Source organism: Urocampus carinirostris, chromosome 11 (assembly GCF_059441175.1).
Source record: "Urocampus carinirostris isolate Australia breed hairy pipefish chromosome 11, RoL_Ucar_1.0, whole genome shotgun sequence".
In the NCBI taxonomy this organism is placed as follows: domain Eukaryota; kingdom Metazoa; phylum Chordata; class Actinopteri; order Syngnathiformes; family Syngnathidae; genus Urocampus; species Urocampus carinirostris.
This window is the reverse complement of record NC_142359.1, coordinates 33,778,189-33,922,367: the sequence shown is the minus strand read 5'-3', so window position 1 is coordinate 33,922,367 and position 144,179 is coordinate 33,778,189. Positions and strand designations below refer to the sequence as shown.

Below are 144,179 nucleotides of genomic sequence, written 5' to 3'. Positions count from 1 at the left end.
GGGGGTCCTATTGCTCAGTTATGGCCTATTGTCATGAGTACATATGGCTCGGAGATAAAATGATAATTATACAAATTTGTTCTTCAGCATTCCAATCCTGATGATCACAGAGGCGAGTTTATTGTGTTCAAAGCCAGCATAAGGCAGGGAATTTGAGTGATTAAGTCAAGGGTACCATCTCCAGTATAGTTTACACACCAACAGACCCAGTTTTGACAGTACGTTGCCAAGAAATCCTTTATATGGAAGCTTATCAAACAATGTATGCCAAGACACCTTATGATGAAAACCCACATAACTAACTTTAAACACCAGCCAAGCAAACAGAGCATTTTAAAGGTAAATGAGTCAGTATCTTCGTTTGCAGTAGTTTGGAACATTTTTACCAAAAAACTGCCTTCAACCTTTGAAACAATTATTTACGAAAAAAATTTTTTATAAAGGTCAGAATGAGCCTCAACGATCTTAAGTAACTGCAGGAGGCAGACAAGATTTATTTGGTATATTTGTTCGTATGGGACACAGGCTCTGGCATTATCCTTAAATTTGATCAAATAATCTAAGGTCACACGGTGAAATAAATCGCGGTGAAAATTTTAGATTTTGTCTAGAAAGCGAGTTTAGCATTTTTGCTGAATTTTGTCTTAAAATATATAATATGGCTCTCTTTAAATGAAATATATCAAACTATTTTGCTATTAGTGCTCTTTGGGGTCGAAATGTTCCTCACCCCCGGCCTAGATACAGATAGTTATTGTTATAAGATAGATAGATACTTTATTCATCCCCGATGGGAAATTCACATTTCCAGCAGCATCCCTTCGCTGAGAACAATACAATAATAAAGCAAAAAGAATACAATATACAAATACCCAGTGTGACGTGCAAATGCCCACTGTAGCGTGTTATATAGAATAACTAAATAGTGCTACACAGAATATATATTGCAATAAGATTCGGTAATATGCAATGTAGGTGGTGTGGTTTACTGTGGGCTTTTACTCTGCCGGGTAGAGTTAAAGAGCCTCATGGCATGAGGAAGAAAAGATCTCTTCAGTCTGTCCGTAGTACAAGACAGTGACAGCAGTCTGTCGCTGAAACTGCTCTTCTGTCTGGAGATAATGCTGTGTAGTGGATGCGATGGATTGTCCATGATTGACCGCAGCTTTTTCAGTGCCCGTCTCTCAGCTACTGTATAAGCACCATCACACAAACGTATGGTATTGCAAAAAGTGCTTATGCGAGTGATTATATGTGAGTTACTTATGTAAAAATATGTTACTTTTAAACATTATACAAAAGCTCCAATGATGAATGGCCTTGGCTAAGAAAAACTAATCACTCATTCTTAAAAATTGGCATCATCTTAGCAGTGCAAATTGGTAGCTAGAATTACAAATGCTGATAAAGAGAGGGGAAAGATTTCTCTCATAGTGGCGCACACAATGCAAAAATATAGGAGCAATGACTTGTTAACGCACATTACAAAAAGATAAGAAGTACATCTTAACCAAATTGACCTATGACTAAGCCCCGCTCTCAATCGCTATGAGCCAATCACAGTGCGCATAGCCAACCTAAAAGAGTAGGACATTCTGTGCTTCGGCGACCATTTAAATGCATTGCAATTTGTCAGTTTTCGTTGTTTTTTTTCCTTACATTTTAAACTGATACGAGGTATCCTAAGAGGCTGGGCGATGGGGTGCATTTTGTTTTCTACCCTTTCCCAAGCCACATCTAAATTGTGTCTGCCCTGGATGACGTGACTGGTATGTGGTCGTCCAAAGGACCAACTCAATGGAGATAAAGTTAAAAAAAAAAAAAAAAAAGACGTCTACATTTGTTCTAAGGTAGGTCCACATAGTATTTGAAACAACATATTGACACTTTGCTAGAGATACATTTTAAGTTATTTATCACGTCCTCTAACGTTATCTCTAACGTTCGGCTAACGTAAGCTCTTGGCTGAGTTCTACATTACGTCACCTTGTTTACTGGGAGTTCAGTGGCCTGTTATATTTTCAAGTTTTTGTACTTTGGTAATCATACATGAGTGGAAAAAACTAGCTAGGCTAACACGGAATTAAGCTAGGTAGTTTAATAAAAAAGTAGCAATAACAAAGCTTATTACACAAGTTGAAGGTGAATCACATCTCTTCCCCTGCAGTGCATGAACAATGTTGATCCTCTAGCTTGGTGTTTAAAATGTTGATAACAATGAGATGGGGTTTATCACGTTTATATTCTGATCTGTACAATTTTGCCTTAAGCAGAAACCTTTCATCGACCTTCTCAACAATTAAATCAATAATATAACCCTCCAATGCATAGTTCAGGCCTTTTTGGTGACTATGATATGTGATCTTTGTAGGCCCAAAAATAATCAATTGCCCCATGTGAAATGTCTCGTACTCTGACAATTGGCATAGTGCTCTACAAAGAATGTTGACTGTTTGTCCCAGTGAGTAAATAGGCGGGGCTTATCCATACGTCAATTGTGCTACTACTTCCATAGAAAATCAAAATATAACGAATTGTAACGAATTGGAAACTTTCTAACTGGTGTTGCCGGATTTAATATTATAATGTGGCTCCAAGGGACTAAACATTTTTATTTTTTTTCTAACTGTTAAGTAATATTTGGAAGAGGAGAGATTATAGTCTTTCCAGGTGGTGTTTTCAAGTTTCATCCCTTTGACAGCTGGCCTCAGTTATGCCTCACCTATAAGATCAGCCGCATCTTCGGGCTGCGGGTCTGACACGAGGTACTTCTCGCCGAATATCTTGACAAGCTGGTCAAAATACTTGCACTCCTGCTTGTCTCCCCTGCAAACACGAGGCACCATTAAAAATGGCTTGGTCCAAGCAAAAAGTCCCCGAAGTCACTTACTTTCTGCCGTCCAGGAATTGCCGGAAGCTGTACTTAAGCCTTTTGATTCGAGTCTGGCACTGCTCGGGCGTGCGCTGATAGCCTTGGCTGGCCAGGGCGTCGGAGATCTGCATAAAGATGTGCTTGTTCTTGGTGCAACTTTTCAGGTTCTCTTGCACGTCTTCGCTTCCCCACACACTCAGCAGCAGCTCCGTCTCGCCGTCGCTCCATGGGTGCTTGGAATTGTCCGACAGCCACTGGTTGCCAGGGGAAACCATAATATCTGGGCGGGACAAATTGGATTTTTACATACGTACTCAGTTTCAGTTATTTCTTTTTTCTGGCATCACCTCCGATAGGCTCATATGTGCCATTGTCAGGCTCATCCGGGGCTGGAATGGGCATGATAGAGGTGTCTGACTTTAAATCCCGACAAAAAATGTCCTCCATTTCTCTGAAGAACTTAAAGTCCTGTCTGTGGGGATAAGAACAGTGAAGCTAATTTGAAAAACGTAATTAAAAGAGTCGGATATCATACATACGGAATATACCTTGAGAAAAAAAAACATTCAGACAGCAGAGCTTCTTCTTGAATATTTGAAAGTTCAAGCTGTTTCTTGTTTTGGTACAAGCTGCGATTATGGCAAACAATGTGTCTGCTTGCTTTTGTGGCAGAGGGGTGGTTTTGTCAACCAGTATTTTCCATGTAAGTATCGTCTCTAACTAAAAAAAAAGGTGCGATGACGCCCTTTTTCGCAAGATAAAGACGCCTCCCGACTTACATACATTTGACTTACGAATTCCAGTGGATACGATCATTTTTTTCCGGATGTCAAAAAATATCCGGACATTGCTTGAAGTTAGATTTTGTATTAAGAGCACCTTTTTCCAAGTACAGGACAGCACTATAGTGCTTCATTCCGCCACCACCAGCGTGTGGCGCTGTGAAAGGTCACCCAGCATCCAACCAGAAGTGAAAAAATCCACTTCCTCTTCCTAGTTCGTGTGTAAATTCTATACTTTATGTCCAGCATGCTGAAAATTTGACATTTTTATTATTTAATATCTCGTGCATCCATTGGTTGGTGTAAAGTGTAAAGAAGAGGCGAGCCGTTTCTTTTGAAATGACAGTGGAATAAGAAAGCTTGATGCAGTTGAGAAAATGGTTGGTTCGTTTTTTTTTCCGGCCACTTTCGACCACGGAGGAGGACCTCTTGAAGCACATCTCCCAAAAGTAAGTTATTTATCTTAATAGAGCATATTATTTTATGAAATGCTTATTTTTTATTACAAAACAATACAGGTTACTTATACAAGCCTTAAACATGCTTATATAAACAATAAACTTACAAAATATAGCACTGAAGCAACTTACGAACAAATTCAACTGAACGAACAATCGTCCGGAACCTAACTCGTTGGTAGGTTGGGCAGCGTCTATATATGATTTGCGCATATCAAACGATTGTTTTGACCATTCACGCAATGCCATAGCCAATTCCATTCGCTATCCCTGTACAGTAGTTCTGCCGGGAGCAATCATGTATTTACAGTACTCATACTACCCTAAACCTAATTAAAAGCATACATTATAATGCATTATAGTTAAAAGCGCCTTTCAAGCCACCCAAGGACACTGTACAGACAATGAGAAAATACAATGTAAAAAAATGGTAAGCGAAATATTAAATAAAAACAAGACATAAAATCATTAAAAAAAATAGGAAATGGAGAAGCTATGTGTTGTAGGCAGTCCTGAACAGGTGTGTTTTTAGACGGGACTTAAAAGTGGAGAGAGGTGTGCAGTTTTGGAGGTCCGGAGGTAGATTGTTCCAAAGCTTTAAAGCAGCGCGACTGAAGGCTCTGGCTCCCATGGTGCTCAGGTGGGCTGGGGGCACTTACAGTCGGAGGGAGGACGAGGATCTGAGGGAGCGAGTGGGGACGTGCACCTGGAGAAGGTCGGACAGGTAAGGAGGGGCCAGGTTGTGAATGGCCTTATATGTATATAGGATCAGTTTGTAGCTGATGCGATGATGAACAGGAAGCCAGTGAAGCTGTTGGAGAACGGGGGTGATGTGCTGCTGGGAAGATGTTTTTGTGATGATGCGAGCAGAGGCGTTTTGAACCAGCTGAATTTTATGGAGGGACTTTTGAGGAAGGCCGAAGAGGAGAGCATTGCAGTAGTCAAGGCGGGATGTGACAAGACTGTAGACGAGAATAGCAGTGGTGTGGGGGGTGACGGAAGGGCGGAGTCTGGTAATATTGCGCAGGTGGAAATAAGCAGTGCGGGTGATGGTGTTGATTTGTGAGTGGAAGGTAAGCATGCTATCCAGGATGAGACCCAGACTCTTGACCTGGGGGGAGGGGGACACTAAGGAGCTGTCGATGTTGAGAGAGAAATTGTTTACTTTGGATAAAGTGGATTTGGTACCAAGAAGGAGGATTTCTGTTTTATTTGCATTTAATTTAAGAAAGTTTGTTGTGAACCATGTTTTGAGCTCGGAAAGGCAAGAGGTGAGGGAAGAAGGTGGGAGTATGGAGTTTGGTTTGCAGGAGAGGTAGAGTTGGGTGTCATCAGCAAAACAGTGAAAGTGGATATTAAATTTGCGGAGGATATGACCAAGAGGCAAGAGGTAGACGATGAAGAGAAGAGGACCTAAGACAGATCCCTGGGGTACACCTGTGGTGACTAGGGAGGGCTTTGATGTGAAGGATTTCAGCTGGACAAACTGAGTGCAGCCAGTGAGGTAGGAGTGGAACTAACTGAGGAGAGTGAACATTAAAAAATTGTGCTAACAACAAAGGGGTACAAACAAAGAAAAAAAGAGTCAATGTTGTCCTGTTAGTGTTTGCTATTGATTTTTCCTGTTTGATACATTTACTTTTGTGTTTGTGGTTTTCATTTGCGGTTGTTTTCAGTTATTTGTGCTTTGACCTTCGCAGTCAACATACTGAAAAAAATTCATTTCTTTACTAAAGTTGAAAGGTAATATTCAGGGATCAGAATGGAGATTTTCATTTTCAGCTGAAATAGCCAGGGTCCAGGAATAAATTCGGTATCCGGGCGGCAGTGGCTGAGGAGGTAGAGAGCTCGTCTTGGTCAAGAGATCGCAGGTTCAAATCCCGGCTCCCCCGTGTTACATGTCGAAGTGTCCTTGGGTAAGACACTGATTCCCTAATACCCCCAATAAGCAGGTTAGCGCCTTACATGGTTGCACGGCCGCTATTGGGAAATGTGAAGCACACTGTAAAGCGCTTTGGGAAGTCTTGACTTGAAAAGTGCTATATAAATGCAGATATATATAGCATTTATATTTCATTTTCATTTCATTCATGATAGTTGTACTGTCTGGTAAATAGGAAATCCACAAAAAAGTAATTGTTGTGAGGAGAAAAAGCAAAAAAGCCGCAAAACTTACTTTTCGTGGAGAAAACCGTATTTAAGGCGCTTGATGCGGGTGTAGCACTGCTCCGTGGTCCTGATGTATCCTTTGTTACCCATCCTCTCCGAGATGAACTCGAACACATGGCGGTTCTTCAGGCACCCCCTCAGCGTCATCTGCACGTTGTCCTCGCCCCATATCTCCAGCAACGTCCGCGTCTCCCGGTCCGACCAGGGCGTCTTCTTGCCTGGGTCGGGCATCAGGTGGCTGGTGGAGGGCTGCTCGTCTTGAACGCAAGGACATTAAAGTAACAGTTTACATTAATTCACTGAGAGGAGTTGCTGTATCAAAGATTGGAGCTAAAGCGCATGTAGCAAAATAGGTTGGAATACGGAAACAAAAAGTATACTACAGTAAGACCTCGGTTATCGCGGTTAATGGGGACCAAAACCACCCGCGATAAGTGAAAATCCGCGAATTAGCGGCGCACCTACAAAAAGAAAAAAAAAATCTCATCTCATTATCTGCACCGCTTCACGACAGGGTTTTTATTTGCGCCACACCGTGGGTGCCGTTCGGTCGCTCCTGCGAGTGAGCCCCTAACCCGCAGCGCGGGTACTTTCGGGCGCGATACGCACGACACCGCGACAAGCCGAGCGGGTCGGGCGCTTGGCACGGAGGCCGCTGTTGGCGGCCGACGCGCGCGCTACATGGCCCTCGATGGCTCCGGCCGACAGACGGGCGGCCGCGGGGGAAAGGGGTAGCTCGGGGGACCTGTGGGGTTAGGGGGGGGCGGTGAAGCGGAAGCCGCACCGAAACCGCGCGCCGGGAAACGAGAACGGCTCGCCGTGCTCATGTGTTCGGCCGAGGGGGATTCCCCAATCACGGGGCTCCCGCGCACGTCCGCCGCCTTTCACCGGCCGCGTGCGGACGGCCGCCTGTCGTCGCGCCGCGCTACTGGGGTCGTCGGACGATCACGCCCGCCACCTTTTCTCGCGTCGTGTGACGCCGCGTCCGCCGAGCTCGCTCCGTCGCGCGGCCCGGGAGTGACCCCCGCTGCATTTTGTAGAATACGATCGCGCTTTATTGTTTAAATAAACGCGTTATATAGACTACGATCGCTTAATTGTTTTAATTTGCTCGCTTTATTGTTTCAATATGCGTTTTATATAGAATACGATCGCTTTTGTTGGAAGCGCAGCGCGAGGGGGGGGGAGAATTTTGCACAGGAGTCGGATTTGGGCACAACACCGGCCGCCTTATCCCGCGTCCGCTGATGTTCCGCCGAAAAGTTAAAAAGCAAAAAGTAGCGATGCCCCTGCAAAAAAAATAAAAATAAAAAACATTACAGACCGCAAAGCTCTGAAGCCGCGAACGTCGGACCGCGAAGTCCCACTGTACTTTGGAAAAGTGGAAAGCCTGATTATATTTTATTTTGCGTATGTAAAGATTGATTTCAGCAAGAGATAGAAGGTAAAAGATGGTGTGAAAAAAAGATTGGCTAGTTGGAGTTGGTCAGGGACGGAGTACACCAAGCGGTTGTATTGAGAGACCAGCGGGAGAAACTACTAAAAGGCCAATAGAAGTTTAACCGTCAAGACTCTGAATCACCGTTCGCTTACATGAACTACTGTGGAAGGCAAGTGACACTGAAGGCTAAGCTTGTTTTATTTACCTGTGGTAGTTTACAACAACAATATTGGATAGTATTTAACCATGGGCTGCAGCCAAGCGGTAAGTGAGTAGCTAGCAAAGAAAATTAGTAAAAAAAAAAAAGGTAGCAATTGCTCTTCTACAATGTAGATGACAGGTGGCGGGACTCATCAACGGACGGATTCGGGGCCCAGCAAACAAAGAGGCACTCAAAAACAGTGATTCTCAAATTTCTCATTCTGGCATCTGTAGTAGGAAGATTATGGCAAAGCATATGGTTGTAGTCAAAAGTTTACATACACTTGTGATGAACATAATTTCAAGGCTCTCTTGAGTTTCCAGTTATTTCTACAACTCTGATTTTTCTCTGAGAGTGATTGGAATAAATAGTTCTTTGTCGAAAAAACATTTATGAGGTTTGGTTCTTTTATGACTTTATTATGGGTTAACGGAAAAAGTGATCAAATCTGCTGGGTCAAAAATTTACATACAGCAGCGCTAATATTTGGTAACATGTCCCTTTGCCATTTTCACTTCAATTTGGAGCTTTTGGTAGCCACACACAAGCTTCTGGTTGAATCTTTGACCACTCCTCTTGACAGATTAGTGAAATTCAGTTAAATTTGATGGCTTTCTGATATCGACTTGTTTCTTCAGCATTGTCTACAAGTTCTCAATAGGGTTTAAGCCAGAAGTCTGGGAAGGCCATTCTAAAACCTTAATTCCAGCCTAATTTAGCCATTCCATTACTACTTTTGATGTGTGTTTTGGTCATCGTGCTGTTGGAACACCCAACTGCGCCCAAGACAAAATTTTTGGGCTGATGACTTTAGGTTATCTTGAAGAATTTTAAGGCAATCCTTCTTCATTTTCCCATTTACTCTCTGTAAAGCACCAGTTACATTGGCAGCAAAACAGACCCACAGCATAATACTACCACCCCCGTGGTTGAAAGTATGGATCGGGGAACTTTGGGTTAAAGGCCTCACGTTTTCTCCTCCTAACATCTTGCTGGGCATTGTGGCCAAATAGCTCGATTTTTGTTTCGTCTGACCACAGAACTTTCCTCCAGAAGGTCTTATCTTTGTCAATGTGATCAGCAGCAAACTTCAGTTGAGCCTGAAGGTGCCGCTTTTGGGGCAAGGGCTTCCTTCTTGCAGGGCAGCTTCTCAGTCCATAGAGATGCAAAACAGCTTGACTGTGGACATTGACACCTGTGTTCCAGCCGCTTCTAATTCCTGGCAGATGTGCTTTTTGGTGATTCTCGGTTGAATCTTCTCCCTCCTGACCAATTTTCTCTCAGCAGCAGGCGATTGCCACAATCAGGAACAAAACGCAAGCTGTGACAAAACAGTGCCATGCACTTTTTACTTACAAACAATTGTTTGCACTGTTGCTCTTGGGACCTGAAGCTGCTTTGAAATGGCCCTAAGTGACTTTCCTGACCATGCTATGAAGCTCATTTCACTTACACAACTTTCTAAGGCAACAACATTTCTAATTCGTGTTGCTATATGTATATTTTTGACCCAGCAGATTTTATGTCAACCCATAATAAAGTCATAAAAGAACCAAACCTCATGAATGTTTTTGTGACAAAGAACTATCTATGCCAATCACTCTATTGGAATAGTTGCCATGTGTATTGTGGGTAAAGCTAAGAAATGTGTCTGCTCTGTTTGACTTAAACCACATCACCACTTTGATAGTTCCATTATAGTGGTCACACAATGTTGCCACAAAACTAAATCTATGAATTATTAAAAAAAGACCAATGATTAATGTTCCTAAATCTTTTTAGTTAAAACAATAATAAATCTTATTAATGTCTTCATATTTTTAAGGGTTTTGAAAATTGGATTTAAGACATTTTAATGCCAATTAAATTACTTTTAGAATACAGTAATCCCTCGGTTATCGCGGTTAATGGGGACCAAAACCACCCGCGAAAAGTCAAAATCCGCAAAGTAGCGACGCCCCTTCAAAAATGCTTAAAACAAATAATAATAATTTTGTTTTTTAAATTATTTTATTTTATTATTATTATTTTTTAGACCTGCGAAGCTCTGAACCCGCGAATGTGGAACCACAAAGTAGCGACGCCACCTTCAAAAAATGCTAAGAAATAAAAATAAATTTTTTTTTTTTTTAAATTAGTTTATTTTTTATTGTATTTTTTTTAGACCCGCGAAGCTCTGAACCCGCAAACGTGGAACCGCGAAGTAGCGAGGTCCCAACTGTAATTAATTCAATGCCTTTTAAGACTTTAAGGATTCGTGGGAGCCCTGCAATTGTACCTTTATGAAATATTGACGACTTTTCACACCACCAGGGGTTGCGATTTGAACGCACTGGGGGTTTAAAGCATTATAGGCGCTCTGGCTGTAAATTGTTTGAAAGAAAGAGGACTTACAGACGTCAGCGAAGCTTTCCTCTAGTGGTGGCAAAGACAACGATGCGGAAGAAGTGTCTAAATCGTTGAAAAGTGAGTTGTCACCAAGCACTGGAGCGAGGAGGTTGAAGTAGCGGAAGCCTCCAGATCGTCCATTTCTAAACAGGCAAATTTCGTTTGTGGAGATTTGGGTGAAAAAACAAAGAAAGCCATACCTTCGGCCGTGGCAGTAGCGTCGATAGGTCTTCTTCAGCCGCTTGATCCGAAGCTGGCACTGCTCCGGGCTGCGACTATAGCCGACAGAAGCCAGCCTCTGGGCGATGTCCACGAATATGTGGCCATTGCGGATGCATGTCTTCAGGCTGCTTTGCACGTCGTCGGCAGCCCATACCTCCACTAAGGCCTCTGTTTCCTGCTCACTCCATGGCACGTTTAACGGGTCCAGGGTGCCGGCATACTGCTCATCTTTTTCGTCGCAGTCATCCAGAGGGATCGCCTGCTTGCCCAGGAATTGCTCCAGCTGGTTGTAAAATTTGTCATCTACTTCCCTCCCACATCTGTCACAAAGACAAAACAAAAAAGATGAATCCATACTACCCTCAAACGGATCGTTAAATGTTATACTTGTTCCTATGAATAAATACCTTAATAAAATTTAAGCAGTGTTTAGGCTCGTTTTCTTGGTAAATTACGTAGCCCCAGTGCAATTTCAATGTCACCGATTTTTGAACTGGTTGATTTGCCGACTCATAAAGATGGAAACACGCTAGACTTGGTTCTGACTCGAGGAGTTTCAACCTAAAACGTGACGGTGTTACTGTGTATCACCGTTATTTCTGATCATTATTTAGTTACATTTGAGGTGCTGGCTAAATGTAGTAATAAAAAACTGAAGGATTTAGCGGATGCAATATAAGCACTGGCATAGTTTCTAAGCTCTCTGATCTTCTTACAGGAGTAGTTGCGTCGTTTCCTTTGTATAAAGGCTCCATTAACTCACTAATGAATGAGTTTAATGCTACCCTGGCTAGTGTCCTGGATTCAGTAGCGTCCGCAGGGTTCAGTACTTGGCCCCCTTCTTTTCAGCAGTTACATGCTTCCATTAGGTGATATTATTCACAAGTATAATATCAGTTTCCATTGCTACACAGATGACACTCAACTATATCTTCCGATGGAGGAATCTGACACACTAAATTGTGGAAATTTGGAGGCCTGCCTCACTGAGATAAAAGAATATTGGTCACTCAACTTCTCGCGCCTTAACTCTGAAAAGACCAAAATGTTAGTTATTGGTCCATCTAAATGCCGCGACTTGTTTTCAAAAACTGCTTTGAACATTGACAAATGTAAGATCACCCAGAGTTGTTCAGTAAAAAGTTTAGCTGTCATATTTGACCCCGACCTGTCCTTTCAAACACACGTGAAGAATATTACTAAAACAGCTTTATTCCATCTTCGCAACATTGCTAAAATTCGTTCTATGCTGTCTCAGTCAGATGCGGAGATTATAATTCACGTGTTTGTTACTTCCTATCTCGATTACTGTAATGCACTACTCTCCGGGTCTCCCGAAGTCCAAAATCAAGAGCCTTCGGCTGGTAAAAAATGCTGCAGCGAGGCTTTTAACTACGACAAGAAAGTTTGATCACATTACACCGATTTTAGCTAACCTGCATTGGCTCCCTGTTAGCTTAAGATGTGATTTTAAGGTTCTGTTGGTATTGGATAGATAGATAGATACTTTATTCATCCCCGCAGGGAAATTCACATATTATACAAAATCATACATGGACTTGCTCCTTCATATCTTTCAGATTTATTTTTTCCTATGTTCCGGTCCGGAGCCTTTGCTCTGAAAACGCTGGTCTACGAGTGATCCCAAGAGCCAAGAAGAGATCCGCAGGTTCAACAGCGTTCTCCATCCAGGCCCCGGTGCTGTGGAATACTCTTCCCCCCCGAGATTCGATCTGCAACTTCAGTGGAAATTTTTTAATCTAAGCTTAAAACACACTTCTACTCTATAGCATATAAATAACCTATACTTTATGTTGATAATATGTGTATCATTTGCCCTCATGTAGGTTAATAGTCTGTAATAATAGTTTGCAATAGTCTTAGATCTGTGCAGCCCTTTGAGACTCTTTGTGATTAAGGGCTATACAAATAAACATGACTTGACTTCAAAAGTATCTGCAGATACTGGTGCAACCTTCAAATTAAATGAGATTGGCAATACCTGCACTGGTCAAACGGTGACAAAACCCCCACTAAAATTTACTGTGGGTGGGAAGTGTTCGTCTTGGAGTGCTGTGTTCTTTAGCCATGTTATGTCTAAATAACGAAATATTAGTTTAATCAGTCCACAGCGCCTTACTCCAAAATGAAACTGGCTTTTCCAAATGTGCTACCTCAAACAACTCCTTGACACGTGCGTAGAAAAAGCTTCTGCCACACTACTCCATACATACAATACATCATCATTTTGTGCAAAGTACACTAAATTGTTGAATGGTACAGTGACACTAACTGCAGCAAGATCGAGTTGTAGGCCTTTAGAGCTAGTCTGTGGGTTGACATTGACTCTACTCACCCCCTTTCACTTCTGCGTATCTGAGATTTTTGTCTGGGTCTGCCACTCTGTGCCCGTCATCGTACTCTCTCTCACCGTTTCTCACAGTGGAAATCGACAGCTGAAATTTCTGAGCTAGCTAGATGTATCCTTTCCCTAAACCGGGTCGTTTGACAGTTGTTTTAAGGCTGCCATGTGTCCACTCTTAGGAGAAGATGCAACGGGGACAACAACTTGCAATTGGCCACATTAAATAACGTTTCTCATGAACTGTGTATGTATGTCTAGGGCCAAAGAGCTTACCCAAAATATTTTGGTGTTCCAACAACTCGTGCTAAAGCTGTTTAAGTCAATAAAACAAAGGTGCTCAAATTGAAACAACTTTATTTTATTCACATCTCAAATATTACTGTGTCTGCTACCGTATTTTCCGGACTATAAGTCGCAATTTTTTTCATAGTTTTGAGGTGCGATTTATACTCCAGATGTGAATAATCTGTGAAATAATTAACACATTTTTACCGGGTATATAACTTTAAATGACTTTTCTTCACATGTTATTTTCACACTAAACCGCAAGAGGGCTCTCTAGGCCCATGATGATAATTTCAACTTTGCCGTGTTGTTCCCATTTTCTTACCAAACGGGACACAAACGTGAAGATTTTCTTTTTTTTGCCCCCAATTTCTACTAGTCATTAGGTGACCAAACCCCTCAATCCATCCCCAAAATGCCAAGCAGGGAGGCAATGGGAACCAATGTCGTAAGTCATTGGTATGACTTGTCCAGAACATTCGGCGTCATTTCGCCAAAGTAAATATTTTCAACTTGCTCAAAATGGATTTCTAAACAACAAATGCTCTGTACTTTACGGTTCTCTTACATTTCCCCTATAAGTCATTTTAGTGACATATGCTGGGACGGTGGTTCATGCGGGGGTACACAGTGGTAATTTATAAAAACAACTGAGAAGACTGAACAAAATGGCACCCAAAAAAAAACCCCTTCAGATTACAAGCTGTAAATAGTTAAATGTGCAGCCGAACAGGTTAAAGTTTGTAGACTGAGGTGCGTCATAGGGACTTAAGAGGGGTGCCCAGCCTTGTTTCTTCTTCTTTTTTTTTTTTAAATTGCCTTTCCATTGGTTTTGCGTTTATCAAATAATTTTTCCCCCAAACTGCGACTTATACTCCTGTGCGACTTGTATATAGTTTTTCGTTCTTAATTATGTATTTTTGGGTTTGTGCTACTTATACTTTGGAAAATATGGTATGATACAATTTACTCTACTGATCAGAAAAACCACTGATGCATAAAGTAAAAACTTGAAAATGATCAGGGGTGCCTACACGTTTTCATACGACTGTATATTTCGTCCACCCACATGCAACAATCGCACTCACTTCTGCTCCTCATAAGCCTTGAGGAAGTTACTCTTCAGCGTCTTGACTTTCTCATGGCACTGCTCAGGGGTTTTGGCGTAGCCAAGGTCGTTCAGACGCCCGGAGATTTCTGCGTAAACGTGCCCGTTAGGGATAAAACCCATGAGCGAGCGCTGCACTTCCTCTTCTCGCCAAATGTCAATCAGCGCTGAAGTTTCCTCGTCCAACCATGGGCTGACTGAGATGCCTCCATCGCACTCTGACAGAGGCGGCGAAATCTTTGGGACTGTACATTTTGATGCTCTCAAATTCTGAAACTGATCATTACCTGCTTCAGTCACTGAGTTGCTGTCGGAGTCTTCTGATATTTCAATGGGGCCAGTAACTACGGCGGTGGAAGTTGATGGACGTTTGTCTAGGATTTGTTCCATTAAATCGTAGAATTTGAAATTGACAGTTTCTGTTCCAGATGTGCTGCAGGCAGAAATTGATATATTTGAAAAGGCTGGTTACAACTGTAGCGCTCCCAACCATTTTGTATTCGTCTCACCTTAAGCTGTCCCGACAATGCCAGTAGCTGGTCTTTAGCCGCTTGATTCGGGTGTGGCACTGTTCAGGGGTGCGGGTAAAGCCATGGACGGATAGTTTTTCCGATATTTCGCTGAAAATGTGAACGTTGGGCGGGAAACCTTTTGTGCTCTGTTGGATCTTAAGACCAATGAAGAGTCAGACATAAAAAGGGAGCACATCCTTCTTAAAGTAAAATTGAAATAAGAAAATTCTCCCTAATTTACACCTATTTAGTTCAATCAAATATCTGACCGAAATAACTAACAAAAGACTGTCTTTGTTATTGTTTAACATTTTGCAAATTATATTTAAAAAAGGAAATTAAATTCGCTCACTGAAATCTTGAATTACTGTTCCCTGATAAAAGATGTTTCAGGGTGAGGTTGCACGGTACTTTCATTTCCTACTAGACTGCGTTTGTCTATGTCAGTGTCTCCACAAGCCCCAATTAAATACCTATATCTATTTAATGAGGGTCAATTAAACATTTATTGTGACAGGTCTACCTAATAGATCAACCAACATTTAGTAAGTTACATTTAAATTAATGTTTGGTTTGTTGAGGCAAAAACTTACTCGTGATTCTCCCCAAAGCTCAAGAAGAATGATGGTTTCTTTGTCAGCCCAGGGAACTTTCTTCCTGTCATCCTGGAGGCTGACAAAAGACACTGTAGACAAAAAGGAGGAAAACGTCAATTAAAAAATGATTGTTTGTGGACTTCAAATTTACTGATAATGTTTTGAGTGCATAATATCAGTCACATAAAGTTTCTAAATGTGCACATTAGATCTAAAAGCCCAATGAAATTAGCTTAACATTGGCACTTATGTACTTTTGGATCATGTCTACTAGTCTCAAAGAGACGCCGAAAAAATAGTTTGTTTTCAGGCATAAAATTGTGGAATGTCCAAATATTGGTTGGAGTCTGACACGTTAGCCTGATACATCATAGAAGGGAGTACATAGTACCATTGCTTTATCTATGCAGCGTTCTACGGTCGGAATGGTTTAGAAAGTAAAAGACAAGCCCAACAGCTTGTTGAATGCAAATAATGGTTTAGTCTAAATACCAAAGAGAAAAAGGTATGATAGCTGTGGATTTTCAGCATCAAATTGACTTGAGCAAAAATGAACAGGCCTTGCAATATGAGCGTAGTATGCAGCGCTGTCAGAATGTTTAAAATCATTTTCATCATGTACTGAACAAGGCAGCATTGTCACTATGAGTTTAACTAACTATAGTCCCTAACAATATGCTAGTAAATAGACACGGTGAAGTGGTAGCCCAGTCAGCCGAAACACTTTTCTTGCACAAGTTTTGTGATTGGGCGGCATTGGCTCAGGAGGTAGAGCGCTCGTTTGGGATCAAGAGATCGCAGGTTCGATTCCCGGCTCCTCCGTGCTATATATCGAAGTGTCATTGGGCAAGAACTTCCATGGCGGACTCCTTATTGGTGTGTGAGTGTGTGCGTGAATGGGTAAGTGTGAAGCACATTGTAAAGCGCTTTGGGAGGTCTTAATTGACTTGAAAAAGCGCTATAAAAAATGCAGACCATTTACCATTTGATTGTGTATATGATAGGATAATGGGTAGGGAGAAAGGGGTTGTTTAATATTGTACAGTGAATGTTTTGAAACAGCATTTGGAGTTGCTTATGTTTGTATGAAAAAAGTGATATGAATAAATTTGATTTAGGAGTGGGCGATAGGGCAAACCAATCACATTTATTTCCAAATAAAATAATCTCATTATTATCATTCCATTTTAAATATGTTTTAAGATTATTCACCTTACATTTTAAACAAAAAGAAAAAAAGGACATTTTCAACAAAATATTCCCTTTGAACAAGTTTTAATTTGTTCTGTTAAATCATAGAAATTGACCGGTGCAAACATCTAAAATAATTTTTAATGTGCCAAGAGTTTAGCAATGACTCCCAAATTGAATGAAAACACACCATTTCTACCCGCTGCTAGTAATGATACTTTAGAACACTGCCTTCAATCTACCAGGAAAGCACCTTTCACATGCATAGCACCAACCCACAAGTATCACATGTCACAATTGATAAAGAATGATAATGCGAGCTGTCTTTATCAATTCAGTAAATTTGTTTTAGAATTTTAGTTGTTTAATAGAATTTTTAAAGTTTTGGCAAAGTTTTTCTTCATACCGACATCCTGAAGCGAACATGAGGGTGAGTCATTGTCATCAGTCTCCGCTGACGTATCGTTAGGTTGTGGCGTCATTCGATGCTCCTTCAATAAAAACCTCGCCAGCTCGTTGTAAAACTTGCACTGAACCTGCTCCAGCCCTTTTATGCTGATGAAGAGAAAAAATGCTGGTTTAAGATCAGGTAATTGTGCAATTGTGTAATTGTAATCTTGTGCAGTCCTTTGAGACATTTTTGTGATTAAGGGCTATGTAAATAAATGTGACTTGACTTGAAAAAAAGCTGGAAAAAAACAGAAGGGGAAAAAAAACGGATTTTCTCAGCTGACATACTTGTTTTCATAGCACTGCCTGAAACTGGACTTGAGTCTTTTCAGCCTCGTTTGGCACTGTTCAGGTGTCCTGGAGAATCCCTGCGATGCCATCTTGGTGGAGATGATGGGGAACATGTGCATGGTTCTGTTGGTTCCTCTCAGCTCCTGCTGAATCTTTTCTTGGCCCCAAGTGTTGATGAGGGCCAGCGTCTCTGGCTCTGTCCATGGCACATTTCGAGTTCCTTAAAGACCACAGTGTCCGTTTTAACTCATATGATAGTGCTTTTTAAGTGAATGACAAAATTGTGAATTCTTACCCATTTCTTGACTGGTCTGGCTAAAAATCTGCAACTCTTCATCTCCGTCCTGAGAATCTTCATCGTCAATAACCTCATCAACGTCGTACGTTAAGTCGGGTACGGTGGATGAGTTTGGCTTTCCTAGCACCCGTTTCATGTGCTCATAGAAGGTGTGTTCCACTCTGGAGGTGCCTCTGAGGTAGACAGCATGTCAGTTATGGAGAAGACAAACAAAAAATGAATATGTGAGTTGGAGGGATTAATAGATACTTATTCTGGCGGAAGCCTTTCTTCAGGCGCTTGATGCGAGTCTGACACTGCTCCACCGTGCGCTTGAAGCCCCTCTCGGCCATCTTGTGGGCAATCTGGACGTAAATGTGGCGGTTCTTCAGGCAGCCCTTCAAAGCACGCTGCATTGAGTCCTCCCCCCAAATGTCAAGGAGGTTGAGCGTTTCCTCCTCTGTCCATGGTAGCTTTGCGTCAATGGCTGCTGGACTTTCGTAAGCTTCTATAATGAGACAAGAGATGAAAGTTGCCTTTCTATTGAGCCCTTTTCAAACTAAATGTAAATGAAATGTACAGACCTGTATAATCACCCCAAATTGAGATTAAGGGAGATTCACTGGAATTGTCATTACCCACTGAGGACTCCCTACAAAGGAAATCAAAAAATGTATAATCTTGTTTCATTTATTGGATATAACAAGTAGCACTCTTACACTAAAGATGACAATTCCAACTGCTTCTTTGCAGGCATTTCCACGCCACCACTCAGCCTCCTCTTTCTGAGCACCCTCCCCCCTCTGACGCTTTGGCTGAGCTCTGTGACTGCTGGGACCTCAAGCTCGGGGTCATTCAACGAAGTAAGGTCTATGGTTTCATCGCAAGAATTTTGCCTTCTGGACTCCAAAGAGAGTTCCCGAAGTCTCATGCTTGCAGTCTCAGCGGTGCCTGTGTTGTTGGGTGTGTCGGGGTGGCCATGGTGCTCCGAGGGTCTGGGGTCTCTGTGAGCGGGCAGGTAAGAGGTAGTGTCTGTGGCCGCTTTACTCCCGGGAGGGAGAGACATTGATGTGAGGATGCAGTCATCCATAGGTAATAACCTTGGATCTATACAGGTACACATTAGCAGAAATCAAACTTTTATTTAGCCAACGAAAGACATGACCACAAAACAGATTTAAACAGGCTAAAGAGAAATTATTGTGACATTATGGCGTACAGTTGCAAAAGTTGTTATTTTTTACTACCATCTGAGTTTGCTTCTTCCATTTGGACATTTGGAGTCCTCCCGATAACACAGTTCACTTTTCGCGATAATAATTTTCATAGAGTAATGTGTTCTGTATTCTGGCTAATCAGTCGCTCTGCTTATTTTCTCCCTATGGGTCAATAACATTGTTTAATATGTACACGTACGTAAAACAGCTTGCTAAATTCATGTCATGTATGCGCATTCTCTTGCAATTTAAAGTTTTTCTCAAATTCAAATTAAATACTTTTAAAGACATTTTTAAGACCATATCCAATGAAATTTAGGACCAATCTCGCACCTATTCTGGCAGAGAGACAAGGGAGGCAGCCGTCGAGTCGTGACGGACCTTGGCGCGGATGCCACGATGGGTTCCGATTGTCATCTGGGCGACCCAGTGATTTTCGGACCCACACTTTGCTTTTATCCGTCAGAGATCGATAAAAAGTCGGAGAAAATAAAAAGTAAGTTTACGACCCAACCTTCCATATTTTTGTTAGTAAACTTATTATACAGTAATTAGCTCTGTAACGCAGATAAGACAAATCAAGACGTTTGAGATTAAATTTAAGACTTGTAGACAACATATAAGACTTTTTCAATGCCTTAATCTGCAGTTATCAAAATAAAGACTTTCAAGTTTTTAAAACCTTAGGGGAACCCTGATATCATGGCCTTTGTTTTGAGGTGTATATTATATTGCCAGGTTCACAAAGATACCCACCCTATATAGTGATGGTTTACTATTGTTTTATAGCCTTACTTCATAATAACAAAAACACAATGAGTGTGATCACCTTTTTCCTCAAAATGCCCAAGGTTTCTGTGGTGTTCAAGTAGAGCTTTCATGTCAGCTGGTGGGAAAAAGGATTGTAAACAGTCGCTGAGGAAGGACGGAGCATCTCCGAGCAAAGCTGCCAGCTGGAGAGAGGATACAGAAACACTCAACACACAGGACGACAACTAGGATGTGACAGGAAACAAGCCTTTGACTGAAAATTTAATTTGGAGCACAAATGTACGTAAGTAATTTTCTTTATCTGGTGGCAGCATGTCGCCTGACTGGTTAGAATGTTCAATTCAAATTATCGACGTCTCTGTGTGGAGTTTGCCTGTAGTCCCCATGCCCGAGTGTGTTTTCTCTGAGCACTCCAGTCTCATCCAAAATTGCAAAAACATACATGCGGGTTGTCGAGTCCAAAATGTCCCTATCTGCCAGAGTGTGAGAATGGATTTTCTGTCTCTGTGTGCCCCTAAACTGGTCTGCGACTGGTGTCCTCTGCCAACTGCCTGATGTCAGCTAGGATAGGCTCCAGCAACCACACGAACTTCTTAAAGACACGTGGTTAAAAAAATGGACGAATGAGTACTGTGGTGCACGTTGATGCTGATCGCACCTGTGTGAAGTCAGGGACCGGAAGAAGCTCCTCCAGTCGGGATATGAACTCCCACACTAGCATCTCAAGCGCAGCGTGATATTTTGGCCCAAAGTACACAGGAAAGATCTCCTGTGATAAGACAGAGGAACATGTCTACCTTGATCAAACATTCCAGAAGATGGACAACCACAGGGCATGATCTCACCTCAAAAAAGTACTTTCTTTCCACAGGATCCTCTAGTAAGGAGTGCACCAGCTCCACAAAGTTCACCTCGGACTCCTCCACCAGGTCAATGGTACTCTTGTCAAAAAAATGATGCACAATGAGGCGGGCATAAAATGAAAGCACGCTTTTTAAGAAGCCTTACTCACATGGTGTTCTTTGGCTGTACTGACTGGAGCTTTAATCCTATCCAAATGGGGTTGCACAGTCAGCATATCCACCGGTTTCTCACCCCGACATAACTCAAGAACCAGCTGAACACAATCACAAACAAACCCTCGTTTTCAATGAACCCATTTTGGGAATTTAAGTGCTTAGAGGTGTTTTATTACTGACTCTGGCCCTTAGCCCCAGGGTGAGCTGAGCTCTCTGGCTGTAGCTCATGAGCTCGGGGACCAGCTCCGTCACCATGGTAACAAACTCCTCCAGCATACCGTAGTGGTCCACAAGTCCCTGCTGCACAACGCGCCACATTGCAGCTGACAGCAGCTGCAAGGGCGGGGCCAAGAGGCGGAGGTAGTGCACGGGGAGGTCATTAGCTGGAAAAGACAAACAAAAATCAGTTAAGTAACCTTGCCCAACACTAGAATAAAAAAACATGTTTAACATTAACCGCTTGTTTAAAATGAAACTGATTTATCTCAGGGGCCATAAAAATCAAATTACAATGTGAATATAGGGGTTATGGATGCATATAATGTTTGTTAGGATGTTGTATTAACAATAATGAGTGATACTCCTTACTTTTTGGTGGTCAGGACTGAGTTATACCCCAGGTCAAAAGTGGCCCGCTACCTACGGGTAGTGGTGCCAATTCCTAGCACAGCACGAGCAAATGATCAACTAACATGGATCAAACCCCTTAGTTATCATAAAAGTAATCACTACCAGAGCCTGTTCTAAAAAAGTTGTGCATCATCCATTAACATTGCATTTAATGACACCATAAATAGGGTGAGAGCCTGTTTGCCAAATCTAAATAAAACAACTTCATTTGGAGTGCCAACCTCTGGTAAATTGCTCGTTTTGGGATCAAGAGGTCGCAAGTTTTATTCCCAGCTCATCCTTGTTATATGTCGAAGTGTCCTTGGACAAGACACTGAATCCCTAATGCCCCCAATAAACAATTTATTGCCTTGCATGGCTGAAGTTGCTATCGGTGTGTGTGTGTGTGTGTGTGTGTGTAAATTGGCAAGTGTGAAGCACATTGTAAAGCGCTTTGGGAGGTCGTCATTGACTTGAAAAGTGCTATATAAATGCTTACCATTTACATTTAGTATTTTGTGCTCAGCCTCTATGTCATGACAGACTTTAACCCACTAACGCTATGCCGACTTGTCTTCATAATGTCAACAGTCACTCAAATATGTCATGCCACACATCATTGGAATGCTTAAACTCTTATGATTCAACACGTCATGACCATTTCAAATTGCACTCATCACAGAAACATCATGATTAGTCTGAAACATCGTATCGTTACATTCATGACAGTCCAGTGAATCTAACCATGCAAATTATTTACACCAAAACACACAATAGTGCCGACAGATAAAAGTCTGCATCGTTTGCAAATCCTTGTTGTAATCCATTCATTTCGCCCCATAATTCTGTTTTAAAGGTAAACAAGCTCCTAGGATAATTTTCAAAATGGCCGTTAGCCTCTGACCATTCGATTAACAGCACTCGACCAATTGCAAGCTTTTTTTGACAGTCTTTAGCCTGCGATAGCCTATGAGGGCCTGTATTGGGGACAAAAAAAAAAAAAAACGGACATAGCTTACTTTGGCTTCAAAAAAGTTTACCCAGTAGTGACTGATTCTAATGGTGATTGAAAATGTGTTAAGCTATGAATTTCCCAACATAAATGTATACATATTTACAATGTGTATTTAAATCAGAGCCAAAAATAAATGTGCAGAATGCAACTCAGGATACATTTTTACGTGTGATTATCAAGCGCTAGGGCACACAATTAGTGATTGACTTCTGGAAAGAGAAGTCAAACATTTGCAACTCATTCACAATGTCTAAACATTGCCCAAAGCAAAATACACGGTTACAGAGGTTTTAGAGCTGTAAACTGCTGTCTCCACATTACCACTTTTGGAAAGGCATTGATGTACCTTTAGAAAAATGTGTAGAATACGATTGTTAGTTTTTCAGATAGTGATCAAAATTGACCTGGGACCAAGTAAGCCCTTCGTGCTATTGTCTCGGCGGCTTTCCAGCTAATATGCCCATGCTTCACTCTTCTGCAAGCATGTGATTAAACAAATAATCAGGCGAGAATAAAAACATTCTTGTGTGTTCCAATTTAGATGATTCAATGTTAGTAGCATTTGCAGGTGTTATATCAGTTGGGAACATAACACCTTTACTGTATTTTATTTGGACTCATCGGTCTCAGCATACTGTCTGAAAACTTAATTCATCCACATCCGCCTCAACCGCAGGGCTTACACGCATTGGCTCACATGGTAACAACATCGACCCCACAATGTGTCGCCAACAGCTCAAGGGTCAGCTGATTCGATGTCGGGCAGTAGCTACAAGGGCTGCGGGACGACGCTAAATAGAATCCCTCCACATGCTAATTTGTGCTGTATGTTAGCAAAAACGCGCACTCTCCTGAACGTGAACGCAACTAATGAAGCGAGCGATCAAAACCGTCGTTTCGATGAATGTCTGGTTTGGTGTAACAGGAAAGAAGACGCACCTCGACTGCAGCCATTTTCATCTCCTCGTTTTATTTCCATTTAGCAGCGAACTGACAAAACCCGAGCGGACCCCACCACTCGGGCTGGGAGTACGTCGAGTGGGGGCACAAAAAACCTGACTATGACCGCCGAACTCTGCCAGTTCGCGTCGTTTAGCCCCGGTTGGTAGCCGGTAGCCGCTTCGGGGTCTCGGTTTTTAGCCTGGCAAAATGGGGGAGGAGGAGGCAGAACCAAACAATGGTCGCTGGTCTCATCCGCCTCAGTCCAGATCACAGAAAACCCCTTTCCTGGTTGGCTGACGAAGACCGGAACAAACCCGTTGTGACGGTTTCAAGACGCTAGGCGGCGACATCGATTTTACATGTACTTCCGGTTTGTGGGCAGGTACACAAATATAATGGATACGTCAGAGCACTGTACCAGCCGGTGACTGGCGTGCCTGCGAGGCGGCCATATTGGTCAAGTCAATGTCCCCGTTAAGGCTATTTAAAAATAATTTGTAACGTGCTCATTTCACAACCGATTTTCGTGCAGGCAACTTTTTTTTTGGCAACATAAAAAAAGTTTTGTTATTCCATAAAATTAATTATAAAAATCTTGAAAAAAACATTTAGCCTTTTTTCCTAAATCCAAAACAAACAATTTATTAATACAGTACAAGTCAAGTCATGTTTATTTGTATAGCCCTTAATCACAACAATTTATGAACACTTATATAAGTTACAAACAACTGCATTGAAATTGTGACACTTTGTCAAGGATATGTCAGGGTGCAGTTTCCTCATGCGTCTGAAGATAAGCAGGACATTGTGGTTCAGCCATTAAGCACCGCCCCCATGTGTCACGAAAAGGCTGCCCGCCTCGTCCGTGCCTTGAAAACCGTCACTGCTGGGCCGTGATCGTTTATTGGTAGTTTTTTATTATTATTTAAAAAGAGGAATTGCAATCATTAATAAGTGGAGATATTTAATGGGGAATTTTTTATGTTTATTTTTTCATTTTTTAAAACTTTTGTATTGCAAGAGCACAGTGGCTGAATTCCTAAACGATCGAAATTAGGGGAAATTATATCTTTGATCTGGTATTGCTCATTTCATTTATAGTTTAAATAGTTTAGTACACTTATTATTGTATTCGTGCACTGTAACACAATAAATCATTGAAACACAACCATCAGCACTACGTGACACGCGAAAAATTATACCAAATATAAAAGAAACACGAAAATATTACACGTTGTATTTACATTCATGTTCCGTCAGCAGGGTTGGGTAGGGTTACTTTAACTTGATTACTTTCAATTACTTTTGGATCACTCCAATACCAAATATGCCAATAAAAGAAAAAATAAACTAAATATGAATAAAATTATGACTCGCAACACGTGGTAAGCTTTTCTCTCCTGGCTTTGATCTCCGGCAAAACTAACATAAAATGCGACAGAAACAAAGTGAAAATAAATCTTAATAGCGTGCCAACATCATTTTTGCAGTTCCATGTATTCCGTTACTCCCCAAGCCTGCACAAAATTTAGTCATTTTATTCATATTTAGTTTCTTTTGTCTTTTATTAGCATATTTGGTATTGGAGTAATCCAAAAGTAATTGAAAGTAATCAAGTTAAAGTAACCCTGCCCAACCCTGTCCGTCAGATATGACGTCTCGTCAGACATCAGTCGGATTTTATTGAAAACGGTTTATCTTTACCAAACCATACCATATTGAACCTATTGTTTCCAAGCATTTACCTTTAAAGTCATTTTTCAAGTACAGTAAATTGTTCTGAATTCTTATTTGTGTTTTCAACATTTGTCTTCTATTACTTTGTTTTGTGGTTTGTGTAGCTTCACCACCCCCCACTTTATTTACATCTTTTCATTTTCCAATTTTTTTTACAATGATCAGGAAGCCTTGCACTGATTGTGATGCATATTCAGAATAAATGACAAAAACATGAAAAATCATGTACTCGTTTGACCACTAGATGTAGACAAATAACAATTTTAAAAACATAGAGCCAAGACTCAGTGAAGCTGTGACCCTTGCCAATTTAGCCTTACTTGCATCAGGGCCGACACAAACCTTCATTGGGAGTGGGACATAAGCAAAATTGGATTTGAAGGCCACCTATTACTTGATCATTTGCATGACTGCTATAACTTATTGCTTGTTCTACTCCCGAGTTAGGAAACTATTTGGAATCGGGGGCAGCATTAGGTTAAAAAAATTGTCTTGGGAGTTTTGGAGAACGATCAAATTTTTTTCGTTTATGAATAAATATACCGTACATGCAGACATGTTATATGTTATATTTACCATTTTGAAATAGATTAGTCTCATCAGATTTGTTTTGAAACGATCACATTTAAAGCAAAACAATGTACTACGTACCCGTTTAAGCACTTCATTTGGTGTTACTGTTGATATATTTCCGTAGTTGTTTTTTTTTAGTTTCTTTTTTGTATTTCTGTAGTCGGATTTGGTTGAATTTATTGTAGTTTTTTGTAGTATTATTGTAGTTTTGTTTTTGTTGTATTTTTGTTGTATTTCTGCAGTATTTTCTTTGAATCTAAATGCAGGCACAAGTCAAGTCAAGTCATTTTTATTTGTATAACCCTTACAAGTGTGTAAAATAGTCAAATATTTTTCCAAAAAAGAACATTCTACTACTAGGGCAGTGGTGCTCGTTAATCTGATATCAATCTACTGGTGGATCGTAGGGGTAATACTTGTAAACCACGGGAAATTGTATTCAGTGCATTATATTTGCTGGGATACGCTGCCATTTAGTGGTCAAATGCAGAATTGGAACACGAAGATCAATGTTGCTCATAGTGTAGTAACAAAATTGAGAACTACAAATGTTGTAGATGGAAGGTGTATTTTTTAATAATTATGAATGTTTTTAAATAGGGTGTTGATTTTTCCATTTATGGTTTAACAAATATTTATGATCAAGAGTTCATATTAAATGTAGTATTTATACTTAGTAGTGTAAAATGTATGACAATGAAGTTTATGAAAATGTCTTAATAACGTTAGTTAATTTACCATATGAATATATGTTGGAATTTCAATTATTGACCACAAATGTAAGTACTGTATTTGCCTATATTGAGTGTAAGCTATTTAGACTTTTCCAATTAATTGATCTTCACTAAAGTGGCTCTTGAATTTTGATTTCCTGGAAGGGGTATTACCTTATGTGCGGTTCCTTCTTAAGGTTTCTTCATTTTCCTCATCCTGAGGTTTTGAGTGTTTTCTTGTCCTTGTGTAGGTTTTAGATCAGGGGATGGTGTAATAATAGTCTGTAGTTTGCAATAATATGTGGTTTGGGCAGCCCTTTGCAACTTCTTGTGATTAAGGGCTATACAAATAAACATGCCTTGACTTGACTTGAAGTAATATTATAGTTGTATTTTTGAGAGAGCCGCACTATATATTTTAAGACAAAATTCATCAAAACGGCCAAACCTGCTCTCCAGACAAGTTAATTCCTAAGCACATTTTATTTCACTGTGAGACATTTGATGATTTGATAAAATCTATTAAATAATAATAATGCCCGAGCCAGTGTCCCATATCGCTATAAATTTATCACTTAAAATGTGTCTCCCTCCCACAGTTACCGTGCATAAGAGTGTAAAGACTCATTTTGACTGTCATTTATGTCCTCAATAATGGTTTCAAAACAAAGTGCAGGCAAAGTCCTTTTATAAGAATGTTACAAAATAACTGCAAACAAGGACTCCGACATATTTACCTTCAGCGCAGACGCCAATGGCCGAGGAAGAGAAGGAGTGGGCGTGTATATAGGCGTGTATATTCCTACTGCTCACCCAATCAAATTGCTTTAGGTGCCTTACTTGAGCGTTTGGGTGTTTAAAATTTTGTACTGTGGCTTTTAATCATAACATGTCTCAACAATGAACATAAATTATTTAATGAGCTTCCATATCAAATATTATTTAGCGATTTACAGCCAAAATGAGGTCTTTTGGTGTTACACCTTGACTGTAAACTGTTGTTAAAATTGTGTTCTACATATACTGCACTAAACCCTTCAGGAGTCAATATTATCCCGGCTTAGCACATGCCAAAATTGATTACGCAGTAAAATGGTTGCGCAAGTTCTATTCTTTCTTTGAGTCATGAATATAAAAATAAATGTATATATAGGTAATTATACAAAACGTAATCATTTAGGGTTGTCGCCGGGGCTTTAAGCAGACACCTCATGCGCGTCTGCCTTGAGCTCTGATCTGCATTAAACCTTCCATGAAAAGCACAAATCTGAGCCGGCACTGGTGTATTTTTTATGGCGTTTTAAGAAAAGGTGTCGATTTCTGTCGACAGAATGGCTGAGCCCATGTAGCAGATAGCAGGTAATTGCCTCATTAAGACACACGCTTGCACAAACGCAATTCCGGCGTTTGCGAGATAGCTATTTGGCATTTGTTGTGTAATTATAGCAAAGGAGGAAAGATGGGAGTGAGCATTAGAGAGGATTAAAGCAGATCAGATGGTCTGTTCAACCTCAGATAACTGCCCAGTGTGTTCTACATAACCTTGTTTAAAAGTTACGTTTACGATACACTTCTCACTTTTACCCAGTCACACACACACTCACACACCAATAGCCAAGTCGGCCGTGTAAGGCAACTGACTACCTGCATATCAGGGTCATTAGGGTTTCAGTGTCTTGCCCAGCGACATTTTGACATTTAACTCGGAAGAGAGAAGAATTGAACCTGCGACCTCTTTGGTCCCAAGTTGACCGCTCTACCTACTGAGCTCTTGGATGATCTTGAATTATGAAAAATAAAATAATTGGATAACATTACAAGTATGTGTGAAACTTTTTTTCAGTTAAACATTTTATTTTACTTTTGTAATTATTTTGAATGGACTTATCATTTTCATTAAAAAAAAAAACAAGAAAATTGTGGCATTATCTTACTTAATAACTTTTTTTTAGATTAAAGCCCAATTGACTTACCTCACCTTTCGCTTACCCACTTTGTTGTTTATGTTCTTCTTCACTCGTCCACTTTGTTGATAGCAACAATTTCTCTTGAGAAGAGATTGATGTTCTACTGCACAAGATTCCATTCAGTAATACCATGCTGAAGGTCTTGAGACCCTGTACTGGACAGTGATAGTGACTTTAAACAAAATGCGGGAAAACTGGAGGAACAGTACAAAGTACCACACAACGTACAATACAACCAAGAACAGGACAGCGACTTTAAGAATGTGTGCCAGCAGCTGCAGACGACTCCAGCATCAACAATTATGTTGGAAGACAGGGATTTCCAACTTTAAGAGGACCATAGCAGGACTGGAGAGAACAAACTATAGACTAGAACTACAGCACCGATGACATTTCTCAAGACTTCGAAGAGGCCTGCTCTCAAGTGAATTTCAGCAACAACCAAGAAACTACTCCACCAGGTGACCATTTATACTTTCAACACAATCATGATCAGTCAAAATCATCAATATTCTCTTCAAGTGGCTTGAAACCAACTCACAATTATGGCTTGTGTTAAGCAAGCAAAGCGGAGGTCAAGTCCTGCACTACTACGTGCTCACGTCGAGCTCAAAACAATATAAACGCATGGGAAGAACCACTCATCACCTCGACAAATAAAGACATGCGCAAACTGTTAAACGACTGGACTCCAACAGAAGTGCCTCACGTGCCAGGCTGGCTTTAATAACTCTGACAAGGAAGTGGCGCTTCATTTAATGCCACACTTGAGTAATAAGTAAACACAGCGGGGACATGAGTGGCATGGCGGTACACTAAAGTCGACATTGTAATAATACTAATCACTTAGTGGAGTTCATTTACGACCCTAAAACAAAAGTCAGCTACACTAACAGGCCCTAGAAGGACAGCTGAGAGTGGAGTAGCCAACCCAGCCCGGAGGATGGCAGCTGGATGCTGCAGAGGGACATCCATAGCTAGTTGGTATGTGTGGGAGCAAAATGCAGGCTCGTACTTGGCACAAAACAGTGGACAGGTGGGACGCTAGGCCAGCCAATGTCCCTTAACTTGCACAAGTGTGTGGTAATTACTTTCTCATTTTTTTTCTAACTGTATTTGCGATGAAAGGCGGTTGACGAGTGCAGGAGCTTGTCAAAAGTTATCTGCAATCCTCATCTCATCATAGCAGCCCTGGCGGGTTCCCTGGATGTCTCCACAGCCAGGTGCTGCCGCGTCGCTGTCAATCGAGTCGTTCACAGCAGCAAAAATCAATGCCAATCTCCTCTGCTTTCTATTTTTAGTTCAGCCCACAGGGTCTTTGATAAGGAAGCTTGGCCACCTTAGCACACTTTTTTCCCTTCGCCTGAAATGAACAGGAGCCCTTGCAACCCCTGTCTCCTGCCCCGTTGATGATTTCTGATAGGAGACGAGATGAAGCTTAAAGCCTGCTGCTAAAACGAGGTTTTTACGGAGATTGATGAGCGGAAAGCCATTACATATGCTACAAGGCTGATTCATTGTTGCTTAGTTTATCTGAGACATGATTGCATTTCAACATTTCATTTTTATCCCAGCTAATGTACATTACTCAAACGTAATGTCACTTCCCTCATGTAAAAACAGGCCTTATACTACTTGTATGAGTCATTTCTCACAATAGTTTATTAATAAAGTAAAACATATGGTCAAAAAATGGAGCAGGGAACTATCAGATTGGAAACCTATCCAGTTCATCAGCTTATTTAACTATTAATTTTTACATAAGATTTATTTGATACCAAATACAATTTCTCAGGCATTTCTAAATGACCCTTTATGTATGCTCGGTCGGTTAAAGGAAACAGATTCTTTTCCAAATGGTGTGGGAATGTAAATGATAAAAGCATATAGTACTGCGTTAAAAATCCATTTTTCCAATAGGTTATCAATTAATTGAACACAATTTAGAATGTGATTGTAGTTATTCAACTTAAAATCAGCAAAATAGTTGCTACAGGATGGAAACCACCAGACCATCTAAGTATTTCTTAGTCATTTTTCTTGACATTTGAAATTATCAACCGCAAAAATTAATGCAAAACAGAAAAAAAACGATTTTTTGAAAGAGGCAGAAAAATAGTGTTAAAATTATATCAATTTGATGAGTCTATCATAATTAAACAACATGTATTTCTTGCTTTTCTTCCCTCGGGTTTTTCATTCTTAGTTATGTTATTTATACGTCATGTTTCTGGTACAGGAATAAATTGGACCACCTAGATATTATGTCTTGAGGGGAATCTTTATTTTGACTGTTAGACTTCGTTCTGAAATGGTAACACAAAGAAAATGAATTGAAGGATTATTTAATTGAAAAAAAAACAAAAAACAAACATGGGATAACAGAAACTGCTGGATACCAACCAGAATATAAAATTGATACCAAAATAAGGAGTAAGAATAAAACCTACCCCCTGAAACTAGCTGGAAGGTGGCAGTTGAGAACAAGTACTAAAGGATGGAGGAAAATTTAACCAAAGACAACCGGGAAGAAAAAAAAAGTATGGAAAAAAAATCAACAAATTGAGGGAGAAATAAAGACAGTCTTGTAGGAGTCAAATTAGTAGTACTTGTTTACGGTCATACAGCCCGGAGAAAGCCGAGTCTCAGGTAGCTAAGCAGGGTGGGGCCTCGTATAGGAGACGGCCTATGAATACCAGGTGCTGTAAATAGCTGTAAATAGCGTATGCTCTGCTGCGACAGCACTGACTGTAAACTCCCCTCCCCAGTACAGTCAGTGAAAATGAAATTCCCTCAGGGGACAAAATCAATTATTCATTATTATTATCCTAGTCCGTAACATCAGCAAGCAAGTAGGGATTTCTCCAACAAAGGAAGACAGAAATGTCTTGCCTTAATAAGGATCTTACTGAGTAAAGCACAACAGCTTCCTACACAACAAAAGACTACATCCCCTACAGACATTAAAACAAAAAACAAAACAAAAAATAATGGTGCCAGCATAGCACTTTTAAAATATTTAAAAACTTTTATTTTTTTTCCAGCCAGTTATCCTTACTAGGGTCGCTGAGGTGCCGGGTCTCATCCTAGTTGACTTTGGGCAGTTGTTAGGGGACACTGTGTAGTGGTACACAGCCAATCACAGGGCACATAAAGACACATGTATTCACCCACACTCCTTCCTAGGGACAATTTTTAAGTCAGCAATTGACCTGCCATGCATGTTTTTGGTAGGCGAGAGGAAACCTGTGTGCCCGGAGTAATCACACTCAGGCAGGGGAAAGACATGTAAACTCCAAACAGGGATACTGGTAGCTGAGATTGAACCCAGGACCTCTAAATTGTGAGGCAGATATGCTAACTAGTCACCACAATGCCGCCCAAGTTTCAAATCTAATTTCTAAAATAAATTGACTGACAAGCAAAACTGATGCCAAACTAGTGACCACATTTTGGTATTGACACTTATGATCGAAGAAGGTGGGAAAATCAATACAGAGTTGGGGAAGAGTAACCACTGTGTTGCATCACTATTGAACGGCATAATGTAAAACTGCTGGAACCGAAAGTTAACCATTGAAGCATGCAGGTAGAATGATTTGCCCCTGACTTATAGCTTCAACTGGAAATCATTCATAGATCTTGTAGTTTGCTCTTCATAATGCGCCACCCATTTTCAATGGGAAGGAATACCATTGGTTGGTTTAGGTGATATGGTAACGTATTGCTGAAATAAGCAGGGGCGTCCATGAAAAGTGTATTTCGTTGAAGGCTTCTTCATTTGCCACTAACAAAGCTATGCATTGTCACAGATAGTGACTTTTGAACTTTGCACCCTTACCAGTCCTAATGGTTACTTTCTTTTTTTTCTGTAGGAAACCAACAATTAAAGTATTGATATTTTTTAATCATACCATTGTTGTTGATCACCGTTTTAGCCAATGCATTGAAGTCTGATTGTGATTCTGCTGTGGAAATTCTGCTGTGGCAATTCTCAGGAAAGATCTGATGTTAATCACTCATCTGTGATCTGTGGGGTGCTTGGTGTTAATCACACTTAAAGTCTGTTAAAACACATATGGAAAGTCAAACAACACTAGAATCCTCATTGTCATCTTCTGGCTGCACTGAATTAAAGCATAAAACTCATCCTCTTTGAGGGAGTTGATCTTTTCCTTCAACAACGTGTCACATTGGAGATCAATCACTTTCAACTACACCCTCTGTGGCACAGTTTCCGGGTCGTGTGAGAAGAGTTTTAATGCCCTGCCAATTTTTCTGAATTAGTTTGCCAGCTCCCATGTTAGGCCTTGTGAGATGACATTCCTATTTTTCTCTTCAGTTTGGCCTGTGTCATTGTCTGTTTAAATATTTTGTGTTCTCACTTTGCAATTGTTTTTGGGACTACTTACTTGTTTGTTACTTTGTACCTTGGTTTTGTTAATTAAACACCTCTGCCTGCCTGCTGATCCTACCCCGGATCCTGAAACAGGAACAAATCTTACAACCTCCGTATTGCAAAATGACATGCATAACTGATCTAAAATACCCATAAGTTCATAAGTTTCCTTCTGACAGCTGCTGGCTACAGTAAATTGTTCTCTCCTCAGAGAAGTTTGATAATCAAAGTAATTGATTTGGTTTTGTGAGAGGGGCTTCTTTGGAGATTAATCTGTCCTTCAAGTGTTTGCCCAAAAACAATCCGCATCACACCAGGAGTGTTATGTTGCAGGGGATCACTGAGGTATGTGTTGCAGGTTTATTGCAGTTGATGCATCACTGAGGTGAAAGAAAAGCGATTTTCTTTTGAAGTGGTTTTGAAAGGCTGCAAAGTCGGCTGGCATTCTTCTCTGCTAATTAACAGTGACATACAAGAATGGTTGTGGGAGGAAAGAAGGAGGGGGAGGACTAATTGCCGCACTTCCGTCTAACTTTTAAGATGTGTCCGAGCTGCTGGGTTAACAGACTGTTGCAATAGGCTATGTCACGTGTCTGACTGTTGTGACCCGTCCTGGCCTGCAACAGCTGTGTATTTTTCACCCTATCCTTTAGCAGGTAACTGTTGTAATCAGAGTAAATGATTCATGCTTGTCCCTGCATTCTTTTTTTAATTTTCTTTTGTTAGTGGTGAGTGGGTGGGTGGGATGTTAGATTCCTTAACCATTTGGGCCGTAGGCACCATTTCATGTGGTGTGTCTTGGGCAAGTACAGTATAGTGGCGCACATCCCTTTGCAGGCCAACAAATGTTTCCACCTGCTTAGTATAGCATGAAAATGGTGAAAGTAAGAAAAGGACTGCCTCAAGTTGGGGCTAAAAGTTAACCCAGACCGTTAGAAAGATTAATAAAATAAGAGTTTATTCGAGCGCGTCTAAGAAATGCCCGTATTTGCATGGGCATTGTGAATGAGATGACTGCGGCTGCAATGATGACAGAAGCCAGGAATAGCGACAGAGTAGAAGCTAAAAGTTATAAATTCCTTACAGATCCCTTAAGGTGTTTTTGCCCATGATGGTACCCATATAACAATATTGGCTGCATTTTCGGGCCATTTAACATTCAAAGGAAAGGTAGGAAAGGTAAATCGCTCCAAAACAAGATATTAAGGAAATCAATTATATTTAAATTTAAAGGTATTTCTTATATATATATATATGTATATATATGTATGTATGTATGTATGTATGTATGTATGTATGTATGTATGTATGTATATATATATGTATATATATGTATGTATGTATATGTATATGTTATATATATATATATATATATATATATATATATATATATATATATATAGGTAGATCAGTGTCAGTATCAGTGTACGATATCGGTATTGATGACTACTAAAGAATGTGTCTTGACTTCATTTTTTTCAGTAACATAAATGTTAATTTCAATTGAAAGTATATTATTACTTTTTGTTCACTAAACTAACCTGAGTGCAGAACTAATTAGCTTAGCGCTGAGCATTCCTTGTAAGACAAAAAGTGAGGAATGACGATCACTTTTTAAAGTGGAAACACTTTTTTTGCCAGCTGCATGGTCAGACATTCTTGAAGGCATTTTTATATTGAGGCAGATGCCATTACAATACCAACAAGTTTGATTGTGATCAAATGGTCCAAATTTTGATCTAGGATTTTTTAAAATTCTCTTTTGCCATTCCCTTGTCTTCCATCCATCCATTATCTGCGCCGCTTATCCTCAGTAGGGCCACAGGGGTGCTGGAGCCCATAATTCCCTTGTCTTGTCTCCTCAATAATACACTTTCCTCAGCCCTTTTGACTTTCCTTACCCGGTTTCCTAGTACCTTTATTGTATAACAACGACACCAACAAAAACTAATCCCTTCTCATCCTTCAATATCGTGTCATGTTTAATTTACTGACCATCATTCTCAGAAGCATGTTGTTCACCAAGAGCCAAGTCAAACATTTTCTCTCTAATTGGATGTTTTTGTGGATGTCGGATTAATCAGCCGCGAGGTTTTTAATGTTGTTTGGGCAGCTGAGAGGTAATACAGCCAAGCCATTAACATATCATTAAAGAGTCCTAAGCACTGAAATTGCAGGCAGATTGCTGACGCCTCAGTCTCATTAGGTGGACACGGCGTGGTGTGGCGATGGCAGCTTTTCTTAAGTGAGCTACGGAACAAATGTGCACAACTCAGCACACGGCTGACACACGGGGACGTCTGTGAGTCACACTTTTGGTGGAGTGATCTGACAGAAATGTTGCACTAAAGGCTAGAGAAGTTATGAAGAGAAAGCAAGGCTTGGCTTATGATGACACACTGTAAAAGATAAACACAGATCTTTTCAATCTGATCCCTTATTGCAATTGAACAGTGAGGGGAAAATACATTGACAACAAAAAAACATAAGTCGGATTTTGAAAATATACTCATGGTGCCACAAAATATCTAAAAGTATTGCTGTGATTGCTGTGCATGGACTTGCTCCCTCATATCTTTCAGATTTATTTTCGCCCTACGTTCCGGTCCGGGGCTTCGCTCTGAAAATGCTGGTTTACTTAGATCCCAAGAGCCAAGAAGAGATCCGTAAGTTCGAGAGTGTTCTCCATTCAGGCCCCGGTGCTGTGGAATGCTCTTCCCCCTGAGATTTGATCTGCAACCTCAGTGGAACTGTTAAAATCTAGGCTTAAAACACACTTTTATTCTATAGCATATTAATGACCTATATTTTATGTTGGCAATATCTGTGTAGAATGTGTAGAATTTGTCCAGACCTACAAATACCTGGGTTTGCAGCTGGACAATAAACTAGACTGGACTGCCAACACAGAAGCTCTATGCAGGAAAGGTCAAAGCCGACTTTACTTCCTCAGAAGGGCTGTCCTTCAACATCTGCAAAAAGCTCCTACAAATGTTCTATGAGACTGTTGTGGCAAGCGCCCTCTTCTATGCGGCAGCGCCAAGAAGAATGATGCTTCTCGTCTTAATAAACTGGTGAGGAAAGCGAGCTCTGTTGTGGGCACAGAGCTGGACAGCCTGACAACCGTAGCTGAGAGACGGGCACTGAAAAAGCTGTGGTCAATCATGGACAATTCATCACATCCACTACACATCATCTTCTCCAAACGGAAGAGCAGCTTCAGCGACAGACTGCTGTCACAGTCTTGTTCCACGGACAGATTGAGGAGATAATTTCTTCCTCATGCCATGAAGCTCTTTAACTCCACCCGGGAGAGTAAAAGCCCACATTAAACCACACCCCCACATTGCATACCATATTACCATATTCTTATTACAGTGTGTATTTTATGTAGCACTATCTAAATACTCTATATCAACACTTTAGATTGGGTATTTATGTATTATATTCCTTTTACTTTATTATTGTTTTATTTTCAACACAAGGATACTGCTGGAAGTGTGAATTTCCCTACTGGGATGAATAAAGTATCTCTCTCTCTCTCTCTCTCTCTCTCTCTCTCTCTCTCTCTCTCTCTCTCTCTCTCTCTATCTATCTATCTATCTATCTATCTATCTATCTATCTATCTATCTATTGATCTAATATTTGTTATTGCAACATCCTTTGCAGCCTGGTCATACTGGAAGGGGGATTACCTCATGTGCGGTCCCTTCTCAAGGTTTCTTCATTTTCCTTATATTGAGGTTTTTGATTTTTTCCTTGCCCTCATGTAGGTTTTAGATCAGGAGATGGTGGTGATACAAAGGAGAAGGACGATTTGAGAGGAGTTAGCCGACCAGCGTCTGACCTAAAGCATGTCAACGCCTGCATTGACCAGCTGGCAGAGATTGGAAGGTGCGTCGTGGCCGTCATAGACTTTCTGGACTAGTTTACAGACTGGGGACGTTGTTGTTGTCATGCACTTTCCGGACAAATTTTCAACATGTTACCTAGTGTTTACTATGTTTGTGTACTGTAATGCTAAATCTAATTTACCCTGTTCATCCTGAAAGGGGGATTACCACTTGTGAGGTCCCTTCTCAAGGTTTCTCTTTTTCCTCACGCTGAGGTTTTGAGTTGTTCCTTGCCCGCATGTTGGTTTAAGATCAGGTAATTGTGTAATTGTAATCCTGTGCAGTCCTTTGAGACATTTTTGTGATGGAGGGCTATATAAATAAATGTGACTTGACTTGTAATAATAGTCTGTGGTATGCAATAATCTGTGGTCTGTGCAGCCCTTTGAGACGCTTTGTGATTAAGGGCTATACAAATAAACATGACTTGACTTGACTGTTGTGGGCAGGATAACATCAAACGACCTTATATTGTCGCTAGGCAACCAATTTATCTTGCTCCTGAATTAGAAGACTAAGGGGAGACAGTCATAACACATTTTCCTTTCTCCCTCCTTAATTTATGATCTTTTTTTGCCAATCCTCTTAAACAATTATACCAGGTACATTCATTTGTCTATTACAAGTAAACATCAATGGCAGAGTGCTAAGTAGCTCCAAAAGTGTTTGACAGTCTCTCAAACAGAGAGATACACGGTGTTACAACTGTACCAAGTACCGGGTACATTAAAAATACATCAAATAAAGTAAAGATCTTGAACATATGTTGCTGCTTTTAATGAATAGTAAAGGTAATGGTCATTTGTGGATAATTGGACCTTTTTAAAAGTATTTATTGTTATTTTCCTTTAAAAAAATGTAGCAAAACTTCAAAAACAGGTTAAAAATATAGTCAAATTAATAATTACATTTATAAAAACCAAAATGAATAACCAGTATTACCTCCTGAGCTACTGTGGCCACAAATTGTATATTAAAAAACAACCTTTATCAATTTATCAACAGTATCATTTAGGTTTTAAAAAAAGAACATTAATTTAATTAATCAATTTTTGTAACATTTTTGATGGATGGTGAGACTTTTTAATGAAAAGAGTGTTCCTCTGCTCCAAAAAGTTTGGTAAACACTGCTTTAGACTGCAAATATTGTCAATTGTCAAATGACAGTTAATTACTCAGTATGGTTTTAATTCTCATCATGCATTTGTGTTGAATCATCCAGATTCTCCTCACCCGTGTCAATATTTGACCATCTTTGCTTTGCTTTAATTACAGATTCTGTGTGCTTGCTTAAATTTGGGGGATTATCCAATTACCGCTTGTGTGTCGAAAAATGCGAGCACGCCTTTGGGTAATTGGTAAGATGAGCCAGCGTGGTAATGAGAATCCCATCACTGAGAATTATTGAACAGAGGAGTTTTAAAAAAGACAGGGAAGGTGCATGTAATCTGCTCTTGGATTGCCTCTGATTTCATCAGAAAGGAGAAAAAAAGACGTACAGGGCGATTCCCCTGCAAACACTGTCCAGTTGGTGTGCGTTGGCGAGCAAACAATCCTCTCAAGGCTTACGGCTCCGCTTTGTAGGCCATCATGTAGCGCTGATTAAAGCCTTCTTTATTGTTTAATGATGCAGAAGTCGAAGTAGTTTTAACGGACCTATCAAAGTGTCATCACACAGACAGGCAGACTGAAATGTAGCTCCCAGTTGCTGTCATACTAGGAGTTAAAAAAGCGTCCCGCTTGCGCTTCTTATAATGTGGTCCAATTTGACTGCCAGTGATGCAAATTCGTATATTTTGTGTAAAAATCGGATACTTTATTTTTGAATGTCTTGTATGCTTAACTGCCCCCTGCGAGATAAATTAATTGTACATAAGTTACTCTAATTGTAGTACAAGTACACTAAAATGTAATGTCCCCAGTCATGTTTAAATGACTTCTGTTACAAGTATAAGTGAGGGGGAAAAGTAATAAATTCATGGTTTTTAATCATTTCTGTATTGCCTTAATGACAATATCCCCCACCTAACATCAATTTCAATTATTGGGGTATTTTTCCCGTTTAAACTCTCTAAAATATGTTGTATCCTAGGGTGAGCTGTCCCCTCAGTTACTTCGATAATAGTTATCTAGAAAACATCTGCTGGCTATCGATTTGGTTACTTGAATCTCCAATATTCTTGGAGGGAAAACATTCAAGGAAAAGAAGACTAAGTACCATCTTTAATAAACCCTTCTCAATGTTTTATTATGGTTTACTGATAAAGAAAAACATAACGGGTCCACTCTGGTCCACTTATTTAGACTGGGAACCAATAGTTTTGGTAATTTTGATAACATGGTTAATAAACATGTTGAAAATCTTTATGAGTAATCATCATATGCTAGCTTCTTTCTCATCACATTAGTAGTAATGGCTAACTTAAGCATAAAATGCCCTCCTGTTACTGTTATGCAGTGTAACAGGGGACACAATTGGCCTATGTCATGTGTAAAGTGATTGGTTAGAAAAATAAATAAAAAAAAGTTACATAACTATATCCTGAGATGGACCAATGCAGTTCTCTTATAATCAGATGAAATGTTGAAATGGCCCCAAAAAGTAAGAATGACCAATAAAAGCTGTCAAGTCCAGTTCACCATTTGCCTGGTAACATGTGACGCATAGAGGTGAAAAAACGACAAAAATGGCAACATTTGAGTGACAAATAAAACAAGAGATAGAAGCCAGGTTGAAAGGCATTGTTCATGTTTTATTAAACAGCGCTGACATTACAAACAGGAACGAGTGAAGCAGGGAACACAAAAGCGCATTATTTATGACAGGCCAATCAAATTCAAAACCTAAAGGGGGCTTGATACATTACACAAACACATCAAATGCCTATGCATTTGTCTCTTGGAAAATTCCATCTATTTGCCACTGATGGTCTCCACGCTTTTGATTCAAAGTGTCAACTCGATTCGTAACTGGAGGACCCGCGCAGCTAATTTGCCAGCGACGTTCTTGGTCTTATTCCCCACATTGCTTTTGACATTTTGGGTGTGTAAGCCAGCGTTGCATCACAAGCGGCGAAGGTGCACGGCCGCCTTCAATGCGGGACATCTGCAATAAAACTCCTTTTTCTGCCCTTTAAAATAATTCAGCAAATGCAAGCATTTCCGCCTTTTAGATTCCCCACAGAACCTCTGGTGGGCTAGAATAAAAAAAACGAACCCCTTTTCAACTGTGCTTTGGAATTCTCTCAGACGCCCTCGCGCGTAAGAAACACAGTGTAGGAGCAGCAACCTGAAATAGAAATTAAACTGATAATGCAAGTGAAAGAAACTTCCCCCCCACATGCTGAATATTAGATCACAACAACTCACAGCGCTGAATAAATCATGAAATCTTAGCAGAGCATAGCTGTTGCAATGTCCTCTTGAATATTAATCCAAGTTTACGTCTGTGCAGAGGTAATATCACACAATTGGAAGCGTGTGTCTAATCTGTGTAACGTACAGTAATTCATAATTCAGCTGTTTGGCATACAACAACAGCATGTTTAGGCTTTATTTAAATTCCCCTCTGGGAGAAAGAGAGAGCCACACTAAGAGACAGATGACGTTTAAACCCAATCCTATCGTGCCAAAGCAGACCCAACAGGATGGAGGTCATTTGAATTTCCCGCCTAATTGGTTGGAAGTGAACTCGGCTCAATGGCAGCTTTCAGGGAATAAATGCAATTGTAAGGAGAGATTGAAGAAAATATCAAAAGTATGTAGAAAAATGAAAAGTAATCTATCCAATTTGAATATTCGATATGGGTCATTCCTTTCATTTGGTGCCATTTGAGTTCCGGTAACTTAAAAGGGTATGATTTGTGTAAAAATGGTCTTATACCTATTTTTTTTTTTTTTCTTGTATACCTAACTGCCCTTACCATAGCACACAGTGATATGGATGCAGGATGAATTACTTTTACATACACAAATTATTCTGATTGGAGTACAACTAAACTAAAATGCTACATGTTTGATTGACATCTGTTACAAATATGAAAAAAATTGAATGAATTCACATTTTTCCATTATTTTTGTATTACCTTAATCATACTATTGTTCACTTACTTTCAAAGGGTCGACAAGGAAAAAACCTTGACACTGCACCAACTGATTACATAACTATTTGATGCCTATAGTTTATTGTGAAAGGGCTTAAAATGACAGCATATAGGTCCTGACAACCGTTGTTTTGAACAATTTGCTGTACAAGTTATAAAATCAGTTTGAACAAAATAACACAAACTCAGGTTAATAAATCATAAATCAATAAATGCTTACCTTTAGGCATCTTATCTTTGGTTTGCTTTTGTTTGACGAAATGTCTCATTTCCTGTTCTGATACAGAATGAATAACATTTATGTAAGTAAGAATGAAACAATGTGAAAGTCGTATTTTTTAATTAGGGTCAGTTTGGGGGCTGGGGGGGAATCAACGTGAGGGAAACAGCCGTGGCGGAGAGCAGTCACTGCGTGTTTAATGGCTTCTGCTCCTACATGAAACCAGCGATCATCACGTAGGAATAAAAAGCCATAAGACACAACAGCAATCTCCCAGGAGGTAAGAAGAGGGGAGGAATAGAGGAGGGAAAATAATAGTACTTCCAACATGTCTTTGACCTTCAGATCTTGTTTTGGTTGATGTGTTGCCAATGGCCTTTTGATGTTGGCTATCAGGAAATCATCCTAGCAACAATGGGCTGAGATGAAGAAATATAATGCACTGTATAAAGCAGGGGTCGCTAACCTGTGGCTCATGAGCCATATATGGCTCTTTCCATGAGGACAATATGGAAAATGCGTAAATATATACTGCTTTAGTACATGCAAAGCCAAATGTAGCAGGTGCGAAGCCGGGACAACGTTGATAACGTAAAAGGTTTGGTCTAGTGTATGTAGGACACAGTCTCAACTACGGTATACATTCAAGGGTTCTCACCAACAGGTGCCATTTTGGTTATAGATCACTACAAACTGTAAATACTCCAAAAACTCTAGCAAAGCACCCTGAGCAATTTGATAGGGTGAGCAGTAGAAATGGGTGGAGCTATTCAGACAGCGCGCCAGAACTTTTTCCCCTCCCCTAGTGCCATCAGCACCAGACGTACCTACGTTGGTATCCTTGTTTGCAGTATTTTGTAGCATTCTTGAGACAGAACTTTGCTTGCACATTGTTTTGAAACAATTTCTTATGAAAGAAATGACGGTCAAAATGTACTTTCAACATAAGTAACTGCGTGAGGGAGACACATTTTAAGTGTTTGATTTTATATAGGACACGCATCATTATTATTTAATGGATTTCATCAAATCATCAAATGTCACACAGTGAAATAAGATGTTCTGAAGAATTAGCTATTATCTGAAAAGCGTGTTTGCTGGTTGTGTTGAATGTCATCTTAAACTATATGGTGTGGCTCTCCTCCAAAACCAAAAACCAAAATATATTCGCTTTTATGGCTCTTTGGGTCAAAAATGTTCCCGAATCCTGGTATAAAGTATTGTTTTTCATCAACTAAGTAGTGGGCTCCCAAATCTGAATCAAATAAAAACACCATAATTTGTCCCCTATAAGAAGCTAACTGGAAAGTACAAAGAATCAAGAACCTTTTACTGGGCAAACATAGAAGGAGGGTTTTTTAATCAGGCGGGAAACTGAAAAAGAAGAAAGAAAAGGGGGAAGGGAGTGGGGTAACTGAGGTGGTTGGTTCCCAGCAGGCAAAGAGACAATGGATACGTTTACATGCAGGGATTCAAATCGGACTATTGCCGGTATTCCTGTGTGAATGCGCTCTTTGATCATATTATGGCTTTAATCCAACCATGGATAGTCAATTGAAATGGTTGGGTTAGTCATATTTTTGGAATTACCTATGCTGTATACTGTCTGACTCCTTCAGCTCATTGTTGCGCTCACAGTTTACCGCATCCAGAATATTTTTTTTCTTTGTTGGTGCCACAAAGAACTTTAGTACAGAGACAAATTATGTACTGAAACACCTACTTAGTCTCCAATAAAGCCTCATGTATTGATGATGATGATGACTGTTTGTATTTATTTAGCGCTTTTCAAGTCACTTAAGATATCCCAGTGCGCTTTACAATGTGCTTAACTCTTACCCATTCACACACACACTCACACCTTTTGTTTTACGGAATAGATTGTAAGGTATTCAGTAGTAATACATCAGTATGACAAAACATTTTCATTGTCACTAATTTACATTGTTTAAGCATTTCTACAATAAATGATGGCTTATGGGTTAATTACTCAAAGAGTTAACTAGTGCTAACTACAGTAGGTAACATAAGTGTCTTACCGCTGCCATTTCTTACTTCATAAATAAGGGGGCGGCAGTAGCTCAGGAGGTAGAACACTCGTTTTGGGATCAAGGGATCCCAGTTCGAATCCCGGCTTGTCCGTGTTACATGTCGAAGTGTCCTTGGGTAAGACACTGAACCCCTAATACCCCCAATAAGCAGGTTAGCGTCTTACATGGCTGCAATACAAGGCCCCTATTGGGAAATGTGGAGAACATTGTAAACGGTTTGGGAAGTCATTGACTTGAAAAGCGCTAAATAAATGCAGATCATTTCATTTCAGATCATTTAATTTCAAGAAGCTTTTATTGTGATTAAACCAGCGATACAAGGTGCAAATGCACTGTGCTTTAATGCTCTCTTACATTCCCCAAAATGTACGTACAAAGTCATTTTAGTAGCCTTTGTACAAGGGGGAAATTTCAAGCCGTTGCAGTGCATTTTTCAGCTCAACACTGATAAGAACTGGTAAGCATCCAGACTTTTATCAGCTTTTAGATTAGCGCTGGTGTATGATGGTACAAATCGTGTGCACTGAAGTCATGCAGACTAGACGAGTTAGTTAGATATGTGAATATGGGTCAATCGGTAGGCCTGCTAATGCCAATCTCAGTTCCTCTAAATACCACATTTTTGCTCTCTGACAAGGTGAGCCATCTCATCTTTCAGGTGTGCAATATTGGTTTGACTAGTCATTGCCAATGGTGTTGAACAGTATAGCTTTTTTTGATATTGTCTCCTTTTTACTGGCCTCACCCACGAAGAGTACTGTTTACTATGGCTTGGCGCCGTCATGTGGTCAGGTCATGTGTGTGCAAAGGGTCAATCTTTTCTGGTAAGCTTTGTAAGAACACACGTGATGCATAACTCTATTGGAGCTAGGAGGGAACGAGCACTTTATACACAGTGTAATGAATAAAATCCTCTTTTATTTAATATCAAAAGTTAAATGCAACTTTGACGTCTATTTGAGGAACGACAAATTTTTATCCAAGTCGGATTATTCCTTTCATGTAAATTTACCCAATAACGGCACAGTTGTGCATATAGAGAATTCCCAGCCACCCTCTCACTCATGCACATCCAAACCACAGCTGACACTTGTAGTATCGTGTGCGAGCAGATGAATATGTATTTGATTATCAGACGCTTGTGTGGATATTACACCGGCAGTGCTTCAAACAAAGCACAGTAATGATTGAGGCAAAGTCTCTGTGCTTTTCAAATGTGTCCGTTCTCTCACACGACCTGACAAATATCTCCCCCTTCAAACCAAACACGCTTCGACTAATTTCCACTTTATAAGGACCGAAATGCCGGCGCCCGCCATAGATAGCTGGACATGCTTTGCACGCCTAAGGGTCACAGCGTCAGATAAATATGCATGACTGCAACACTGTACGTTTTCTGCTTTGTATGCTAATGATCTTATACAAGTTTAATAATGCGGGGGTGCTGCCCTGAGGATGGGGAGGCGGCGGTGGAAGGGGGGTATGGAGAAGAGCGGCCTCAAAAGACGGAAAATGTAAATGGTAAAGTAGAGTTTCTGCCTTTTAAACGACCGGCAAAGGTGTGTTCAATGAGCTTTGTGCACAAGAAGGATTTTGAAGTAGACCCTTTTTCTCTATCAGTCGTAAAGAACATTAATAATTGTTGTTTTTTGTTGGATACAATATTTGGACAAAAAAAAAAGCCGATTACTTTGTGTCAATCTTTTATCGTTTCCCCCCTCTTTAAAATAAAATAGAGATTACATTTTTTTAAACAACACAATAAATTAATATCTGTTGGAAAATCATTTGAAAACAAAAGGATAATAACTCATTTTCTGATTTCTTATTTTTGCACAGCTGTAAAATAAAAAACATACAGCCTTATGTTTTTTTTTCTTCACATTTCATCCAGGAACATGATGAAGCAGGGTATCATCCATTCTATCCTACAAGAGAATAGGAAGTGAAAAAGCTAAAAAAACAATTGCTTTCTGAATATCTCTTCCAAAAGCCTAAAGAATAAAAAATATTTTTAAAATTTCTTACCATGTGATCAAATGGAAAAATGAAAAAAAAAAAGAATAAAAAGGAGCTTTCGGCTGTTTTGTCTATTTTAGATTTTGTCATATGCCCTAGTTGCTAGACCCGCAAATGTATGGTCTGCAATAACAAACAAATCTGATCAGATTTACAACGTAAGATATTAACTTCTTTGATGCTTCAGTATAATTAAGCAACATCCAGGGCAGGAGCCCATATCATGAGCCATACATGGCTCTTTTCGTGAGAACATCTGGCCAGGGGATAATCAAGTACATACTCCATAAATGGGGGTTTTAGGGTTTTTAAGGGTTATTGATCTATCTTCGTTATTCATTATCCATTATCCGTTATCGGTCAGTTCATAATACGCTTTAAAGCCTAGGAGCCGGGACACTTACTCTCAGCCAAAAGGCCAAGCTAAGGTCCTAGCCCTAAAGCCTTGCTGCGATCATTGCAAAAATTGTCTGCAGCCACTGTGAACCAGTATACTCCACAAATAATATACATGCTAAGTTGTTTATGGCATGTGATAAGTCAAGATGCTAGTATGGGGTTTGGTTGTATGGTCTTGACTACAGTTTACACTCAAGGTGTCTTATTAACATAATCATTGACTGTATATTACTAAATAATCCTTTATATGAAATTTCAATTAAAGAATCTATGTTCATTTATGAGACAATTTATGATGAAAAGCCACATAACAATATTTAAATACCCAAACGCTCTAGCAAAGCACCCAGTGCAATTTGATTGGGTGAGAAACAGGAATGGGCGGAGCTATACACATGGAACCATTCCTTCTCCTCGCCCAGCGCTGTCTGTTTTGAAGGTAAATACGTTGGTATACTCGTTAGCAGTAATTTGTGACGTTTTTTGGTCTAAATAAGCCTCAACACTCATAAGTAACTGCGGGAGAAGGACACATTTTAAGTGGTATATTTATTTTGATATGGGACAAAGGCTCTGGCATCATTATTATTTCATAGATTTTATGAAATCATCAAATGTCACAAAGTGAAATAAAATATTCTGAGTACTAACCTTTATCTTGAAAGCATGTTTGTCTGTTTTGTTGAGTTTTGTGTGGCTCTCTCAAAAAAATCAAATCAAATATTAAAGCTATGGCTGTTTGGGTTAAAAAGGTTCCCAACCCGTGATCTAAGGAATAAAAGGAGATGTCAGAAAGCTTAAAACATTTTACTTATGCTTATTTTTCTGAAATATGAAATGAAATGATCTGCATTTCTCTAGCGCTTTTCAAGTCAATGACTTCCCAAAGCGCTTTACAATGTGCTTCACATTTCCCAATAGCGGCCTTGCAGCCATGTAAGGCGCTAACCTGCTTATTGGGGGTATTAGGGGTTCAGTGTCTTACCCAAGGACACTTCGACATGTAACACGGACGAGCCGGGATTCGAACTGGGATCCCTTGATCCCAAGACGAGCGTACAGTAGTCAAGAGCTTTAGTCCCTCCAGGTTTGTGCTCGTAGCTCGATTTGCTGGTGTAACAAGAGAGTTTGCTCAATGTGTAATAATTAAAAAAACTAATTGGTCTGTTCCCAACCTCCCAAAAACAAATTCAAATAATTATTATACATTAAAAATCCAGTAATAAAAAAATAAGGTATCAATGAAATGAAATGCGAGTTTGTATATACATACATTGTGACGGAGGAAACAAAGATGCCATCACGTGTCATTCCAAAGGTATGTAAATTGTAAAAAATACTTGTTCGTATCGAAGCGTTATTATTATTATTATTATCTCATCTCATCTCATTAGCCGTACCGCTTATCCTCATTAGGGTCGCGGGGGGGGGGGGCTGGAGCCCATCCCAGCCATCTCCGGGCAGTGGGCAGGGGACACCCTGAACTGGTTGCCAGCCAATCGCAGGGCACACAGGGACAGACAACTCATTCGCTCATTCACACCTAGGGACAATTTGGACCGGCCAATTCACCTGAAATGCATGTTTTTGGAACGTGGGAGGAAACCGGAGTGCCCAGAGGAAACCCACGCAAGCACGGGGAGAACATACAAACTCCGCACAGGAAGTCTGGAGCTGGATTTGAACCCACGACAGGTTCCCATGACATGAACTGTGCCGCACAAGCGCTAACCACTGCGCCGCCGTGCTGCCCTATTATTATTATTATTATTATTATTATTATTATTATTATTATTATTATTATTATTATTATTATTATTATTATTATTATATTATATTATTGAGAGATGTTTATATCCATATTATATACATCTCCATGATTACGATTACATTGCTGGTTAGAGCAGTGTTTTTTGAGCCAAGGCAAACTTTTATTCATGTCCGCTGAAAATATTAGAAAATTAATTCTTATTTTCATATTTGTTCTTGAATTATCAAATCAAATAAATTGACAATGTTTCTGATCATTTGTCGTCACTGTGTGTCAGGAGGTAGACAGGTTATTCAATTTTTTACTATAATTTTAATACCTAAAATCATCAGAATTTATCAGCCAGTGAAACAAAATAATGTTTGCCTACCTTCTAACTGTGAATCTAACTGGGGTGGGAAATCAAAGAAAATAATTCTGATCAGAAAAATTCTGATCAAGGTTTTTGTTTTCTGGATATTTGTTTTTTTAAACAGCATCATAAAACAAAATAAGTTACACAATGTATTAAATCCAGTTCCCTGTACGAACTCATGCAAAAATAATAATGAAAATAAGAAAACATGTGTGCTTTACTCTATTTGGTCTAAGTTATTATTTATTTCAGTGAAATTTTAAGCAGCTTTGTTAAACAAACCAAGTTATTGAACATTATGTGCTAACTCACGAGCAAATAAACAGTATATAAAAAGAAAAAGAGTGTGATCACTGCCACCTACTGATATAGATGAATATTGCAGTTTCTCGACTAATCAATGGAAGAAAGTAAAAATACTAAACAATGGCATGCTTGTGTGCACACATAAAATTGAGGAATTTCTTACGGCACGCTAGTGTGCCTTCTCACACTGCTTGAAAAATACTGGGTTGGAAACAAATTTTATTGGAAAAAGTGGACTCATAATATGGATTAACATTATTAACAATTTTTTTTATGGGAAAAAAAAATCAGATCTCGACCTTCAACCATGATTACGTTATGAAACTGAGGCGCCACTGTAAACGTGAAAAAAGTATGATGTAATTTCGGGTATTGTTAATACAGAATTTAAAACATTGCTATGGTTGTCATAATGTTTTGAGCATGTGAATAATAATGAATTATTTTTATTTACAATCAGATTTTCTTACAACTATGTTTTTCCATGTGTGGATTTTTTTTCACTTGTAGCTATTATTAAAAACCTCTCATTACTTATTGAATTGACTGCTATTCTATCAGTTTCATTGAGAAAGTACAGACACGCCTTGATCTATAATTTTTTTGACCATCACAAAATGGATGACAAAACAGATGTTTGGAAAATTCCATAATCCTCAAGTCAAATGTTTTCTCAATAAAGTGCTTCTAGTTCTTGTCAACCTTCGATTTGCTCAAAAGTTTTTATTCTCACAACTTCCGTTATGATTGTGAAAAACTAACGAACGAACAATACATGAGTTCCTACCAGTTTGGGTTGTTATATTTAGGATACCTACCATCCCTCCAAGTAGATGAGATAAAGGAAAGTTGTTGTTTGTTTTTTTCCTGAATCTAATTGGAGTCGGTGGGTCAAGATCAGGCTTCATGTGAGGCAGCCAAAGTCCCATCCTGGAGGCCCCTGACAACAACACAAAAAATAGCATGTAGCAATGTGAGACACCTTCTTGGCAAAAAGCTCAAACTGCAATTTCTGAGATAACCTGCATCATGGGCAGTGTTCCCTCTAAGGTGCGCGCGTGCGCAATTGTGCACTGCTCGCACATTCTCAGAGCACAAGAAAATCTAGCCAGCGCACAAAAATGAGGGCTCAAAATGACTAATTAAGAAGCGACTTAAGTCAAAGTTACAGTGCATGAAGGTAAAAATACACGGGTTCCCCTGACGTTGTGTCCTAAATGCGGTATTTTGAAGTGGAGTCGAAGTAGAAAGAAGTTGAGTAAAGTTAGTGGAGTTTGACGAGAACTGGCTTCTTCGGCTAGGCTCACTAAAAGGAACCGGCTCTTTCGGGTCCTAAACAGCTCTTCAGGTTGTTTTTGCTTCTTTAATCCCAACATGACCAAATATTATGTAAGATTATGCACAAAATTACTTAAAGGAATGGGGGAATAGAACAAATAAGAAAAAAATACCAAAATGAAAAAGTAGTGAAAAGCTGAGAAAAAAAGAAACAAAAGGAAGAGAAAAAGGAAGGAAAAATTTAGAAAAAAGACAAAAAAAAAGAAAATAAAGAAATGTAGGAAAAAATGAAAAAAATGTGATTAAACACAGTTGTGTATCGTGCAACCGACTAAATAAGCCCCAAATATGTTAGTATTATGCGACAAAAGATACCAGGAAAAAAAAAAGAAATGGAAATCTTGTGAAAGAATTGTAAGAACAAACGACGTTTGTAGGCCGTACATCCTTTGCAATAGTACATGAGTCAATTCATTCAAAAGAGAAAAATAATTTTGCATTGCCGGAAACTCAGCTAAATGTAACTTGATGTCAAGTTTTGGACATGTTTGATAATGATTTAGTTGCCACACTTGGGATTATGGTTGCTCAATGTTTTTTCAAGCGTTGCTCACCGACTTTGTGTGAACGCTCAGACCCGTGGAAAATTAGAGGGAACATTGATAATGGGCGATTCTCTGTTTGTCGCAACATTTAACCCTAAAGGAAGTGCATTTCAAATGTTCTTTTGTATTTTGGATAGCTTTTTGGTGACACACAGGCTCAATTATATTTTGTCCGCAGTGTAATGTAATCAACTTCCTCAAGAGTTGTGGGCCATAAGATTATAAAATCTTTTTTCCCTTCAAAAATTGAATAAACTAAACTAAACTTTTTTTCATTATGCAATTACTAATTTATATTTATACTTGCTATTTTGTTTGAATTCTACATGTTCTAGTAGTAATTTACTAATATTCCACCCTGTTAGAATGAGCTCAATTACCCCCCAAAAAGACTTCAATTGCATAAAGGCCATGTACAGTTAGTGGCATCATTTGATTTTGGCGGGAGTTTAACTGTGTAAAAAGAGGTAAGCTTCAAATTGTACTCTCCCTACTTTTTATTATATTTTTAAGCTGTTATACTTGTATAAGTCACTCTTAAAATTCTACCCTGTTATGGCAAATTATGGAAAATATTGATTGGGAACAATTAAAAAAAACATCTTTGATTGAGTTATTAAAGTTGTTATTTTGTTGAAAGTTAGCTAGCTAATAGTTGATCATCAAAAGACTAGATAAGCTAAAAAAAAAAGTTAGGTTCCACCCCGTTAGGTCTATGGAGTGGGGTATGATAATAATAATAACATTCTATGTTATTAATACAATTATAATAATATTAACTTCATATAGTATAGAATGCATGTGTTTATGAACAAAACATTAAAAAAAAGCTTTGCTCATGAAAGGTTTGTTGGAAAATAGCAGGGTGGAAAACATTCAGCGACACTGTTTAAGAAATACACTCCATCCATTATCTGCACCGCTTATCCTCAGTAGGGTCGCGGGGGTGCTAGAGCCCATCCCAGCTATCTTCGGGCAGTGGGCAGGGGACACCCTGAACTGGTTGAGAAATACAATCTATAAATATAATTGTATCCATCCATGAGCTTGACCACTATGTATTTTTAATGTCACACATATTGGTGTTATAATAAAATCGCAAAATCATGAAACAAAATGATGTTTTTTTTCTTTGTTTTGTTTTTCCCCCAAAAAATCATTTCACCTAAATGTTGCTGCTAACAAAGAATTACTTTTATTGAACAGTTTCCAACGGCAATTCCACAAAAACAAATCTATCTCTTGTTGAGCGGCAACTACTTGTTGATGACTTGCGCTGTATGCCATGGCTAATGAAAGGTTGCCCGTGTGCCTGTTATCTTCGCCACAGTGTGAAAATCAGTTGCAGGCATGTGAAATCTGCATCCAGACAGTGACAACTTGAATAATACCTTGCCCTCCTCTAGTGCGACTGTCGCTTTGAGACTTTATCATCTCTAAAAATACGTCGAGCTAACTGTTTGGATTGGGGGGGTGCACACCTCACACAATGAGCTGTGACATCCCCTTTGAAAAATATGATGGATCACGCTGCTGGACCGAGCGTCTGTTTGAAAAGAGGTTCACTCAAAAGTCAAGATGTAAAAGCCTCATAATATGATAAATAGTCTATTTAGTTGTCAGGGGAAGACATACCTGACGCGTGGCTGCAGGAGGAGGAAAATTAATGCATCAGCATAAAAGAACTCCTTCGTAAAAGTCTTAAAGGACCACCTAAGTTGTCACCTCTTTTGTTTAACGGAAAAAAAAGTCGGAGTCATATTTTACCTGGTCTGAAAACACGCCACTGCAAAAACTACAGAATCTGCAGTGGAGCCAAACAATGTCTCTCAAGCGTTGACGAACCGATCCAATTTTTAATCTGCGTCATCCAAAATTGCTGAATGAAACTGGTTCTCATGAAAAGGGGCAATGATTGATATCTCACTTGGCTTACGTCCAGAGTTGGGTTGTAAGTTACCGTATTTTCCGCACTATATGGCGCACCATGTTATAAGGCGCACCTTCAATGAATGATATATTTTAAAACTTATGCCATACATAAGACGCACCCCATTATAAGGCGCTATAAGTGCATGCTGGTTTAAGATCAGGTAATTGTGCAATTTTGTAATTGTAATCCTGTGCAGTCCTTCGAGACATTTTTGGGATTAAGGGCTATTTACGGTAAATAAATGTGACGACTTGACTACAGTAAAGAATGTAGTTACTTTATGCAACCTCTAGATGTTGCCACGCTCAAGGGAATGTCAACAAAATATTCAAAAAGGTCAAACTTTATTAACAAACAAGCTTTCCACAACTCCATTCACTCCCAAAATAAATAAACAGCCGTTTTATTATTTTCTCTGAGGTAAAGCATTTTCGTGACACATCTTTGACATCTTTGAACAACATCGACATATCATTTTATTTTTTGTCCATTTAGTCAACACGCAAAGAAAAAAACGTCTGATACTGTTATTTTAAATGAAACGTTAGTGCAATCGCAATAAAGTGACACTCGTAATGTGCAAAAACAACGAGTGCAAAGCAATAACATAATAACTGTAAAATGTAAAACGTAAACACACAAAAGAAAAACAAAGATCACTCTATAAGCTCCTCATCGACGAATCCCTCGAATTCTTCTTCTGCTGTGTTCGAATTGACCATATCTCAGTGAATGGGCCATCCAACACGTCCGGTGTTTTTGTGCCAGCGCTGTTGCCTTCATACGTATAGTTATCGTACTGACACTTCTGCTTGCCGCTCTTTGTTGAACAACCCACTGTTCAAGTGTCTCCTCTAACTCTGGCCATCTTGCTTTATTGCCACGGAAACTTTGTTGAGTTTTCCTTACTTGGCGGAGCTTATCTTCATCCTTTCTCCACTTCCGTACCATCGATTCATTTAAGTTTAACTCTCTCGCTGCCGCTCTATTGCCGTGTTGTGCTGCGTGACTGATCGCTTTGAGTTTAAACTCGGCGAGGAGCCATTTTCTTATACAAATGCACGTATGAAAGAGAATCTCGCTCTCTCTCTCTCTCAAACGTGACATTCTGAATAATTCTGCGTTTGTTTAAGGTAAATTGTGCTTTACATCTTCACCAGTCATAACCCTGGATTCAGACAAATACTGTATTTGTTGAATATGAATTAAGCAGTTTAATGGGGTAGCCATTTTGCCACTTAGTAAACAAATACAACACGAGCCCCGGCAACTACCAATCGTTTAATATTTCCCAGTATGCACAGCGCGAAAAATGGAGTCGGCGGCTGTTTCTTGTAGTTGCGAGACCTTGCGAATTTAATATTGAGCCATTTATAAGGCGCACTGTGTTATAAGGCGCATGGTCAGCTTTTGAAAAAAAAACAAGACTTTTAGGTGCGCCTTATAGTGCGGAAAATACGGTACATCTAGTCCGGTACATTGACATTGCTTTTACTTGAGTAGATTCGTGAAGACAAACTGCACTCTTACTCTGCTACATTGGGCTACTTCGAACCCATTACTTAAATCCCCTCCACGTAAGTGTGCATCTGTTTGTGTGTACAAAGGTGCATTTATTTTGTCAGACATCTCGTTTATTTTATTTCAATTTGACCAGTGACCAAGGCAACCACCACAAAGGCAGGGTTACAAATGTTCTTTTTTTAAATGTACTGTATGCATAGTGTATATAGCTGTAGCCTTAAACTTATATTGAAAAAAAAAAATAAAAAAAAATAACAGGAACAGTGCTTTTACTTAAAAAACATTTTTGCTATTCTACCTATCTCTGCTTGGTGGTTCACAGAGACCGGGGTGGGGTTAGCCTGTGATAGCTTTCACCCTGCAGCGAATAAAATAGCCCTCATATATCCCTGTAATCTGCATTAGCGCCGGAGACACCGTCAGGAGCTGGCACAGAGGGGGATGAGTAATGGGGCTACTGCTGATTTGACAGGCCTATATTACACCTCAAAACTCAGGCAATCGGCGAGAATCTAAAATGTTGCAAACGATCATCCTCCCCCCCGACGTAGATCATTTTCTAAGAAAGTGACAGTCTTTTAATGTTGTTTTTCTAAAGGTTCAATATCTAAGAGTCCCTTTTTCCGAAGGGTGTATTTATTCCTGCTCACGACGCTATTCACTCTCAGCCAGTTGTGAAATGATCAATAACGCGGGCTTTGGGAGTGGGTTGTAAGCGGCATGCGGTGGAAAGTTTGTCCTTCAAAATCAAAGCAGTAATCCCTCAGTTATTGTGTTTAATGGGAACCAGAACCCCCCACGGAGAGTGAAAATTTGAAAAGTAGCATTGTACCTTCATAAAAGTCCTCGAGGGTCACAATTACCTCTAGATGACATCCATACCGACTGAGAGTATACGGCTGTAATAAACATAACAACTATAGAACTACAAATAAAAACAGAAGACATAATTGCAGTTGAATAAATGGTCTTAATTGTCATCATACAGAAGTACAACCAAATTGGATGGCTTCTCCTTTCAGGGCAAGAAAGCGATTTAGAGAGCGGTTGGCTAGCCATACGCTAGCATCGGGTGTCCTCAAATAGAGCCAGTTTTCCGCAAAGACTAAAATACTAGTGTCCCGAATCCAGTGGTTTCCATCGAGTTGTAGCTCCAAGTCATCTGTTTCATGGGCCTTGGTGGGATACAGGCTCGGCAGGGGTAGCTTAAGAGAGTTGTTAGCCTGGCCGTAGCAGTAGGCCGGACCTGCAGCCTCCCGACACCACCTCAGTTGCTTCCCGAAAACCGAAAAAAACAAAAAACAAAACACGGAGCACCCACTTGTGATCAGCTTTTCTTTGCACTCTTCTGACTTTTCTAGCCGTCTGATTTAATTGATAAATCTATATTTAATGTATCGAGCTTCTGAATTTGTAACGTGCTTGCCAGTTTGATATGGGCCCATTGACTTGTGCGCCCGCCCCGCTTTTTGAATGATATTATACACCAGCCTATTACAGTCATGCACACAGTCATGCCCACCTAACACACAAAGCCCTCCGTAACCCAGCCCCGTAATAGCATTTACTGTGTACTGTCGGGCAGAAAACAATGCATAATACGTTGATATCAGTAACAATGAAGACAATTAAATTCAAAATCAATGAAACAATGAACCAGCAATAACTGAAGTGCGAAGCAGTGAGGGGTCCCTGTAATCTGCAGCTATTATACAGACAAGACTGCAGGAGCTTCCTTTATTTACTTAGTCGTTTATGACACTGACTTTTGGTTGTTTCTGAACTGGATTTTATTGTTAAATATTTTAACGAAAGCATAAAATGTCAACCCCAAATAGCACTGGACTTCTTTTATTGCATCTGGAACAGCAACCACCCCAAGAATAAAGCTTGAGCAAAACAGAGGCTCTCTTGTAATGGCTTGGAACAGGATATGCTTGGTTGTTATCTGAAATTACATCGTAGATATTGAGTCCCTGGGGGGCAATCAAGCAGCTCAGCATATTCCCGTGCGTCCCCTGTTTGTGTGTCACTTTTGCATATGTGTTATTGGCTTAATTTCGTCTCATTATTAAAGGTGTCCCGCCTTCATAAATTAGGTGCCGCTCTTGTTTCTTTTCACAAAATAGCTATGCTGCTATATTTAGTCTTGCACCACTTGGGCTGTAAATGCAATTCATTAATCAGCCTGACTTTTGAACCCTCCATAAACATGCAGAGACTTCTTTAAGAGGGGCTGTTGATACCGGCATATGGTGGATTTAAATTAACAATACTCCATAATTTGCAGTCAAATATTTTTATTGAAGCGTGGTCTTTAGAAGGCTGAACATGTGTGCAGCATCGTCTTCCCAAGTTTGTATTTGCTAACAGTATCGGTATGTGGTATCAGCATCGAAGACCACTGAAAATTTTTAATATCCGTGTTGGAATCGGTCTACTAAAAGGTGGTATCGAATATCTTTTTTGAGTCTTGAGTTACTTTTTACTTGAAAAATAATTAAGGCACATCATCTAGATACAATGATACAAATTCTGTTTTTAACATTTTTTTCACCTATTGTGTACCTTTTTTTCCAGTAAAATGAAAAAAAAAATACACTAATGCCAAAATTATCTGCCTATGGGATAGTTTATTTTACAATATTTCAATTTGTTATACAAAAAAGGAAAACCAAAACTTGAACAAAATTCTATTCGAGAAAAAATACATTTTTTTGACGACGTAAATGTATCTTTTCATTCAACTGGTTTTCCTCACAGGGGTGCTGGATTGAATCCCAACTGACTTTAGGCGATGGGTAGGGGACATCCTGGACTAGTGTCCAACCAATCACAAGGTACACAGAAGGACAACCATTTACACACACACACATACCCGAAATAAACCATTTTATGTCCCTGGGACTTAAATGGCACTGAGTAACAGGAATGACCCAGTGGTACAATTGATCACTGAAAAACTGCACTGATAACCAACAAGGACATGCTTTTTTTTGCTAAAAAAATAACAAATCACACACAGTCTCTGTGCTCACTGGTTTATAAATATAGCCTTGGTAACCTTGTAGTTATTTCATTATTTTTCAGAACCGCTCATCTTCACTATTGTCACGGGGGTGCTAGATCCCATCATAGCTGACATAAGGCAGTGTGCAAGGGACACCTTGGAAAGATTGCCATCCAATCTCAGGACAAACATTAACATACAACCTTTCACGCACACAATCATACCTAGGGACAATTTGGAATCACCAATCTACCTGCCATGCATGTTTTAAAGACGTGGGAGTAAACTAGAGTTCCTGGAAAATACCAATGCAGGCACGGGGGGGGACATGCAAATTATGCACAGGGAAGCCGGTAGCTGGAATCAAAATGAGGACCTTTGAACTGGGGGGCGGATGCGCCGACCAGTAATCCACCGCCCATTAGTTAATTGCGAATAAAATGGTGTCCATTTCAACCTAAACCCCCTGTTCACAATTCAAGAACTTTCATTAAAATTGCAGCTGCTGTGTGGAAAAGTTTAATTAGTTGCGGGCTTTATTAAGCATTGTTCGTAGAACACAGTGCCACTTCGGTTCCTGGTGTCATTAAAAACTGTGGGGTTTCCATTAGACTACAGCTTCATGTGTATGGATGACACTCTCAATGCAGTACGGCAGGCGTCTGGAACCTATGGCTCGCAAGCCAGGTAAGACTTCATGAGTACATTTGGCTTGGAGATAAAATTAAACTTGTACTAATCTCATTTATGGCGTTTCAATTCTGGCAAGTACATTATCAAGTCTAGTGCGCACATAGCCGATGTAGCGCTAAAAGAATCAGTAATTCGGTCCAGTATATAAAGAGCAGATTCCCCACTACAGTTTACAATCAAGGTGTCACACCAACAGACCCTGTTTTGCTGTCTGGCACAAAGGAATCCTTTATATGTAAGCTAATTAAACAATTTAAGTTCACTGTTGAGACACTTTGAAGTATTTTGTGACATTTTTACAAAATAACTCTGCGTTCACCTTGTTTTGAAACCATTATTTATGAAGAAAATGAAAGTCAAACCAAGCCTCAACGATCTGAAGTTACTTGGGGGGACAAGTTTAAAGTCGAATATACAGTATTAGTTTATTGTTGATATGGGACACAGGTTTTTGGCATTATTATCGTTTTATGAATATCATCACCTCATCTCATGTCACACAATAAAATAAAATGCGCTTACAAATCAGCTTTTGTTTTTGCTGAAATTTGTTCCGGCAGAAAGCCTGAGTTTTTGCTGCTGCTGCCTCTCTAAAGTGAAGGTTTTAGGGGATTACTTCACACAGTTTCTCACAATGCTATCAAGTTAAAGTCCTGGCTGAAGCAACAGGCCTCACAGTAAAGAATAAACCTTGAATATCCATTCAGAGGTAGCTACCCGGAACAATCTCAACTTTGTCCAGGCACCAGTTATTGAAGCAACTGTTATCGCGTTCATAATTTGAGCCACCTCCCACATAAAGGCAAACCATCATCCTGGGAGCCACATGTCAACAAGTCAAAAGTGAATCAGACTTTTAGCATGCAGATTAAAACTTTCACGCCTGCAGGGAGACTGACTTCCTAACTCTTCTGCAACTTTGGAAGAGAATACAGCATTTGAAAAGGAGAGTTCACATTCTGACAGCAAAGCATTGTTGAGAACTAAAACTGTAGGACTGTCCAGGGCTTTACAAAATATTTAAGAATTGATTTTGATACAAGTGGGTGTTTCTCCAAACTTTGCTATTGTTGATCAGGAATTCCCGGTAGTATTTATATAGTAATATTTCTCTAGAAATGTTTTTTTATCATAGTATGTTGGCCTGGAGAGGTATGGGCACAACCAGGATGTACTTGCCCAAGACACACCACAGGAAATTGTGCCCCAAGACACTAGTGGTTAAGGCAGGTATGTCCAAAGTCCAGCCCGGGGGACAGTTACGGCCAGTGATCAAATTTTTACTGGCCCTGAGACTCATAAAATTAATAATATTTGACCCGCCAGTAATGTTGACTGAAGTATAAAAGAAATCTGGACCCAAAAAAAGGGAGCGAGAGAGAGAAAATGAAAGAGAGAGAATTATTGAGGGAGACAGAATGAGAGAAAGAGAGATGGAAATAATAAAAGGAAGATAGAGAGAAAAGAAGAGAGGGAAAAAGGAAGTAAAAAGACTAACAGCTCCATTGACTCTGTTCTGTGATATTTCTGTGTAGTGATTGAAAAGCCAACGAAATTAGTCTAAAAATAAAAATAAAAACAATAAAACAAAAAACCCGGTCAGCTTTTCTTTCCTGGCAGCGTCTTCAATTATGGTTTTCTCTCCTTATCTCTAATGCCCTCTTTATCCCACTCCAGCATTTTCATACAGGCAGTAAAATGGTCATCAGCAAAAGGTCTTGAATGATTGTTTTTAATACAAATATTTTTTCAATGGCGACCCAAGGAGACGACGGCTCTTCATCAACGTTTGTGAATGAAGAGCTAATGGTGCTCAAAATGAGAGGTTAGCATTTTCACCCTTGCTCTGTGATGATCGGTGTTGGGCATGTTACTTTAAAAAGGTTAACAGTCATAGTTACTCACTACTTCTGCCAAAAAGTAACTGAGTTAGTAACATAATTACTCTATAGTCAAAGTAACTAGTTACCAGGGAAAGTAACTGTATCTGTTACTTTAAAATGAAGTTGTCAAAGAACTACAAATCTTCTGAGCTGTATTCGAGTCAGTTCGAGTCTGGAAGTTGTGCTATAGAACCTCGTTATATTTATTGCACCTCACCAGCAACAGATGAATCCTACATTTTAAGTGCAACGAAAATAAACAATAAACCATGTAATAAAATAACTATCAGAAGTGAACAATCTAAAGTAAGTTTATTAAATCTAACCCTCACAACCAGAGACAACTGCCCAACTGCCTACTGTATTTTAAGTATTTTGTTCACAACAACTGTAAAACAACATAAATTGAGTTTTCCTCGATAGAATGAATCAAAATATCTAGTCAGACAACTGATCAAGTAGACATATTCTACTCTACCTCAAGTATTTTCACACAACAAAAGTAAACAGTTCAACAATATGAAGTGTGTTTAACACTGTAGTGTAAAATAGATAAATCAAACCCTAATATAACCCTTTTGACTGTCAGTAACAGTAACGGCGTTGTAACAGCAAAATAAATTAATTGCATTACCCAGTCACTGAAAAATTTTGCCCTTACGCAATGGCGTTATTAATAAACTCACACATTTGATTTTGTTTGTTTGAACCGCAGCGCAGTAAAATTACCTGCTAAAACGCAATTTGAGCTACACCGCTATCATTCACTCATTTGTGGCTGCATTTGCCTTTTTTTAAATTTTGCATCAGCCAGGCCTCTCTCATCCATGCCTGCTTTGTCACTGATTGGATGCTAATCTGAAGATTTAACGGTTTAGCTGAATGACGAATCCTGTCAGAGACGGGCAGAAAGAGCGAACGAGCGTGCTGCCAAAAAGGTCACGTTATTGGGTCTGGAGAGGTTCTGATAAAATTGCAGATTAAGCAGGACGCATTCGGCAAGAGATTGTGCAGGCCAAAATCGGTACCTACCGTTTCATCCGTATTATGAAGCGGATTTGTCTGTTCAAGTGAAAATTGCATGCCCTTTGAGAAGATGACCTCACATGTAATATGCAGCAGCCATGGGGCGAATTATTGGCTTGAAATGTACGAATCTGTGAATTTGACTAGCTCTATGGCACGAAGCCAAAAAATATGTTGTTATAGCAGCATCGATATTTGTTACAATCTAAATTATACACAGTTCGTACACATATTTCATGGCCAAATTCAATTTCTTTTCAGGGACTTTCAAGGCTAATTTTCATTTTTATCAGCACCTTCAAAGGAAGAAATCTATCGCCAATCTAAAGAAGGTTTTTCAGTTTTTGACTTTGATGACTAAAATAAAGCGATTTTGCTGCTAGCACATACTTTGGGCTATTTTAGCTGCTCCTATCTATGATCTAAAATCTTTTTGTGTCAATGAGTTGCAATAAACTGACATAAATTCCGCCATCCTGCTTCAACAATGCACGTGCAGCTTGGCTATGTCATACTAGTTTACTAACATAGAATGGGGTCTGTAGGTGTTGGGTAACAATTGAGTTCAGTACAAAAGAAAGTACTACAATATATTATAAATAATGGGAAAATTAGCCAAATTTGGACACATTTTAATGATATTGATTGCTCCAAGTATGTTCAATCTTTCAATATTAGAGACTGATGACCTTTTGCTTTTTGTTGTACTTATTTTAATTTATATTTTGTGTTTTTCAGAGGATCTGTGTCCATAGAATCATAAATAGTTATTTTTGTATTTTATCATTTATCTATAGCACTGAAGAGCTAACATTTTTCTTTTTTTCTTTTGTTTTTCAGTTTCAGGAATTTTGTGCTGTTGTTCGACTTTAAATCTGTTCAGTGTATAAAAAGCTAAAATTGTTTTGTATTTAACAGTTTTTTTTTCGTAGATGATGGAGTACTCTGACTTTGCTGTCCAAGGTCAAGACAAAGGCGTTTGGTGCGAAAGGCGCAGCCCCCTGCCCACCAGACACTTAACAAAACCACTTATCTGCCTCATTCCTTTTGCCATACAAGGTCATCTGGTGCTAGCTACACCTCCACAATTAGCATGCAGCCCATGGTTTGGCTTGCCTGACTAGCGGTGGGGACAAAACAACGATCGTAACATGTCACCTCCGTCTATCCAAAATCTATGTCTTTCAGCACATTTTTGCTGGGAAAAAACCCTTTCAAGCATCTTATTGGTGGGATTGATTTGTACCGTCTTGAAGTGACAGCTAAATTTATTTGGCTTCGTGCTGTCCGCTGCCAACATTTTTAACATGGCAAACACACCTGTCTTTGCTCATTCTTCTCCGTAGTTGCAGTGAAGTGCTACGTATGCTTTGTCAAAGTCCCTCGTCTTAGTTTTTGGGAGGAGCCTTTTGTTTGTCTTGTTACCCTGTCTCTCTTCGCCTTTCTCCACATCAGCGTTAAATATTTTTTCAATAGAATAGAATAGAATATATCTGTATTATCATTGTTACAAAATGAGTTGAACATTTGTGACAACGAATTTCCAGTTACACATATGGAGTCTCTTGAGGGTGTGCTCCACTTTGTGTTTACTGTTCATACCACATGCTTATACTCTGTGCTTAATGCACTGAGTGGAATCTAAATGTAAACAAAACACTGTCACTCACTGCCAAAGAGAGTGCTACTGCACCCTAGTGTAGCGGATGTGCAATTGCAATTCCCCAAAGTCAAGCGCGCCTGCGCCACCCTTGATGGAGCCTCACGCCCGTCAGGTGGGCCCACCACACTATTTGTGAACCAGTGGTTTTACTCCGATTACAAACAGGCTGATTACAAACACGCTGTTATGCTCATGCCGCCTGATCGCTACAAACAAAGTACTTCATATTCGATGCAGAGGGCCGTCTATTAAAGCGAAATCAAGCAATTCGTATTAAATGAGATAATTACAACACTGAGTGCATGCGTAATAATTTAAGTGTCATGGTTTGTTGGGTAAAGGACTGAATGTAACGACATATCCCATTCATTTTTCACAACAGTAGATTTCTAAGACTTCTCTGTTTGTAAATGTACAAAAATGATTCTCAGCCTAGATATCTTGTGCCCCTAAACCAGGGGTATCCAACCCAAAATGTTGAAGCAGCATAATTGGACCAAAAGAAACAAAAAACAGGCCGCAAAAAAATAAAAGCCTTTTGCAAGCCTTATAATAAATTCAACGCATGCTGTATGTATCTATATTAGCTATGTTAGCCTACCGTCAAAAGAACTAAGTTGGATGCAGCGCATTCTTTGGATAATGATGCACTTCGTGACTACTCTGCTTTGGGATACCGCCTCAAGTTTACCTACACTACAATTATTAAATTCCAGTATGTTTCAATGCATTGACAAAATTTAAGAAATGCAAGAGAAAAATACATCACGACTCATCACAAGCAATTGAGTATTCTGGCGCTAAATTTCCTTAATTTGCTGTCCGGTGATGTTGCTTGCCATATTTACCATTTCAACGGCCTTTTTCATCATTGTCTTAGTGAAAAGAAACATGTCTTTAGATTTGTGCATTATTTTACTTTTGTTCTTGAGGTCTGTAAATAGGTATTCTGATATCTTTATGAATGACTGTATCATGTAGTCACCATCTGTGAACGGTTTTCCCTGCTTTTTTATCTCCTGGGTTGCAACAAAGTTGGCAGTAGTGTAGTCTGGAGATGTAATTCACTTCTTGAATCTATTTTTGCGATCAGCCTATTAATCCAGAAGTGATGCTATCGCACTTTTTCTCTCACTTCCAACTGGGTACTGTCGCCAATGTAGCATACTTTCCCTTGACAGTTCTTTTCACATTACTCTTTTTGTTATTTGATTGCTTCTCTCTACATAGCAAAGATTCAGTATATCCAAACACATTGGCAACGAATGCAAATAGTCCGGTCCAAGAAAGATTAAATCTTCTCTTCTCCTCAGTTATATTTTTCTTCATGCCTTTGGGGTCAATGGCCGATTTGTTGAAAACAGTCATATTATCTATTCCACACATTATTACAGCACTAGAAAATATTAAAAGTGTTCGTGTCATGTTATTCTCCAATAAAAGCCATATTAAAATTAAAATATATTTTCCTCCCTTATCTTTTTAATGTGTAATTTTTTTGGGAAAAGCTAATTGGAGCTGCTATACTGCATTAAAGAACCGCATGCGGCCCCTGAGCCACGAGTTGCTGCCGCCCGTGATCACAAAACCATCACAAAAGTCCTGTGCATGAAAACAGCACTTGCAACAAAGCATAACCTACAATCCAGGAAGTAATTACACTGCTCTGCAGACATAATTGGGAAAACAAATTAGAATTAGGTAAATGTAATTTCAACTTGACAGCAAGGGACATTTTACCTCTGAGCCATGGTGGTTTGAAAGGCTGAGCACTGGGATGCTAAAAATCATATGTGCGATCAACGATAACAAATTAAATCAAGAATGGTCGACGTTGATAGATGAGGTCAAAAGATGTAATCTATTTCAAAATTATCACAGTAGTTTTTTTGCATGTCCTTCGATATTGAAATAATAAAAGTAAGGAACCAACACCCACACCCTTATTTGTTCATGCTGTAATAATTTACCATAAAGTCAGATACAGCTTCAAAACGGTCATGCCGAAGGCAATTACGTTTGTGATCAAAATAGACAAGCTCCCTAAAGGATTACAGAGAATGACTACAGCTTTGCTTTTCTCTCTTTTCTTTTCCTTTAACTCAATTTTACCTTTTTCTAATACTTGTTTTTCTTTTCTCTCATTGTTCCATTATCTATGGGTCTTTTTCAACTTTTTTCCTTTTTCTCAACTCTTTTTCATTTTCTTATTTGACGTTTTCTTAGGCTACTCTTCCTATGTTTTTCCTGTCTATAAGCTTGTTTTCCCTTTTCCATTCGATTTTCTTTTTTCCTTTGTCTATATTTCCCCCTTTTTCTTTCCCACACTTTTTACCTTTTCTTTTTTCACTTTATTTTCTAGAATTAGAATTGTCTACATCAACATTGATATTAACCTTGTGAGACATTGCATGCAATGAGAATAGTCATGGCATTTCATTGAAAAACATTTAATATAAAGACTTTGAAGAGAAAAAAAGATATAAGACTATCAGGATGATTTAAGAAACAGTGCTTAGAAAACTGGCCTAAGTTATAATAATAATGCAACGAAATAGTGCATTGAAACAATAAGAGCAATGAAAATAAGTGCAATAACATTTAACACAGTTTTGTGCAATAGTTTACGGTATATATTTTTCAGTTTTATTCGGAAACAACAAAATTAGAAATAAACTTAAAATTGTTGCAAGATGTTTAACAGTTTGTCTCTGTTTTTCATCATTTTTATTGATCCCCTTTACTTCTCCCCTGCTTGCAAATGCATGGAATTGTTGCCATGTTTTACAACAAGTCTGCTAAAAGTAACGCCGGCACTGTGCTGGGGTGGGCTTGCTTGGCCATCGCATTTTTTTCTTCCCTTGTGATTAATTGTAGCTATGCTTTTTTATAGATGTTTACTATGTTGTGTGTATTGTTACCCATTGCAAAATCTATTGCAACCTGGTCAACTTGTAAGGCCCCTTCTGAAGGTTTTCTACTTTACTCATGTTGAAGTTTTGAGTTTTTCCTTGCTCACATGACGGTTTCAGATCAGGGGATGAGACAATTTGTGATTAAGGGCTATATAAATAAATGCGACTTGACTTGACTTTTTTCTTTTTCCCTCCTTTTATCCCTTCATTATTTTTTTTATCTGTTTTGTTTCATTTTCCTTTTTATTTCCTGTTTATCTTCCTTTTTTCCCTTTCATTTCATTGTCAACTGATTGTGTGCCTTTGCAACAACAAAAACAAAAAAGGGTTGGTGTTGCGTTATCGAAGAGCTAATCACTCACTATCTGCCGGCTCCCCGACGTTGCAGCTAAATCGACTCTTCACGCCTGAGGATCCGAAAGGTGCATCAGAGGCAGGCCGCCCAGCATCCCTGTTGCCTCCGTTACATTTATGGGAACAGATGCGTTTGGGCAGCTCCAGGAGCTTTTACGGCAATTCTAAATCAACGAAAGTGATGGCGGGCAAAAATTTGGAAGATGACGCTGACATTACCTGGACGAGGGTATTGTTCAGCAGTGATCGCTCAATCTAATGTGTCTTTGGACCTGGTGATGTTAAGCATTCTGGGTCGATGATCTTCAATAACTGATGGATGAGACAGATGAATTTTAAGTTTTGCAAAAAGAGATAAAGAAATGAGAGAGGAAGTTTTTTTAAAGGAGATATATCCAACTGGACATTTTGGAGTTTTTTGCTATTTAGAATAGCTGATTCCTGAGTAAAACACAGTCAGCCTGGTATTTTGCTCCAATCATCTGTTTGTGAGAATTCCAGGAAAGTTTTATTTTCTAAGGAGCCCCCCTTTCCAGTTTTTGAAAATGGCAGGATGCATAATTTTGCACGTAAAACTGTAAACCAGGTATGTTAAACGTATGGTTTATGGGCTTGTTCCAGCCCGCCATAAATTTCTTAATATGTCAAAAAAAGAAGCAAGTCGTTAGGCAAATTCTATCAAAAGTTATGATTAAAAAAATAAAATAAAGAAAAGCAAACCAAATGCTTTCTCCGTCTTCAGTGTCGAGTGTGTTTAGTGTGGTGAGTTGATTCAGGTGTAAAACTGCATTCACTCAACTAACAGGTAACACATTCGATCCCAAACAATTTTTTCCCCAATTGCTTGTAAAGAAATGCATACCTGCCAACCTTTTGACATGAAAAAGCATGATATTTTATTGTTCACTATATTTTTACGCACGGAACACAAATCGTCTCCAGATTATTAAAAAAACAACAACATGTGTTCGTTTGAAACTGGAAGTGTCTAACTGTTACGAAAATGGGAATCAAATGCAATTGAAGCGGTTTGTTCATGCACAAACACTTAGTTTTGCTTCAAAATAAAGCGATTGTAGATTAAAATACTAGTCTTGATTCAAGATTTTTGTTGTATTAATTTAAAATTCGGATGGAATAAAAAAAAATCTGATAGGCATTTTTAAGGTTCAAAAAGCGGTAGTATACATGTGAAGCGGCAGTGTTGTTTGTTATCCATCCATACATCCATTATCTGCAACGCTTATCCTCAGTAGGGTCGCGGGGTGCTGGAGCCCATCACAGCTGTCCTCAAGCAGTGAGCAGGAGACACCCCAAACTGGTCGCCTGCCAGTCGCAGGGCACACAGGGACAGAAAACTCACTCACTCATTCACACCAAAGGACAATTTAAACTGGCCAATAAACCTAATATGCATGTTTTTGGAATGTGAGAGGAAACCATAGTGCCTGGAGTAAACCCACGCAAGCGGGGACAGCATGCAAACTCCACACAGGAAGGTTTGTGTTGGTTGTTAATGTAGCCTAAATGAGAAATAATAATACTGAAAAACAGCTAAATATTTGGAGTTAATATTCTTTTAACTGATCCGGCCCACCTAAGAACAGAAAGTCTGGATCCCTGGTGTAAACCCTTTGCTGTGGATTGTTTTTTTACCACAATAATAATTGAGTCAACCTTACTCGAAAAACAATTTTAAAAACATAGTTAGACATCAACATCTTGAACATAACTGACGCCAGAGCTTTTTCTTTGAGAATTGAAGGGTTTCGACTGCGTGTCTAGTCTTAGAACGCGCCACAATTTTTTTTTCTTTCTTTTAAAAAAGCTTTGTTATTGTTTCGAACGTAAGATGTTATCTGTTGTTTATTGAGAAAAGACGTAAGATCAAAGGATATGTGTGCTTAAAGATCTCACTTGATAGAGCCTTTTAGGGAAGTTCTTTCTTTCTAAATACGTAAGAAAAGGCTGCTTTTCAGCAGCTAAAAACATTATGCCTTCGAGTTTGTATTGACGGATGTCTACAAAACCAAGCTACACAGGCAAATAAACTATAATATAGTCCTCAAGTGGTCAATAGGAATGAGCCTTATGTGCATGGCCAGAAAGCTGAAACATATTTCCCCCTGTTATCGGGCCGAGCAGATGCGCTTGAGTCCCTTTCCATGGGCTTTCCTGCTCACCCCATCCATCAAAGAAGTGCATCTTGGGACACGGAGAGAACGGTGCAAGCGCCAAACCCACCATCTGCCGTCATTTAGAAATAAATGACAGGCCGAAGCCTCATGGGAGCCTGTCTCATTCCTCTGCCAATGTTGTTACTGTGACGGGAATCGTCCCGTTATCCGGCCTTTCCTCTATTTCTCTGAAATCGATGTGTAAGAGCACTGTGTACTGGAGTGTGACTCCGAGATGGGTTTGGAGGGGATTCGGTCGGGTGAGCACAGCCCTTAACTCAGAGGAGTCGGAAAGTTGAACGGCGTGGTAAAACCAGCTGTCTCCCTGCAGATTACAGAAGCCAGTGCAGAAAGTTGGAGGGCTTGGAAGCTGCTCGTGGATTTGGCTGGAAAACAGCTCGGCGTCCACTTTTATTTGATTTGGTTAGAATTCATTCAGGAGCGGGGAGTTTACGACCTGTCAGAAGACTAATTCATCCATCCATTTTCTGCACTGCTCATCCTTACCAGGTTTGTGGGTGTGCTGAAGCCCAGCCCAGCTGTTTTTGGGCAGTGGGCAGGGTACACACTGAACTGGTTGTCGGCCAATCACAAGGCACACAGAGACAGAGAACCATTTACACTATCACTCTTTCCTGGGTACAATTTGGACCTGTCAATAAACCTGCCATGGCAAGGGGAGAACATGCAAACTCCCCACGGGGAGGTTGGTATCTGGAATTTAAGTTCTGCACCGTTGAGCTGACGTTTTTCCCACTCATCCAGCGTGACACCAAGACTCTTTCACAGTAAAGAGAATTAAAAGTGGGGTGTGCAGTTTGAGGTGTCTTTAAATGTCCAACTGAGATCAAAGAGTCTCTTTATCTGTTTTTTTTCACCACGCCTATCTGCATTTATTTATTTTTATTATCGATGTTCTGGCCACCGAGTCTTAGTCTAGAGGAAAGGACAAGGGTGGGGAGTGCAGAGTGAATCCTCGCGTGTACCCGAGGTTTCCTGCAATTGTAAGATAAAAATGTTGATCCAAATACAGTCCAAATACCAACCTAAACCCCCAAAATAGTGAAAAAAGAAGAGTTTTTTCGAGCGCATCTAAGAGTGACACGTACGTGAACATACTACATCAGCACCTTGACAGATGATGCAATAATTTCAGCCAGTAGATGGCATCTGCAAGTAGAATATTTTGAACTTACAAACCCTACCTTTAATATTTTCAAGCCATGCAAACAATATTTTAAAGTCAGCTCCAGAAAAAAAACAGGACTGCAATTTAGCATCTCTTTCCAGGTGCATATTACGGAAAATAAAGCAGTTAACTATATTAAATTATTAACAACTGCTGCGTGCCTGACAAATACTGTAAGCTACATAAAACTCGCCCTATCATTGTGGAAAAAAATAGCCTAAATTCAATTATCCTAATAAAAGAGAAGCTATGTTGGTCTGAAATATAACATAAGAACTTTGCTTTAATTTGCAAACTGTAAGAACGGGCAAAACTACTGCCTGGCTAGTTTTGCATGTGACAGCTAATATAAGTGTGCACCCGTAAGTTAGATAGGAGGTGGAGTTCATTAATTTTATGGATCTAGAAATGAGCTGTGCCGATAAGGCTATCACTCGCTTATCTGTGGTTGTCGGAGACGTATTAAGCCAATAGCCAGTGATGATGAAAACGTCTGTGAATAAAGACTTTAAGATATGAGGGTGGAATTTTCAGGCTTAGTTTACCAGACGGACAATTAGATTGGCAGTTAATTGTCAAAATGTCTATTAATAGACTGTGAGTTCTTCTGCGAGGTTTCTCACACCTCCCAATCAAAGCGATCCTCTTTTTTGTTGCCAAGGTCAGTGATAGCATCATTGTCAATTTCTTGCTTAATAGTCTTATTATCTTTGAGGCGTCCAAACCCATCAACCATTTGTCTGTGGAGGAAAAACGACATTCTTCTGTGTGATGTTCCCCTGTTTATGATGATTACCTCTTGTTATGTATAAAAATCCTCCCCCCAACAACTCTGTGGCTGAACTGTAATAAAAAAGAGGATCTCTAGAAGTTCTGGTCAGATGAGAATCAGGACTTGAGCTGATCACATCTCCTCATTAGCTAAAATAATTATCTCAGAGATGTAAGACTTAACAGTCAGCTTGTTGACTGCTTTGGTTAGATTGGCAGAGGTTAAGTCATTGGGCCAAGTGACAGCTAACATAGAATGCGATAATCCTGCTACCCTTTCTTATGGGTACACCTGACCATAAAGGTTAAGACAGTGGTGGGTAAACTTTCTGAGTCTTGGGCCGCATTGGGTCAAAATATTTGACAGAGGGGCTGCGTCAGGGAGAAAAAAAAGTTTGATTAATTGAACAAGTGATTAGATTTTTTTTATCTGATGATTCAAAGTCTCAAATCCTACACTTACACCGGCTCTTACGCACTGCCTAGCGGCTCCCTGGCGCTTTTTTTACACATTGAAAACCATTGTGGAGGAAATTATCATTTTATTTTAATATGGCTCCTGTAGTAAGATTGTTTGTTTGTTTGTACATGATTCAGATTGAATCGTTTCTTGTACATGATTCAATTGTTTGTTTGTTTGTACATGATTCAAATTGAATCGTTTCTCTGGCGCCGTCACGAATGGCAGCCACTCCAGCAGCTCCCGTGTTATTTTCGATTGTTCTCAGTTATTTTCGATTGTTCTCAGCTTAGGGATGCTGCTGGAAAAGTGAATTTCCCTTTGGGGATGAATAAAGTATCTATCTATCTATCTATCTATCTATCTAAGATAAACGTGAAACAAATACTTTTAACGTTTTCCAGTGTGAAAAATATATTACATTTCAATGAGGAGCACTTAGGAGTTCACGGGCTAGCTTAATTCCGGTGCAACGCTGTCCCGAGTTGTTTGGACCGAACTCTGCCCCCTTTAAAGGCGAGGCATCACCAGCAAGGCGGTTGTTTCCATCAAATCGGCCACTGACCTCAAAGGTATAAGGAGAAAAGTAATTGAGGAGAACAGAGGATTTACTGTTTCTTGGACCAAACAATTTGCATTCATTGCCAATGCGTTTGGCTATCCTGAATGTTTCCTCTGTAGAGAGAAGTTATCAAATAACCAAAAGAGTAATTACATTGCATGTGACATTGGGAACAGAGTACCCAGTTGGAAGTAAGACAAAACTATAACTGAGGAGAACAGAGGATTTAATGTTTCTTGGAACCAAAATATTTGGATTCATTGACAATGTAGGTAGATAGCCTGTGTGCATCACTTCTGAAGAATTAAATTACCACAGAAATAGATTGAAGAAGTGGATTGCATCTCCAAACTTACACTACTGCCACAAGTTTTGTTGCAACACTAGAGAAAATAAAGCTAGGAAAACCCAGATGGTGACAACATGAAGGAGTCATTCATCAAGCTAACAGAACTACCTTTTTGCAGACTTCAAGCACAAAATTGAGATAATGCAGAACATAACGTTCTGACGTGTCCGTTCAGTGACTGAGGCCCGTTATGCCACATGTCTTTAGAAAGCTTAAACTCCTGGGTATCGATATATATACTCAACACATAAACATCACGATCAGTCTGAAACAAGAAACTATAAAGCCGGCGTAACTCATCAAATTCTTTGATTGTCTGCAAAAATGGCTCCCTTACATCAAGGACAATCCATAGAATCAAACAGTGTAAAATATTCACTCCAAAACACAAGATAATGCCGACAGATTAATATAGATCCGCCTAAAAGAGTGTCTGCTTTGCTTTTGAAATTAATTGGTTTTGTGCCAAAATTCCCCTTTAAAAATAAACAGACTCTTCAAATTATTCCCAATATGGGAGTTGGCCTCTCCCCTTTCGATTGATACATTTATCGGCCAAAAGCAGGCTTTTTTAAAAATGCTACACAGCCCGCATTTGCCTGTACGGGCCCGTTTGATAAAACGGATATTGCCTTTAATAGGTCAAATAACTACCAACTCGAATGATGATTGACACATTTGTTAGCCAATAAAATTTCCAACATAAATGTATTCAATTTTTTGGTGTGTATTCAAACCGAAATTGAACGTGCGCACGGCAATTTATGATTTATTTTTATGCACCATTATTACGCTCAAGTGTGCACAATCATTGATTTGACTTCTGTAAAGAGAAGTCAAACATTTAAAATTCTTTCACAATGTCTAAAAAATTGGTCAAAGTAAAATACAAATCTGCAAAGCTTTTAGTGTTGTAAAGTGGTCATCTCCAAATGGCCACTTTTGGAAGAGCTTAAACCTACCCTTAGAAAAATGTGTAAAATACAAAGTTTTTCAGTTTGTGATCAAATTTTATTGGTCGTAACATTACCCTGTGGCTGTGTTTAAATGCCAGCTACGTCAGTTATGTGGTTCTTTTTTTCCGACCGACTGTGCCGACATGCTAATCAGTGCATTAGTATGCGCGGCACGTGCACTCAGTGGCCACACTTTCTTCTTCCTCAGTTCTCTCCCTCGTCCTTACAAATACAATACCCAAATTTGTTTTTTTTTGCCTCAGTCCCTCAAATCAAGTTAATTTGTCGGACTCAGGTCGGGTCAGATTTGATAGGCCCGATCTTACTTCTACTACACATACATTTTCCTAGCTCTGGCTAGAACAATCTATAACTAGCCAATCATTATTTTGGTCCTCTTCAAGGCCTTGGTCTTACTTGAAATCTGAATGGTCAATAGCGTTATTTTATACTAAAGGGCCTGCAGATTTGAATGTAAAGGGGTAGATTCCTGACCATGGCAGCATGTAATGGCTCAAATATGATTGGGTAAATGCCGTGCAACCAGGGGAAAAATAATAAAAAGAAGTTGAGAGACAAATTAGAATGATCTATTAAGCATTCATGGACAAAATAAAACATGATTCCGATAGTTTCAGGCCAGCAGAGAACACATTGCAGGCCCTGACAGCCCTGCACTGGTGTTTTATGCAAAACAAATCTATTGTGATCGCAAATCCCATTTGAGACCTTCAAATGGATGTTCCCCTTCTTATTTCTTAACAAGATACGAAACTGATAACAATATGTATTACGACTCAAAGTTAAGAAAAGCTCAAACCATTTAAAAGTTTTACAACCTCAACCTAAAAGGTTAATTATGGACAATGAGTAGAGAAGAAATAGGTGTCTATAATGTGGAACAGATTCATTCCTCAACATTAGTTCCAGTAGTAGGACATTGTTTGTGAGCACTGCATCTTTAACATTTAAGCAAATTGGAAAAACTCATCAAATGTCATATTTTTCCAATTTAAAATATTGGGATTATTTATTTTATCACTGTCCCCTCAAGATAGGACCGGTTCCATTGCGGACAGTCGACACCAGTGTTCCCTCTAAGCTGCGCACGTGCGCAATTGCGCACTGCTCGTACATTCTCAGCGCACAAGAAAATCTAGCCAGCGCACAAAAATGAGGACTCAAAATTACTAATTAAGAAGCGACTTAAGTCGAAGTTACAGGGCATGAAGGTAAAAATACACAGGTTCCCCTGACGTTGTGTTCTAAATGCTGTATTTTGAAGTCGAGTCGAAGTAGAACAAAGTTGAGTAAAGTTAGTAGAGTTTGTCGAACACCGGCTTCTTCGGCTAGGCTCACTAAAAGGAACCGACTCTTTCGGGTCCTAAACGGCTCTTCAGGTTGTTTTTGCTTCTTTAATCCCAACATGACCAAATATTATGTAAAATTATGCACAAAATGTCTTAAAGGAAGGGGGGAATAGAACAAAAAAGAAAAAAAATACCAAAATGAAAAAGTAGTGAAAAGCTGAGAAAAAAAGAAACAAAAGGAAGAGAAAAAAGAAGGAAAAATTTAGAAAAATGCCAGAAAAAAAGAAAAGAAAGAAATGTAGGAAAAAAGTAAATAGAGAACAAAAAGAAAAAAGTAAAAACTCGAAAAAAATAAACACAATGAGATTTTTTAAAAGGAATTTTTTAAAAAGTAGAAAAAAAACACGGAAAAAAGGAAGAAAAAGTTTGTGTTGCATTCAAATAATTTCCAATTATATCAAGTGAATCTTGTTGCCAACATTGTACTTCCACTAAAACATGTGATTAAGTACAGTCCTGTATCTAATAACCGACTAAATAAGCCCCCAAAAATGTTAATATTGTGCGACAAAATATATCAGGAAATAAAAAGAAATGGATATCTTGTGAAAGAATTGTAAGAACAAATGACGTTTGTAGGCCGTACAACCTTTGGAATAGTACATGAGTCAATTCATTCAAAAGAGAAAAATAATTTTGCATTGCCGGAAACTCAGCAAAATGTAACTTGATGTCAAGATTTGGACATGTTTGATAATTAATTATCTTGCCACACTTGGGATTATGTTTGCTCACTGTTGTTTCAAGCGTTGCTCATCGACTTTGTGTGAACGCTCAGACCCGTGGAAAATTAGAGGGAACATTGGTCGACACGCTACTATTTTTAAAAATCTAGGTTTTATTGCTTCCTTTACTGCAAAACTTAGTGTTCCATGACAAAAATCCCAAATTTCATTTAAGTGAGCCTTGGTAAACCTACGTGACAACAATATTTACCATTTCTTGTTTGTTGAGTTACTTGAGAATATGATGATAAGCTTAGGGTGGGGCTCAAACTACGGTATACTGTACATTTTCCTCTATGGGGCTCAACAAAGACAGGAAAACAACAAGTGGTGAAATATAAATAAAATCTGTGCTTTTTGCCAAAAATTCATACTTTCATTATAAATATGAATTCAAACAGACAAGAATATTATTTCATAATAAACAAACGTAAACACTAACAACTTTGCTCTCCATAAAAATATCTACTGTCAAAACTGTACAAATTTAAAATGTGAAAAAAAGGAAATATATATACACCCTCCAACCCTTCCATCTTTTTTCCATCCATGTGATGCTCTGTCTGACCAAGGTATGCAAGAAAAGAGAACACATATATAATTCCGACTCACCCCAAAAAAAAAATCCCGATTATTTAAATGAGTCTAGTCCCTTAAAACTGGGCTTATCGATCAGTACTTTCATTCCTGCAACAGAATGTCTCCACTCTTTCCCACTTTCCAACACTGCAAGTTTTTTCGTCCCCAATGTTCTTTGTTCATTTGTCAGATTTAATTTTCCTTGCCATAGTTTGTTAGAATCAAAAGTTTGCATTATTTATTTGTGTGTTTATATTATTTTTCTTTCGGACGGATCAATCATTATCCATATCAATGAACTACAAAATCGATAATTAAAAGCTTAACTTTCAATCTTTTGTGAAGAATGCTTCCTTCTTTAAACTAAAGACAAGAAGGCTATTTTGGGAATTAATTCTGATGGTAAATTGTGAGCACTATCTGCTGGCCGAATCGGTAACCACTGAATTAGAGTCTACTTTGAGACTATTCTCTCGACAAATATAATGTGTTGAACATGAGACAAATGGGCATTAATAATAATTTTTAATAGGACGTACACCAAGACAAAGCTACAACAACCCAACAAGACCAGGTGAAAGCCTGTGCCCAGCCCCCACTACCATCCCTTTTTCAGCAGCTCAAATAACGTCAGCCTTGTTAAAGCGGTCTCGAGTGGCGACTTTTCGGTGAGACTGCTGACCAAGATGGCATCTTGCCATTGCTCACGCCGATCAGTATCGCTCCTATGAGCATACTGTATACACAGCTTTGGCCAATGTCAAGTTGGACATCTGTACTTGTGTCTTTTTGGGTGGCGAGTTCAACGGCGCTCAGCACAGAGACCTGTGAGACCCATCACACTCCTTCAAATTGTATTACATTCCAATTTTAAACAACAATAAAAAGCTCCTTCACACTAGTTCTCAATTTTGTTTACATACTTTTGTCCAGCTTTTTTAATGTTTATAGAGAAGCTATCTTGTTAGACAAAACTGGCATAAGTCCTTGGAACAGTTAGGCACAAGTGAGGTTCATTACGGATTGGATAACAAATGTTAAGAAAATGTTTTTAACTTATTTGTTAATGATATATTTACACCAATTACATTCATCATCACACTTATTTGGCGATTATATATCTAATAGTGTTTACACTTCATTTCCACAAGTTTATGGAAGGTATTTTCGTTGTCTTGTTGACATCATTAATACGGTGTTTGTGTTTTTCTTGCATCGCTTCTTTTTTGGTTTACTCTGTGATTTTTGTTCAGAAACAGTTGTTGTAGTAGAAGTATTTTAATTGTTATTCTGTTAAAAGTGTTCACATTGTGTTGTTTATACTTTTGCACTTTCTGTCTTTATTTTCAAAATATTGCACATTGGAAAGTGTTTTAGTGGTCTTGTTGACATTATTATACGGTATTCGTATTTTTGTTACATTGCTGATTTTTGTGGTTCAGTCGCGTGTGTTTTGAAACAGTTGTAATAGAAAGTTTTGTATCTATATTTTATACTGTTAACTTTAGATTTTATTATTCAATAAAAAACAGAAACAAATTTGGTGCCTAAGATCTTTATGTTATGTTTATCGTAATTAGAAACTGACTCATATTAAAATATTCAACGATATTGATTTACAGTATAAGTAAGTATATTTGCTTGATACCAAGGATCGATACCAAGATTTCCAGTCACCCATCATCCACCCCTACTTCAAATGGACTTTTCTCGTTTTTATAGTACAGTAAGTCTAGATCAAGGGTGGCGAACATGCGGCTCTTGGCCAATAAGAATCCGGCTCTTTGCCTCAACATATTTTCTATATACTGTGGCTCTTTGCCTTGTTTCATGTTTGTTTTTTTGTGTGCATTGAGGGTGGACACTTTCCTTGAAATCAACCCAAGAACAATACTTGTTCTATTATAAGGAGAGGAGTGTGTTATGGGAAATAATATGTTTTTAATTGTGTGTGTTTGTGTGTGTTTGTCTGTCATGGCAGGTCAGTGCGTGGGTGGCTCTTTGACTCCCACAGTTAAAAATTTCGGCTCTTTGTGTCAAACTTGTTCTCCACCCCTGGTCTAGATAATGTCTGACACAAATAATGATTTGTATTATAATATAACTCAAAACTAAGGCAATCTCTTGACCTGCACAGGGTGCAATGTGTTTCTGTTGTATTGTCCCACTGAGAGAGAGGTGCATTGTGTAATATTTGAGCTCTAGATCGCACTGTATTGTCTAATGTGAAGGAAAACCAGTGCTAAAAGCACTGTCTAGCAGTAAAATCACAAACAAACATGGCAGCGACTTCTAGTTGGGGTTTTTGGGGTTTTTAAGGGTTATTGTTCTATCTTCGTTATTCATTATCCATTATCCGTTATCGGTCAGTTCATAATACGCTACAAAGCCTAGGAGCCGGTACACTTACTCTCAGCCAAAAGGCCAAGCTAAGGTCCTAGCCCTAAAGCCTTGCTGCGATCATTGCGAATGCACCGTTCCCGGAGGTACTGCAATACCGGGCCGATGCGTGGAGTGGACAGAGTAAGCTCTTATTCCATCTCTTATTCAAAGGCCAAGCTAAGGTCCTAGCATTAAAGCCTAGCTACCAGGTATTTATATTGAAGGGGCACAGGAGGTCATCCAGTTTTACGTTAGGGATTCCACTTTGTAAAATAAATACAAATATCTTGAACTATAGATTTTATATATATATATATATATACCGGAGCCATATCCCCCTAGTGGGAGGTGGCTAGAGTCAAGAACACATTCCTGACTCTTTCTGGGAGATTGATACAGAGGAGGGGATTCCCAGCCCTCTCGCTCAACCCAACTGATGTGTTGGGAGTCATTAGGTGACCACACCCCCCAATTCCCACCCCTAATGCCGAGCGCCAAGCAGGGAGGCAATGAGTACCAATGTTATAAGTCTTAGGTATGACTCGGCCGAGACTTGAACCAGCACCTCCCAGTCTCGGAGCGGGCGCCCTACCCCCAAGGCCACCGGGCTGATTTCTAAAATAGGTATAATTGGTATGTTAGTTCATGTATTTTTGCCTATTATTCAAATCAAGGTTTGTTTGTTTTTACAAAATGCTTTTGTGTGCCACTTGGAGGCACTAAACATTTCACACTGTTCATTTAAAGGCAACTGTGGGTTCAGTGAATGGGAAAAGCACAGATATGTACAGAAAACTGGATACAACACTGTAGTTAAAATTGTGTCCATATATCTATTGGACTGAACCATTAGGCACTCAGTATTGTTGGCTTTCACGTGCAACGATATGACAATATATTAAGTAATTGTGCAAGAGCTATTCTATCTCCGAGCCATGTGTACTCATGAAAACAGCCATGTACGGCTCACGAGTCATAGGTTCCCGCTCCCTGTCCTATCGTGTGTTTGTGCCCTGTGCTCGTAGCACAAAAGGAAGCTGTAATTGGTCCCATAGGTGCCAGAAATATGCAGAGAATGTGAATGAAACCTCACTAGTGTGTCAGTGCAAGCTTCCAGAGCAACTGATTTTGATATATCTACTACATTGAGTGGCTAGAAGACAGAACATAGGCTATGGTTCTTATGGTGGCACCGCCACCACAGTACATGTCTTCATTGGGTGCAGTTATGTCTTCGCTATGGAGACTTATACAATCAAGCAGAATGACCAGCGGGCAGCCAAAATGCTGTGTTATTTAAAATTAACAACCCATCTTTTCACCATTATTTTGTAAACGCGGAATGGTGGGGTTGTTGAAATGGAATGTGGTGGATATAAAAGAGCTTGTGCACAGGACCCTTGTTTAATACTCAACTAAGAGGGGAATATATCAAATTTATTGCTTTAAAACAGGGAACTAATATATTATTTTGTCTACATTCTCATAAAAAACACTATAAAGATACTACAAAAAAACTGCTGAAGTAATACTATGATACAAAAATAATCCCAGAAATATTACAGCAGAAATACTACACAAAAATCAACTTCAGTAATAGTAAAAAATATTAAAGAAATACTACAAATATACAAGTATAGAAATATTTTAAAATACCTCTGCAACAATACTACAAAATGCCACTACAGCAATACTCTAATAAAAATACTGCTACATAAATATTACGACAGAAATACTACAAAACTATAGCTACAGAAGTATTACGACAGTAGTACTACAAAAATACTACAGATATAGTACACTGTAGAAATACTAGAAAATACTACAAAATAAAAGTACATACAACTATAAAGAATACTACAAAAATACTACAAAAATCAGACTGCAGAATACTGCTGAAAAATACCACAAAAATACATCTAGAGTAATACTACAAAAATACGGACTGGTTACGCCCCCACCAAACATTCTTTTCTTCACATAAGCATACGAAGTTTGTCTAGATCTTAGATCAATGTTAAATCTAATCCATCAGTTGGCTGCCCTTTGGGCATTCTATATAGGAGAGCCAAATGGCTTGGTTAGTGTACTTCTAGTGTTAAATTGTCTGTCCAGCAACATAAGGCGTCACACTTCAACATTAATACAGACCTTCATGCTGGCACATAACTGGGACACCTCCCTGTGTAAACTTCATCCAGGCGGCAGCAAATAAGCACAGGCCTGCTTGTAACAATTGCTCACCGGATAGACGCAAGGAAAAAAAGAAAATACAGTGTTATCCCCCGGCTTGACACAATTCTCTATTTTCTCGTCGGAGCCTTGGGGCTTTATCACACCAGCGTTTCATTCCATTATCCCGAGCACACCAGGACTTTCCTCGGAGCAGGGGAATGAGATGGCTTGTCAGGGTCGTGGAACAAAGAGGGAGCATGTCGAGCAGAGGATTAGAGCGGTGGAGGGATGTGGGGGAGGCGAGGGAAAAGTCGATGCCAGATGAGAGGCAACATGAGGGATGGAGAGGCTGCATTGAGATAGAAGGAAGATGTTGGGGTACTTCTTTATACCATCCTTCGGTTCTTTTTGGAGATTTTGCTATCTGGTAGTTGAGCTTGTTGGGAGTTGAGGCTGATAAAAGTGATGTTTCCTAATTAAGAGGAAGATTAAGTTAATAATGCCTTCTTATGGACTATTAAATATTAGTATTATAGTACAAAAAGGGCTTATACATGCTAACGACATGGTCGGTGCTTTGCCCTTTCCAATCGGGTTATTCTCATACACCATCTAAGCGGGGCTAACTTTCTTGTCTATTTTCATATCAACAATTTATCATGATTGATGCAGAAATCAGAAATTTGATCAGAAACCAAACATAAACTGCATTTAATCTTCATTGTGTGTAGGTGGTATTTTACATTTTGGTTTTAATGAGTCCTTGTTTAGTGTGTTATTATCAATTGGAAGTTTATTCTCAAACAAAACATAAAACAAAAAGAAATGAAAATAGTATTATGGAGAGATTAAAAAATGTAGATGAACATACACTCAACGTCCACTTTTTTTTAGGTCCACCTGTCCAACTACTTCTTAACGCTTACTTTCTAAACACCAAATCACATGGCGCCAACTCAGTGCATTTAGGCATGTAGACATGGTCAAGACAATCACGTGCAGTTCAGACAGAGCATCACAATTAAAAAATACCACGATAATACAACTAGAGTAATAATACAACGATATAGACTCGTTCCGCCCCCACCAAACATTATTTTCTTTATCATTTAGCATGCAAGGGAAAATTACTGAGTTGTGTTGTTCACACCAGAGTTTTCCTAATTTGCAGATCAATGCTAAAACGAATCACTCTGGATTATAAATTGCACCATCCAAAAATGCATATTTAAAAAGAATAATAACATATGAATATCACCGGAGTATAAATCTCACCTCTGGCAAAAAATGTGACTTATAGCTCCAAAAATATGGTAATAAAGACTTTGAAGAGAAAATAAATAAATGAAACTATTAAGATAAACAGACAAAAAGTAATAACAACATAGATTATTCATGATTTGATTGATGAACAAATCCAGTGGAGTCTGAAAACTCTCTATCCAAAAGTATTTTTATTTGAATTTAAATTAATTGTAAGGTAATTATCTATTTTAACTCGGGTTACAGCACCAAAAATTGGCCCTCCCAGGTAAAATAAGACCCTACACAATTGTCCACTTTAGGGTCTGATTGACCATTAATTTTCGCCTTGCCCCTGAAAAACGCAAGCCTCAAAAAGGCTCCAATAATCATCTACAAGCATTGAAGTCAATGTAAAGATGATGAATGTGTTTAACATTTTTAAAAACACATGCCTGCAACCAATTAATATGCTATTTTTACATCCCCATTTTATAACACAATGTAATAATATCATGTCGCTGTGGTTCCCAAAAGCTATAAGGCACAAACAAGGGAGCATGGTAACTATGAAATACCACACTTCATTAGACGTCCAGTCAAGCCTGACTAGAGTAAATGGATGTGGGATGATACCCGGCGCCTCCTCATCCAAACCATTTCACTGGCTGGATTGGAGGACAAATAGGGGGGAATTGTCCTCCATTCCAGCCTACCATCAACACTCATATCTCCATCCAAACCATCACAGCATCATTCTTGCTTCCCAGATTTTCCAGACTATATGTCGCACCAGCCCAAAAATGCATAATTAAGAAAGAAAAAACATATATAAGTTGCAATGGAGTATAAATAGCACTCCCGGCGAAAATATGGTAATTAACAAGTGATTTATAGTCTGGAAAATACAGGAATAAAGACTTTGAAGAGTAAAAAGATAAAAGACTGTCAGGATAAATAGGCAAAATATAATGACAACATATTAACACGCCACATTGGGTATTTGTGTATTGTATTCTTTTTGCTATATTATTGTTTTGTTCTCCAGCGCAGGGATGCTGGAAGTGTGAATTTCCCTGCGGGAATGAATAAAGTATCTATCTATCTATCTCTCTATCTCTCCATCTCTCTATCTATCTATCTCTCTATCTCTCTCTCTATCTATCTATCTATCTATCTATCTATCTATCTATCTATCTATCTATCTATCTATCTATCTATCTATCTATCTATCTATCTATCTATCTATCTATCTATCTATCTATCTATCTATCTATCTATCTATCTATCTATCTATCTATCTATCTATCTATCTATCTATCTATCTATCTATCTATCTATCTATCTATCTATCTATCTATCTATCTATCTATCTATCTATCTATCTATCTATCTATCTATCTATCTATCTATCTATCTATCTATCTATCTATCTATCTATCTATCTATCTATCTATCTATCTATCTATCTATCTAAAAAAATGGCCCAAGTTATAATATAATGCAACTAAAACAAATAGTGTATCGTAACAATAGCAAAATGAAAAGAAGTGCAATAAAATGTAGCCGCAAGAAGTAAAACAAAAAATAAAATAAAAGAGGCAATAAGTAAAGTATTTTCAGGACTATAAATCACTCTGGATTACAAGTCTCACCAGCAATGCATAATTAAAAAGGAAAAAAAACATATTAGTTCCATTGGAGTATAAGTCTCACCCCTGTCCAAACGATGAAAAAAAAAGACTTATAGTCCGGAAAATACGGTAATAAAGAGGTTGAAGAGAGAAACGATAAAAAGCTATTAGGATAAATAGGCAAAAATAATTATAAAGTAGTATGTAAGGGAAATTATGGTCTAAGTGTGCCTTTTATACTATATTCTATATTTTACACCCAAAATATACCTTTATACGTTTATATATGTTTATATATTTCTGTATTTTACTCAAAACCAGTTAAGTTTTCAGCGAGCAACTTCAACGTCAGGACAATAAGGTTCCCAAGCCAAAAGAATGTGTCTCTAATTAAAAGCTATGATTCAGACGCTCACTCTGAGACTCCTATCTGTTATCAAACAGGTGCACGGAACTCAGTTGCTAACCATCTACAACTTGAAGGCCACTCGGTACGTTCTGTACTGGAAGAGTTTGATTTCCAAATTCCAAGCTGAGCTTGCTTCATTTATTTTACTCGCACGCTATCAAACGACCAACATCATAGACTGCATTTCCTGTCTGAACCAATCAGAAACCTTATTGTGTCCTCCAATCAGAATCCACAAGACCTTATAAATAAAGGCGCACACTTCAGTTTGCGGAAGTATTTCATTTCAATTCAAGAACGCAACTTTGCCTTGTTTCTATGTGCTTGCTTTCCTTTAATAAACGAGTTCAATTGTAACTTAAAAGTGTATTAAATTATTCGGACATCGTTTTCAACCTGACAGTACTTGGAAAAGTTTAAATACATTGCAATGAAAATGAATAGTGGATCGTAACAATAGTGCATTGACAAGAAGTGGAATAACATTTGTCTCAACGAAAATATGTCACAAGGTACGGTATTTTCTGGACTATAATTCACTCTGGATTACTCAGCAATACTTAATTAAAAGGGAAAAACATTTATAAATTGCACGGAAGTATAAGTCGCACCAAACTGAAAAAACACTGAGACTTATAGTCCGGAATATACGGTACTTCTGCATCCACTCAATATCATCCCCCTTCTCCTTTTGTTTACAGATACTCTGACGCTCTTGCATCACCCCAGCATCCAGCCATTCGTCTGCATTCTCGGACTGACAGCCTCCCCGCCCCCCTCTCCCTTTCCTCTCCATCTCACTTGTCTGATTTCATCAACAGTTCGGATCATTCCTTTTATCAGGCTGCCGTGACTGCAACGCCGTGGTGATATATAACACATCTGTTCTGAACACTGACAGCCGGGCCGTCCTGCATTGACAGTAACACAGCTAATAAGCTCATTTTCCTTGCTGTTCTGTGTCACTTTTCTCTGTCGTAGCTGCTTAGGCTTGTTCCATCTCTGAGGAGAATTGCTTTATTACTCTGCTGGGGATTGGCCTGGGTGCTTAAGGATTCCATTTCATTAAGCGTGTCGCTTTACACTTAACGCTACAACAAGTTGCCGCCGCTGTCCCGCTGTAATGGCGAGTATGCGCTAATTCGACTAACTGTGACGGCATTTGGAGGAGGCGGAGTATTTAAGTCACTGAGAAGTTTTTGCGATTCTTCAAAATAGCCTCGGAAAAATAATTTACAATGTGTAATGACGCGCAGCAGGCTTGTTGCATGAAATTAAAGATGCAATCCATTGCAAATTTAAAAAGAAAAATCCAAATAGGCCAGTCATACATCCTTTAGTCACTTATACCTGTGCAGTGCTGGGAATAACGCTGTGATAAATAACGCTGTTACGTAACAGCGCTATTTCTTCAGCAACGGAGTATCCATCCATCCATTATCTGCACCGCTTATCCTCAGTAGGGTCGCGGGGGTGCTGGAACCCATCCCAGCCATCCTCCGCCAGTGGGCAGGAAACACCCTGAACCGGTTGCCAGCCAGTCGCAGGGCACACAGAGACAGACAATTCACTCGCTCATTCACACCTAGCGACAATTTGGACCGGCCAATTAACTTGACATGCATGTTTTTGGAATGTGGGAGGAAACCGGAGTTCCCGGAGGATACCCACGCAAGCACGGGGAGAACATGCAAACTCCACACAGGAAGGTTAAAACTCATGACCTCAGAACTGTGCCGCGGACGCGCTAAACACTCAGCCGCCGTGCTACCCAGTAACGGGGTAATCCATCGAAGTATTTTTTCTGACGTGTATATGTTTTCCTGCATGCGTTTATTTTTATTTTTGTATGTATTTACAAACATTTTTGTTATGATTATTAATCTGGATCACCTGTGCCCGCTCATTTGTCGCCAGCCGCTGCGTGCCATGTGATTAATTCCCTGCCCTTTTTTAAGCCCCGTCCTGACACTCTCCGGTTGTCAGTCTGTCAGCGAACCTCTGTTGTCACAAGGCAAGCATTTTGGCCCTGACTCCTGCCTGTCCTGTTTTTGCACCCGTTTTTCCACCTGTTCATTCCTGATCTCCCCGTTTGTCTCCAGCTCACGGCTTGTTTTTTGATCCCGACCACGTTTTGCTCTTGTGTCCCGGCTATCGATCTGTTTTTTCCGTCCTTGACACCGCCGTCTCCCGCTACAGAAGACCCAATTCTGTATTCGGATCACGATCCGATTGTATGAGCGGCTTGCTACCCGCATCCAGCGAGCACTGGATCGCGGGTGCTGCCCTTCCTCTTTATATCAATAAACTTGTGGTTAAAGCTACGCATTTGGTCGTGACAGTTTTGTGTGTTTACCTACATTTTTGTCCATCTTTGCGGACGTTTTTAGGGTGTGTTTACATTCGTTTTGTGCGTTTTTGTATGTTTTTATGTATGTTTTCGTGCGTGCATTTAAGTATGTTTTTGTATGTATTTACGAACATTTTGTGTGTTTTTGTACGCTTTATGTGTTTACCTACGTCTTTGTCCATCTTTGTGGACTTTTTTTTGTGTGTGTTTACGTACGTTTTGAGCGGTTTATGTATATTTCCGTGCATGTCGTTATGTATGTTTTCGTGTGTTATTACAAAGTTTTTGTGTGTTTGTGTATAGCGATGTTTTTGTGCGTGTTTTGGACGTTTTTGTGTGTGTAGAAAAATGTTGTGTATCCCACATTGGCCATCAGCGTAATGAGCATTGCATTAGCGCATTTACCTCATCGAGGTTGAGGCCATGCAGAGCTCTTCTATCCAGCGGCGATGGCAAATCAGCCTCCAAGCTGTCGCTGCATGAGCCGTCTGCAACGAGAGGGGTAAAAATCGAGGACATTTCATAAAGTCAACGAACATTTTGGATTGTAAATGAGAATCTCACTCAAAGGTTATGAAACTTTACTCTTTGCCAATGATGAAAAAAACTACAACAGGTACAGGCAATAGATTTATTCAAGCCCTCCAAACAAAGCTGTGAGAAACACAAGAGAAAAATCACATCCAAAAGTGAACTACACTGTTAAATATGTCCACGGTATGTAGCCAAAGCTATTTGCTGCTCTCAAAGCTGTGTTTGACTGGCAGTTATTAACCTTACAATATTTGAGAAAACAAATCATCCCAATGGTATTCGACCAAAAATTGAAGTTATGGTTGTGCTGTTCTAGGCAAGAAGATTGACCTGACTAGAAGTAAAAAATACACTATTTAAATGTAGCACCCTGGTGTCTTTGGGGATGTTAGAGAAGCTTTGGCTTCTTACAATGATGAATGTGAAATCAAAAGTTCCCATTTTCAGGGTTACATTTTCACCAAAAATAAATCATTTTCATTTTCATTTAATCAATTATTATAACTCGGAGGTGGGCAAACTATGGCCTGCGGGAAAATGGTAAATATATGTTTTTTTATCCTGACCACGTTTTGCTCTCGTGTCCCGGCTATCTGAGCGTGTTTTTTTTTTTTTTTTAACTTTTTTTATCATGTGTCCCTTCGTGTGCCCTCATAAATGCTATATTTTTCATTGCACTCATGGCCAACATTTAAACAGCTGGCTACATTTTTCAGTACTTGCTTTTAAAATCAATTTTCTTTATCAATATATCAAATAGTATTAAATATTAGCTCTTTTGTATTGACTTTTTTAATACAAATGATCAAATTTAGTCCTTAAAATGAGAATAATTACATTGCTTTTACTTTTAAAGTATTATCTATAAATAGATATATGTATTTGTATATTTTGAGTTTTTCAAAACATATTAGATAAACAATGAAACAATGACAACAACTTGTGCAGATAAATCCAAACGATTAGAAATGGATTAGCCTGGTTTATCTTTTTTCCTTATGAGCCTCTGGGGTAAAAAGTGACACGCTGGCCATCTCTTCCTAACTTCACACTATAGGAGGTGATAGTGAGTTGGATCATAAATTGACACGTAAAATGACTTGACTCAATGTCCCAGGTGGCACTGTGGCCATCTTGTTATTGGAAGATTGCTTGTTTGATCCCCGACGCTGGACACTTAAATTGCTGTGGATGGGGATTATGATGGCTGACTCTGTGCAATGTCACTGAATGAATGTTGTAAGTGCAGCACCAAACGGCATGTGGAAAATTGCATTTTTTCCAACTTGCGCGAGAACTACCATTTAAATAATGTATTCATTTATTCTTCTGGAGCCCATCCCAGCTGAAATCGGGCAGTGGACAGGGCACCCTGCACTGATTGCCAGCCAATCACAGGGCAAACTAAAACAATATGTCAGGAACCAGGAACGGAGACGGGAACCCAATTGCGTTAGTTTCTTAGTTTTATTTGAAAAGAGACGTAAGCTGGCACCCACGATCCAGTGATCGTTGACTGTGGGGAGCAGGTCGCTTGGGACGCAGAAGTGGCACTTCTCTGGCGAGCGATAGCGGTGTCGAACAGGGAAAAGCAGGTCGGGTTACCGGGGCGCAGGAGCAGAGACGTGATCAAACGGAAACAGGTCGAAGCCGGGAAACGTACGGGAGTCAAAAAACAGGGAGTCACGTTCGGAAGGCTTGCCTTAGCGGGAGCTGAAGGTTCGCAACAATCGGACGCCGGTAACAGGGAGTCGGGGGGTTTCAAAGGTGGCAAGGAGCCAATAAGCAACTAGTAAACTGTATTTGAGACCGTGCCCCATATATGTTGGTTCGAACCCAATGCATATTGTGTCCCAGCTTCTCACTCGCGCATGTAACAATACTGCAAATATTTGCGCTAGTCAAGTCAAGTCAAGTCACATTTATTTGTATAGCCCTTAATCACAAAAATGTCTCAAAGGACTGCACAGGATTACAATTACACCATCGCCTGATCTTAAACCAACATGAGTTCTATTTTATCGCAGAGCTAGATGTACTTATGAAAAGAGCCACATATAGCTCTTGAGCCATAGGCTCCTGGCCCCTGTACTATAGGCTATTATGCATCAAACAGCAGGTGAAGCACACCAAACACTGAGGCACCAGCTGTTCTCTGCGGCGCCACCATTAAGCCTGGAGGGAGGAACCATTCATCAGAGGGGCCTCGCATCATACATTGCATTGCTGGACTGCCTCAACATTTGTGTACCCCTGGAAGAAACACCAAAAAACAACAAATGGAGCTGATGGAATAGCAGCTCAGATCCCCTTACAACTTTTCTTTCGGCGCTTCTAATAAACCAACCATCTATCTCCATTATGCCCCCGAAATTGCTATTTGTCGCTTTGTGGGGAAGAAATAATCAATATGTCTTGTGGGGGCAGCGAGCGCATTAGAGGAAGCAAATTGATGTCTCTCGCCCCAGCGCTCCTTACTTTGCACACTGCACCACAACTAATGGGAAGCCTCACCGGCTGCCAGACAGGGACCCGACCAGTGTCAATGCCTGTGATTGTGTGTGTGCGTTTACACATGTGCAGATGTGTACGCCCCAGCCAAGCAAGTGATGCTCGGTGAGGCAGAAGGTAATTTGTTAATGCAAAGTGAGTGCTGGTTTGTTGGTGTGTGCGCATTTGGACGCCTCAGCCAGTGCAAGTGTGTCGTTTTCTGCGTCCGGTGTGTTTGTGTGTCCGACGTGGCCGCTGCCTTATCTGTCCCAGCCATCCGGCTTTAGGCCTTTGGGCTGTCAGAAGCAGATAGCCCTGTCACCAGCCCAGCGCCCCTTTTCCCCAAGGGACGAAGGCTTCCTACAGCGAATGACACTTCCAGAAAATCCCCTCCTGACAAGTGCATCACAAACAGAGGTGACTTGCCCAATAGTCCATCCACTCGCCCGGCTTTAATTTCATTACACCTTTTCATCTGTCTTATCTAGGAGATGTGTACCCCCTCTAAAAAGCGATAATAAAGAAAAGACATCATAGGCTAGGTTCACACAGCAGGGAAATCGTGATTTTTTTTTTTACATTGATACAACCTGTATCTGATCTGTTTAAGTCTGTCTGAATGGCACAAATCCATTTTTTCCCACCAGACCAAGGCCACATTTGAATATGGTCCGAAATCTGATACATATTTGGCTCCTGGAATGCAACTTTTGTGAATGGTTATAGCGCATTCATTCGACCTGTACGTCATCTAGAGGCGGGAAGAAGCGTGGTACTCAACAACCATGGTGGACGATAAAGCAGAAAGCCTTCTAATTAGGTAAGTGAAGTTTTAAATTTAATTATTATTTGGGGTGTGAGGGGGTTAACTCTGTTGAGTCTCCGGCAGCACAATAAATTTGCATTAAATTGCTAGATATGCTACCGCAGGGGTCGGAAGCCTTTTTGACCCAAAGAGCCATAAAAGCAAAGGAAAAAAATAAGGTGCAAGCAAAGTTCTTTGTAAAATGTCACAAAATACTGCATACGAAGCCACTAACATATTTACCTTCAGTGCAGATAGCGCTGGGCAATGGAGTAAGTGCACTCACCCAATCAAATTGCTCTAAATCTTTGCTAGGGTTTCTGGTTAAAACATTTGTTTTGTGTTAAAGCATGTTCTGTGGCTTTTCATCATAAATTGTCTCAACAATGATTGTTTAATGAGCTTCTATATAATGGATTTTCAAGCAATTTACAGCTACAAGAGGGTCTGTCGGTGTGACACCTTGATTCTACACTGTAGTTAATATTGTGTCCATTATATACTGGACTGAAGTAATGTGACGGATTTGCTTGTGCGTCAAAACGGCTCTGCATTAGGCAACACATCCAAAAATACACAAGATCTATTCTTGTCTCTGAGCAATTTGTACACATGAGAAGAGCCATATACGGCTCGCGAGCCATAGATTCCTGACCCCTTCGCTGCGGCGTTAGCATCCATGAGTACTTCTGCAAACAATAGACGCATTGCGTATGACTTCAGGTGTCCTCTTCTGCGACTTTACTTGACCTGATTATTAATTTTACCACCCATCAAACATAGAACTAGTCCAGTAGCCTGTCTTCTCTCTTCCTAACAGCAAAGATGCTACAGACGGTATGTGACACGCTTTTAGAAAAAATACCACTTCTATCTATCGGCTTCAATCTTTTTGTGATGATATCAACTTAAACTAGTGCTCATCTTGGGACCAAGAGGTCGCAAGATGCCCCCGATAAGCAGGCACCTTGCATGGCTGACTCCGCTATTGGTGTGTGAGTGTGTGTGTGGACAAGTAAGTGTGAATATATATATATATATATATATTTTAGAGCAATTTGGGAGGTCATCTGTGACTGGTTAAAGCGCTGTAGAAATGCATATAAGTTACCCATACCATTTAAACATGATGAAGGAGCAATATGCGAAGGATTGCGACACACGCATGACAAGTCAAGAGAAGCCCAGATATGCAAAGTAGGATTTGTGAGAGGAAGCAAGTGTCAGAATAATATCGGAGCTGCTGCATTATATCACGCGGAATGAATATTTGAACAGTTTGGCAGATACTGTGACAGCCTCAGAATAAATTCATCTTTCTCTCAACCCCCTCACAAACACTCACAAAATCAATCTCCGCCTGCGACATCGGACTGCTCAGAAGGTCGCCTAAAACACAACGGCTCGAGTGGTGGCTAAGGTGAAGGGATTTGCCGCGTGGGTCAGAACTGGATTTTTGATTATCTATTTTTTCGCGTTGTAGGCCATTTAGGGAACGTCAATCTTAATTTAGCCAGGAAGCTCTTGCACACAAATGAAGATGTGCATGCTTCTTTTACTTCTAGCATTGGTGGGCAGTGAGAGCCTGCTTAAAGAATACAAAATAAAAATGTTATCTAGCACATGATGGATAATTTTGCTAATTAGAAGCATTTTTTGTAAACTTGGTAGAGAACATTTCTTAAAATTAATCTACAAAATGTGCTCGGTTTACGTTCAGAGGACAAGGCCCCTCGGCTGCGCCGGGTTCCTGTATCGGTGGTGAGAAAAAGTACCTCAGCTGCGCATGGTTGCTCTCTTGGCTGCAAAGAGAAGACTCCCCTGGTATCCAAACCTTTCAGAAAGCAGGCCAGATTTGGTAAGCCAAAAATGTGTGAGGGCTGACTCTTCAGCCTGGCTTTCTTTGAACAGTCTTTAATGTAAATGTAAATGGTCTGCATTTATATAGGGATTTTCAAGTTAATGAAGACCTCCCAAAGCGCTTAACAATGTGCTTCACACTTATCCCTTTTACACACTAACTAACCGATAGGAGTGTCAGCCATACAACGTAACTACCTTCTATGGGGGGCAGTAGGGATTCAGTGTCTTGCCCAAGGACACTTCGGCATATAACTCGGAGAGGTCGGGAATCAAACCTGCGACCTCTTGATCCCAAGACGAGTGCTTTACCTCCTGAGCCAATGTTTGCAACCTCGTAGCCCGCGTTTGTAGCACTTTCATTTGACTCACAGGGTCTCGTGAAGAAGCCCTGTTGTGCTACTAAAAGAGCTTCCAGTTGCTTCACCTTTTCACCGTGTTCGTTTCCGGTTAGCTTTTTGTAATCAGCATGTTTCGTCTGGCAGTGCCTCCTGATATTATATTATTTAAAAACAGCCATAGTCTTTTGGCAAATTAAGCAAAAAATACTTCAATTCCCACTTGTCCTGCAAGGGGTAGCCCTCAGTTAACTTTCCTTTTTTTGTTCTGAATCGCCATGTCAGATGTGGGGTGGGCTTGGATTCTTAAAGGAAGACAAGGGCAAAGTGAAATTGTGATTTTTTTTGGGGGGGGGGCAAATTCATTTTATACTGCAGTCAACACTACTGGCCACGTATTATTAATTTTATGACAGAGGCCGCAGGCAGTAAAAATGTGATCTTTGGCCATAACTTGCCCCTAGGCCGGACATTGGACTATGTTGTTAAATTATCTGCATTTATATAGCGCTTTTCAAGTCAATGACTTCCCAAAGCGCTTTACAATGTGCTCCACATTTCCCAATAGCAGCCTTGCAGCCATGTAAGGCGCTAACCTGCTTATCAAATCACCTCATCCAGTTTGCAAAGGCTGCTTATTGGGGGTATTAGGGGTTCAGTGTGTTACCCAAGGACACTTGTAACACGGACGAGCCCTTGATCCCAAGACGAGCATTCTACCTCCTGAGCTACTGCCGCCCCCCAATATTTTTTTGCCTATATATATATATATATATATATATATATATATATATATATATATATATATATATATATATATATATATATATATATATATATATATATATATATATATATATATATATATATACTTAAAGTCTGTTTTATATGTCTACCCTGAAGTGGCTTGTCTAATCTCGTTGCATCCAATGTTAAAGACAATTACACTTATCCAATTGTTTTGCCAGTGTGTGGTAACAGCTTTATTTTTGGCATTGCAAACAAAATAATGTTAGTGTTTTAATGTGAAAAAATAAAAAAGTAATGCATAGATGGGGATTAATTTTTGCTGGGGGGAGCATCCCAGACGTTCAATTTTTTCCCCTCATATCATTCCCAAAGCTAACAGGTAGCAGTTACCGCAAATACACGCTATTTACCTGCAGACTGTGTGAATGAATGTGCGCGATAAGGTTTTTGTCACGGAGGACGCTTTAAGCCATCATAGCGGGAAGAGCAAAAGGTGTTAATAATACGATTAGGCAGCATTCAAGTGTCTCGCTAAGCCATGGCGCTGTGACATTGAGCCGGAATGTAAAATACAAAGAGCCGGAGTCTAAGCCGCTAAATGGGATTCAAACATCATTAATTAGCTTTTTTCCACTTGTGTTTTTTGTACTGCAACGTGTCAAACGTTTGAAAGATAGAAGCCCCCGTGGCTGCTTATCTGCACGCCGCAGCCCTGTGACAGTGCGCCGTCCGGTCCAAGGTGAACCCCCTGCTCTGTCCCTGTACGGAACCGGTTGCAGATAAAGAAGCGGTGTTTAAAGCGAAGTCTGTGTCTTGTTCAAAAGCTTTGCTCGCCACCAGTCTTCGGCTAATCCTTTCCCTGGAGTGACAGGGAAGTAGACACGGCTAATACATAACCAGAGTCTTTGCTTGGCTTTTTCTCTGTTGAACATGTTAGCACGATTACTAAATTGTGCAGGTACACTACAAAAAAAATAATTCTTACCAACTTGGCAGAATATTTTGCTCGTTTTAACGGACATTTTTTCTTGTTCCCATACAGGGGCGTCAGACTTATTTTAGCTTGGGCGTCACATGGTCGTAAAACACTCTTACAGGGGACAGAGTAGTCGAGATTTTTATTTGCTAAAACTAAGATAAAAGTGGCTAAGTGCGGTGGATTTGTTTTATAAAGGCTCTTTGAACTCAGTTGGGCATTGTTAACACATACTTAGAAGAAAAAAATGATCTACTTTCAAATGTTTAAGGACGCCTCAAACAGCGCAACCCACACTTATATATGATTTCTCTCTTTTTATTTGAGAAACAAGATAAAGTACGAATAAGAAATATTATACTGAAAATGAGAAAGACTTGATGCCAATAGTGTAAGAATGTATTTTTGTGAGTGTATATTCTTATGAAAATTAAGATGTGAGATATGTTATGTTTTTTTTTTTAAATCAAAATAAGAAAATAAATAATATAAATATTAGCGTCTGTGATTGGCTGGCAACCATTTCAGGGTGTCCCCTGCCCACTGCCCGATGATTTCTGGGATGGGCTCCAGCACCCCCGGGACCCTACTGAGGATAAGCGGTGCAGCTAATGAGATGAGAGATGAGATGAGATAAATATTAGCGGTCGTCGTCTGTCGTGATGTCCTACTCAGTATAGCCATTATAATATAATTTATGGCCGCACGGCTGGAGGAATCATAAATAGAAGCATAAGTGTGCACTTTGTTTTTTTGAGAAGGGGACAAGTATGCTCCATAAAGTCATAGATAGATAGATAGATAGATAGATACTTTATTCATCCCCGAAGGGAAATTCACTTTTCCAGCAGCATCCCTAAGCTGAGAACAATCGAAAATAACTGAGAACAATCGAAAATGTCACATACTATAACATTTTAGCCAAATGCTGGGCGTTGTATCACCTATAGTGTTAGGTATAACAGTGTTTTTTTTATTAAGGGGGTAATGTAACTAATATTTTCCGCTGTAACAACGCCGTTACCGTTACTGACAGTCAAAAGCAGTGAGTTACTTTGGCTGCAGAACGTTAACGGCAGTGTTTCCCCGCACACTTGACGCCATTTTCAGCGGCGCAGCTTTCCGCTCTCCCTCGAGTTGTTTACATCACGTCTTTTCAGATCACCCATTCATCCATTATCTGCACCGCTTATCCCCAGTAGTGTCGCGGGGCTTTTCGGATCATGTCACCATTCAAAATAGCGACTACCATACAGTTAGATAGCGATTGTGAATACAGTCTTTACTAATGTGCCAAAAGAAAAGGCAAATTAAGGCTGAGTCGTGAAAAGTGAGAGCCCTATATTTAATAGTGCCAGTGCTGTTGACATTGGCGGATGCTACGGCAACCGACATTGGCGGATGCTACGGCAACCGACTCGTGTCATTCGCAAACGAAACTATGAACCAGATCTTGGAAGTGACCTAAGAGAGCTGGCTTATATATATATACTGGACTGTTTCAGAAAATTAGAATATTGTGATAAAGTTATTTATTTTCTGTAATGCAATTAAAAAAACAAAAATGTCATACATTCTGGATTCATTACACATCAACTGAACTATTTCAAGCCTTTTATTATTTGAATATTGCTGATTTTGGCTTACAGCTGAAAAAAACTCAAAAATCCTATCTCAAAATATTAGAATACTTCCTCAGACCAAGTAAAAAAATAATTTTATAACAGCAAAACTAAATCAAACATTTGAAAATGTCCATTGATGCACTCAGTACTTGGTTGGGAATCCTTTTGCACGGATTACTGCATCAATCCGGCGTGGCATGGAGGCAATCAGCCTGTGGCATTGCTGAGGTGTTATTGATGCCCAGGATGCTTCGATAGCGGCCTTCAGCTCATTTGCATTTGTAGGTCTGGTGTCTTTCATCTTCTTCTTAACTATACCCCACAAATTCTCAATGGGGTTCAGGTCAGGGGAATTAGCAGGCCAATCAAGGACAGTGATGCCATGGTCAGTGCACCAGTTACTGGTGGTTTTGGCACTGTGGGCAGGTGCCAGATCATGCTGGAAAATGAAATCCTCATCTCCATAGAGCTTTTCAGCAGATGGAAGCATGTAGTGCTCTAAAATCTCTTGGTACACAGTTGCATTTACTCTGGACTTGATGAAACACAGTGGACCAACACCAGCAGCTGACATGGCTCCCCAAACCATTGCTGACTGTGGGAACTTCACACTGGATTTCAAGCAACTTGGATTTTGCTCCTCTCCAGCCTTTCTCCAGACTCTGGCGCATTGACTTCCAAATGAAATGCAAAACTTGCTTTCGTCTGAAAAGAGGACTTTGGACCACTCTGCAACTGTCCAGTGCTTCTTCTCCATAGCCCAAGTCAGACGCTTCTTCCGTTGTCTTGAGTTCAGAAGTGGCTTGACCATGGGAATACGGCTATTGTAGCCCATTTCCCGGACACGTCTGTGAACTGTGGCTTTTGATACCTGGACTCCAGCTTCAGCCCACTGTCTTTGAAGCTCCCCCAAATTCTGGAAGCGGCTCTTCTTCACAATTTTGTTAAGGCTGCGGTCATCTCTCTTGGTTGTGCAGCGTTTCCGGCCACATTTTTCCCTTCCAACAGACTTTTTGTGGATATGCTTTGAAACTGCACTCTGTGAACAGCCTGCTCTTTGAGAAATTTCTTTTTGTGTCTTACCCTCCTGATGGAGGGTATCAATGATGGTCCTCTGGACAGCACACAGATCAGCAGTCTTCCCCATTCTTGTGATTTAGTTTACTGAACCAAGCTGAGTGTTTTTAAGGCTCAGGAAACCCTCGCAAGGTGTTTCGAGTTAATTAGATGATTCAGGTGATTAGTTGAATAGCCTACTTGTATACTTTTTCATGATATTCTAATATTTTGAGATCGGATTTTTGAGTTTTCTTAAGCTGTAGCCTGTAAGCCAAATTCAGCAATATTCAAATAATAAAAGGCTTGAAATAGTTCAGTTGATGTGTAATGAATCCAGAATGTATGACATTTTTGTTTTTTTAATTGCATTACAGAAAATAAAGAACTTTATCACAATATTCTAATTTTCTGAGACAGTCCAGTATATATATATATATATATATATATATATATATATATATATATATATATATATATATATATATATACACACACGTACAAAATAAACACATTGTAGGAAGTGGTGGATTTTTGAAACTCTAAGGGAAAGTTCAGCTAAGATTATTTCTCTGACTTTTGAATGTCAAGTCAGAAACTGTGGGGGTTGAGCAACCTACTAACATCTCAAAAGTGCATCCCTCAAGGCAAGAACAATCGTGCAAAAATAAACTTTACTGCCAGCGACATGTGACAACAATTTCATGATGCAAGTAAAATCAGTTCTTAGGTTAGTGGTTCCCAAAGTGGGGTCCACTGACCCCCAGGGGGTGAAAACATATTTTCAGGGGGCCCACGACACAATGTCTGATACAGATTATAGTAAAATATTTTTATGGAGAAAGAAAACAAATTTTTTTTTTTTTCTTCCGTTTCGCTATGTCGCAATTCCTATTAGACCTAAGATTTATGGCCCGAGCCCGAACCCGAGGCAATTTCGGGCCGGGTCGGGCCTGAAATGTCAGTCATACGGTCGGGTCGGGTCGGGTTCGGTCCTGCTTTTATTTATTTTTTTTATTTATTTATTATTTTTTTTTTTTAATTAATTAATAATTATAAATATATGTTCATTAAAAATATATACTTAAACTATGTATGGATACCAGACCAAGGAATACTTGTTATAAAATAAATAATTTGGATAAAACGGAGAAGGAGCTGTAATTGCTATTTAACGGAGCCAGAGCATGCTCTGTGCACGTGACGTGAATGCTGTCCTTGTAGTGGGTTGTACATAATTCACCCACGGAACCATTGTTTAGTTAGCGAGTTCCTAGGGGGACTCTTAATTCGGCCGGTTCTAGCGACTCCCGTGTTTGTTTTGTAATTGCAAGTTTACATGTCATTAAAGCAGCTCCCGTTGGCACCTTTGTTTGGCACTCCGCCTACGACTCCCGTCTCTGCTCGCTACATCCTCTTAATAATCTTCCCCTCCGCAAATTCGCATGATTTTGGCCTGGTATCCCCGATATGGAGTCGGACCAACAAGAAGTGAAAGATGAACTAAAGAGAGGAGAACTGACAAGGAAAACACACTCTGGTAAGAGTGAACTGTGGAGCACTTTCAAATTGATCGTCGAAAATGATACAGACACTTGCGTTGGCTTCGCTGTGTGTCAATTTGACACTCAGCGAAGCCAACGCTAGAATCTTAAGGACGTACTGCTGCTGTGGATTATGGCCCAATGATCAAGTCGTCAAAATGACGGACGCTCTTAAATGTTTACGCCGCCTCTAAAAAAAAAACCGTCAATGACAGATTGTCGCTTAATGTAACATCTGCAGTGCAGACACAGAAATATAAAAGATGTAAATGTTTATACAGTTTTATTTAACTTAGGCCTAGATGTTGTAACAAAAGGCAGAGTTTAATTTGTTATCATAAATCACCCCTCCTTATAAATAAAATATGTAATTTCGGGCTCCCCTCGGGCCGGGCCAGCAAATCCAGTTAATTAGTCGGGCTCGGTCCGGGTCGGGTTTAATACCCCTCGGGCCTGCGTCGGGCTCGGGTGCTTTTTTTTGGCCCGATCTTACCTCTAATTCCTATTCATCCTATTGTGAGCCTGGCCCAGATGAATGATTCAGTCAGCACCACGCCCCAGCTCTTCAATGCCGGTTGCTTAGCGGAGAAAGGAGAGAGAAGACGCGTGGCATAAGAGGCAGGAGTGAACTTCACTTGGATTGTGGTTTGCGCTGCCCGTATTGTTTTAAAGTGTCAACTCTCGCATGATTGAAGAGGTAAAGTAAAAGAGAAGACTGGTCATTGAACCTCTTGGCGCTAGAGTTGGAGCTGTTCCAAAAACTCACCAAATCAGCCGTTGAATACTATGTTTCCTTTGTTACTACGTACAAGTGTGAGGCATGGTGATATGAAGATGAAAAAATCAAAATGTTCCTGAAGCTAATCATGATATGAGGATTGCCCTTTTCAGTGTTAAACCATGTTTTAATTTATTGTGCAGAAATAAAAAGCAATAGCAGCACTAAAATTGAGTACCGGAATGGCATAGCTATGTCTAGCATGACATTATTGTCGAAAGTTGAGGTTAGGGATCCGGGAGCTTTTGGAACGACTCACTAGGGTCGAGGCCCAGGTTGACTTTGGGAACCACTGTCTTAGATGGATGCGGAAAGCCCTTGCGAAAGTACTTCCAATAAAATGTCCGATGTGAGAGTGCTAGCTGCTGCGTGCACCACTGGGGATAAATGAGTCTAGAAGCCTTGCGGGGGGCACAGACAGGGCTTTAAAACACCACAGCAGACACGCCTAAGACTTGCATTGTGAGGCTCTCTAATCCATTTCCATCCTAACAAGCTGCTGCCTTGGAACATAGTCGTCCAAACACACGCTTGTTCACCGTCTGCTGGGTTTTGTTCAGATCCAGCGTGTTGACTTTCAGCAGCCATTTTAAGCTCTGTTTGGCAACACTCGTCCTTCTCCGTGTTTGGACAAAAAAGACTCAAATGAAAAAATAAAAATTAAATCCTATTCGTTGACAGAAAATGTTACACATTTAAAGCTGGGGGGACTGGGTTCAGTTGTAACACGTCCAAAAATGAGAACTTCTTTATAGTCTGTACAGGCAAATGCGAGGGCGGAGAAATGAAACAAAGAAAAGAAAGACAGAAAAGAAAAGCAATTTGTCGGTGAAGGCTGCACCCCAGGCACTGGCTTATACATTTGCCACAACTGCTTGTCAGACTCTGATTAGCAATGCTGTCCATACAAAAGGATACACTCTGAAACTTATGTGTAATAATAAAGAATGCTGTTACAACTGTCCACTAGCGGTGTTAGAACTGTCCCCGGTACAGGGTATGGTTCTAACACTGTGTATCGTCATCTGTTTGAGTGACTGTCACAGACTATTGGAGTAACTTAGCATTCTATTGATGTCTACTTGTAAAAGACAAATAAAGGTACCAAGTATTAAAGTTTGAAAGGCAAAAATATCATAAAATGGGGAGGGAGAAAGCAAAATGTGTTACAACTAAATCCGGTTTCCCCTACAGTTTTATCCTGTTTATCAATAAAATAAGAAAAGTAAAATAACATTTAAGATAAGCAAGGATTTGTAACTCACAGTTAGTGGAGTGTTTTTTATCTTTTTACAATTCCAGAAGAAAATATTCATTAAAATGGGCAATCATTTTCCAAATAAGATCAATTTGTTTACTAAAAATAGTGTATAAAAACTGTATACTTTTACACTTTACCACCACCAAAGAAGATAGTGTTTACGAGACATTTTTAATTTATGCCTGTAGAGTCAAACCTTTTGTAATGTATTTGACTGTATTTGTATTTTTCAATAGAACCACATTTGTTTTCTAGTTTCAATACCTGTCGGTCCTAAAAAGACAGTGTGAATTATTTAGCGCCTCCTAGTGGTAAAAATAAAATGCATTTGTTAAAAAAATATGGACATAAATGATAAGCAAAACTGAACAGTCATTTAAATATCCAATTTTTAAATACTCGAAGGTCAAAATATTTGCATTTGTTCTACATTACATGTGCATCACTTAAAGGGAGGTGACATCATTGTCTGACATCATGCTGCTACAAGTACCTAAAAACCTCAAAATTGCTTGTCAAAAAAAAAAAGAAAAGTGAAGAGTTTGGTCACTTTGAGTTTCCGTAGTTAGCTTTTTATCTGTGTGCTTTTTAGCACTAGTTTTTGGTTGTATTATACCAGACATGGGGACTTGAGACTTAGTGACTTGGACTCGAGTCGACTCGAGTCGCTGTTTTTATGACTTGTGACTTGACTTGGACTTGGCAATCTAAGACTCGGGACTTGACTTGTGACTTGACTTGCCCAAGAAAAAAATACTTGGGACTTACTTGGGACTTGAAGGTGAAGACTTGAGACTTACTTGAGACTTGCACATGTGTGACTTGGTCCCATGTCTGTATTATACCATTGAGCAACATCTAGCGGTTAAATAATACACACTGTCTCTAGACTAGACTACCGAGCTAATTTTAAGAATTCTTGAAATAATTTCCGTATTCAAAGATTTTTTTGCCTTGAAATTTAAAAAAAATCGAGAATCAGATGAAACTACTAGGCTGGCCCATTAAAGCTGATAGTATATTTTTTACTTCCCTCTAGTGGCCAGAGAGAGCATTTAGTTTGCATTTATTGAAAAAAATCATACTTTTGATAGAAATGACCTATGGATTCGCTTTTTCCCCCCCATCTAACGGTACGGGTACGACAAACATGGCGTACTGTATAAAACAATGAGCAGTGTTGGGCATGTTGTTTTTAAAAATTAATTAGTTACAGTTCCTCATTACTTCTTCCAAAAAGTAACTGAGTTAGTAACTGAATTACTCTATAGTAAAAGTAACTACTTAACAAGGAAAGTAACCATTTCCTTTAGTTTAAAAAGACGTTGTTGTACGTCAAAGAATTGGAAATTTTCTGAACAGTATTCCAGTGAGTTGAATAGAAAAGAACAAACATGTACTTATGGTATAGAAACAGCAACATATTTATCATACACTTGAAGAGCAACAAAATAATCAAACTCTCACAAACTGAGACAACTGGTCAAGTAGAAATAGGCAACTGCACTTCAAATATTTTGCTCAGAACAAAATCAACAGTGAAACAACATAAAGTCCCTATCCAATTCCTCTCTCTACCTCTCTTCCTCCGTGTCCTCTCTCCCTCCGTCTCCTTAAAGACGCAGGAGACACTGAGAAGGAATCCTTTATTAGTTTCCCAAATTAGATGTTAAGTATTGTGAATATAAAAATGTTCTTACTTATGATATTACGGTAGGACGTTGTCCGTTGTGTGACGTCATCACGCACGCATCGCATCATTTTGTGTTATTGTAGATGGCTGTCGCATTAGGTTGAATGATAGCCATGTTCACGTTCAAGGCTGACCGAGGATATCCCGCTTATCTTCTTTACGCACAAAGACTGCACACTCTGACATAGCCCTAACATGAAACAGCATTCTGATTTGTACTAGACAGTATCGGTTATGGTGTTGTAGTGGCGAGTAAATAATTAGTTAGATTACTTCGTTACTGATTTGTAAAATATATATTTACGTTATTCCCAATGCTAAAAATGAGAGATAGTCAAGTTCACTTATTTTTCCAAACCCATTTATTGAAAATGTCGCTTCCATCCTACAAGTTGAAGCGTTAAATTACTATCTCCAATCAGCAATGTCTTTATCCCAGAAGGCGATTTTCCTCGGTGTCTTCTCTAAATTAAAAAATAATTCCAAACAGTTGAATAATTCATGGAAATGCTCACAGGCTGAATACATATCGGAGGGTTAAATATGATTTCCACAGCACGTTCTTGCCTCGGACTCCACAGCTGCTTGTGTGGCAGTGAGACCTTCACTGTCACATTGTCCAATGTGACTGTGTGCTGGCCAAAGGGCAGTCGCAACAAGAACCCTTCATGGGGCCCTAAGCAAAATTTAAATTTGGGGCCCCTATTACTCTTATCATCTGCATACTATAACTCGTTCTGTGTTCTACTCCAGGGATGGGCACAATTTTGCCAAGGGCCCCATCTTTTCATTTATAAATGAATGTACATGCAGATATTTAGGTGCTATTCGTATTTTGGGAAAGATTTGTCTCATAAATTGGTTTTGATACACAATTAAAACAAAATCATATATTAGGTCCTTGTTTTAAGCATTTAATTCTTTATTTAGTTTTGTAGAATTACTGTCTTTGTATTTTCTTTCGTATTTCTGAGTCAGATTTTTGTTGAAGTACTGTGTTTTTGGGAGTATTGTAGTTTTATTTTTACAGCATTTTTGTTGTATTCTTGCAATACTGTTTGAAGTATTTCTGTAGTTTTTTTGTTGAAGTTCTGTTTTTTGTAGTTTTATTGTTGCAGTATTTGTGTTGTATTCCTCCAGTACTGTTTTGAAAGATTTCTGTATTTCTGTAAAGTATTTTTTTTATTTTGTTAGAAGACTTTTCATTGTATATATGTGGTCTTCTTGGTAGTATTTAGTAGTATTATAGTAGTTTTATGATTTTAGTATTTTTGTAATATTTTGAAATATGTCAATATAAATCACACACTTGACATTTGTCTATCTCACGCAGTTGCTTAGTTTTAAGGTTCATTTTGACCGTCGTTTTTATCCTAAATAACGGTTTCAACACAAGGTGTGAGCAAAGTTATTTTGTAAGAATGTCACAAAATACGTCAAACCAGGATACTAACATATATACCTTTGGTGCATACGGCGCAGAGCGAGGAGGAGTAGTGCGCGTTCTTTGTGTATAAGCTCTGTCTTTTCCTACCGCTCACCCAATCAAATTGCTCTATGTGTTTTGCCAGAGGTTTTGGGTGTTTTATCATAAAGTGTCTTATCAATGAAAAATAGATTGTTTAATAAGCTTCCATATAAAGGATTCCATAGCGACGTACAGCCAAAACAGGGTCTGTTGGTGTGACACCTTGACTGTAAACTGAAGTTAAAATTGTGTCCTACACATACTGGACGGAACCGTTAAAGCATTGAGTATCATATATACATTGAATTTTATATAAGTTAACCCGCTCATGGAGCCGCCCTAGTGGTTGCGGGGCCCTAAGCAGCCGTCCAACTTGAAGGAGGTTATTCGTTTAATTCTCTAAATAAGCTTAGATGGAATGCTGCATAAGAGCAAACAACAGAGGGATTCGAGGCTTTTTTGTGTGTAAGTGTGCGCTCAAAATCCAATCTGCCATATTTCTCCACATGTACAGAAGGCTGAGTGCAAATATTAACACTGCATCTATTGGGAGGCAATCTGGCCGCCACAATATTGTTGTTTTTTTTGCAGAATGATAAGCAAACAGAGCTGAGCAGACAGCAAGCATTGGCTCTGATGTTTAGCTTTTCTGCGTAATCTGTTGACAGTTGGATGGCTTCCACCCTTTGTCGTTCCACCATGTCGGAAACAATAGTGGAGTTTGTGTGTTGGTTTTATTGAATGCTATTTTAGTTAAAGCGCTAGTGCCTTAGAGGGCGGAGAGGCGGGCTAATCTCATTATTCTTGTGTGGTAGCTAATCATGTTTAATTGGAGTGACTTTTTCGTCTTTCTGTGGACTGTTTTTAATTACAGTTTTACATCTTTTCATCTTCCCTTCGGCCCTACATCTGTTTTATCTATCAAACAAAGAGTATTCCTTAGAGCGAGCTTCTTTCGTGTTAAAATACAATTGGAGGTGGAGGAACTTGTTAAGATCCTGTAATCAATCTTTATTAGGCTTTGTGTGAGCAAATGTTCGTAAATATAAAAGTCATTCGTCTATATTTTTACCAACCTCTTAAAGGTATTTCTAAACAAAATGTGTGTGTGTTTTTTTCAATTGACATGTAAGGCTAGCTCAGAAACAGACGGCGATTATAGTGAACAGCGATTGCATGCCGCTAATTTATTCTTGGAGGTAGGCGGTTGTGGCTTTTCATTTGTGTTTTTTTGCCACGTGTGTCGCTGTTGGTTTAATTTTGTCCGGCTCGCTCCCTGTTAGCGTCGGGCTGCTGAGGGCTTTCCGGTTTGGTTCGGCGCCAAGCTTGTGTTGTTTGGCCGGCTAGTCTGGCGTTAGTGCTTATTTTGCCGTGTTTCTTGGTTTGTTTACTACTGGCCAGCTTTGCATTTGTTGCCATAGATGGTGCCGCTTTTTGTTGCTGGTAGCCAGTTAGCCTGGCTGTTCACTAAATGTTTTTGGGATGGCCAGCCTCGCGACTTTTTGCTAAGGCCATTAACGCCTTTCGTTAATCGTTCCCGGTTAGACCCTCACTGGCGGCTTTCCGTGTGTCATTTTTGCCAGTTAGCCTATTTATTCTGCTCGCTCTTTGTTGTACCATGCATTCGCCAATGACACAAAACAACTCAACATATTTAACCTCTTTGACGAATTACCATGTAAAACATAATGGCCGTTGGCTTGCTAGGGCGCTGGTGTTCTTCCGATGACGTTGCAGGTCAGAATGTTAAAGACCAGAGATGCTTTCTACGAAATGCATTACAGTACTATGGAAAATAATTGGAATTTACCGATCATATATGCAGAGACCCCTCGCTACTTTGTGTTTCGGTTATTGCTTGTTCTCTCCTTTGTTTTAGATTGATTTGTTTTTATTGTCACTGATATCCATGTATTGTTTTTTTTTTTTTTTTTTTAGACAGAAAGCACTCAGTAAGTGCTGCTTGGGGCAGATTGAATGTGTGTGTATTGGGTGGCCGTGATGATCTGCGTGCGCTTGTGATAGGCTGGTATATGGTGTCAGTCAAACGGCTGCAATGGGCATGCGCAGACAATGTCTCAGAATCAAAACAAACTGGGAAGGACAGCAAAAGCTAGCTTTTAGTGGCTCGTTACATTGAGAATAAATCCAATAAAATAATAGGACTCTCAGGAAAGCCAGAAGAGCGCGAAGAAATGCTGCTAAGCAGCGATTGCTCTGTGGATTATTATCGGGTTGGCGAAGCAACTGAGGTGGTGCTGGGAGGAGATAGCAAAGCTGCCAGTCTGGCCTACTGTTACGGCAAATCTAACAACCCCTACAAGGTTCCTCCTGCTTAGCCTGACTAGATCCATCAGCCATTAAACAGACGTTCTGGAGCTACAACACATGGGAAACCGCTACGCTCAGGTTTCTTATATATTAATCATCGTGGGAACTTGGCTCAGTTCGAGGACAACCGGTGCTAGAGCGCAGTCAGCCAGACACTCTTTAACTTACTTCCCTGCACTGACAGAAGAAGCCCTCCAATTTTGTTTTAATTTTGTACAATGACAATAAAAAAACTTCCATTAAACTGCAATTATGTGTTGTGTGTTATTATTTGTAAATCTATAGTTGTTATTCTGTGACAGTCGTGTATACTCTCAGTCAGTATTGACGTCATCTCGAGGTAAATTCAACACTTTGGGGGCTTTAATAAAGATGCGACACTACTTCAGAGATTTTCATTTTTCCGGGTTGTTCTGGTCCCCATTGACCGTGACTATTTCCTACAATTTTGTCAGTTCAAGAATTTAGGATTACCTTTAAGTACTTCTCAAGCTGTATCCATCTAATTTCCAACTATCATTTCAACACTTCTTTTTTCCCCATTGAATTCAAATAATGCAGACAACACAATCTGAATGTGCTAAATCACACGCCCACACACACACACACACGAACCACTTGCTAAAGTTGTTGTATATTTGAATCCTGTTGAACAGGTGACTTTCCCTCAGTGATAATGTGAAGCCTCTATCTTAGGCAGGAGCCGTCTATTAGATCTATAAATCATGTTAGCCGGTAGATAGGGGGGAGCAAGGGATGAGGGGGCTGTGCAACGAGAGCTCAGGGTCATAAATCTCATTACCTGAGACGGCTGGCAAACCCCCCGCCGCTGCCTCACCCTGTCCTCAATCTCTCCCATTATCAGCTGACCTTGACCGCCAACGCAGACACTTACACTCAATCAGGTTGTGTGTGCGTCTGTGTGTACCTGTCATATTCGTGTCGTGACTTTAAGGCGGGGCTAGGCAAATTATGGCCTGCGGGCCACATGCGGCTTTTCGGGCTTTTTCATCCGGCCCTCCAAACGAAAATGGTCAAAAGTATGGCAATATATATACTCGTAAATAAATAGTACGAATAAAAACATTGGCCACTTCACCAATTTTTTTTTCAACCCAATGCGACTCAACACAGTTGCTCACCCCTCTTTAGGGGGAGGTATTCTCCCAACCCACTATTATCTTTAACAAAACTACGGGATACTTAAAACTGAATTGATCAGTTTCTTCTGTTATGTAATTGGCGCATTTGAATGCACACATTTGATCAATCTGTTCATGTAAGTGTCATTTGCAATGATTTGTTGGGTGATAGAACAACAAAGGGACTGCAACCACAGCAGGGTCATTCCTGTTCTTCGGTGCTATTTGACTCCCAGTGACATGAAATTGCATATTTTGTGTAAAAGTGGGCTTATACTTATTTTTAAAAGATTTTCTTGTATACTTAACTGCCCTCTACCATAGGATACAGTGATATGTATGCGGGATAAATCAATTTGAATAAATTACTCTGATTGTACAAGTGTTTACGATTACACTGAGATGTTATGTCCCCACTAACGTTTGATTGACTTCGGTTTCAAATATAAGCAAGAAAAATCTTATATAGTTGTGGTTTTCACACTACCCCTTTCTCTTTTTCCTCCGAGACACCACACTGCTCCTCAAACCCTGCTTCAAATGACGACTACTTATAGAAGCCTTGTTTTGTGGTACAGTGATTTTACAAAATCCCCACATATTACAAAAATGTGTTCATTTTTTTAATAAATGAGTTTACCCTATAACATCATGTTTATATTTCATTATATGCACTTGCACATTATGAGTGTCTCATTAGTATTATGGTGCTTTGGACTAGGTACGTCTTAAATCAGACCCGGAGGCCAGTTACGGCCCGTGATAACATTTTTACTGGCCAGTGGCCCCTGTCATCAAATTAATAATATGTGGCCTGCCAGTAACCGCAGTATGAAATAAAGTTGTACAAAAAACAAAACAAAAACAAAAAACAATTCACCAGATAATGGCAGTAGCCCTTTAGCCACCTTGCCCATGGCTTTCTGTGGGAATTTTAGCCCACCCCATTACCAAAATGGCGACTCTGAATAGAAAAAGTAAAATTGACTGTGAGGGCCGTCGCATCCAGATCACGCGGTAATTGGAGTATTTTTTTCACTGAAATCTCAAACAAATGTGTGTGCCTAATTTGCCAAGATGTTGTGGCTGTTTTCAATTAATATAAGATAAAGAGGCCCTGTCAGACGAAACATGATGACGACAAAAAGCTAACTGAAAACGAGCGCTGTAAAAAGGTAAAGAAACTGGAAGCTGTTTTAACGGAACAGCAGCGCTTTCTCACGGGACCCTTTGAGTCAAATGAAAAAGCTACAAAGGCGAGGATTCGCGACGCTGATTGTCAAGCACTGCAAACCTTTCACGGAGGGTGAATTAACTTCAGACTGTCCAAAGAATGGCAGGGTGAATAATCGCCCCTCAAGTATTTTTAGCTTAAAACACCCCTATATTATATGGAGTAGAAATTAAACATCATCTGTTTCAGGGGCCATCTATGCATTACTGCATGCAATGCTTTAAAAAAATCGGAAACCATCAAATACTGTATCGTTAAAGTTGGTACGCTACAGTGAAAAGTGCTATTTTTTTGCTATTTCTCCCTCTTAGAAACCATTGAGGGGTCTGAAATTTTTAACATAGGTGCAAGTCCACTGTGAGAAAGATAAACTAAAAAGAAAAATGCAGAAAGCACAATGCATGGTTTTTTAACGATGTATTTGTGTGATATAGCTGCAAATGAGTATTTGAATAATGAATGTTAATATTTGGTACAGTAGCCTTTTTGCTATTACAGAGGCCAAACTTTTTCTGTAGTCTTTCACCAGGTTTGAACACACTGTAGGAGGGATCTTGGCCCACTCCTCCACAGAGATTTTTTCTAGATCAATCAGGTTTCTGGGCTGGCGCTGAGAAACATAGAGTTTGAACTCCTTCCATGATTGGGTTCAGGTCTGGAGACTGGCTGGGCCATGCTAGAACCTTGATATGCTTCTTACGGAGCCACTCCTTGGTTTTTCTGGCTGTGTGCTTCGGGTCGTAGTCATGACCCAGCCACGACCCATTTTCAATGGACTGACTGAGGGAAGGAGGTTGTTCCCCAAAATCTCACAATACACAGCCCCAGTCATCCTCTCTTTACTGCAGTGCACTCGTCTTGTCCCATATGCAGAAAAACACCCCCAAAACATGATGCTACTACGACCATTCTTCACAGTAAGAAGTGTGTTCTTCCTCATTGTACTCTTCATTCTTCTTCCTCCGTACACGCTTAGTGGAATTAAGAACAAAAAGTTCTATTTTGGTCTCATCTGACCACAAAACCTTCTCCCATGACTCATCTGTATCATGCAAATGGTCATATGCAAACTTAACCTCTCGTGCCATGCATGATTTCAAACCATGACGTCTTAGTGTATTACCTAGAGTAACCTTGGAAACGGTGGTCCTAGCTCTTTTTAGGTCATTGACTAACTCCTTTCGTGTAGTTCCAAGATAATTCCTCACCTTTCTTAGAATCATCGAGGCCCCACGATGTGATATTTTGCACGGGGCTCCACTCCGATAGAGATTGACCGTCATGTTTAGCTTCTTCCATTACCTAATGATTGCCCCAACAGTGGACCTTTTTCTTTGGCACCTCTGTAGCCCTTTCCAGCCTTATGGAGGTGTACAATTTTTTCTCTGGTGTCTTTGGACAGCTCTTTGGTCTTCGCCATGTTACAAGTTCAAGTCTTACTGATTGTAAGGGGTGGAAAGGTTTCTTCATGCAGGTAACGACCAATAACAGGTGCACCTGATTCAGGATGACACATGGAGTGCAGGTGGTCTTCTTATGGGCGGACTAACAGGACTTTCAGGGTCAGAATTTTAGATGATACACAGGTGTTCAAATACTTATTTTCAGATGTATCACAAAAATAAATTGTTAAAATATCATACATTGTGATTCCTGGATATTTATTTTTAGTTTAGCTCTCTCACAGTGGACATACACCTACGATGAAAAATTCAGACCCCTTTAGGATTTCTAAGTAGAAGAAATAGCAAAATAGCAAGATGTTCAAATGCTTGTATTCTTCACTGTATGTGGTAGACTTGTGCTTCAACGCCTCACCACAATCATATACATTGGCTAATTTAATTTTTTTCAAAGATTATAATTTAATACGCTGTTTAGAATGTTAAGCATGTCGCTGCTTCTTTCTGTACTGATTAAAAACTGCATTGAATCATGCATTTAATAGATACACAAACTGATATCCGACACAACCCTATCATCCTTAACTCTTTGAAAAAGTGTTAAACGAGCCGTAAGTGCAGCAATGTTAAATAAATGTCTAGTTGAAGATAAAACTGCTGGAAATTTATTGGTGCTAACTTCCCTTCGTAGCTGATTGGCTTCCTTCTGGAATAATGCATCTCTGTTATTGATTTCAAACGAAAGGGCCCCTGAAATTTATCTAACCCAACTATTTTCACTGTCGTAAAAAATAAAAAAAGGCAAACTGTAAATCTGGAGTTGACATAATGCCGCAAGGCTCCAATGGAATCAAGGTGGAGTAATAAGACACTTCCCAGGCAATTAAATGGCCCAATAGAGGTAAAAGATTTACTCTCAAGCTATTTATTTTGCATCGGAATGGCAAGAGTGTGGACAAACTTCAGCTTCCTCGATGTATATATATATATATATATATATATATATATATATACATACATACATATGGATGAAGTATAATATGGATGAAGATCAAAACAGGTTGAGATTGTGCACAAAGAGAAGTGTCCAAATTTCCAAAAGTTACTTTTCTCCAGCTGACAAAAACGGAAAGTCAAAATGAAACTGTATGCTGAGAGAACTTTGCAGCCAGCCTCATCAACACTCACTCCAACCTCATGACTATTTGTCAGTCAGGCTGGCCTTAAAAGATTAAGACAACCTTACCAGACAACAGATCTCACATGGGTCATAATTGGTGAGGGGCTTTTTGTTGTCTCAATAAAACCTTTGCTGATACATTTGGTTCTTTCTCAGGCAGTGTTGCTTTCCTACTCTTGGTTCCACATTCTCCAAAGGAAATAGTGAATGTTTGATATTTATATGGCATGCCGGCTAGGTGGTTAGCCCGCAACCCCACAGTGCGGAAGTCCAGGGTCCGATACCAGCTACTGCTGCTTCCCTGTGCAGAGTATGCATATTCTTCCCATTTCTGCGCTCTGGTTTACTTCCACATTCCAAAAACATACTTGTCAGGTTAATTGGCCAATTCAAATTATCCATAGGTGTTAATGAACAAGTGAGTTGTCTCTGTGTGCCCTGCAACTGGCTGCCAACCATTTTAGGGTGTCACCTGCCCACTGCTGGAGTCAGCTGGGATTGGCTGCATAGATGACATCCATACAGAGTTGTTCATCACCTAAGGCAGGAGTTGGGAACCTTTTTGACCCAAGAGTTTTCGCAAAATATTTTGATTTAATTTTTTTGAGAGAGCCATACATATATTTTAAGACAAATTTCAGCAAAACCGCCAAACCCCCTCTCCTGACAAATATAATTTTTTATCACATTTAATTTCACTGTGTGACGTTAGATGATTTGATAAAATGTATAAAATTATAATAATGCCCGAGCCTTGGCCTCATATCAAAAAATATACCTCTTTAAACTCACGCAATTACTTAAAACCGATGAGGCTCATTTTGACCTTAATTGTTTTTCCGTAAAAAATTGTTTTGAAACATGGTGCAAGCAGAGTTATTTTGAAAAATGTCACAAAATACAGCAGACGAGGAAACAGATGAAGTTACCTTTGGTGCAAACGGCGCTGGGAAGAGAGAAGTGCACTGTGTGCAACCATGCCCACCCCTACCACTGACCTAATCAAATTTCTTTCTGTGATTGGCTGACGTTTCTGGCTGTTTACAGTTTTTCTGAGGGTTTTCATAGTAAAGTGGCTCAACAATGAACATAGATTGGTTAATTAGCTTCCATATAAAGGATTTCTTAGCAACGTACAGCCAAAACATGGTTTGACTGTAAACTGTAGGGGGAAGTATGCTCTTTCGTACTAGTAGAACCGTTTGCTTTATCAGTTCTACGTTAACTCTGCGCACACTACACTCAAACCCAGCTTTATCGGAATAGAACCACTATGGATGAGATTTGTATAATTTTATCACCGAGCAGTATATTCTTGCAAGCCATTAGTTCCAGGACCCTGGCCTAAGGTCTAAAAAGCTCTTCAACTTTTGCGGCTCAATTATCCATTTGTGCTATATTTTCTTTTCTTTTTTTTCTATGTGTTGTTCAGCTCACTGACTCCCCCATTTAACTGCATAAAAAAGATATTTTTGTGTGCCACTACGAAACCATTGAATATACGCTACTTTAATCTATAGCCTGTGGAATATGATGGCTTGTGCTTGTACGCCTAGCTTTAGTCCATAAAAATGTAAATGATTTGACTGAATGGAATGGGATCTATCAAATTAAAAGAGTTTGAGTGCGGACCGGTTGATAATTTCAGCTTCCTTTTTTACATCATCTTTCCTCTTTCCTTCCTCTACTGCTTCTTAATGGATTTTCATGCCTGGAGCACATTCAGGGCCAGAGCGGGAATCTTCAGCATTACGGTATATCTGTCGGCCTCCATAATAACTTATATGACAACACTCTCAGTAATCACCCATACCCCAAACTGTCAGTGCTCTCTGGGGTGCCTTTGGGAAGACAAGTTCACTATGAATAATCAACTCACAGAAAGCTATTTTCTTTCGGAAGGATGTTAAAAACTTCACAACCTCAAAGTCCCATTTGCTAAGTTTTGACATATTTGTTAACCTTGGAGTGCTAGGCATGGTTCAAAGAGTGGTTGCCTCAATATCGGTTGGCCCCCAGGAGCCCTGCAACCTTCCTGTATACCCAACACAAAATAAACTACTAGAAGAAACGAGTGAGCAAACATCCTAAATGCCTGCATCTCTACTCCATAAAAACACAATTACACAATTTCACGACCATGCTGCGCACACCGTTAAAGGGTGCAGTCTTGGTAGCTGGTTCTATTTTCTGTATTTAAGACATACATCGAGCGCACCTGATTATTGGGCGCGGGTGCCCTATCCTGCGGCCCGTGGAATGTGTCTTTGACGCTTGCTATTTGTTTACTAAATTGGTGATCAGACCTCATCAGCTACTGTGTGCATCTTTGACTACACTTATGGGGAATTACAGTACTAAGTGTTTTTAACCATCAACAGGCACAGGTATGGTAAAAAACGTGGATAAAACTAAAAATTTCGACCAGAACCCTAGTTTCATCACCATAGGACGCACATAAAATTATCAAATCTTGTTCAAAGTGTGTGGTGTGCCCTATCAGGCAGTGCGCCCTGTGTGTCATGTAAAACAGCGGTCATTTACCAGTTTGGTCATAGGTTCGAACCTTAGCAGAGTCAGAACTTACAACAATTTTGGATGAAATCCAATGTTTTTTGAGCTTGTTCACATCTCATACTAAATGGGACATCTATGCAATCTCCTCTGACTTTCATGCTTTATCCTGTGTTCGCCACAAGTTTTCCACAAGCAAAAGAGGACACGTGACGTCGCACGCAATGCATTGTTTGTGGAAACGCTCACAAATGCTAACGCCGTAGCGAATCTAGCGACTTAAAAAATATTGTGATCATCTTAGTGCTTTAGTTTCATGAAATGGTGACATTTTTTCACCCAGACCAGGTATACGGAGGCGCAAAAACTTACAGTGGATTATGACGAAAAGAATGGATTGTCCAACGCTTGGGCGGGACTGCTGTTCGGGCTTTTCCTCAGAATGTGACTCTGAAAGTGAAGAAACCGAACCTTTTAATAGAGATTTAACTAAGCTGTTCTGATCAGAAACAGAGGACGAGGATTCTGACAATTATGTTATCGATTACTTGTAAAAAATGTGAGTACCAAAGAGTTTGCCACCAACTCTTATTTTTTGAATTTTGTTTTATCTGTGTGTTTTACTTTGAAATCAATACTTAAATAAACCACGACCAAAGCTTCTGTTGTATTTTTATGTACGCACACTTGTATGCTTGTCTGTGTTGTAACGCGGCCGCAAGTAAAGGGCTCCTGTTCCCTATCGTGGGGTGCGCCCTGTGGATGTGTTAAATACAGAAATGTATGCAGCTACGGAGACTACGCCTTTTAACACTGTGCGCCCTATGGTCGTGAAAATAGGGTAATTCTTATTACCCCAGCGTCTACAATCCTCTCACAAATTGGGACTCTTACTAAAACTGTGGTCTCCATCGGTCATCCGCCATTTGCAGCCTTACTTTTAAAGGGCGATTCACCCTTTATCAGTCTCATGGTGTCCTCAGTTACGTCAACACACATAGGGCGCATTACACAAAAGGGCGCTCCACACAATTGGATAAAAAACTAAGACTTTTATGTGCACCCAATGGTTGTGAAAAGATGGTATGCTCATACAAGGACTAATTTGCCATTCCATCTCTGATTTAATGCAGCCTTCAGTGGGGGAAAGCTAATTAAACGCTTTAATTAACACGCGTGACACAAACGGGAGAGAAATACGAAGGAGCCTGTCGATCATGCGGGAGCACTGCGAGAGCGGGGAAAGGAAGTCTGAAAGTTATGCAAATGAGACACGCCACCAATGAGGGGAGCTTCGGATTGTTGCCGCTACACTACTCTCTGTAAATATCTCCATGACCCGAAGACAGAGCCACGTCATCTCATTAACAGCGACAGAAAGGTGTCCTCAGCACCAGATCACCAAGCAGGGCCTAAGCCTTCATGGGTCCCTTAGCATAATTACATTTAGGGGTTCCCAATTAGTTGATCATTTGCATACCTACTATAACTCATTCTACTCCAAGAGTGGGCAACTTTTTGGAGTCAGGGGTTGCATCAGGTTCTTATATTATATTGATATTGGAGACAAGTACATTTTTTTCATTTATGAATAAATATACATGCAGACATTTACAGGTTATATGTCTATTGAAATAGATTAGTTTCATTAAATTGTTTTTTAAACAATTACAGTTAAAGCAAAATAATATGATACGTCCCTGTTTTTAGCCCATCATTTGATATTATTTCAAGTATTACTGTAGTTGCATTTTTTAGTATTGTTGTATTTCTCGAGTCCAATTTTGTAGAAGTCTTGCCGTTTTTTGGCGTGTGAATGTAATTTTATTTTTGTAGTTTTTTCCACAGTAGAATTTTTGTAGTATTGCTGTAGTTTTATTTTTGCACGTCTGAATGCAAACGTCACTCGCGGAGCTCTGGGGTTTAGAGCAAAGAAGCTATCGGAAACTACTCTCTTTTAACATAATATCATCTATTTTTCCGGGAAAATTAACATATATTTGATAGTACTGTATATATCAATAAACATCACTTACACACAGAAAAAAGGATTTTGGGTTGTTGGGTCTGTAATGTTTCGAATTGTAAAGCCTCAGAGAACCATCTGAGGATAAATGTCCAGGGTCATCAATAGATACACATATACAGCTACTAACAACAGTTATACTCTTCTAATAACATTTCTTCCTAGAATATTTTGTGACCCTAATGCCAAATGAATTGTGTGTTGGAACTAGCCAGGTTCTTACATTATGTTGCATTACATCATGTTTTTTGAAATGCTTATTCCAGTCAATATTTTTGAGTCACACAAAAAAATTGTTTCAACTTGGAAGCAACAAATGGCTTTTAATGTCTTAAGTTACAAAGACCTCTTTCAGCCATATTTCTTTAAAATGGGTATCAGTAACCTTTTTGAAGCTGTGAGCTACTTCTTTGCTATTCATTGTGTGAAGAGCTACAAGTTTGATATTGCATTACTGAAAGAAAGTAGACTTAAACAGGCTCAGTCAACCACAAAAACTTCTTCTTTGAAAAAAGGGCACTGTAGGATTCAATATATGATTAATAAGCTAACTATGAGAATATGCATTCAGTTATAATGTATGTAAAGACACAGCTCATTCATTTCACATACCAAAAACACAAATACCTCCAATATAAATTACTTTCTATAAAACTTTTCCATTGTCAAAATTAAAACACATTTATCGATCACTGGTGAGGTGTTTTGGGTACCAGTCCACATGTACCACATTGGAGACCCGTGCTTTAAAGTATTAATAACGTATTATTAATTCCAGCTTCTACAGTGCTATGAATGAAATAGTTCACAGGTGGGGTGTGTAGTTTGAGGTGCCCTTGAAAAGTTTCAAATGAAAAATCTTATCTATTAAGTATGTGTTAATAATGCCCAATTGAGTTCAAAGAGCCTTTGTATGTATATATATATATATATATATATATATATATATATATATATATATATATATATATATATATATATATATATATATATATATATATATATGATTTAATATATGATTAATAAGCTAACTATGAGAATATGCATTCACTTATAATGTAATTCTTACCGGTGGAGGCTCCCAGTGAGAGGGCCTTGACCACGTGTCCTACCGTCTGGATGCCCCCGTCGGCAATAACGGGCACACTAAAGCGGCGGGCGTACTCTGCCAATTGTGAAAATAAGAAAATAACTATTTCAAATACAGTCCAAATGCCAACCCAAATCCCCCAAAAGATGAAACAGGAAGAGTCCATTTTGAATTGTTATGCACTCTACTGTAAAGCTTATCATGCAGAAATAAGCTTTATGGTAGAGTGCATAACAGTTTCAATACGAGCGATTTACATAGAAAAAGGAAAAATAAACATGTTACCTGCTCAAATGTGATTTGTATACGGCGTGCATTACCGTTCGATTACATTCACAACAAATACAAAGACGGAATGGTTTAAGTTGTGTTACATTCCCAACAAATGCAAGATGAAGTGGTTTTGGTTATATGTTCGCCATTAAATTCCCTAAAAGTGATATAAAAGTGAGATAAAACAAGGTAAAAGTGGTTGTAGTAGCGAGGGGATGCAAATCTCGGCAAGGATGCATTTCTCGGCATAACACCGGCTCGGCAGCTTTTATATACGTGGTCCACACGCGGAAATGACGCGGAAATGACGCGATTAGGAAGCGGAACAGTCGCCAGCGTCTGTTTTGCGGGCATACCACCGATGAACAGCGGGTTGGCCAATTTTGCGCATTTTCCATCGCGGGCAACCACGGGCAAAAAAAAAATCGCAAAATTTTACCCGCGATACAGACGCAAACGGCTGTGTGACCGGGCCCTTACATACCCTACCTTTATGTACCAAGGAAGAGAGAGGTTGCAGATAGCTGATAGCATCTCGGTACTATTAGAATTCATTCATGCTTTCCAACAGTTATTTGTCATAGAGAGTCTGGGACTCAATTTAAAAGATAATTTGCATCTTTATTCCCTCACTTTTTGTGCCTGCAGTAAATGCTTTGTGTGCTTTTTTCGGTTAGATTTCATTATGAAAGGAACAGTGTGGCGGATTTCATTTTCAGTCCCTCGAGTTCACCTTAGATTAATTTGAGGAGCATTATATGCCCATGCAATATTTTCCCAGTTTCCCAGTTTAATGGATATCAGCTCTATATTATTATTTTTTTTCAATCAAAATTTACTCTTTTAAACAAATACCAGGCGCCCCCGTACTTCCCATGAGTCATAGCCATTGCTGGATGCCCTTTGCTGAAGTTTCCTTGGCATAAACTTGTTTACCGGTACGTGTTTCCAATTTTTTACCCTCCAGCTTTAGTCACTTGGGGATCCATGCAGAAGTGAAAAGTGGAGGTTCTTGGATGTTTGAGTGTGTGCCACTTTAAAATTCATTGAAAATCTGTCTCCCTAAGTCCTGGCTGTGAGTTGCAGGTTTTTCCCTCCCCCCCCAACATGACCTTTTCCGGATACAGCACACATACAACCCTAAATAAATAATAAATGCATGTTTTTCCACCCGTACGGGTATTGAACTTAAGCCTGGGATTTACGACATAATAAATACAGAAGCGGATGATTCTCGTTCTAAAACATAATAAATTCCTTATAGGATCGTTTGTCTTGTCAGGGATGAGACATCAAATGCTGCTCACACTTTATAATGGCCCATCTAAACTCCCATCGATCATTTTGCATCATTTTCAGGCTTTTCTTTATGGAGCCAGTAAGGACAGTGAGGCCCACCTGTGTTCTCGGGCATCTTTTCACCGTTCTCCACTTGTTGGTTGCACTCTTTTGCAGTGCCTGGACCTAAAAGACAAAATGGCAATGTTAAAACTTCAGATTGATATGCTTTTTAGCAGGGGTGTTTCAGAGCTTTTTGGGCAGTGAGAACCTAGCGTGTCTAGCTTGGTAAAACACATTTTTTCAATTCAGCTTAAGTGATTTAGGATAATACAGCACTGTTCAGGTGTGTCATTGCCCATTTGTGAACATCACATTACTGTCATGATGACTCATTACATTCACCTGTGCCCGCTCCTTTGGCGCCAGCTGCTGCTGGCTATCTGATTGGTTCATCATCGTACTTAAGCTCAGTCCTTTCACTCGCCTGTTGTCAGCCCGTCAGCGAACCTCTGTTTTCGCAAGGAAAACATTTTTGTCTCTGACTCCCGTCGGTCCCGCTTTGTCACCTGTTTTCCACTCGTCCTTTCCTGATTTCCCCGTTTGTCTCCTGATACAACCCTTTTTTTTTACCCCGACCACGTTTTGATCTAACGTCCTGGCTAACGACCTGTTTTTCCGTCTCACCACGCTACGATCTCCCGCTCCGGAAGATCCCCTTCCGCATTCGGAACACGTTCCGATCCCGTGAATGGCTCTCTGGCGCTGCCTTTCTTCTATATTTCAATAAACTTGTGAATAACGTTATGCATCTGGGTCCTACTTCTGTTCTGGTCGTGACAATTACACTTTGTGGTAACCTCTATATAAAATACTCCCACAGTAATACACCGGAACCCCCACAGACTCTGCCGCTATGCCGCAAGTGACACTATTTGAGCGAAAGAGAAGTGAGGAAGGAGGTGTGAACAGCGCTAGGAATCAAATGGACTGAACCATTTCAGAGGAGTATTTCCGACGGTGCGTTGTTCACAATTTTGTTTTGTTTTAATTTTGTCATCATATTTAACACTTCCCTGTCCTTGATTAAGGAAAATAGAATTTTAAAAATTCTATAATTTTTGGAGGTGCTTGCAATAATTTAAGCCTAAATAAAATACATTTTAAATATGATTTTGTATTTTAGATTACTTTTTGGTAGCACAGAGGCTCAATGTTATTTTGTCCACAGTGCAACGTAATCAACTTCCTCAATAAGCGCAGGCCATAAAATTATTAAACTGTTTTTCTTTCTTTAATAATTTGCTAAACTTTGCTAAACTTGATTTCATTTCAGAATTAAATGTTATGCATTTATATTTTTACGTGCATTTCTGTTTAAATTCTATATCCCAGGAGTATTTTTCCACCCCGTTAGATTGCCCTAAAGTACCATAAAAGCCATTTAAAGGAAGTGACATCATTGGATATTGATGGGAGTTCAACTGTGGAAAAACAGGAACATTTTTATCCCCCTTACTTTTTATTTCATCTCAAATGTGTTACACTTGCATGAGCCACTCTTAAAGTTCCACCCTGTTAGGTCAAATTATGGAAAATGTTTATCGTGTAAAGTTGTATTATTCTGTTGAAATGTAGCTACCAAAAAGTTGATCAGCTAAAGAGCGACAGCTAAATTAGCTAAAAGATATTCCACCCTGTTAGGTTCCACCCTGTTAGGTCTATGAACCACACAGGTTGAATTGGGGACCTAGCAGGGAGGTAAATTAGGTCGAAAAGTGATAATAATAATAATACCAAACAGGGCGGGACGGACAGGATTGTCCGATAACAAGCAGGACGAGATAGACGGGAACGATACCAGACACTGGAGATCGATATCATACAGGACAAAATAGACGGAGTCAAAACACACGTCTTGCGGTGCAGGGGATCGTTGACGGACAGACAAAGGGTGAGTGAAAGGACTGAGCATAAATAGGAGGGAAGCCAATCCATCAACGAGCCGCAGCTGGCGCCAAACGGGCGGGGCCGATTGGCAACCGTGACATCTATATTACTAACATATTAACTTCATATAGCATAGATCAGGGGTATCAAATGTGGTGCCTGCAAGCACCAAAGACCCCTCTAAGGACAGCCGAAGTGCCTGCGGACCTGTTCCGAATATAGCTCACTAGAGCTGGGTCATCGTGATTTTCTAATAAAGAAAAACAATTTTTGTTGACTGAGTCTATTTGACCCTACTTCTAATAATAACATAGTAACATCTTAGTAATATGATATTATTAGCATGATATGTTATTTTAGAACTGCATGTCAAACTGGATGCCCTTTGCGTTAATTGGTAACAAAAAGTTGAAAAAGGTTGGAGAGCATCGGGATAGAAGGTTGTGTTTATGAACAAAATATTTTTTTTAAAAGCGTTGGTAAAATCCTTTCATGTTTGTCCAGAAATGGCAGGGTGGAAAACATTTAGAGACACTGTATAAGAAAACAAGCTGTACTTATGATTGTATGCACCCTTGAGCTTGAGCACTATGTATTTCTTAGTGTTGAATATAAAGGTGCTGTAAAAAAATCATAAAAACATGAAACATATTATATTTTTAAAAAAACATGACACCAAAACGTTGCTGCAAACAAAGAATCACCCATAGAACACATCAATACAGTGTGCTGGCATAAGGAAAATAAAGGTTATGTTTCTGCGGTTGGCGTCGGAAGGGCCCTCGTAGTCAACTTGATTAAAAGAAAATTGCTTTCAAGTGCTCTCAGCAGGCTGCAAGGTTGTGTGGGGAAGCTCTTTCATGCAGTGCTGCTTGAGTCATGCGAAGGAAGCTCCGGAAACAAGATGAAGAAATGCAATAGAAGCGCCCGAGGACAATGAGCGTGAGCTGGCACCAGCGCAAAATTAGCGCTCCTGCGACGGCTGCCGCCACCATCGATATTTTGGCTTTGTGCCTCCCTCCAGGATGTCTCAGAAATTGATTGAGTTACCTCCAACTCAGTTTTTGCTTTATTTTTTTCTCCCAATGTATGTAAGCTAATATTACTTTGTATTTTGTTTCATTTCTTGAAAGCGGAAACAAGCCGATATTGTCTGACGCCCCCTGCAAGGTACTGGATATTTCTCATAATCAATCATTTATCAGTGGAAGTGAAGGTAAATAAACTCAGGCAAGGAGGATTTGAGCATTCCTTGGAATATCGCCGCTACGTAACGGTATTGTTTTTCTCAGTAACGAGATAATCTAGCTAACATGAACAGGGCTCTCATTTAACCTATCACTGCAGCCATCTACAAATTACACAAAACAATGCATTGCATTTATGATGACTTCACACAATAGAGAACGTCCTACAGTAATATCACGAGTAAGAGCATTATTAATTCACAATACTTAACACTTAACTATTGTAGGATTCTATCGGTGGTTCCTGCGACTTTAAACACTAATTGTTCCAAAGCTGCTGTAGTGTTAAACAGTTTATAATGTTGAACTGTTTACCTTTGTTGTGCAAAAATACTCGAATTACAGTAGCATATGTTTACTTGAACAGTTGTCTCAGGTTTTGAGAGATACATTTAATTTATTAAACATACTTTATATTGTTTACAGCTGATTGTTATTTTATTATATCGTTTACCTTTATTTCTTGCACTTTAGGTTTAGGATAATTTTGTTACTGGTGAGGTGCAATAAATATTCCAAGGTTCTAAAACACCACTACATGTCTGTTCTTTTCTATTTATCTGACTCGAGTGCTGCTCAGAAAATATAAAATTCCTTGACGTACAACAACTTCTTTTTAGAGTGACTGAAATACTTACTTTCCCTGGTAAATAGAGTCAAGATGGAGGCGCGCGCGCGAGTGCAGCGGCTTCAGGCTCTTCAGCTCGTCTTTTGGTTTTCAGTGTTCATTTATCCCTCATATTTTCCCTTCGACTCCTTACACAACTATAATAACATCCACAACATCCCGAGGGATATACAGAGACCACCGGATCTCCCTGGGTGATCTGCCTGCCGACAACGACGGGGCAAAGTAAAAGGCTGCCGGTCGGGCCTGGGCTAAGAAGGTGACCACACAGACCAGCGCTTCCAAGCATGTTCCAACAGCTTCGTCCGAAATTGCAGTATTTTTGTCATCACGGAGTCTTGGCTTCCCGACGCCGCAGTCCAAACTAGCAGGACGCACGCTTCACCGGCACAACTGGGACGGAGACTCTGGTAAAAACAGGGCTGGGGGACTATGCGCTGCAATAACAGCCGAATAGTTGACACACACTACTCACTCGATATAGAGTTTCTGGCAGTATCGTGTAGACCCTTCTATCTACCGAGAAAGCTAACTGTGGTCATTGTGGTTGCTGTTTACATTCCACCGGATGCTAACTTTTCACCGGATGCTAACGTTCCACCGGATGCTAACGTTAGCATAGTGCTAAATCTCCTGCCTGCTGCTATTAATAAACAACAGCTTGCACACCCTGACGTAGCTTTTACCGTTGCTGGCGACTTTAATCAGGCATGCTTAAGGAAGGTACTTCCCAAATTCATTCAACATGTGGACTGAGCAACCAGGGGAAAAACACTGGACCTTGTGTAGGATAATATCAAGTTGGATCCGGCCATCTCTGTCTGTCCCTCACCTCCTTCATACACCCCCTTCCGGAGGAAAACAAAGCCTGCAACAAGGACAGTACAGACATCTTCTTTGTTCCTTTATCTTCTTTGTTTTTCTTCATCCTCACTGTAAAATGTGGGCCTGGAGTGCTACGTCCAATTTCGTTGTCACAATATATTCAACCCATGTTGTAACAATGACAATAAAGGTATATTCTATTCTATTCTATTCTATTCTAAATAGTTACTTCTACCGTAGAGTAATTCAGTTACCAACTCAGATACTTTTTGGAAGAAGTAGTGAGTAACTAGAACTTGCTACTCTTTTAGTAACTAACGCAACCCTGTATTTAAGAGACAGATCCCATGTCCTGACAGCAATGGCAAGAGTTGAAGGATACTCACAATAGGGCAGACTTTTTCAACCAGTGTGCATGGAGATACCAGTGTGCTGTGAGACCTTGTCTAGTGTGCTGTGGGACATTTCCCGAAATTACTTTTGCAAAAAAAGCATGCCATTGCTCACTATCTTTCCTCTTCTTCCAGTCAAATAACTGTGACATTCATTGATATAATTACGTGGTAGCAGATTCCTATTTATTTTGCCTTTTTTATATTAGTTATCTGCACATTTTTATTTTTGATAAAGCGGTTTAAGATTGTAATGCAAAATAAATATTAAAATTAATCAATTCATGTAAAAGCTTGCTGACAATTTTACAAATTTTGATTAATGTGTTCTGTATCGACATTTCGTTCTGTGTACATTGTTACAAAGAATGACAATACAAAGGAAATTATTATTATTATTATTATTTAAAAAACTGAAAATGTTGATAGAGTAAAAAAAAAAGTTCTACCAGCAGATCATTTTGCACATTTTAAGTTAAAAAATTTAGTTTAAAATTCTAGAAAAGGGATATAAAAATGGAGTGAAACTTGAAATAACAGGTTAAAAATATATTAAAATCCAAAATAACAGTAAAATTATTAACCAAAATAAATACCACCAGATCCATGGTGAGCACAAACAATGATAAAGACTTTACACTGTCCATTTAGACAACATAATAATTTAAGCTTTAAAATAAAAACAGGAAACTGGTGCTTGGAATTAATTTTCAAACACATTCAACAGTGAGTGTGCCTCAAGATTTTTTCATCCATAAAAGTGTGCCTTGGCTCAAAAAGGTTGAAGAACACTGCTTTAAGTTATTCTTCCTTGAATTTAAAATGACAGAGGCATATCAACCATTTCTCACTTTTACGGAAACGTTCACTCAATTGGATTCTAAAAGCGCGGAGCGCCAGTGAATATATCAACCACCTTTTTTATCACAAGCTGCCCTAAAGTATTTGAATGTGATTGTAAATCCATTACTGTGCCGGTCGTGGTTTTTACAGCTGCTTTTAAATAATTACACAAAAGTGCATTTGATTTAAATATCATCCCATAAAGGCCGGCAAGATAATGGACCGTGACTAACAGGTGCTTCTGGGCCATTAATCTGCATAAAATTGAAGATTTACTAGTACATTTCTGTGCTTGTGAATACACATATAGTCCCTGCAAAAGCCTGAGAACCTTGATACTGCATTGCACTACATTATCGACACTTACCAGAGTCACAAAATCGCCGACACTCCTGGGGACACAGATGAGGAATATGGCACCCACTGACGGAGAGAGAAACAAATAAGGGGAGTTATTATTTTTATTCAATAGAATGGAGAACAGAAAAAGGTGGCATGACTATACAGGTGAAATGTTTAACATTTCCTTCTTTGAGGCTTTTTTAAAAAAAGTCGTTTATATACAATTAAAAACAATAAAGGTCCTAACACAGACCCTTGAGAGACTCCACAGCTAATGCTTGAAAGGCTTGAATTGCTTCTTTAAGTCAAGTTATTGATTTCTCGTATTGCTAAGCTAAACTAACGTAGTTCACATTATGGTTTTAAGCCTAACTCTACAAAAGTTGAGAAGGGTTGATCCATATTAATGAAATACCTTTGGGAAAACCTGATGTTACAATGTTTATCCAAAGTGAATGGATGAACTCAATTTCCTTAAGCCAGATAAACTTAGTTCAGTTTTTTTCTCCCCAATGAAAATTTTACAATACATTACAATGACTTGATTTTACTTTGGGGCAAAGCGCTTGAATTTAAATCAATTTAGCTCGTACAAGCGGTCATAATTGGCTGGCGGCTTGTGCAGCTCGCATGGGGAACACGGGAATTAGAGGTATTAATAAAATTCAGCCCTACATGGTCTGCGGATATTAAAACCCTAACCCCCCAAAAATAACTTGATTTAAGAAACCAAACACCAAGAAAACCCAAATTTGCCTTTTTTTATTGGGGAGGAAGAAAGGGTGATTATGGCTGACAATTACGTGTCCGTGCCCTGATTAGCATGCTGGCACTGTCGGACGTGACGTGTGTGGCATGTACACACATGATGTCACGGACAAAAAGAGTGCGCTTACCGAAAAGTGATGTGATAAGAACAATGAGCACAGAGCTGGTTTCCAAGTGCCTTATTGAACATAACACTGGTGACAAGGATAGAGTTTCCACTCTTGCCTCTTACTCTGGTCCCTGCGCTGCCTGGCTATATGCCAGTCCCATGGCCCCGCCGGATAGAATCTTTTGAAACTTTTATTGACGGCATCAGGCTATTTGACGCTAGTGACGCGTGAAGGCAGTCAATGCTACTCCATAGGCTGGGCAGTGAGGGCCAACGCATCTTCCGGACCCTCGGACATGCCAAGGACTTTGCAGTGTCAGGACACTTCGCCACTCCACAGAGTGTTAGTATGCGGCCGATTGTCTTCAGGCAGCGCCAACAGCGGCCCGGTGATTTGGTCACCATTACGTTTCCGACCTCGGGGGTTAGGCATTCTCTGCGGGTTCGGAGGTTTGGAAGACAAGATCATTAAAGAACAGCTAGCTGAGCATATTACCGACCTAAACTGTGGGAGAAGCTGTTTATTTATCGCAAGAGGATACGTCACTAATTTAAAAAAAAAAACGGAGAGAGAGAAGCCTGGCCCAGCCCGAGCCTGAATTAATGATTGACATTTAGGGCCCGACCTGAAATTTGTGGTTATTTTGTCTTTTTTTTTTGTTGACACACAAAGTGACAACGGGGACAAAGTTGGCACCAAAAAAGTTAACCGCTCTTGGGGACCTACTCGTCGCAGTGCCCTAAGCAGCCGATTAGCTCGCTTATGCCTTGGGGCGGCTCTGAATGATGCAATGTGCGCCAATGTTGACAGCTGTATTGAATTGACATTAACACGTAGCCCAGAGACAAACACAGCCTGGAAGACATGGCGAGACTCTCCAGTGACTCCGCTCAGCTAGGTGAATTGCCCTTCCTGACAAACTCATCACGCATGATCGATGTCTGCCGAGACAACGCCAATTCAAGTCACGGGCCAGTGAACACGGTGCTGCTGAGGTCTGCAAGTGGAAGATAGGCCTCGGAGGGGGAAGGCTTGATTTATAAGCCCGGGTCAAAATGGAGGTGCAGGTACCCAGGTATGGGGGACCGTCTCACTGCTTTGTTGGTTGTCCCCAACCCCAAGATTAGTGAACCACTTCAGACTGTAAGAAGTTTTAGGATTGGAAACAGTTAAAATCTACAGATTCCTACAGATTGACTGATTGAATTTATTGGCCAATTACTATTAATTCCGGACTACTTGAATGCTGCATTTTAAATACTGCTTCTTTAAACACTGTGGCTTTAAACATGGTGCGGCATATTCTTTTTTGTGTGTGTGTCGAGGCACTGATGAAAACGGTGAGCTGCTTTTTTTTCTACAAGGCATGCGCTCTAAATACAAAACACTGCGGTGAGGTCTGGAAACATGTATAACACCCTTACAGAGAAATTAGTTCATGTCTTTGCCAACATCATTCGTATAATACATAACAGGAGCAAAATGGGAGGTTTGACAGTTCTTTGTTCAATATTTACAACACACTCAAGGATATTTGAACGTTTTCACCCACAAATCATGTGCTCAATTTACACCTCCGTATAAAACAGCAGTGGAAGTTATGTAACCAAAATGCACCACTTCTTTTTTGTATAATCAGCATCAATGTCGGGTTGAAGTTTCCGTTACTCATCATAGAATGATAACAAACAAATGCAATTCGGTCTATTAACGGGGAAACCACCAATGACAACAGCATAAAAATAACAATGTGTTGCAATCTAGCCCTGTTGCCAATATAGATCCTGGTGTTGTTGTCTCGAAGTCTAGGGCTCACATTTTACGCCACATTTGCAGCCCTCTTTCGTGTTTCTTTTGGCACAGTAGTAAAGATGTGCTCGTTTTTGAGATTTCTATCTTGAAAGGTCACATGAGCCAAAGATACATGACGTTAACAACACGGATCTGATTTGCAGCTGAAAACGGTTGCATTGGGGCACGACGCCTTTGGCCAAATGTCCGATGCAGTTGGCGGCAGGTGTGTGCTGGGCTTAAATGTAAGAAATAGACTTAAGTTAGTTTTTATGGCTGTTTAAGCCTGCGGCTTAAAATCGAATGTGGCTTGCACAAAGACAATCGAGCTTTGTTCTTAAATTTGAGCATGCGGCTTTTTATCAGGTGCGCTCTGTAGTCTGGAATTTAAGGTCAATTTCTAAAAAAGTATCAACTACAAACCTTTTCGTTCATTCTCAGTCGATAAATACAGTTGCAGAGGCTTACTGTAACGTATGAGCAACAGATAGAAGTGATCAATAAGCGCTAGTGCATACCACAGACGTCCTTTCAAGTCCTTCCATCATACTTGATACAAGCACCCCACACCCTGGGAGCACCAAGATTCCCTGCCTCCCGCCCTTCTCCTGATGCTTATCAATATGCATAGGTCTGCCGGGTGCATTTGTGTGATGACTGTCTCATTAGCCTTTGATTCCCCGGCGCAAGCGCCTGTCAGCTACGTTTGAAGTGAGCGGAACAGCTGCTCGCATTGATCTCCAGCCACTTTCTTTTGCACGTCCCGGTCGGCTAGCGCGCAGATGCTCCCCGCGGACAGTGATGAATACGTGGGTCGCTTGGCCACGGTGAGCCGGACCAGCCTTAAGAGCTGCCAGGCAATACCAAGATAGTGAAACAGCTTGGAAATAGATTGAAAATACATTAAACAGAATATCCTTATTTGGTTGAAAAGTAAAAGTTTTTAAGACATTGAAAAAACAACTTTCGGGGTTAAAATGTAGACAATGTCAAGAGAGGTCGACTTTTTGCAAAATTTGGTCTACATTAGATGAGCTGCAATCAATATAATTCTCGACCTACAATTCCACTATTTTTCTGCGTGTTCGCCTCAACGTGTCAATCAGCACACTCGTTTGCGAGGGAACATGCCGAATTAGGAGCATTAGTCATTCCGATATGACTTTTCTCCTATTTCACACCTCATTGGCTGCTATTTATACAAAGATTAACAGAGCTACATTAATGAAAATATCGATATTTAAGATGCCTTAAATACTTAAGCAAAAAAAAAAAGCTGGTAGACTAATGATTCGAGTCCACCCAATAATTACACAGTGTTCTAGTGCAGTCTTTCTCAACCGGTGCAGTGGGTCACGGGCATTTGCCTTGGTAAAATAATGCTAAGATAGGAAAAAAAATAATGATGATCATTGAAAGTCCTTAACACTATATAGCGATAATTTGCTGAGAGGAGTCGACATTCCCCATTACACTCAGCAGAAAAAGACTGATAAAGTTGGTTTATAGATGTTGAGCTTGAAGTGAAGGGTTTTGGATTTTTCTATATGGACATTGTGTATTATTTACCGCGCCCAAGTGGAAAAAAAACACTTCCTCTATTAAAAAAACAAAACAATTATGGTTTGAATATTTTGCAAAATACATGAACTATGCATTTTTGAAACATGCATAGGTCTAGAAATTTGTGTTTATTTGATATACATGTTGCTCACCTAGGAGGAGCTGACATGAATGTTCGCCATCTTGCTTCTAAGGTTACCCCAAAAAACCCCAAACCTAGTGAAAGGCAAAAAACGAGAGGAAAAATGGTGCGGTTTAGTAGTTTCGATTCTCCGTGGTTTGCATTCCTTCTGCGCTTTGTAGTGCCCGTTTGTGGCTGCGCTACACAATACAGCGGAATTTAGTTAGTCAAATATCACACACCGTCCCCTTGAATACCAGCTGATTGAGCATTGTAATGTAATGTAATTACTTGAAGTCGTTTTGGTTTTGCTGGTCATTTTGTTTTGTTTTTTAAAAGTGTGAATATAGTCCATTATTCCAATTTTCATTTAATACATTTGAGAAGTGAAAATGTTTTTCTCGATTTAGGTCACGTCTTGCAATGAGGTTGTGATGCTGGTTCCTGAAGTCAGACTAGTTGAGAACAACTGTTCTAGTGGGCTGCCGAGGTCGGACTTTATACCAGAGAAGGTTCTGTACATGCTATCCATAAAATTAGGGCGACTTTAAGAGCACTAATGAAGAGAGTTGTGGACAGATAATGAGACTGCACAAAAGATCTTTTGCCCGTGGGAGGATTAACACATTTGAAGAAAGCACCAACGTAAGAAAAGACTTAAGAAGGGAATGGCACACGTTTAATCAATTTTAACTGTGGAGTGTCATAAGCTATTGCAAATGAGTTCTGACTTCATGTATTCTCAGTTTATAGGCAGCAGCAACAATGCAAAGTTCTCTGCATGGATGACAATACAGCGATATAGTGATACAGGGACCCATTTAACACAATACAATGGAACTCAAAACACTCTGGTTAGACTAAGCAATTGTCAAGCATTGATTGAAGTGGTTCGTACCTTAGAGCGGCTGTCTTGGCTGCCACATCAGAGGACAGGGATGACGGGCAACTTGTCGGCAGCTTGTGGATGGAGACTGAGGAGGAGATGCTTCTTCTTCGTCCCTGCCTCCTCTTTGCCTCTAGCTCGCTTCGCGTCTCAGTATCAAACCTCGGATACCCCCACCCACAACCAATACACCCCCTCCTTGTTTCTATGCCTCCCCTTGTCTAACACGCGCACCACCCCTTTCTCTTTTTCCTCCAAGACACCGCACTGCTCCACAAAACCTGCATCAAATGACAATTACTTACAGAAGCCTTGTTTTGTGGTACTGTGATTTTACAAAATCCCCACATAATACAAAAATGTGTAATTTTTTTAATAAATTAATTTGCCCTGTAAGTGCATGTATATATTTCATTGTGTGCATTATGGTGCTTTGGACCAGGCATGTGCAAAGTCTGGCCCAGGGGCCAGCTACAGCCCAGGATAAAGTTTTTGCTGTACCGCTGCCTCTGTCATAAAATAAAGAATATGAGGCCGGTCATTAATGTGCACAGCAGTATAAATTACAAATGTACAAAAACAAACAATTTCATCGTTTCACCAGATGATGGCAGTAGCCCTTTGGCCACCTTTCCCTTGGGTTCCTGTGAACATTTTAGCCGGCCCCATTTCCAAAATGACGACTGTAAATGAAAACAAGGAAAGGTGACTTTGAGGGATGTCGCTGCCAAATGAAAAATTGACTATTTTTCCTCTGAAATGGGAAACAACTGCGTCTGCTTAATTTGCCAAGACACTGTGGCTGTTTTCAAATAATATAATATCAAGAGGCACTGCCAAACAAACAATTCTGACTACAAAAAGCTAACAAGAAACAAACTCTGTGAAAAGGTGAAGACACTCGAAGCTGTTTCAACATTTTTCTGTAGCTTCAAGCTGAATTCACAATCAAGCTAATAGTTAACTTTTACACATCCATTCCATCCATTAACTGCACCGCTTATCCTCAGCAGGGTCTCGCGGGGGTGCTGGAGCCCATCTCAGCTATCCTCGGACAGTGGGCAGGGGACACCCTGAACTGGTTGCCAGCCAGTCACAGACTTTTATACATATTAAAAAGAAATCCAGTTTGACTGTGAAACATAAAATATGAATTTTCAAATATCTCTCAATTAAGTCCAAATAGTTAACAACAAAATGACTGAATAAAGTCATTGTCGGCTTTCAGATTGTGTTTACAACATCCCAATCATTAGTGAATGAGACCCACGTCGTATTCTTTACGTTGTTCCAATGGAAACAGACAAAACACGCAGTGTTACTCTACATCAATCTTTATTTCTGGTTTGGACTTTATCAGGTTTGATTTTGTTTGAACATGTAATTGATGTTGTGCCTCGTTGTTTGTTTCTCACTTTGTACGATCTTTATTTTGACCACCCCTTTCTCAGTTCCTGCTTCTCCCTCTCTTGGGTCCACCCACAAAAGTACTCTAAATTTGCATTCAAGATAAGCCAAGACGTCACTTTCACCTTTTTTTTTTTTTTTTTTTGCAATCCCTCTCTGGATGTAAGGTTCAACGACAAAGATCATTAACCGATTATCATAGTTATTATAATTTCTGCATTAGGAAAATTCTCAGAAAAACATTTTTTGTCAACGACACTCGTATTTTATTAATATTAACAAATATTTAAGTAGTTTGTACATGCTATACTGTTTAAGATTAAAAAGGAAAAAACTGATTCTGGTGGCGAGGACAATAGATAAATAATTTTTGTGCTCTTCAAAATTTTGCTAGTCATACAAGAATTGTATATATGGAGGCTGGGATTTTTTTGTTAAATGTGCTGAGAAATGGCGTTTGGGTTTGATACAAAAATAATGGGGCGGGGTAAGGCACTTGAGGTTTAGCTGCAAAGTGCTTTTGGTAAAAATAAACCTCACAGCTGTGCCTCTTCTCTCCTATACGAGCAAAGAATAAAATTCAGTTGTTACTTCTCGAATTTTCAGACCAGATGACCACTGGTGAATTCCACAGCCCATCCTCTTTTGTGTGCTCCCGAGAGCCATTCGCTGCCTCTGCCCCTGTTTCCATAGTGACACTTTCCCCGACTCTGGCTCCACATAATCAAGCCAGCTATGGTGGGGGTAGTAGGAGACCGTAGGGGGAATCAGGGGAGGGGAGGTAAAGGAATGACAAAGATGAGGAAGATGAAGGGAAGTAGTTTATGCAAACAGCACTGAATGATGAACACAGAGAATGCCAAGTGATGGTTTGTCATGGAGTTGCCATTTGCAAGTTTGCCGTTGCTGCTACTTTCGTCCTGATGGTGTACGGTTTGGCTCAGGTGCTTGAGAAGTTGCGGCATATGGCTCACGTAATTATCAGGTTCATCAAACAACAGGGCGGCCGCTTTATCACGCAGTGTCAATGCTCCGAGCACCGAGGAGATAAATCATGGAATGTGAACAGTGGCGTTATAAGGAGTATGTAATATGACAATATATTATATCACTTCTACCTTCATGTTTTTCACAAATAATGGTTTCAAAAGTTCTTTTGTAAAAATTTCACAAAATACTGCAAACACGGATACTGACGTATTTACCTCTGGTGCAGACGGCGCTGGGCAAAGACAAGTGCGCATTGTGCATAGCTTCGTCCAACCCTACCGCTCACCCAATCAAATTGCTCGGTGTGCTTGTCAGGCCTTTCTATGTGTTTACATAAAGTGTCAACAATAACCTTAATTGTTTAATTGTTTATTGACCTTCCATATAAAGGATTCCTTAGCGACGTCCAGCCAAACCAGGGTCTGTTTGTGTAAAACCTTGAGTGTTAACTGTGGTGGAAACTGCTACATATATACTGGACCGAACCTTCCATCCTATATGTGTTAAGTTGGCTATGTGCGCGCTAGCTTTGACTCCCCGCTTTACAGAATTGGAGCGTTGGAGATTAAATTTGTGTGATTATAATTTCATCTCGAAGCCATATGTACCAATGAAAAGAGCCATATATGGCTCACGAGCCATAGGTTCCCAAACCACTGTTTTAAAGGGTCCAGGATAATAGGGCACAGGTGTGTAATAATGGGCCACACCTGTGCCCAGTTCCAACCCTAGGCGGGGCCCTCTAGTAAAGGAGATATGTCAGACCCTAACAAAAAGACTAATTTGCAGTTTTCTTATCCTTGAGTATCACCTGTTAGACAGAGGGAAGAGTAGCTACTGGACTAGTTCTAGGACTGATGAAAGGTAAAATTAATTCAAAACTATTGAAACAGGGAATAACGAACTATTGTTTGCAAGTTGAATAATTTATTTCATTTGACAATTTAGTTGTATGCTCAAATATGTACTACAATCTGTTTCCTATGAAATTTTATCATTCAATTTAAATGTTGAATCATCCTTGTATTTACTTATTTCTGACTTGCTTTGTAATCGGGGTTACAGTTTTTCCTCCATACTAAACAAAGACAAGATATGGCAAAATATCAGTACATCTGTTTATGTTTTAAACATATTTTATCTGAGAAGCAAGAAAAATAATAAGCTAGCTCTAAAGAGCTAACATTATATACGTAAACAAGAGTGTAACTCATTATAGTGGTTTAATCTTTTAGTTGGTTCTGCCATCAGTTATAAAAGTGGATGAAGGGGCATGGACAAGGTGGGGTGAGATGGGGTTTGAGCTGGTGGGGTGCTATGTGGGTCGGCTGGGATTTATGAATTATGAATATAAATATGACCCATCATATTTATACATGATGATTAATTTATTACTTTAATTATATGCATTTTTGGAGTTCCAGAGCGTTCTGGGCTGACTCAAACATGTTGCAGTAGGTATTAAAGGCAAGTGCATCGTATCTTGTTATATTTCATAAATATGACGGGTCATTAATCAATCGTAATTCATAAAAGAATGTCAGGAATGCTGTAACGCTAATGCCTGGAATGTTATGAATGCAATGACGTCATCGGAATGTTGAGTGGGAGTCAAGTGGGGTCAAATATTCACAGGTTTATGAACCTTTTGACAAAAGCTACTTTCTAAATTCCTATCTATTGTTAAATTGTCATTTGACATCCTCATTTAAAAATACGCATTTTACTCAAATTTTGTTAGATGAATGAGCCCTTCAAAAACATGCTTAAAAAATTCCAATAGAATAGTCTATATTTTCATTGATAACAACGTATTAAACATTTACATTGAGATTAAATATGACACTCCAGAAGAAACACTTATTAAGGATGTAAAAGAGAAAAATAAGATGCAAATTCCAATATAAGTTAATATAAGATATGAACACCCATTGTTCTACACATGCAAAATATATCTTATGTCTTTTTTTCACATTCTTGTGTGCTTGTTTAGGGTGGTGATGGCCCTGAGGAAGAAACTTTCTCTGAGCCTGCTAGTGCTAGTTTTAAGGCACCCATAAAGCTTACCAGGGAGCAGCACATCAAAAGGTTGTGGTGTTACAGGTCCAGACTACACTGAGTACCACACAATATTGGTGTAAAAGTGGTCTCGGCCTCACCAACAGGGTTTGTGTCAAACGGAAAAATTGTTTGCTGAAATGAGCCTGCATGAACCACTGTTGTCTTCATTCACCGTTTTTTTTGTTTGTTTTTTCATAAATATCAATGACCAACATTCTCCTTCAACAAGTTAAAAATTCAAACATAGCAACTATAATAAAACAAATAATTTTCCCTCTAAAGTTCCAGATATGTTCATTTAGTGCATGTTATCCCAAACTAGGAATGGGTTCGTATGTATGAGTATGTCAGATGAGTATACAACTCCACAGGTGAGTAATGTGAATAGATGTTACATTAATGTCCCTTTAAATGTACAATCACACTCCCTCATTTCCAATTCAATAAAATTGCGAAAATAACAATCTTCTTTAGTTCCAAATAGCTTTTATCAAATTCAGTGTTGACCTTACGTCATAAACAAATTTAAATATATTCCAAAGAAAAACACTCAGTCTGCATGCTGTTCTCAAGGACCCCAAAATGAGTACTGTTTTCATTTAGCTGACATTTCAGGGTTTTCGTGTGAATGTGTTATTTATTTTATCAACATTAGTTTAAGGTCACTCTGTGGTGGGAATAACACGTAAAGGCATTAGTTTTCCCTCCGTTACTGATGGTCAAAAACGGTGTGTTACTTTGTCTAGTACAAATCAGCTTGTTGTCTCATGTTAAGGCTATGTCAGAGTGTGCAGTCTCCTTGTGCGTTAAGTAGGTAAGCAGGACATCCTCGGTCAGCCTTTTGCCATATTTTTTTACAAACAACACGGGAACGTGAACACGGCTCTCATTCAACCTAATTCGACAATACAATAGCACAAAACCATGGCTGATGACGTCACACAATGGACAACGTCCTAACATAATATCAGTAGTAAGAGGGCTATTAAAACAACATCTCAATTGGGGAAACTAGTGCAGGATTTTCTCGGTGGTTCCTGCGTCTTTAAACACTAATTGTAATCTCTTTCATAGGGATAGAGAGAGGGGTAGGATAGAGACGAAGGGAGGGATGAGATGGAGTTAGAGATGTAGAGATAGGGATTCGATAGTCACTTTATATTATTATGCAGTTGACTTTTGTTGTGAACAAAATATTTGAAGTGCAATTGCCTATTTCTACTTGACCATTCGTTTCAGGTCGAGAGTGTGATTTATTTGTGTTAAACCGCAGTATTAAACACACTTTATTTTGTTGAACTGTTTTTTTTTTATTTGTGAAAATACTTAAAGTACATAAGTATAAGTCTACTTGAGCAGTTGTCTGACTAATGATTGTAATTTATTATATAGAGTAAAACTCATTGATATTGTTTTACAATTGATTTTTCTTGTGAACAAAATAGTACAGTAAGCTATGTATACAGGGAGTGCAAAATTATTAGGCAAGTTGTATTTTTGAGGATGAATTTTATTATTGAACAACAAGCATGTTCTTAATGAACCCAAAAGTCTCATTAATATCAAAGCTGAATATTTTGGAAGTTGGAGTGGGGCTTTTTTAGTTTTAGCTATTTTAGGAGGATATCTGTGTGTGCAGGTGACTATTACTGTGCATAATTATTAGGCAACTTAACAAAAAACAAATGTATACCCATTTCAATTATTTATTTTCATCAGGGAAACCAATATAACAGCTCAACATTCACAAGTATACATTTCTGACATTCAAAAACAAAACAAAAACAAATCAGTGACCAATATAGCCACCTTTCTTTGCAAGGACACTCAAAAGCCTGCCATCCATGGATTCTGTCAGTGCTTTGATCTGTTCACGATCAACATTGCGTGCAGCAGCAACCACAGCCTCCCAGACACTGTTCAGAGAAGTGTACTGTTTTCCCTCCTTGTAAATCTCACATTTGATGAGGGACCACAGGTTCTCTATGGGGTTCAGATCAGGTGAACAAGGAGGCCATGTCATTAGTTTTTCTTCTTTTAGACCCTTTCTTGCCAGCCACGCTGTGGAGGACTTGGATGCGTGTGATGGAGCGTTGTCCTGCATGAAAATCATGTTTTTCTTGAAGGATGCGGACTTCTTCCTGTACCACTGCTTGAAGAAGGTGTCTTCCAGAAACTGGCAGTAGGACTGGGAGTTGAGCTTGAGTCCATCCTCAACCCGAAAAGGCCCCACAAGCTCATCTTTGATGATACCAGCCCATACCAGTACCCCACCTCCACCTTGCTGGCGTCTGAGGGGGACTGGAGCTCTCTGCCCTTTACCGATCCAGCCACGGGCCCATCCATCTGGCCCATCAAGACTCACTCTCATTTCATCAGTCCATAAAACCTTAGAAAAATCCGTCTTGAGATTTTTCTTGGCCCAGTCTTGACGTTTCAGCTTGTGTGTCTTGTTCAGCGGTGGTCGTTTTTCAGCCTTTCTTACCTTGGCCATGTCTCTGAGTATTGCACACCTTGTGCTTTTGGGCACTCCAGTGATGTTGCAGCTCTGAAATATGGCAAAACTGGTGGCAAGTGGCATCTTGGCAGCTGTACGCTTGACTTTTCTCAGTTCACGGGCAGTTATTTTGCGCCTTGGTTTTTCTACACGCTTCTTGCGACCCTGTTGACAATTTTGAATGTAACGCTTGATTGTTCGATGATCACGCTTCAGAAGCTTGGCAATTTTAAGAGTGCTGCATCCCTCTGCAAGATATCTCACTATTTTTGACTTTTCAGAGCCTGTCAAGTCCCTCTTCTGACCCATTTTGCCAAAGGAAAGGAAGTTGCCTAATAATTATGCACACCTGATATAGGGTGTTGATGTCATTAGACCACACCCCTTCTCATTACAGAGATGCACATCACCTGATATGCTTAATTGGTGGTAGGCTTTCAAGCCTATACAGCTTGGAGTAAGACAACATGCATAAAGAGGATGATGTGGTCAAAATACTCATTTGCCTAATAATTCTGCACTCCCTGTACTTGACCAGTTGTCTCAGGTTGTGAGACTTATAATTTGTTAAACTCACTTTATGTAGTTTACTGATGATTTATTTTTGGTGCATTTCAAGTGTACAATAAATCTTGTGAGGTGTTATAAATATTTCAAGGTTTTATAACACAACTACCTGTCTTTTTTTTTCTATTCAACATGATGCTGCTCAGATAATTTCAAATTATTTGATGTACAACTTTTTTTTTAAGGTAACGGAAATAGTTACCAGTTACCTAGAAAGTAGTTACTTTTACGATAGAGTAATTTAGTTGCTAACTCGGTTTCTTTTTGGAAAAAGTAGTGAGTAATTAAAACGTATTACTTTTTTTAAATAACGTGCCTAAAACTGGTCTTTCCTCCAAACATACTAACATACTGTACTATTACTTGGGGGAAATATAAAGTTAACAATAAGTGCACACTAATAAGTCACAGAACTCTTTTAACCCACAACTGACCAGAATAAGAATGCAAGGACAGAATCTGTATAAAAAAATATAAATGAAAATTTGTGTTGTCCAATGTCACACACGTGAATGAAGTGAAACTGAACTGATTACTTCATGAACTCTATTCAATACAGTCCTCCTCCATTGATCCCCATAAAGTACTCACCTTATGGTCTTCTTTGATAAGAAGCTTTAACGTGTATGGGAAGCGATTTCTAAAGACCATGAAAATACGTCACATGTCAAGGGTCTGAAAATTATAGATGCGCGACAAAGTGGCTGTCTCTGGATTTTTTCCCGATACAGTGATCTGTCACTTGATGATCTTACACAGGTGGTAAATGCGGCCAGACCGACTACTTGCTTGTTTGACCAGCTTTTGGGTTCGCTAAAGGTCATTTTGGTGTTCTTGGACCTTCAGTTCTAAATATTATAAACACTCCCAAGTTGTTGTTCCAGCAGCTTTTAAGTCCGTTGTTATTAAACCTACACTTAAACGACCCAACCTTGATCCAGAATGTAATTACAGACCTGTGTCAAACCTACTGTTTCTTTCTAAAGTACTTGAAAGTACTGAATTACTTTATATCTGAGAATAATCTTTTTGAATCTATGCAATCAGGATTCAGGGCTAATCATTCTACTGAGAAAGCCCTGGTTAAGGTAACCAATGGTAACCAATCTTCTACTGGCAATGGACTCTGGCGCTTCATCACTGTTGCTGCTGCTGCACCTTAGTGCTGCCTTGGACACTGTGGACCATAATATCTTACTAGAACGGTTGGAAAAATGGACTGGTCTCTCAGAAACCGTCCTCTTATGGATTAGATCCTACCTGTCAGATAGGACGCATTGTGTTAAAAATGGTGAAATGAGATATGAGCTCTTTAGTGTTACCTCTGGTGTTCCGCAGGGTTCAGTACTTGGCCCCCTTCTTTTCAGCAGTTACATACTTCCATTAGTTGATATTTTTCACAAGTATAATATAAGTTTCCATTGCTCCGAAGATGACACTCAACAATATCTTCCAATGGAGGAATCTGTCCCACTAAACTGTGGAAATTTGAGGGCCTGCTCTGAATATTGACAAATGTAATATCACCCAGAGTGACTCAGTCAAAAATTTAGATGTCATATTTGACCCCAGTCTGTCCTTCAGAACACACGTTAAGAATATTAGTAGAACAGCTTTTTTCCATCTTCGCAACATTGTTAAAATTCGCACTATGTTGTCCCAGTCCGATGCAGGGATTATAATTTATGCGTTTGTTTCCTCCAGTCTCTATTACTGTAATGTACTACTCTCCGGTCTCCCGAAGTCCAAAATCAAGAGCCTGCAGCTGGTACAAAATGCTGCAATGAAGCTTTTAAGTAAGACTAGAAAGTTTGATCACATTACCCCCATTTTAGCTAACCTGCATTGGCTCGCTGTTAGCTTAAGATGTGATTTTAAAGTTTTGTTGGTAGTATATAAAATCACGAATGGACTTTGCTCCCTCATATCTTTCAGATTTAATTTCCCCCTATGTTCGAGTCCTGAGCCTTCGCTCTGATAATTCCGGTCCTCTAGTTATCCCAAGAGCCAAGAAGAGAACCGCAAGAGCGTTCTCCATTCGGGCCTCGGTGTTGTGGAATGCTCTTCCCCCTGAGATTTGATCCGCAACCACAGTGGAACAGTTTCAATCCAGGCTTAAAACACACTTCTACTGTATAGCTTATGAATGACCTAGATTTCATGTTGACAATATCTGTGTATTGTTTATTATTGCAAAATCCATTGCAGCCTGGCCCTGCGATTGGCTGGCAACCAGTTCAGGGTGTCCCCTGCCCACTGCCCGAAGATTGCTGGGATGGGCTCCAGCACCCCCGCGACCCTACTGAGGATAAGCGGTGTAGCTAATGAGAGATGAGACATTGCAGCCTGTTCATCCTGGAAGGGGGATTACATCATGTGAGGTCCCTTCTTAAGGTTTTTTCATTTTCCTCATGTTGACGCTTTTTAATTTTTCCTTGGCCCCATGTAAGTTTTAGATCATGGAATTGTCTAATAATAGTCTGTGGTTTGCAATAATCTGTGGTCTGTGCAGCCCTTGTGATTAAGGGCTATACAAATAGACATGACTTGACTTGACAACCAATACAAATGTTAAGGCTAACTGTAAACACGTCATATTAGGGTGTTTGAGACTGGGAGGTCGGTGGTTCGCGCCCCGGCCGAGTCATTCCTAAGACTTAAAAAGTGGTCGGCGGCGCCCTCTGTTGGCTGCGGCTGCATCGGCTCGCTACAACGGGTCAGGTGCAATCGACATTTCGTTCTGTGTACATTGTTACACAGAATGACAATACAAAGGAAATTATTATTATTATTATTAAGATTTGACTCTTGAAATGAACGCCATCCTTACCGTTGCACAAAGCTGTTAGCCGGACCGGGAAACAAGGCAGAAAAACGTTTTCCTTAGAACTCTTTCAAAACTCAAAATAGAAAACTCTTCCCCTTTTTTATATGTACGTTAGGGTGGAGCTTATTTTCAAAGTTGCAAAAAGTCACTGTCTTACCCCCTAATTGTGTTCCATTACACAAAAGAACAATCACCGGGCAGTTTGGTCTAAATAAAATAAATTTTAGAGGTAGCTCAATTGCTGAGAAGTTTGGCGTTTTCTATCAGTTTTCCTAAATGGGAGTACTAGAGAGGCGGGGATAAGCCACATTAGTGTAAGTTTATATCTCAAGCAATTATTAACCACAAGTCATTGCTCAGCAAGATCAGTCTAATTCAGCTAGCATAATTTCCCTTGACCTACTTTTGAAGACAAGGAAGGCCAGCAGACCTTCTTTGTCCTCCAAGAAGCGATTGACATTCAAAGATCAGCATCAGGTAAAAATTCAGTATATTCAAACAATTCCAATTTGAGATCCACAAAATTGTCAAACTAAACTTTAAAAACATTTTCAAGCATGGCGTTTGCTAAAAAAGAACAAAGGACAACAAACAGCAACACAAAAAGCCAAGTAAAGTGAGTTCGAAGAAGAACTTGATGACTTATTTGACATTGCTCGTGCAATGACAATTTCAGAAGACAAAGAGTTTTTGTTGGCTCAAAGAGCAAAGAGAAGAAAGGGGTCAATGACAGGTGTTGACAAAAAATTAGCAGAGAAAGAAAAAGACTTAAACGACGCCTAGAATCTCAAGCTGAGCAAAGAATTGCGAATGAGTCAGTTCAATAATCATGAAGCAGTAGTAGTTCGGAAGATGATAAACCAGGAACAAGACATGACATATCAGATTTATTCTTTATAAATATGTATGTTTCGATCCCAGTTCCGTTTGAATAGAAGGGAAGATCAAGCACTCCTTGGCGTGTGTGTCTTCACAGTAATGATCTACGTGAAGGTCTGGATCATGGCACCTCTTGCTGCAAGTACCCCTCGCACTGATTTGCAGCTTTTAAAGTCTTAGGTGGAATATTCAAACATAAATGCTGCTATATCTAAGGCTGCGCTTCAGAAATTTTCCAATTCCAACACCAGAAACGGTTACACTCGCTTTGTTTGACAATCAAGTCAGTACAGCAACGAAACAACTCATGGTGGCTGCAATGAAAAATAAGGACAACATAGATGAAACCGCTGAACAGGATTTTCAAAAGAGGATATTTGTAGATTTAGACAGTTACTAGCAAATGTCTAGAAAACTTTGTGTCCTCTATATCTAGCACTTTCTTCAAAATCATAGACCTTCCTGTTGGCTATCTTGATGTTGAACCACAGGAATGGGAATCACGGGATGACTTAGAACAAGCTTTGGAAACTTCAGGCAATCAGTGTGGTTAATGATCTTGCAGAACGAGGTGTGGCGCTGATTCAGGAATACTGTGGTCATATCACAAAAGATGAAACTGATCTGCAGCATCTGCTGCAAATTGCTGAAAAACACTGAAAAACTATTCCTGACAGCCATAAAGAGACTCTTATAAAGTTTTTCTTCTTGCTTGTATTATCTACCTAAGCCATCATTTTTCTGTGTGAGTAACCGGCTTAATGGGCGCTAATTCAAATTTATACAGTGATTGAGCTACTTGTAAATATTAACTTACATTAATGAAACTTCTGCTGTGTAGTTTTTGGTGGAAGTGGAACATTTTTGCAGGGTAAGATAAAAGAATGCATGAAAAAAAGAAATTGGTCACATAAGCTCCGCCCTAATGTATGTATCTTATTTGATTTCATATCCTGTTTTAAATGTATTTTGTAATCGCTGTGCACAGGTGTCGCAATAAATATTTCATTATCATTTTATGTTAATTGCAATTAAGACTTGAATCTCTTGAATCTTGATTTAACCTCAACATTCAAATATTTAGAAATATCGCTACATACTTGCTTATACATATGGTGCAGATCATAAGTGTTTTCACAACAGACTAACCTGTAGTTTGCAATAAGCTATGGTCTGTGCAGCCCTTTGAGACTCCTTGTGATTAAGGGCTATACAAATAAACATGAATTGACTTGACTTGAAACAGAGAAATTGTGCCCTGAAATGAGGCTGCATGAACTGCTGTTGTCTCCCTTCACCGTTCTGATTTGGGCTGAAATGACTAAAACTGTGAAGCACGCTGGTGAACAGGTCCCTCACAGAGGTTTCAATCCTCGTAACAACGCACAGCAGCAGTACTGTAACTCTTTGGTTAACAAGCATGAAAGTGGATACATAAAATAACATTCAATACTTTCAGAATGAACTGCTGACCTCAACAAGAAAAAAAAAGATATCCAACTCAATTATGAGGGTATTGGTTGGCCGATGGCTAAGCCTCGCCCCCTTTCCTATATTCTGTGAAGAGCGCAATGGCAAGTCTTACAGTAAGAGACATTTGGCAGGAGGCAATTGATGCTTTATGGGCCTACAAAGCTCACATATAATCTCAAAGTCACCAAAAGGGTCTGAACTATTCACTGGAGGATTATATTACTTATTCACTTGTGGGGAAGGTCGATAAAAAGCTTATGCTTCAGGAAAAATATGCAAGTCACAATATAAACAAGATCAACCTCATCTTGTTGTCACCACAATATTAAACAAGATAGAAGATCGGCATTGTTGAACTATCCACGATTCACCTTCAAATAATAACCTAACTTGACGTGACTAGTTGAATAGGCTTTGTTATTGCTACTAGCTATTATTCATCTAAACCTAGCTTAAGGTTCCGTGTTAGCCTTGCTAGATTTTTTTTCACTTGTGTATGATTAGCAGAGTACAAAGAATTAGCACATAACAGACCACTGAACTCCCAGTAAACAAAGAAGTACAACGCAGCCAACTGCTAACGTTCGTTAACGTCAGCCTAACGTTAGAGATCCATCCCTCCATCCATTATCTTCCGCTTATCCGAGGTCGGGTCGCGGGGGCAGCAGCCTTAAAAGGGAAGCCCAGATGTCCCTATCCCCACCCAACTCCTCAAGCTCATCCGACAGGATCCTGAGGCGTTACCAAGCCAGCCGAAAGAAATAGTCTCTCCAGCGTGTCCTGGGTCGCCCTCGGGGCCTCCTGCCGGTGGGACATGCCCGAAACACTTCCCGAGGGAGGCGTCCATGAGGCATCCTTATCAGATGCCCGAGCCACCTCAACTGGCTCCTCTCAATGCGGAGGAGCAGTGGCTCCACACAGAGTCCCTCCCGGATGACTGAGCTTCTCATCTTACCTCTAAGTTAATGACCGTAGGTGAGAATAGGAACATAGATCGACCAGTAGATCGAGAGCTTTGCCTTTCGGCTCAGCTCCCTCTTCACTACGATGGACCGGTACTGGTTCCGAATGACGGCAGACGCTGCACCGACCTGTCTGTCGATCTCCCGTTCCATCCTACCCTCACTTGTGAACAAGACCCCAAGATACTTGAACTCCTCCACTTGGGGCACGATCTCATCCCCAACCCGGAGGGAGCATGCCACCCTTTTCCGACTGAGTACCATGGTCTCGGACTTAGAGGTGCTGATCCTCATCCCGGCCGCTTCACACTCGGCTCCGAATCGCTCCAGCGAGAACTGAAGATCACGGCCTGAGGAAGCCAACAGCACCATGTCATATGCAAAAAGCAGTGGCGCAATGCTGAGGCCCCCAAACCGGACTCCATCCCCACCAAGGCTGCGCCTAAAAATTCTGTCCATAAAAGTTATGAACAGAATCGGTGACAAAGGGCAGCCCTGGCGGAGTCCAACCCTCACCGGGAACGAATCCGACTTACTGCCGACTAATGCGGACCAGACTCTGGCACCGGGCATACAGGGACTGCACATCCCGGATAAGACTGTGCGGTACGCCATACTCCCGAGCTCTTTGACCACCTCGGTGACTTCAACCCCAGATATGCGAGGGTCCAACTCAGAGTCCTCCGACTCTGCTTCCAAGGAGGAAAACGTGTCGGTGGGATTGAGGAGGTCTTCGAAGTATTCCGCCCACCGATTCACAACGTCCCGGGTCGAGGTTAGCAGCGCCCAACCGGCAGTATACACAGTGTCGATGGCACGTCGATGACAAACTGCATTGCATTTAAATGGACATACAAGCAGAGAATGTCTGTGTATTGTCTTGGCTCTGTGCACTTTGATTGGCTCATTGCGTTTGAGGGTGAGGCTTAGCTATAGGTCAATTACAGTGTCTGGGGTGGGAAACACTTCATGATTTTGAAGTGTCAGTGTGCTGCTGCTGAATTTTAGGGGGTGTTGTGCGGATGCTGGCAGCCTGCCATCTTGAAAGCAGGCAAAAGTTATTTAAATGCTCTGCCTGTCAGCTCGAACCGTCACCAGTATGTTGCCCCTGAAGTTTACCATCTTTTGGAGTACCTGCCACATCTGCTTTGCGTCTTTTCCGGCGAAGTGATCCTCAATCCTCCTTGCATAGTCTGCCTTGGCAACTCTAATGCCTCTCTCTAAAAAGATAAATAAATAAAATTCACGCTGGGAAAGGTTCACAGCAAGTGTTCTTTATTTCTTTTTCAGAGAGTTGGCAACCCTAGATGCGATCAATCTGAATCTTAATGGGAATGACGCTCCACATGCCAGCTCAGCGCCAGGTGGAGAAGATAGAAACCTCCAGAAGCGGAAAAAAGTCCTGCAGTACACGGGGGCAGAATTTAATTGCGTTGCCTCACCATTCTGAGGGCTTAAACATGGTTTAGAACTCCTCATGTCTCATGATGATATTGTTCATGCGGCTTTTGGTTGGATTGTATTGAAGACAGGTTTTTATCAGACGTTGGGAGAATAGCCAAACAATTCACTCAAGAAAAAGTACTGTTAATTCAGAATAGTAGGACTCAAGTAGAAATAAGAAGTAGTCATCCAAATAATAACTAAAGTAAAAATCAAAAAGTACTTTTTCGCAAAAAGTAACTTTTTTGCAAGTCTGCCAGTGGATCCTGACAGCGTGGGGCAGCATAAAAAAATCCACCATCACCAACGGGTTCCGAAAAGCCGGTGTTATGCCGAGAAATGCATCCCTGCTGAGAATTGCAGAACTACAACCACTTTTACCTCGTTTTATCTCACTTTTATATCACTTTTCGGGAATGTAATGGCGAACATATATCCAAGACCACTTCGTCTTGCTTTTGTTGGGAATGTAATAAAACTTAAACCATTCTGTTTTGTATTTGTTGTGAATGTAATGGAACGGTAATGCACACCGTATATAAACCACTTTTGAGCAGGTTACGTGTTTATTTTGCCTTTTTTGACTCAAATCGCTCGTATTTAAACTGTTATGCACTCTGTCAAATCATCAACAGATATAAAAGTGAGATAAAACGAGGTACGTAAAAGTGGTTGTAGTAGCGGGAGTGACGTGTGTGCGCTCCCGCGACAGGGAATACAATTCTCGGCAGGGATGCATTTCTCAGCATAACACCGGCTGCGGGAGCGTGGGACGACGTCTATACGACAAAGTTTCTTTCCGACACTGAGGAAGACTACTTTGATGGCTTCAGTTCTAAGGAGGATGATGAGGACGGTTTACCGTGATTTTTACAAGTACGGTATGTTTTTTTTTAACAGACCCGTTTACTGTGTTGCGAGCGTGTTGCTAGCGTGTTGCTAGCGTGTTGCTACCATTAACTGCCCGGATGAAAGTTATATTATTATTATCAAAGCTTTGAAAACTCTCTCGGTGTACCGTCTTTCTTTGTAAATATGTGTAACGATATATAATATGTATTTGCAACTGTATATTTATGTAATATCTTTATTTGTGTTTATTTTGGACACTTATTCTGATATGTTTTGGACAGGCGAATTAAAAAGAAGGGGGCGTAACAAACGCGGGCTGACGGGAAGTGGGACCGGTAAAAGTGAGTGTTTGTGGACATGGCGGACAATAGTGGATATATATTTTTCCCACCCTTACCTTTGGAAATATACAGTTGTTTCTTTGGATTACTTTCAACGGGACCTAGACTCTGCCGGTTTGCATCAAACCTTAAATACCGGTATCATTTTCTGTTTATTTTGCCGGCTGTGATTTTTGGACTCTGTACTTAAAGTCGGGTTAGGGTTAATTTTGTGTTTGTGTTACATTTTTAATGTGGGCGTATGCGGCTTATATACTGGTGTGGCTTGTGTAAGTACAAAATCGGGTTTCTTCTTAAAATGTGGTGGGTGCGGCTTATAATCAGGTGCGCTCTATAGTCCGGAATTTACGGTGTATATATGTATATATATATGTATATATATATATATATATATATATATATATATATCTCATCTCATTAGCTGCACCGCTTATCCTCAGTAGGGTCGCGGGGGTGCTGGAGCCCATCGGGCAGTGGGGCAGGGGACACCCTGAACTGGTTGCCAGCCAATCGCAGGGCACAGAGGGACAGACAGACAGCTCATTCACACCTAGGGACAATTTGGACTGGCCAATCCACCTGAAATGCATGTCTTTGGAGTGTGGGAGGAAACCGGAGTGCCCAGAGGAAAACCCACGCAAGCACGGGGAGAACATACAAACTCCGCACAGGAAGTCCGGTAGCTGGATTTGAACCCACACAGGAGGTTTCCGAGACCTTAGAACTGTGCCGCACACGCGCTAAACACTGCGCCGCCGTGCTGCCCATATATAATAATAATAATAATAATAATAATAATAATAATATATATATATATATATATATATATATATATATATATATATATATATATATGGGCAGG

General features: G+C 39.7%; 2 protein-coding genes across 2 annotated transcripts; both read right to left on the bottom strand.

Moving 5' to 3' along the window:
* Positions 1 to 2,711: 2,711 nt before the first annotated feature.
* On the bottom strand, positions 2,712 to 23,484 carry LOC148357139 (uncharacterized). Its single transcript, XM_088347798.1, has 22 exons — positions 23,180 to 23,484; positions 20,797 to 20,999; positions 20,610 to 20,714; positions 20,443 to 20,538; positions 20,256 to 20,366; positions 19,656 to 19,779; positions 18,329 to 18,716; positions 18,194 to 18,261; positions 17,880 to 18,117; positions 17,628 to 17,803; positions 17,330 to 17,552; positions 16,998 to 17,146; positions 15,398 to 15,489; positions 14,802 to 14,959; positions 14,580 to 14,725; positions 14,273 to 14,510; positions 10,513 to 10,854; positions 10,319 to 10,455; positions 6,289 to 6,538; positions 3,220 to 3,344; positions 2,891 to 3,152; positions 2,712 to 2,826 (listed from the first exon to the last, which is right to left on the bottom strand). Exons 1-22 carry the CDS (start codon positions 23,217 to 23,219, stop codon positions 2,712 to 2,714), a joined length of 3,786 nt encoding a protein of 1,261 aa, XP_088203924.1. The 5' UTR covers positions 23,220 to 23,484.
* A 15,713-nt stretch (positions 23,485 to 39,197) lies between these two features.
* LOC148357138 (uncharacterized) lies at positions 39,198 to 127,205 on the bottom strand. The gene is made up of 8 exons (XM_088347745.1): positions 127,031 to 127,205; positions 121,805 to 121,860; positions 115,673 to 115,738; positions 113,981 to 114,076; positions 111,258 to 111,335; positions 84,309 to 84,391; positions 48,508 to 48,629; positions 39,198 to 40,845 (listed from the first exon to the last, which is right to left on the bottom strand). Exons 3-7 carry the CDS (start codon positions 115,686 to 115,688, stop codon positions 48,594 to 48,596), a joined length of 309 nt encoding a protein of 102 aa, XP_088203871.1. The 5' UTR covers positions 115,689 to 115,738; positions 121,805 to 121,860; positions 127,031 to 127,205; the 3' UTR covers positions 39,198 to 40,845; positions 48,508 to 48,593.
* Between the last annotated feature and the right edge of the window lie 16,974 nt (positions 127,206 to 144,179).

Bases quoted from the DNA above. Each gene is read 5' to 3' on its own strand.
- LOC148357138 (XM_088347745.1), bottom strand. The intron at 84,392-111,257 runs GTAAGTTTTTGC...CTCTCGTTGCAG, and splicing joins TCTTTTCGTCATAATCCACT to ACGGCTCATGCAGCGACAGC. The intron at 48,630-84,308 runs GTAAATGCGCTA...TGTTGTTGTCAG, and splicing joins ATGGCCTCAACCTCGATGAG to GGGCCTCCAGGATGGGACTT.
- LOC148357139 (XM_088347798.1), bottom strand. From the start codon at position 23,219: ATGGAAATAAAACGAGGAGATGAAAATGGCTGCAGTCGAG. The intron at 18,262-18,328 runs GTAAGAGTGCTA...TTTCCTTTGTAG, and splicing joins TTGGAATTGTCATCTTTAGT to GGAGTCCTCAGTGGGTAATG. The intron at 17,553-17,627 runs GTAAGAATTCAC...GTGGTCTTTAAG, and splicing joins CCAGACCAGTCAAGAAATGG to GAACTCGAAATGTGCCATGG.